This window comes from Budorcas taxicolor, chromosome X (assembly GCF_023091745.1).
Source record: "Budorcas taxicolor isolate Tak-1 chromosome X, Takin1.1, whole genome shotgun sequence".
Lineage (NCBI taxonomy): Eukaryota > Metazoa > Chordata > Mammalia > Artiodactyla > Bovidae > Budorcas > Budorcas taxicolor.
In genome coordinates, this window is record NC_068935.1 from 29760381 (window position 1) to 29904559 (window position 144179).

The 144179-nt window shown below is 38.6% G+C and overlaps 1 protein-coding gene and 2 non-coding genes across 3 annotated transcripts; 1 reads left to right on the forward strand and 2 right to left on the reverse strand.

The window, feature by feature from the left end:
* The first annotated feature begins 15454 nt into the window (after window positions 1–15454).
* On the forward strand, window positions 15455–83315 carry SMARCA1 (SWI/SNF related, matrix associated, actin dependent regulator of chromatin, subfamily a, member 1). Its single transcript, XM_052663030.1, has 25 exons — window positions 15455–15637; window positions 20273–20359; window positions 22131–22297; window positions 22604–22704; window positions 22815–22915; window positions 25794–25973; window positions 31669–31824; window positions 33087–33218; window positions 34576–34644; window positions 38196–38305; window positions 39643–39869; window positions 41002–41123; window positions 43670–43705; window positions 44621–44773; window positions 46697–46829; window positions 47597–47745; window positions 49172–49291; window positions 55188–55298; window positions 55556–55669; window positions 64179–64301; window positions 66977–67109; window positions 69767–69885; window positions 70010–70222; window positions 81683–81793; window positions 82897–83315. Exons 1-25 carry the CDS (start codon window positions 15455–15457, stop codon window positions 82966–82968), a joined length of 3222 nt encoding a protein of 1073 aa, XP_052518990.1. The 3' UTR covers window positions 82969–83315.
* LOC128070691 (small nucleolar RNA SNORD112) lies at window positions 20089–20159 on the reverse strand. Its single transcript, XR_008201664.1, has one exon. It is a non-coding gene; the product is annotated as a small nucleolar RNA SNORD112 (small nucleolar RNA).
* Window positions 62773–62845, reverse strand: TRNAG-UCC (transfer RNA glycine (anticodon UCC)). Its single transcript has one exon. It is a non-coding gene; the product is annotated as a tRNA-Gly (tRNA).
* Window positions 83316–144179: the final 60864 nt, after the last annotated feature.

Consider the following 144179-nt stretch of genomic DNA (forward strand, 5'->3'; position numbering starts at 1 on the left):
TGCCACTGGAGTGTAGCCCTAACTTGCCACAGCTAGAGAAAAGCTCATGCAGCAACGAAGACCCGACATAGCCCAAAATAAATAGATGAATAAATGACTAAGCAATTCATAGTCAAGGATATCCAAAGGACATGAAAGGACAAAAGGACGTGAAAGGATGATTCACCTCATTACTACTCAGGGAAATTAAAAATTCAAGCCATTAGCACAACATGGATGGACCTAGAGATTCTCATAGCAAGTGAGTGAGTCAGACAGAGAAAGGCAAGTATCGCATGATATCGCTTATATGTGGAATCCAGAAGAAAGCTACAAATGAAGTTACCTACGAAACCAAAATAGAGTTACAGATACAGAAAGCAAACTTATTGTTACAGGGGGGCCAGTAAGGATAAATCGGAAGATTGGGATTGATACATACACACTACTATACATAACACAGAGAACTAATAAGGACCTACTGTATAGCACAGGGAACTCTACTCAATACTCTGTAATGGCTTATATTGGAAAAGAATCTAAAAAAGAGTGGATATATGTATTTGTATAACAGATTCACTTCACTGTACACCTGAAAGTAACACAATATTGTAAATCAATTATACCCCAATAAGTTTTTTTTTAATTTCAAGCTATGAGATACTATTACACAATCATTGGTTTGACAATAATGTAAAAATTCAGACAACACCAAGTGTTGTTGAGAATGTAGAACAGATAGAACTCTGATCACTGCTATAAGGAGTGTAGGTTGATAGAACTGCTATGAAGAGCCATTTGACATTGCATAATACCCTTCAACCCAGAAATTCTATTTCTAGCTATAGACCTGGGCAAAATTCTAACCTTTGTGCATAAGGATACATGTAAAAGAATGCTCATTGCAGCATGATTGGTAATCTCAAAAAAAAAGAAAACAAATTAAATGTCCATCAGGAGCTGAATGAAAAAATGAACCTTGGTATTCATGAAACTGAATATTATTTTGGAATTAAAATGAATAACTTAAGCAACATGTATAAACAGAGTTAAATTTCAAAAATATGATCTTGGGCATAAAGAAAAAATAACAAAACATGTACAGTATACCATTTATATAAAGCTTGAAAAGATTATATATTGCTTATGGCTACATACATGTAATAGTAATAAGATATAAACATGAAAGAGCATGCTCATTGTTAAATTCAAGAAAGGGAGAGGGTTGAGACTGGGGAAGGGCATAAAAGAAATATCAACTATAATCTGAAATATTTATTTTTTCAAACACAATCTGAAAGTTGATCTGGCCAGATTTGATAGAACTAAATGGAGGTGAGGTGAGGTGAAGTCGCTCATTCGTGTCCGACTCTTTGCGACCCGTGGACTGTAGCCCACCAGGCTCCTCCGTCCATGGGATTCTCCAGGCAAGAATACTGGAGTGGGTTGCCATTTCCTTCTCCAGGGGATCTTCCTGACTCAGGGATCGAACCCAGGTCTCCCACATTGCAGGCAGACGCTTTAACCTCTGAGCCACCAGGGAAGCCCATAGAACTAAATGGAGGAAACATATATTGGTTATGTTATTCCATGTACTTTTCTACATTTGAAAATGTATGCAATCAATGAAGATGAAAAATAAAGAAATAAAATGGAGTTTAGAGTTTTCATTGTCAAACACTGAAAACAGGACAAAGAAAATGAGAATTGAGAGAGTCTCTTTGGGTATGTCAAGGAGTTCACTGGAGACCATGAAATAAGTAGTTTCAATAAGTGGTCAATAAGAGGGTAGCAGGCTTCCCTGGTAGCTAAGTGATAAAGAAGCTGCCTTCAATGCAGGAGCCACAGGACGCTCAGGTTTGATCCCTGGGTCGGGAAGATCCCCTGGAGAAGGAAATGGCAACCCACTCCAGTATTCTTGCCTGAAGAATCCCATGGACACAGGAGCCCGGCAGGCTACAGTCCATGGTGTTGCCAAGAGTCAGACATGAGTGAAGCAACTGAACACGCAGCACGCACGAGAGGGGAGCAACGAGTTCACAGGAAATTGAGGAGAGACTGTATTCAGAGAAAATGGAGGCAAGAGACTATGGATTGAGGGAGTTTGGAAATAAAAAGGAACGAAATATCATTTTAGTATAATTAGTTTGAAGGGTTGAACAAAAATTCTTGCCAAAATGTGAAGCCTCCTTAAAGCAAAGGAGGAGTCATCGAAGAAGGGGACACAAGTTCAGTCACTGGTAAGGTAACTAGGATCCCACAAGCCTAGAGGTGGCAAAAAAAAAAAAAAAAGAATAAGAGGTTGTGAAGAAATGGAAATATACTGAGGGGATGACACTAAAAACTGTGGTCTCTTACAAGGGAGATGATGATTTTTTTTTAAAGTAATAAGTGGATGTTTTAATAGAAATAACAAAATAATAATCCTGGTGGCTTAACACTGAATTCCTATGACAGGCATTCTTTACATGGCTTCACATACATACTTTCATTTAATTCTCAGGAAATCCCTTTAAAGTAGTAATATTATGCTACTTTGTTATATTGTATATTATGCAATTTGTATAGTATTTTATTATACTATAGTATAATATTATATTACTTTGTATAATATTTTATATTATAGTATAATATTACATTATACTACTTTGGATAATACTTTGGACACCTCATGCGAAGAGTTGACTCATTGGAAAAGACCCTGATGCTGGGAGGGATCGGGGGCAGGAGGAGAAGGGGACGACAGAGGATGAGATGGCTGGATGGCATCATGGACTCGATGGACGTGAATCTGAGTGAACTCCGGGAGATGGTGATGGACAGGGAGGCCTGGTGTGCTGTGATTCATGGGGTCTCAAAGAGTCGGACACGACTGAGCGACTGAACTGAACTGAACTGAACTGAATACTAAATATTGTTTCCATCTTCAAGATGAGAAAACTGAAAGTCAGAGAGGTTTAGCAACTTGCTCATTAGCTAGCTGATGGGAGAATCAGGATTCAAACTTAAGCGTTTTATTTAGAAACTTCTATGTGTCAGGCACTATGGTAACTGCTCTACCTGAATGATCACGTTTCATCTGATGGAATTTCTGAAAAATTGAAGTTGAGAGTAGAGGGTTTAGGAACATGACCAAGGTAGAGGAGGGAACAGTTAGTGGTAGAGAGTGATAGTGAATCCAGAAAAGTTAATGAAGGTTTTAGAGCGACAGAAAGAGCCCAGTTGGAGGCAGATGGCATGGACTACCATAGTGGTCCAAAGCAGCATGAGTCTTTAACTGTCTCTTACAATGCTTGGCAGATGGAAAGCAGGAGGAGGGAAAATATCCCAAGATGGCGCATTAGGCTTGGGAATTAGTATAGTAGGCAGAGGTCATGGGGTGAGGGAGTCGGAAGTGGTGTTTAGGATGTATTCAAAGTTGGGTAAAAATTTGTATCTACTCAGCCTAGGGCCAGCAGAGGGGGATGAAGGCAAGCTGGACTCATTTTTTTTTTTATCATTTCTCTAGGCCTACTACTGCAGCAAAGTATTGTACATCTTTTTTTTAGGATAACTTCAAGTACCCCACTTAGTTATAGGATTCTGTATGTGTTAAGCGTTTCTATAAGATGGCCAAAGTCATTATATTATCAATAACTGCCCTCTGACTTACTTATGGTTGTTAATGATACTACTATTTATCTAGTCACCAAGTTTGAAACCAGATTTATCCTGAACCCTGCATCTCCTTCATCTCTGATAGCTAATAATTCAAGTTTTGTCAGTTCTGTAGTACATTCCTTAATATGTATAGCTCTGATCATTCTCATCTATCATCAGATGGCATTTTGCCTAACTGAATAAAGGTCTCATATCCTATACTTGTATTTACATACAAGAGGCATCCAATGCAAAGAATCAAATGGTCATTGAACAAAATTCAAAGAAATGAAACTCTGGCTTCAAGTCTCACATTCACTGTCACCATAACCATCCCCTCAACACACATACACATGAATAAATGTGTGTTCAGTGCCTGCCTTTATCCATCAAACAACTATAACTAAGTGCTTAGGACTTCTGGGCTTTCTCAAAATAAAAAAGTGAGATCTTTAAAATAGATTGTAAAATACTTTTAAAAAACTCAAAAATAATTTCAATTAAAAGGACACAAAATATAACATTCTATCAAGTTCATTAATTATTTAATTTTACATTTATTAAAAAAATTTATTGTCTTTGAAAATAATTTTTAGGTTAGATCTTCTGACTTCCCAAGAATTTCCAAGTATGCACAATGATTATGGAGAAATCACAGCCATTATAAATTAAATTAGTTATGCACAGACACATAATTTCAAGAGCAAAATTACAAAAGCCCTTTCAAAAATTTATAGCAAAAATATAAATTTTTAATGCAGGATGGGGACGCATTTTAATATGTTTAATATGATGCTGGCTGAAGCCTTCACTAGAAAGAGTGTGTAGGGCCTGCAAAGGCAAAAACAAGCCTGCCTAACATAGATGAGGCTGGGGAAGAAGATTCTTGTAGGTGAGTCAGCAGCCAGAGGCTGGAAGACAGACTGAGCAGAGGCATAAATGATTCATTGATTTTTAAATCATCACTACTTGAAAAGCCTCGATTTTCTAATACACAAATCCAACATAGACATTGTGCTCCATGCAGAGCAGCATAACAAAGAGCTCATTTTTATTTATGTATCTCCATTTACACTTTCCATTCCTTATAGAATTTGGGGTGAGAAAGACTCATGCGAAGGGACTAGGCACAGCTAGTCTCTGACGCACGAGGCCCTGAAAAGCCTCCTCCAACTCTCTACAGCTCACCTTCCCTTTGCTACTCTATTCCTGCCCTGTTTGGGCTTCCCTTGTGGCTAAGCTGGTAAAGAATACGCCTGCAATGTGGGAGACCTGGGTTCAATCCCTGGGTTGGGAAGATCCCCTGGAGAAGGGAAAGGCTCAGTTCAGTTCAGTCGCTCAGTCATGTCTGAATCTTTGCGACCTCAAGGACTGCAGCACACCAGTCCTCTCTGTCCATCACCAACTCCCAGAGTTTACCCAAACTCATCTCCATTGAGTCAGTGATGCCATCCAACCATCTCATCCTCAGTCATCCCCTTCTCCTCCCACCTTCAATCTTTCCCAGCATCAGGGTCTTTTCCAATCAGTCAGTTCTTCGTGACACATAGCCAAAGTATTGGAGTTTCAGCTTCAGCATCCAATGAACACTCAGGACTGATCTCCTTTAGGATGGTCTGGTTGGATCTCCTTGCAGTCTGAGGGACTCTCAAAAGTCTTGTCCAACACCACAGTTCAAAAGCATCAGTTCTTCGGTGCTCAGCTTTCTTTATAACCCAACTCTCACATCCATACATGACCACTGGAAAAACCATAGCCTTGGCTAGACAGACCTTTGTTGGCAAAGTAATGTCTCTGCTTTTTAATATGCTGTCTAGGTTGGTCATAACTTTCCTTCCAAGGAGTAAGCGTCTTTTAATTTCATGGCTGCAATCACCATCTGCAGTGATTTTGGAAAGGCTACCCACTCTAGTATTCTGGTCTGGAGAATTCCATGGACTATATAGTCCATGGGGTCGCAAAGAGTTGGACACGACTGAGCCACTTTCACTTCGCTTCACTTCACTTCACTTCCTGCCCTGTTTAGTTTCTTTTATCTTTCTTTCTTTCTTTTTTTTTTTTAATCATGCATCTCAGTTCCTGGACTGTGCATGCAGTTCTCAGTGCATTGGATTTAACCCAGGCCATGGCTGTGAAAGCCTGGAATCCTAACCACTAGGCAACCAGGGATTTCCCATGCCTTAGTTTCTTAATTCCCTTCATTCACCCTCCTCTCCTATTTTGCTTTGCTTGACTAGGATCTCCTTTCTGCTTCACAAATCCCATAGCCAGGTCTGACATCGCTCAGCCTCCTTTCTCTCAGAAATTGGAGTTAAAAATTATCAGAAAGGATTCTATCCTGAACACATCTTTCCAGAGTTACCTCCCAAATCCACTTTTCACAAATGTTGTGCTCTACCCAGTATTTCCCTTAGGAACTGAACAAGTGCAGTGGTTAGTGGCAGTCAGATGGGTGTGTTCATGATTCAGGTGCTCCTTTGATCATCCAGCTGAATACTTCTAACTTGCCATTTTGGTCTTGACCTTTTTAAAGTATTAATTTTTTTTTTTTTTTTTTACTGGCTCTAACCTGTTTAACACATATCTGCAACAAATCAAAAGGATGCTGATGTTGAAATACAGACTGTGAAAATGATTAAAATTCTACAAATTCTTAAGGTAATACTCATCAGACTCTTAGGCTCCATTTATCTGATCAAAATTCTTACATGGCACCTAAAGATTTCTCTAGTAATTTGAAAACCCTAAAAGAAAAAAAATAGAGTTATGGCTGAATTCAACTCAGTTTTTTGCTTATCAGAAATAAAAATATCTACATCTGCCAAGTAGAACCATCTTTCCAATGTCATCATTCAAAGATTAAACTCAAAAATTACTAAAAGCAATAAGTAAGCTGATATTTTTTTAAAGCACAAAATTCAAGGATTCCAATCAGGTTTTGAAACTGGTTTTTTTTCTATTTGTGGCATTTAATCTATACTATGATGGATCCAATAGGATGATCTCTAAAGATTACCCAAGCCCTCTTCTAACCTCAACCCTGTGACCTTTTTTAAATTAAAACCCACTATTTATTTATTAGGGTGCACTGGGTCTCAGTTGCAGCACACAGGATCTTCAAACTTCACTGTGGCACATGAGATCTAGTTTCCTGATCAGGGATCGAACCTGGGCCTGTTGCATTGGGAGCATAGAGTCTTAGCTACTGGGCCACCAGGGAAGTCCCAACCCTGTGACCTTTTTAGGCAGGAAGTGACACATGAGGATGGTTTCCATTCCAAGGCAGATGTCACAAAAGAAGGACAGAACATACTCCTGGTTTTTAGATTGTTCTATGTCTCAGTCCAAGATATAAGACATAAAGATTTGGAAAGAATCCTTGCTGGGAAAGACGTGTTATGTTACTCACTCCATCCATCCTTCCATCCTAAGATGAGAGCCCCAGAACTGAGAAGAAGGCGAGTAGGAAAAGAAAACAGAAGCTGGAGTCTTTGGTTATGACCAGGGGAAGCAGTGTTGGGTGGTTGTAGAGATTGGGGTCATTAGAAGCCTGATGGGGAGTTGGCCACCTTCAGAGATGGCAGAAGGAATGGATGACAGGGTGACTGTACATCTCAGGGAAGGCCAGTGCAGAATATATCAAGAGCCCAAGAAGTGGACGTGCCTCCTCACCACTGCTATTTTAGTCTTACATAAACTCTAGAGTTCAAAATCAACTTGAAGGTCCTGAAGGAGGGAGGGAGGCTACACTTAAATCTGACTGAATTCAAACATGGAGTGACACACACACACACAGAAACACACACACACACGAAACATTGAATTTACATGGATAAGTCTAGATCGTTTTCTGCTCTCAGGAAGAATAGTGCCTGTAGAAAGAAATTAAGCCCTGATATAGTCAGTGTAAACTCCATGACTGTGTCTGTCTTGCTTTGGCTGTATGTCTAGCACCTAGCACAGTAGTTATTCAGTATAGGTATCTCTTGCAAAAAATAATGTGTGACTTAGAATTTTTTACATTTTGTAACATCTAAGAATATTAAACATCAAAACAAGTTGGGAAATGCTGCTCTCATCAGTCTAATTTCTTAATCACATCTTCCATCTCATGAAAGCTGTCTTTCCCCCCAACCTCCCTTGCAGCTGTACCTGCTGGAATCGTCACTACTCTTCAATGCTCACCTCAAATAGTCCTTCTTTGAGCTTTCCTCCTGTTACCTCTCAGCTGGAAAAGAATATTGCTTCTTCTGAACAACAATGTTTCTCTCTGTGTACCTCTTATAGACCATATTGGAATTTCTCAAGGTCTGCTTTGTATCATATTGTTACAGAACAAATAAGCACACAATGAAGTAACAAAGCACGAGCTCTCATCATTCTTATCTTAACTCCCCGCACCCTCTCCTCAGTGCTTTACAGGGGGTTTGTTTTATTTTTTTATTAAAAAATTGTTTAAATAATATTGTGTTGGTTTCTTCCATACATCAATGCAAATCATCCATATTATACTTTTAAAAGTAAACATTTATAAAGCATTCATACTTTCCTATAAAAGTATGTCTATTTTTTCTGCTTTTAATGTGTGTATACAATTTAATAAATTACTACCAAGTGAATGCCCATGTGACCTCTAGCCAGGTCAAGAAACCAAGCACTGCTAGCATTTTGGAAGGCACCTCCAAACCAAGTGCCTCTCTCTCTGACCACCCCTTCTTTCTCCACCTAGAATTAAACCAATGTTAGCACTGAGCCTGCATACTCTCATGAGATATAAAAGCATCTATCCATTAGGGTTTGAATCATAACAATCATTAAAAATTTTGAAGATCATTCCTGGATATTACTACTATCTTTATTTTCATGCTAATCATTTTATTTGCTTTTCTTTATAGTTGTCACTTATGAATGTAACCATAAACACTTTCACTTATTTTTGAACTTTGAGTGCTTTGTTACTTCATTGTGTGCTTATATGCATGGCATCATACAGTATGCATGCTTTTATAACTTGCTTACTTCACTCAATATTGTGTCATGCATGTAGATGTATATAGCTGCCATTTTCATTAGTATAATATTCCATCAATGAATACATCACATACATTCCCCTGTTGATGGGCATTTGCATGGTCTCCAATATTTGGCTCTCATAAACAAAAGTTGCTATGAATATTCCTGTACACAGATTTTGATGATTACATAAGAACGGTATTTTCTAGGATATATTATCATAGTGAAATTTCTAGGTCCAAGGTGTCATAGGTTGGGCTATCCAGAAGCAAAAGCTGAGATGGGGTGTTGAATGCAAGATGTTTATTAGGACCAGCACCTGTGAAAGGAAGGCAGAGGAAGGAGGATTGGGCCGAGGGGGAACGTGACCTGTGACACAAGTCTGACAAAGCTTGAGCCAACCTGGTGTGGAGCTGTGGAACAAGTAGTGCCCATCAGCGTGCTCTGCATCTGGCCTGGCTCATTGACACTCTGACCTTGTTCATTCATCTTAGGAAGAGCATGACCCTGGGGCAAAGCAACTCTCTGCAGCTAAAGTAGACCTTCAAGGAGCTGGCAGCTGGAGGCTATCTGTTGATGGCATTCCTAATATCTGCACAGAATGTCCTTCCTTGGAGGAGGATCTGGGTGGCACATCTCTTTCTCTATCATGCAAGGGTACATGTGCGTTCAGAGCTGGTAAATAATGCCAAACTGATTTCCAAAGTGGTTGCACAAAGTACACACTCAACCCATACTACATGAGGGTTCCCATTGCTTCTCATCCTCACCAACTCTTGGTATTGTTAATCTTTAAAAATTGTTAGCCATTCTATTGGATGTATAGTAGTATCTCATTGCTGTTTTAATCTGCATTTCCCTGGTTACTATCAAGGTTAAACACCTACTTACATGTTTATTGCTTTGTTATGCCTCTTTTCCCCACTTGTCCGCTTGTGTTTGCTTTATCTTCCTCAGACAATGAGTCTTTTTCAGGTAGGGGTCAGCAAACACAGCCAGATGCCCATTTTTATATGATCCTCGACCTAAGGACCGGTAGCTCAGCTGGTAAAGAATCCGTTTGCAATGCAGGAGACCCCAGTTTGATTCCTGGGTTGGGAAGATCCTCTGGAGAAGATAGGCTACCCACTCCAGTATTCTTGGGCTTCCCTGGTGGCTGGTTGGTAAAGAATCCACCTGCAATGTGGGAGACTTGGGTTCAATCCCTGGGTTGGGAAGATCCCCTGGAGAAGGGAAAGGGGATATGTAACATATCATATTGTAACAATATAATACAATATGTAACCTCTAGTGTGTAACTCCAGTATTCTGGCCTGGAGAATTCCATGGGCTGTATAGTCCATGGGGTCACAAATGAACGACTTTAACTTACTTGACCTAAGAATGTTTTTTATGTTTTTTAATTGTTGAGAAATTATAAAAAGGAATAATATGTCATCACATGAAATTCAAATTTCAGTGTCCATAAGTAAAGATTTTTTGGACCCTCACGATTATCCTGTTGTCTATATCTGCTTTCATGCTATACCCCAGAGTTTAGTGTTTACGACAAAGACCTTTTGGCCCAGAAAGCCTGAAATATTCATAATCTAGTCCTTCACAGAAAGAGTTTGCTGAGTTCTGTTCTAGGTCGCTGGCTCTAAAGTGTGGTCCCTGGACCAGCAGCATCAGCATCACCTGGGAACTTGCCAGAAAGGCAAATTCCTAGCCACACCCCAAGCTTATCAATTCTGAAAGTCTGGGAGTGGGTCCAGCCATCTGTGTTCAACAAGCCCTCCAGGTAATGCTGGCATGTGAAATTTTGAGACCACTGGTCTAGGCTCTGGGAAAGGACATAATCCATTTTCTATGCCAGTCATCATAATCCTTGACATACTGTTCCACACAGAGTGGGTAAGCTGTAAAAAGAGCCTCGAAAAGTGTTCTATAAATACATTATTATGCATATAAAATCTGTCCAAAATGGACACTAAGGACAAAATTAAAAGAGGAAAAGTGGGAGAAATCACAGAGGGCAACATAACACCTGAAGGGTATGTGTGGAGCGGGGAAACCACTGGGGAGCCAGCCCCTGGGCCCCCTTCCCTCCACTTCATTTCAAGTAGACTTTTATTATATCCATTTTACAGCTGCAAATTGGAGGCTTAGAGAGGTTATTATTATTTGGTAGAATTCGAACTACAAGTCTTTTCGACTATAGAGACCAAGCTGGTAATAACTGTGCTATTCTGCCTCTAACATTCACCATTTGTTTTTGAGCAAACCCAATTCAGATTACTTAGCCTGTGTTTCATGTTTTAGGGCATACATGGGTGTGTAGAATTTCAGGTTGGGAAGTATTTAAAAAATCTGGCTATATTTTTTCCTGAGCTAGGTTTTGCATGATAACTTTTAGAAGTAAAAAAATTCTTTCACTATTTACAAAATCTGGCTATATTTTTTCCTGAGCTAGGTTTTGTGTGATAACTTTTAGAAGTAAAACAATTCTTTTATATGCAACTTAAAATATTGTCAACAAAAACCAGTTCTTTAACCAGGTAGCATTACTGTAAACAGCATAGTAATTTATATTTCTTTTGTTATATTACACATGAAATAACTGCACTGTCTCTTCAGTGTGAAATTGTTCTGTTTTTTTACTTACCCTGTCTACTACTTCCTACTCCTTCTATTAGGGATAATTTCAACCTGCCCAGGTTTCAGCAATACTTTTTGATTCACCTGAGAAAAATGTTTTTTTATTTTCAGTATTTTTTTTCCTGAAGTATAGTTGATTTACAATATTGTGTTAGTTTCAGGTGTACAGTAAAGCGATTTATACATATGATGTTATTTATTATATAAGTATGAATACCTTCATGGAGGAAAATTAGATTAGAAAAGCAAAAATAAGAAAAAGTCACACTTAATCCCACCATCTTGCTGTAACTACTGTTAACATTTAGCATGGTACCTTTCAGACCTTTCTTTTGTGCAAATCTATTTATGTAAATAATTTCTTTCTCTCTTTTCGCAAAAATGGGTCACTTTGTTTTCCTGCTCGCCTTTTTTCACTCAGCAATACATTAGAAGCATATTCCCATGTCATCAGATATATATTTACATAATCATTCAAAATAACCATTTAGTATTCCATTTATGAATATACTATATGATATTTTGCCAAACGCTTCTTCTCGGACATCTAAGTTGTTAGATTTCCCCCTGCCCCTGAATTCCAACTGTCCTGAGTCCATTATTGTTCCAAGAATTTAATTTGGATACAAGAAGAATCTGAAATTATTCTTTAACTTCCACCTTAAAACAACTTCTATGTGTAGCTAAAGAAATTATCTGGGTTGATATAATACCAAAGTCTTAAAAGTGACAGTTTCTTCTAATAAACAGAGAGTGAACACATGAAGACAATTGCCAGAAATATTTTTCAGTTATTTCTCAACATAATTTCTACTGTCAACGAGGAAGCCTTGTGAAAAACAGAGAACTTAGTAAAGGTGAAGTGGAAAAATGAGGTTTGGAGCCAGACAGTCTGGCTTTGAATCTGGTTTCTGTCACTCACTATCTGGGGGACCTTAGAGGAGCTGTTTAGCCTCTTTGTTTTCTGATATGTAAAACAGGGATAAAATACTTATTTCATAAATTACCAGGAGGATTAGCAATATCACACATAAAGAGCCTAACACAGTGCCTGATACAAGAGTATACAATAGACATACTAGCTATTTTACTATTTTACCTTTTCCTTAATGTACCAAAGAAACTGCATATTTTAAAAAAATGTCACTAGCTTAAATGTCTTTGATAAGAATCGTGAAGTAGCTTGCTGATAAGAACAGAATGATCACTAGAGTGGTAAGCAAGATACTGTTACCAGAAGTGTTTGTTCCAGCTTCTGAAGAACACTGAGCAATGTGATCACAATGTGGTTCTTGGCATACTGGGGTTTCAGTGATGAATTTCAGATATAGGATAGAGAAGGAACACCAAGCCCTTGACCTTGCCTTTATGAACTTCATGAAAGTATTTAAAAGCACCACTGGACACGCTTTGGTTATGTCAAAATGACTATTGGATAACTTCTACAATGTTCACAGTTGGCCAAAAAGGACATATTGTCCTGTCCTATGGACTAGGATTCATTTTGAGGTTCTCAAAGATGACTCCATGGTTCTCTATAAAAACTTTCCTTGCTTTACAGCCTCCACAGGGAAGAACAATTCAAGACCATTTCAAACGAAAAGACATAATAGGAGAAAGTAGAAACAGATAGGGCAAGGTGCTGAGTAGGATCAGAAACAAGGTGACTCGAGAACAAAGTCTACAGATAATGAATTTTAGGCAGATTTGCAAATAAGGATAGTACATGCTCTGTAAATAGCAGTTGTTGCCACAAGCCAAAGGGCAATATTTACATGAATCCGGTGGCAAGGTCTGTGGACCAAGCCTTGACCTTTCCAGCCAAACTTATACTTGGTAGCGCTTTCAGCCACGTCATCTTGCAAAGGAAGGATCACATAATACATACATGGAAAATTGCCAAATACAAATATGCTTTGTTCCCCCAAATTAATTTCTAAATTCTTTTTTCTCGGAACTGGGAATACATGTTCCTACAGAAAAGGTGTTATGAAAGTATGTGAGTTTCCCACATCTCCTCACAAAAGTGCATTTAGACCACTAGTTTAACTGAAATACCATACACTGGAAATGAGAAAATCAATCGAATAAAGTACCCTTGCAAGCAGGAACACATCAATACACAAGGAATATTTCTTGAGACTTTTTTTGTGGATGCCCCAGGCAATGAAAAGAGGAATTCTATCCTCCCATAGCTGCAATTTGGTGATAAAGAACTCTTCCATTGCCCTTGTCTGGAAGGGTCCTTCTCAAGTCAGGTGGATGCATGTACTATAGCATTATTCTCTTACAGTGCTTCTTGAACTTTCCCACCAGACAACTCTTAGTGACTGAAGAGACTGAACAGCTAGTGGGGAAGCGGTAGGATATTCAATTAGAAGTTTCAAGCTATCATTTGGAGACACTTCAAACTCTGCAGTTCATTCTTTAATACATTTGCACATTTTAATTTTAAAAAGTCGTATTTAGAATGACCTGTCAAGTAAATTAATTCCATCCCACTTTTAGATTGCAGTTGATGCTTCAAAAATAGGAACGATTTTTTAATATTGAGACTCCATATACCTGTTGGATTGTACACATGTGTACTTCAGGGTGAGAAATGTAGGCACTGGGGGCAAAATCTAAAGTAAATGAGAAGAACATAATGAAAGTAAAATCAGAGAAAAGCTAGCACCACCGGCCTCTCCTTTCTTCTCAGTGGCTCACTCCTTCCATCTTCTGTGTTTTGCTCTTTGCTCTTTCCTTTTCTCTGTTCAAAACCAGTCCCAGGACAGGATCTCACACTCATTCACACTAAGGTGTAATAGCCGAAATGGCACATGATCTTTGGACATTAACGAGTCACAGCTTTAAAACAAAAACTGAATTTAGGGTACTATCCCAAGGAAAAAGGGATGTATTTAAGGGGCAATTGTGTGCTTTCCCTCTTTTTGCGGAAATCACACTTGACTTCAGGTTCATAATTTAGGAAGGTGTGTTGAGGGAAATTAATGATGACTTCTTTCCACTTTGGAAAATACTTGCTTCTTTTTGGAAATTTTAGGTTTGTGATTGTTGCTTGGTATACTGTGTTCTATATGTTTTGCTATCTTTTTTTCCCCTAATGACTGAATTTTTTTTTCCTAATGACTGAATTTTAAGACTAAGATGTAAATCTTCCCATTATTGATCAAAATAAATGCGTGGGGAGAAACAGAAACAATAATATTTAATAACGATAGTTGCATACCCTTTACAAAATTCCTTTGTATCCACAATCATGCATATGATTGGTGTTGACTTACTACTAAATAACAACAGGGGTATGAATAAAACAAAAAAACCACAATAACTCAATCTAATTATTAATATTAGGCACCTAACATGAATTGCCCCAGGTTCTGTGTGGACCTTGACCTTGCCCCCCAGGACTTTTACAATTCAGGGGTGAACGCAAAAGAAGGGCTTCTGTACACTGGCCATCTGAGAGATAGCAGAGTTGAAAACAGACCGAGTCATGCTTTGCCTTGAAAGTGAACGTCTGCAGCTCCAATCAAGAGATTCAAGGAATGCTTCTTTTGCAGAATTTACGAAGGTGGGAAAGGCACCACCAGTCCCTCTTTGGGGACCTCGGAAAGGGCAGTCCCCTGAGGGGTTCTGGGCTTGCAAGTGGTGAGACAGACCTTCTACAGTACAGTTATAAGCAGAGGAAAAGTTCTTTGTGCAAGAAGGGGAGAGCGCCCCGAGGTACAAAGAGCAGATTTAAGGGGAAGAGGATTCCTTCTGCACACATCTGCGAGGGGAGCTCGGGCTGACTGTTGGGGGCGTGTGGGGAACGAGATTTTCAGGGGGCCGCGGGCTGTGGGTTCCCGCCTCCACCCCTGTCCGCGCCCCACGCTCAGGCAACAGTTGGTTGTGCGGGGCCGCCCGGGCTCCGAGTGGGGAGGGGGAGTCTCGCGATCGTTGAGGGGGGGGGTGTGGAGGAAGGGGGGAGGGTGACGGGGGGGAGGCCATGACGTAGGGTGGGTGGACGGAAGTGGGGCAGGGTTGAGGGTTATTTAAAGAAGGGGGGCCCGAGCGAAGGGGTTGGAAGCGAGTGATTCCCCACCCCTGCTCCATCCAGCTCGTTCCAGTGCAGACACTGCCGCCGCCCCGGAGCCCTCGTCCCCTTGCTCGTCCCCCTCCTCGTTCCCGCTCCAACGCCATGGAGCCGGACACCGCCGCAGTGGCAGGCACCGTGGCAGCCTCTGATGCTACCGCCGCGATCGTGCTCGTAGAGGACGATCAGCCGGGGCCGTCCACCTCTAAGGAGGAGGGAGCGGCCGCCGCGGCCACCGCGGCCACCGAAGCCACCGTGGCCACGGAGAAGGGCGAGAAGAAGAAGGAGGTAAATAGGAAGGGGGTGTGTATGCGGTGGACAAATCCTGCCCCGGGCCCCTCCGAGGGGCCCAAACCTTGACCTTTGGGCGCCGACAGGTACCGCAGAGCTCGGCGGGGCTGGGGGCGGCGGGCGCGCGGGGTGGGGGCGGCGGAACAGTCTCGGCTTCGCTCCCCTCCCCCTTCCCTTCTCGCCGGCGGGAGGGCGGGGGCGGGGCGCGGGTGCGGCGCGGGGTGACTGGTTCCCGTTATCCCGGGGCTGGGGGGCTGGGGAGCCCCCCGACAGCCCCCGGCCCCCTTCGCGTTCCCGGAACTGGGGTAACGGGGTGGGGGATGGGGCCGTGCAGGAAAAAGCCTCCGCCTCTCCCTCTCCTCTCGCTCTCTCTCCCCCCCTTCCCGTCGGCCTCTGCCTGGGAAATCTGGGCCCTTCAATCCCACACTCGCGCAAAAGGGGGTTTGCTGGAGGCTTATTTTTTTAAAATTTGAATTTCCAGGTGCCGGTGGTGGGGAGGCGGAGGACGAGAGGAGAGACTTTTACATCTTTGATTGGCAGTGTCGGCCCCTTGGGTGGCAGGGGAAAAAAAGAAAAAAAATCATCTCTTGTTCGTTTGGTCCCCGCCTGCTGAGTGAGGCGGGGGTGTCACCCCGAGAAAATGAGCTCTCGGCGTTGTACCCCCGCCCCCTTCCAATCCAAACCCCAAACTGAGGCACCGTGGACGCTGACTTAGGAAAATTTCCAACGTGTGCACCCTCACCCTCTCCTGCCCCGCCCCCGACGGTATAGTGTTTCACTCCAGGGCCACCCAAATGGTCCCCCAATCCGGCCCCAAGCCTTCCAGGCTTCCGCCTCTCTTTCCTAGTGGGCGCTGCTGGCTCCTGGACACACGCAGGTTTTTTAAAAAAAAAATTTTTTTTTAAACCCAGCGTCGCCAGGATGAACTGCTGCTACTGTACATAAGGGGACCGCTCTGACACCTATTGAAGCCAGATCCAGAAAAATATGTATTATCTCCATAAGGCGTATGTCGTATGGACCGAGACGTGCTTAATAAAAACTAGGAAACTCGCTGAAAAATTAAGATAAAGAACAGGATGGGGCATAAGGATTTTTCATGTATAATAAAATTGTTTATGGCTGGATTTTTTTCCATTTACGAGTAGACATATCGCAATTTTTTTAAAAAAGGTAGGTAATTATAATTATGCTTTAGCGATCTCCAGTGGCTTTGTCTGAATCATATGATACTATACGACCAAATGAAAAGCTTTTGAGGGAAATTGACACCTTTCGCCCTGAATTAGAGTAATTTTAAATTCAGCAGTTGCTTAAGTGACATATTTTACTATTACAAGGTTGACTAAACAGAAAGACAGTTGTAGTGCTAAGTGAAAACCATAGAAAACACGCATTTTAAGATCTATGTGGTACTTGGATCGGTAAGACAATATCAGCGATTAAAGCTGGGCCAAATACCAAGCATCAATATAAATCAATGTTGGGAAATTCAGCAGTGTGTCTAGGTGTCTTTTATTCCCTAGACTGGACGAATGTAAGTGCTCACCCGTCTTTTGTATGGCAATCAAGGTTGTCAAATTTCCAGGGTGTATTAAATTTTTTGGATTGTGAAGAGATTGGGAATCAATAGAAAACTTGTATAATCACTGAGTTGAGGCATAGATATTGCTATAACTCTGTGGCCTCATCAGAAATTGCCCTAATAGTACCTCATCTCTCCGTTCAGCACAGGGAAATGAGATGCTGCCTGGAACTTACTTCCTGGATATCTGAAGTTTACTACTTTAGTCACTGCTGCTTTTTTATTTTTAATTTTTCCTTGAAAATCTGAAAAGCTAAAACATCTGCTTAAGTGCTTTCATTTGTACCATTCCTTCAAATAAAGTAATCTGGTACCTCCCCCCATTCTAAATATTTATACGCTGCCTTGACGCTTTAACTGGTGTCCTAAAAGTGCAGATTAAATGCCTTTTTCTTACGTGTGTCAGTTATTGTATTCTGCAAGTGATACAAAGGCATTTAAGACCTAGGAGGTTGTTTCCCCTCAATTAAATACCCATCTCCCAGACACTTCAATATTGTGTTGATTTTTTTTTCATAATTTTTCAATCTCCTCCCTCAGTTGTCAGACTGGTGTCTAGTCGCTCAGTGGTGTCCAACTCTTTGCGACCCCATGGACTGCAGCATGCCAGACTTCCCTGTCTTTCACCATCTCCCAGAGTTTGCTGAAACTCATGTCCATTGAGTTGGTGATGCCATCCAACCATCTCATTCTCTGTTATGATAAAGGACATAGATGTAACAAAACATTTCAAATAAAACAAATGTAACATACAGAATTACAAGTGATCCAAAAGGGAGAGGGAAATCACCTGAACACCCAGCAGAAGGGCTATTCCTGCAGTGGAACTGAAGTTTCAGTCCTGGGCTTTGGCCATTCCTCTTGCTGTTGCCAGGGTGTCTTCTTCAAATGGTGGTTCCCAAGTCATTTGCGGCTGCTTTTACTCTCTGTAGAATGGGAAGCCAGATTATCAATCATGCTGGAATTGTGTATATATTAAATAAAAGAAAATAGGCTCTGAATGAGAGGATTTTCGTGATGCATAAAGTATATGAGAGTGGATTGTCTTCTGACATTTAGCTAAGAAGGGTATTTTTGCTTACCTTCTGGTTCTTCTTTTTTTTTTTTTTTTTAACCTTCTGGTTCTTGAACTTCTTTTTTCTAAGTGACAGTTGGATAACCCAATACCATGACAATTGGAGTTGGTATTTTTGGTAATGAAAATGTCAAGAAAAAGGTCATGGTCTTTAAACAGGACATCTTGGTGACCTTGTGCTGCATTCTTAGAGCATCTAGACTACCAGATGAGAAAACCCATAAGGAATTCATTAGAATATCTTAGTCACCTTTTATATTTTCTGGGATGAGAGGTATATTTGCAAAAACATACACATACAAAAATGGGAAGGTTTTAAAGGTAGGTATTTTAAAATTTGTTGTGAAAGATAGTGCCAATTAAGTAATTACCTACTGCTTTAAATGGCAATGCTCACAATTAGGAATTTTAATTATCATAGAATTAAAATTTTATGATATTCTACTACAAGGTAAGGAAAAAAGTAACAAGTGTTTTTCTAATATTAAAGCTTTAGTTTTCTGTAAGTGAAATTTGCATTCCGCATTAATAGATATATACTTGTGTATTTGAGGAGAGGTAATTTTTGAAACTTGTAGATTTCATTTAGCTTTTCAAGGAATGATAAAGGATTTTCTTATCCAATTTTTTTTTACTTTTTGCTTTGAAAATAAAAGAGAGTTTCTAGCATATGTGACAGTTTGAAAGTGTGGTATTGAGGGCATTTTAGTAGTTTCTATTCTCATCCATCCAGAATTACATTCAAAACATCCCGCATATATACATATGAGATGCTGTAAATCAAGACGGCTGTTATTTGGGCTAAGAATAACTGGACAGTATCTAATCAGTGCTCCAAAGGAGAACCCTGATCAGGGTCAAATTCCATTATCTTAGTTTGGATTTCCTCAAAATAGAAATTTTAATAAATGTTGGAAAACATTTATTAACTATCAGAGCCAGATTTTTCTTGTTTAAGATCACATTCTTCTATTGATTTATGACCCGAGCTTTCAGGAACATGCTGTTCCTGAAAAAAAAAAAAAAAGTAATGCTCAAATGGACATAATTTCTTTAGTTTTCACAGATTTGTATTTTGACTTTGCAGCCTGTGTTAAAACTTGAATGGCCTCCACTTTGGTACTAATGGGTAGATTTATATTTGTATTATTTTATTTCTTGATTTCTTCCAGGGATGGAGGTATATTCTACATATCTGTTTATAAGTACAAGCTTGTCTTTAAAAAGGATAGAGTGACATGACATAACCCCCTAGATAATTTCAGTATTTTAAAGTAGCTGATTTATGTTGCTATTCACTAAATTACAGTGTTTTAAATATCAAAGGTTAATAGCCATGAGAAACTGCTTTACAAGATACTCATATATATACTTTTAAAAGGTTTTCTGTCCAGTTGGAGAAAATTGACATAAACCAGAAGTTTGAAACTACTGTTTCATTGTTTCAAATATAAATGATCACACTGCAGTACATAAAAGTTTTAATGTTCTAATTAAAATATAAAAACAATATTTAAAAATTACATCTTTTCAGGAGCAGAAACCACAGTCTTTTCTCATGAAAGTTTGGCTTGTTTCCATTACATAAAGAAGTACCTCTGAGAATTAATATTTACTTTCCTTGAATTCTTTGGTTTATGGTTGAAAATATCCTAGATTTTGAATCTCCTCTTGAGTGGTTATGCACTTCTTTCACTTTACACAATAGGTGCAAAGGCTCATTTCCCACCTTTTGGTTTTTAATTAGTATTATTTCTCTGGCTTTACGATTCTTTGGATTTTTTTTTAATTGGACCTCAGGTGCACAGAACTGGATTAATCATAAGCCCTGTTCATGACACGCTCTCATCATTGGTCCATGCATGGCCCATGTGGATTTATTTATTTAGTATTTAATTACTTTTTATTTTCTTCAAATGAGAATGCTGACCTTGCTTTGCAATTTGATGATTTATTTTCTTTGAAATTCTAGAAAAACGTTTCTCCATTTCAACTCAAACTTGCTGTTAAAGCTTCTAAATCTGAAAAGGAAATGGATCCAGAATATGAAGAGAAAATGGTAAATATGTTCTTGGGTAGAAGAGTGAATACAGTAGTTGATTTTTATAGAGGAGATGTGAAAAATTAGAAAATACATGTCTGTATATGATGAATACAGAATCATAGGCTTTAGAATTGAAAAGTAATTTAAATATAGAATCCATCATAATAGATTTTTGTTGGATAAATGAATCTCCTAATTTTCAGATGAGGAAATAGAGTATTGGAGAAATGATACAGAATAGTTGAGACCAGAAGCCACATCTCTTCATTTTTGTTTAGCCCTCTTTACCCCATAATAGGATATTTTATGCTAGAAATATTTTATCCACAAAGTGAAAATATAAGTGGCAATATCAGTATGGCTGAGAGAAAGCAGGTCACAAAACCAGCCTGGTATTTCTTTTCCTCTCTCTCTCTTTGCTCTGGATATGTGAATGAATGCTTCATATTATGAAACATGTAATATATGTTTTTGAGGGAAGGCTATTTGCCCAGTGTATGAAAATATTACACATTTAAGCAATAGAATCTTAGGTACACCTACCTAGCGCTTTGCTGTACATTTCATTATTTAAGTTTTACTCACCAAAACCCATATTTTAGCTTTAATTTTAACTGGACTTTCATGCCTTGGGATCTTTCAAAACCAGTGAACTTGGTTAACTGAAAAGAGAAATAAATGGGTAGTTGGAACTGAATATTTTTTTTTTTTGTCAAGGGGTTGTTTTTGAAAGTAAGTAGAGATAAAGTACATTTTTTGGTCATTTGTAGTGATTTTACAGAACTCAGTGCCTTAACGCTTAAGGCCACATCTAACATGGACAAGTTAATGTTTTAACAACTCTAGAAACAACATTCCAGTGAGGATAACATAAAATGGAAAGATTTTGGCCTCCTTCCAGCTACTGGTCTGAATGTATTTGTCTAATTCTTATATTTATGGTAATGAATTCTTGGAAGATTTTTATGTTATTAATTATGCATCCTTCATTGGTAATCAAATATTATCTACCCTGTGGTTAGAAAGTGACTGGGAATTAAAAAATCACCTTTGTTTTTTTCTTTATCTAGAATGATAGTCTTTTGATCTTTTAAGATGTTTTTAGTGAAAAAATTTTATTGCATTTATTTTTATAAGCTATATGACCTTTTAAAATTTATTTAGAATTTATAACATACACTTATGAATTGCTAATGTGTATTAACTGTTTCACTTATATGTGTGTGTGTGTGTATTTTTTCTCTAAATCCTCACTTTCGGGAGAAACTTTATATACTCTTAACATAAACCACAATTCCGCAGATCACTATACTTGAACAGAGAAATGTATTGTACCAAAGCATTGAAAATATTTTGAGAGAAGATGACACTGTATTCTGAGTTTTAAATTATTTCGAGATGAAAATTCTTGGCTTTCCAAACCATTCAGAATTTGCTTTTTGACCCCAGTACTTTAAGCAGAATACTTATTGAGGCATTTATTAAGCCTATCAGATCACTTGGCTTCTATTCAAACAATCTGAAAATACCATTTCCAAATTCTCCTTATTAGCTGTGGCAGCTTGGGCAAGTTACTTATCCTCTGTGTGCCTCAGTTTTATTTTTATCATCAGTAAAATGGGGATAATACTAGTACCTACCTCATAGATTTATTAAAAGAATTAAATGAGTTAGTATGTTTAAAGTACTTAGAGTGTAGTACAAATTAAGTGCAATGTGTGTATTTGTTAAATTTTGAAAGAACAGAAAAGGAAATCATTACTTTTTCTTTTGTCTTGTAAATTAGAAAGCAGATCGAGCAAAGAGATTTGAATTTTTACTGAAGCAGACAGAGCTTTTTGCACATTTCATTCAACCTTCAGCGCAGAAATCTCCAACATCTCCTCTGAACATGAAATTGGGACGCCCTCGAATAAAGAAAGATGACAAGCAGAGCTTAATTTCTGTTGGAGAGTATGTTGGCATCTCTCTAACTTTCTTCCCTCCTTTCCTCCTGCCCTTCATACTTGCCTTCCTTCATGCATTTAGTGTGATTTTATATCTAAAAAAACAAGGTTATCGCCTGTATAAATATGTTTTAGAGACAATATTTTTTTTTCTCAGTAGAAGTCAACCAATAAAAATGTCAGCTGGTTTTATCAACTTTTATGCAAGACTCTAGATAACTTTTTTTCATAAAAGATATTAACATAATATACTGACTTAATTGACAACTTAGCATTTGAATTGAATATGAAGATATTTCTTTTTCTGTTTCAGCTACCGTCACAGGCGCACAGAACAAGAAGAAGATGAAGAGCTCCTCTCAGAGAGTCGGAAAACATCTAATGTATGTGTTAGATTTGAAGTGTCACCTTCTTGTAAGTACCTCACCATGTTGGTGTTTTTTGTTTTCAGTTTAGTTTTAGAAAAATTTTACTTGGTTGTACTAATGAAAGTATGTGAGCTTTGATTTTTTTTTTTTTTTCAGATGTGAAAGGAGGACCACTGAGAGATTATCAGATTCGAGGACTGAACTGGTTGATCTCTTTGTATGAAAATGGAGTCAATGGTATTTTGGCTGATGAAATGGTAAGGAGTTGGTAGCTAAAAACACATTCTCACTTATCAGTAATTTTATGTAAATTTGAAATACCTGAGCTGAAATTCCCACCAGCCCCGGAGTTTGGAGGCTAGATGTTTTATTTAGCTGTAACATACAAGGTATTTGTAAAGTCTAGAATTGTTTAACCTCTGGAACATATGCTTTTACAGGCCCCTAAATTTGTTATTGAAATTTCCTCAAATGGTATTAAAAAAAAAAACTCCTTGTACTTTTGTTGATATTTGCACTTTGGCTTCCAAGGAGCTCAGAGCTATAGTGAACCCCAAAATGGAACATCTGTGTAACTTTTAATGGTCTGCCCATTGTGTCCTTTGTGCCTTTTCCTATTCTTTACCTTTTACTTTCCTTGGCCCTCTTTATTTCTCTTTGACCATTAATTTATGTTCCATGTTTTCATTGTAGGCTACCTGAAATCCTTTTGGGACTGAGGTGGGGCTAAAAGCCAAATGCTAAATGAATGAATGCATGCATGAGTGAATGTAAATGCCTCTGTGTGTGATCAAACAAACTGTGAATAGATGGAATAAAGAACAAGAAAGTGAAGAGCAGTATTGAGTCTTGATAGTAGAGTGCCAGCTGGGTCAGGAAATGAGCTGAGGATTGATGGGAGGTATAGTTGTCCCTCCATATACGGGGGAGATTGGTTCAGGGACTCCCCGTGGATACCAAAATCTGTGGAAGCTCAAGTCCTCATGTAGAATGGCATAGCACAGTTGGGCCCTCTGCGAATTTTGATCTGCAGTTGGTTGAATACCTGGATGTGAAACCTGTGGATTCTGAGGGCGCACTGTGTAAAAAAAAAAAAAAAAAAAAAAAGACCAAAGAGAAAAGTAAGGCCATGTAAGATGCTAATTCAGCAGGTCAGAGGAGTATATGAAGACTTGGTTTGACATTTTAAGACCAAATGTATATGGTAGGGGTTAAGAAAGGGCAGTGATACTCCAAAAATGACTCTGGAGCCATATTTGCAATCACTTGTCCATATGGGCCACATGACTAATTATGCTCCATAGCTTGTAGTGTAGTAGTTGGTTCCATAAGTACTCATCCCTGGCTAAGCAACTGGTAGGTGTGTAGCATGTCCTTGAAAACTGCAGTCAGCTCAGGCAGGAAGGAGTTGAGTTAATTGTTTGCAACCCCATGGATTGTAGCCCCCCAGGCTCCTCTGTCCATGGGATTTCCCAAGCAAGTATACCTGAGGGGGGTGCCATTTCCTTCTCCAGGACAACAGAAAGACTAGGATTATTTGCCCCAAGCTCCTCTTGGCTGCAGCCTGTCTAAACAGGAATTAACTAAAGATATTTCATGTTGAATTTATGCTGATACCAGTTATGTTTTAATTATTAAAAAGGAGAAAGTTTAATGATGCTAGAAAATTTGGGAAAAAAATCAGGAAAAAATTTAAAGTAAGTTTTTTTTTTATTACCTAGAAACAACAATACGTAACAGTTTGCATATTTATTTTTAGTCTTTTTCCTCTGGTTTTATTTATTTTTCATTTTTGAGGTCATATTGTATATTTGATTTGCTATTCTGATTTCTTCACATTCATACATATTTTCCACATAATTAAAACATTTTGGTAAATATAATTGTTAATCACTGCATAATAATTAATTCTAGGGAGGTAACATAACTTTATTCATTTCGTATGGATTGGTTGATGTATAATATATATATAGTATATATAATATATGTATATAGTATATATTGGTTGATATATATGTATCTACTTGATGTCTAATAATACTATTGTGAGAACCCTTGTAATTCAGTTTTCTGCACCCCTCAGATTATTTCCATAGTATTTCTAGAAGTGGAATTACTTGGTTAAGGAGTATAAACATTTTAAGTTTTTTTTTTTCATTTTAAGATTTTAATGCATAGCATCCATAAAATCCATCTAAGTGAAATGTCAGGCAGGATAAAGCCTATAAAAATAGCTTTTAGCTTAGGTTTATAAAAGAAATATATACCTTGACTAGAGACAAAGTCAGAAAGTGTTTTAAAAGGTCATGTGACACAGGACATAGTTCCTTTTCCCGTAGGTTAGGTAGTGGGTTCATGGGTGTTCAGTATATTATTATTATTTTTTTAAAGTCACCTGGACTAGGTTCCTTTCTGGCTGCAAAGTTCTTTTATGTTTTGTTCTCTTATGATTCCTTAGGTCTTCAAGGGTATGAGATGTGAGTATAGAGCTATAGACCTCTTGAGATGCGGAGTCTGAATATTTCAAACCTGGGCTGTAATAATGTTGAGGGCAATGGGAAAGAAAGAGTGGTATCTAAGCAGGCTGACTGGGCTTCCCTGGTGGCTTAGTCTGTAAAGAATTAGCCTGCAGTGCAGGAGACCTAGGAGATGCGGGTTTGATCCTTGGGTTGGAAAGATCCCCTGGAGAAGGAAATGGCAACCCATCCCAGTATTCTTGCCTGGGAAATCCCATGGACAGAGGAGCCTGGAGGGCTACGCGTGTCCAACATTTTGTGACTAAACCACCACCACTAACACCAAGCAGGCTGATAAAGGAAATGTGTCTTTGTGAAATACACACAGTTCCTAATTTTGCGAACTAGTAGAAAAAATGATAGGGGTTGCTCACTCCCTTAGGAGTAAAAGTCTAAATAGAAAAATGCTTTGTTGAGCAACTTTCTAACTGCAAGTTCTTGGCTTCTTTTTGTGCTCAGCCTAAGTATTGAATTGGAATGGTTATTCACTTAAAAAAAATTCTTTTAACTTTTCCCAATGTGAGATACTTGGCAGATATCTTTTGTAATGTTGCTACTAACAAATGTTTCATTAAATAAAACATGATTATGGATTTTTTTCTCTGTGATGATAATGCAGGGTCTTGGTAAGACTTTACAAACGATTGCTTTGCTTGGTTACCTGAAACATTACCGAAACATTCCTGGACCTCACATGGTTTTAGTTCCAAAGTCGACTTTACACAACTGGATGAACGAGTTTAAGCGATGGGTCCCATCTCTTCGTGTTATTTGTTTCGTTGGAGACAAGGATGCGAGAGTAAGTGAGAAACAGGTTTTAAAAGGCAGTCAAGAATAACAACATTTCTGGGGTTAAATTTTGTTGCTATAAAAGACATTTGAGTTGACTACTGTTACTGAATAACACTTAAGTTGTGCTTACTCTGTGTTAGATTCTTTTGTAAGTGCTTTTTTAAAATACCACATTTATTTCTTGTTATTGACTTTTGTGTTTATCTTTGTCAATGTATTTATACATTTTTTAAAAATTGGAATATAGTTGCTTCACAGTGTTGTGTTTCTGCTGTACAGCAGAGTGAATCAGTTATATGTATACATATACCACCTCTCTTTGTTTAAAATTTCCTTCCCATTTAGGTCATCACACAGCACTGAGTAGAGTTCCCTGTGCTATATAGTAGGTTCTCATCAGTTATCTATTTTGTACATAGAGGTGTATATATGTCAATCCCAATATCCCAACTCACCCCACCCCCACTTCCCTCCTTGGTATCCATATGTTTGTTCTCTACATTTCTGTCTCAATTTCTGCTTTCAGATAAGTTCATCTGTACCAGGTAAGTGCTTTTAATATATTAATTGAGCTAATTCTCACAACACTCTTCTGAGGTAGATGTATTACCTATTCATAACAGAAAATCCATTATTATGCTTATTTGCATTTACTTTTAACTAGCTCATTAATCTAAGCACTTTTGAGTTGCACTGAGTGATTTTTTGTTTTAAAAAATCTTATTTTATTGACCATCTATCTTAGTGATTCTATCATTTGTGCTCTTTTGATGCCAAAAGTGTATAAATTTGCATTTCAGTTTGTTTAATTTTTTTACTTTTGACTTTGACTTGTTTACATGCACACATGCACATGCAGACACACATGAATGGAACCTTTTTCCTTGTACAGAGAACCTTGTGTTTTGTGTTTATGCATAGACACAGCTTTCAGTTTTGATCTTTGAATAGAAGAATAGGTGTCTGCATACATTCTTAGATAATATTAGAAATTAAGGGTTCTTGTTTAAATTAACTATTTGTCAATCTAGTAGGCTACAGTTATTTTAGGACTGTTGAATTAATCTAAAAATAATGACTTATGCAAAAATACCAAAATGAATAATCAGCTTAGAAAGCATATTATTAAACTTGGTCTTTATTTGCCTCCAGAGGACATAGTTTGGAGTAAAGATTTATTCTATTTTACATATTTAGATAGGTTATCAAAAGATATTCTCAAAAGAGTGGTAACATAATGAATTATGTAATTTTATTCTTATCATTTTGCTTGAAGAAAAATTACTTAAATTTATTTAAATTTAACTTATAAATAATTTAAATATTGAAATACTGAGCTCATAAATTTAGAATTACAGGCTTGATTCTTCCCTATGCCTCATATTTCCCAGTAGCAAATTAGTCACTTAGAACTCTTTCTGATTGCTGCTATTATTTAAATGTAATACCATTCCTTATAAAAATTTTGTATTTCCAAATTGCTGATTTGTTTTGCTGTAATTTTCTTGAAGATCATAGATATTGAGAAATATCTGGCCTGTGTTTTCATTATGTCTTCAATCAGTTCAGTTGCGCAGTTGTATCTGACTATTTGTGACCCCATGGACTGCAGCACACCAGGCTTTCCTGTCCATCACCAACATGTATGCCAGTGGTTTTCGATTTTACTATATGAAATTCATGGGCTCCATGAAGTGTCTGTGGGAGTTTTCAAGAAAGAGTGGATTTAATTGGTTACTGCCCTCTTTTTTTTTTCTTTTTTTAAAATATGAATTTATTTAATTGGAAGCTAATTACTTTACAGTATTGTAGTGGTTTTGCCATACATTGACACGAATCTGTCATGGGTGTACATGTGTTGCTCCCCATCCTGAACCCCCCTCCCACCTCCCTCCCCATCCCATCCCTCTGGGTCATTCCAGTGTACCAGCCCTAAGCACCCTCTCTCATGCATCGAAACTGGACTGGTGATTCGTTTCATATATGATAATATACATGTTTCAATGCCATTCTCCCAAATCATCCCACCCTCGCCCTCTCTCACAGAGTCCAAAAGGCTGTTCTATACATCTGTGTCTCTTTTGCTGTCTCGCATACAGGATTATCATTACCATCTTTCTAAATTCCATATATATGTGTTAGTATACTGTATTGGTGTTTTTCTTTCTGGCTTACTTCACTCTGTATAATAGGCTCCAGTTCCATCCACCTCATTAGAACTGATTCAAATGTATTCTTTTTCATGGCTGAGTAATATTCCATTGTATATATGTACCACAGCTTTCTTATCTGTTCATCTGCTGATGGACATCTAGGTTGCTTCCATGTCCTGGCTATTATAAACAGTGCTGTGATGAACTTTGGGGCACACATGTCTCTTTCAGTTCTGGTTTCCTCGGTGTGTATGCCCAGCAGTGGGATTGCTGGGTCGTATGGCAATTCTATTTCCAGTTTTTTAAGGAATCTCCACACTGTTCCCCATAGTGGCTATACTAGTTTGCATTCCCACCAACAGTGTAGGAGGGTTCCCTTTTCTCCACACCCTCCCTAGCATTTATTGCTTGTAGACTTTTGGATCGCAGCCATTCTGACTGGCGTGTAATGGTACCTCATTGTGGTTTTGATTTGCATTTCTCTAATAATGAGTGATGTTGAGCATCTTTTCATGTGTTTGTTAGCCATCTGTATGTCTTCTTCGGAGAAATGTCTGTTTAGTTCTTTGGCCCATGTTTTGATTGGGTCATTTGTTTTTCTGGAATTGAGCTGTAGGAGTTGCTTGTATATTTTTGACATTAATTCTTTGTCAGTTGCTTCATATGCTATTATTTTCTCCGATTCTGAAGGCTGTCTTTTCACCTTGCTTATAGTTTCCTGTGTTGTGCAAAAGCTTTTAATTTTAATTAGGTCCCATTTGTTTATTTTTGCTTTTATTTCCAATACTCTGGGAGCTGGGTCGTAGAGGATCCTGCTGTGATTTATGTCGGAGAGTGTGCCCTATCTCTTTATCACTCCTGGACTTCCCAGGTGGCGCTAGTGGTAAAGAATGCAGCATGATGCAAGAGATTAAGAGACAGAAATTTGATCCCTGGGTTGGGAAGACCCCCTGGAGTAGGGCATGAGAGTCTACTCCAGTATTCTTGCTTGGAGAATTCCACAGACAGAGGAGCCTAGCAGGCTACAGCCCATAGCGTTGCGTAGAGTCGGAAATGACCGAAGAGACTTAGCACGCCCTACCTCTAACCCATGGGAGGTTGAAATTCTTCTAGAGACTTCAAAAACTTCTTAATCATGAAAACTAACCTTCAAAGTTGGTGTTTTGCAAGTTACCACTCGTTAATGTGTTGGGATTCAGCTTTGTGAGTGGTGACAACAATTTTTTGAAACACTGAGATAGGATAGAATAGAAAATAGGAGTGAGAATATGTAATATGTATTGTTTCTTTCTAAAAACATGTCCTCAAACACATATGTATACTGAATTACAACCTGAAACACAATTTTACTGTGGGCCATGGTCAAAGAGTTTGAGAACCAGTAATTGTTAATTACATAAATAATTAATGTGCCATATGCAACACTTTGTTTGATGTCGTTATGTATAGAGAAAATCTGGAACATTGCTTATAGACAGATTTGAACGTTTGTACTGCATGGGGTAGATATATTGGATCTTTTTACTTTTCTGGCCTCCTGTAAACATTTTATGAGGTCAATTTGGTAACAAAATATTTGATGTAGCCTACAGTAAGTATTTAATTGAGGTAGGAAATTATTTGAGAAAACCATGATCCTATTTGAAGCTAATGTAGTTCTGAAGTGGTATGATTGCTAAATGTGATTCTTTTCATTAAAAACGTTTTATTTATTTGGTTGCACTGGGTCTTAGCTGTGGCAAGCAGGATCTTAGGCGCAGGCATGTGGGATCTTTAGTAGCAGGCATGTGGAATCTAGTTCCTTGACCAGGGATTGAACCTGGACCCTCTGTGGTGGGAACTTAGAGTCTTAGCCACTGGACCACCAGGAAAGTCCTCCAAACATAGTTTTTGATGCCTTCCTGTTCTACTCTAGAGGCATCAAAGGTCACGGACATGGAAACAGATCTGGTTTTAGTTCTAGTTTTGCTACTGACTGTGATGTTGAATGAATCTCAAAGGGCCTTAATTTTTGTCACCTGTGAGAACTTTTGGATTATGTGATATTGAATGTTCTGTCGATATTTAACTCTGAAACTATCAAATAGTTACACAAGTTACAAAGCAGAGCTAATTTAAATTAAAATATGTGAATGTTCTGTGAAACTGTAGGAGGAACCATTAAACTGAGTATTTCACAGACTCTAATAAGGATAAAGTATTTCCAGGACCAGATGGGGTCTGGTGCTCTGGTTCTTTTTATTTTGCCTCTAACTCCCTAATGTCTTAATTAACTTTTTGACTATGACCACTGCCCAGGGTGAGGCTGAGATCTACAGAAGACTTTTTTCCTGTCCTCTCCTTCAGTCCAGGCAGTCCTTTTATACATAGTGGGCACTCGTTGAATATTTGTTAACAGTGTCCCTGGTATGTTTGGTGCACGACTGAATTTATGAAATAACGACTTTGAGATGAACAGTCAGTTATGTTTGAGCACTGTCATTTCAGATTTACAGTACTAATCAGCCCCTTCTCAGTGTAGATTTTGCTGCTCCTTGTTAGCCTTTTTGGTTTTGTTTTAACCCATAATAGAGATGATCTGGAATTCAGTTAATACACATTAGAAGTGCTTTCAGTCACATTGCACATTGACCACATGAACATTTAAAAATAGTTTTAAGCAGTCTCACTTTTTTTTTAAAATAGATTCTTGTAGTAGATAGAGCAAGCCTCCTTTATAAAATCACATTTGTAGCCTCATAACATCAGGATTTTCACAAAAACACTAATGGGCTTTCATGACCCTTTAACAGAGTTTATGACTCATCCCTGCTAGAAAGTGAAAGAAACATAGGAGAGATCTCAGAAGGTTGGAATCACTCATGTATATTGAGCTTTTTTCATTTATCAAATGGAGAAGGCGATGGCACCCCACTCCAGTACTGTTGCCTGGAAAATCCCATGGACGGAGGAGCCTGGTAGGCTGCAGTCCATGAGGTCGGAAGAGTCTGAAATGACTGAGCGACTTCACTTTCACTTTTCACTTTCATGCATTGGAGAAGGAAATGGCAACCCACTCCAGTGTTCTTGCCTGGAGAATCCCAGGGACAGCGGAGCCTGGTGGGCTGCCGTCTATGGGGTGGCACAGAGTCGGACACGGCTGAAGTGACTTAGCAGCAGCTGCAGCAGAAGCAGCAGCATTTATCAAAATGATATCATGTTGGTTAGTGCTTGGATCTTGGTAAGCGTATGGTATTCAGAAAGTAGTTCCTTTTGCCCATGTCCTTTTGTTCCCTTGTGGTATGAAGAATAATTGTCATCTTTTGGTGATATGAACTTCTCCAGTTCACTGAATATACTGTACTTGTTTAATGGAAACCTTTGCTTCTCTTTCGTTAATGGAAGTATTAGCATGTCATCCAGATAATTGACCATAAAGTACCTTTGGGCTTTAGCATTCCTATCTCTAAAATGAATGAGACCAAATGATTCTAGAATAGTCTCTTGATGCTTTAATTCTGTGACATCTTGTCAGCATATTCTAATATAAGGAACTTTGTTTTGCATCAGGCTGCTTTTATTCGTGATGAAATGATGCCAGGAGAGTGGGATGTTTGTGTTACTTCTTATGAGATGGTAATTAAAGAAAAATCTGTATTCAAAAAGTTTCACTGGCGATACCTTGTCATTGATGAGGCTCACAGAATAAAGAATGAAAAATCTAAGGTAAGCTAGTTCTGAATATCTGTATTAAAGTTTCTTTTAACTACCACATCTATTGGTTTACTTCTCTGTATTCAGAATTTAAAAAGTGATAGATTGTGATTTTATTCACAGAATGTGAATGAAAATCAGTTTTAAAAATGATTTTGGAGTTTAAATAATCGATTACAAGATAAATGAAAATTGAACCCAGTTTTTAATGTAAAGAAAATTCATTTACTATACCTGTTGCAGTCTAAATAACTCTGTTATGCTGCAGTGTTTTAATATTTTTGCAATATTTGGTGTACAAATGTCATTTGGTTTGGTTTATTTTTTATTGAGGAGCTACCTTATGCGTATTCATATGGATTAGAAAAAAAACTCATTTTCTAGAATTACTTGACTTGTGTGAATTAGAGTGTGGTGTTAACACCGAAAAATACCAATATTTCTTGCCATTACACTCCATCAGCAGTAGAAAAAGCATCAGTTATGATGATGAACCTCTCTTTGGGTCATTGGTCTGCTTTGGGAGAACCAGAGACAGAACTGAAGCAAAATCACCAGGTGGTGCTTTTTGTAGTTAATACTCGATAAGAGGATACATGTTAGAGAATAATTGTTAATTTAAGAGCAATATAAAATGAGCCTTTTATTGATAAGATTACTGTGATTTCTTGGAGAAGGAAGTGGCAACCCACTCCAGTACTCTTGCCTAGAAAATTCCAGGGATGGAGGAGCCTGATGGGCTACAGTCCATGGGGTCACAAAGATTCGGACACGACTGAGCAACTTCACGACTGAGCAACTGTGATTTCTACTTTTTGTGCTTTAATTTTTGTGGTTTTATATTTAGAAAGTTAACATAAGATATTCGGGGAAGACGGGCTCAGGTGTGGTGCTTAAAAATTGTGACCAGGCCAAGTTAGAAGTTGGTGAGATGTGGTGGATGAACATGATTGGCATGGAGAAGGTGATTCTATGCTGTAAAGTGACCAGCCTGGATTCCATAGAGTTCTGACTGTTTCTGTGGACCGAAAATAGAAGAAAATAAAATTTTTAAAGTGGGGGAAGGGTCTCAGATGTGACCGTGATCTGCATTCTTGTAAGTGTAGAAATCCCTATAATATTTTGTTTAGCTGTGCTTCACTGTGGCAATGTCACGTGAACTAGGATTAATAGTTATTTCAACTTTTATTCAAAAGATGTTTTGCGTTGGATGAAGAACTGAATGTTGAACATTCTAATAAATAAAACAATGTTAACATAACTTATTTTTCTAGCTCTCAGAGATTGTTCGTGACTTCAAGTCAACTAACCGCTTGCTCCTGACTGGAACACCTTTGCAGAATAACCTGCATGAACTCTGGGCACTACTCAACTTTTTATTGCCTGATGTCTTTAATTCTGCAGAAGTAAGTTTAAGTCGTGCATTTGAAGTATACTTTTCTTATGTTCACAGACATCTGTTTTCAAAACACAAAATGTATGCCTGCGTGCTAAGTCGCTTCAGTTGTGTCCGACTCTTTGTGACCTTGTGGACCATAGCCCACCAGGCTCCTCGGTCCATGGGATTCTCTAGGCAAGAATAATGGAGTGGGTTGCCATAGATGGAAATTCATAGTTCTTTTTTATTTGTGATTCTTTGTGGTTTAGCTCTTGAATAGAAATTTTTTCAAATGGGGATATTTAGAAATAAGTTTCTTTGCTTTGAGATTATCCTGTTAAAGTTTGCCTGTATCACATTGCTACCACAACTTATGACATGAGGTAGGCTGAGTTCAGAATAATGCTTTCTACATTTTCTTTTAATTAAATTGGAAGGGTTTCTGCATACTAGTTTAGCAAGTAGAGTCATTGAAATAATCTTGAATTATTGCAGGTATTAACATTTGGTGAGTACTAAAGAGCTTATAATATGTGATTTGAAAAGCAACATATTTTATAAATATGATTTATACTGTTTTTATCATTGACACAAGGTTATGCCAGTGCAGCCAACAGAATTGAATGATTTAAGGACTTTGGAGCTTGATTTTCCTTGTTACTGAAATTAATTGATAATAAAAAGTATCAAGTTCAGCTACTTATTTGTATACCTTACCTTGCTTTTGTTCATTTTTATTGTTTGATTAACATTTTCATTAGCATGTCTTCCATTTTATATTCTTATTCCTACTCCTCTTAACTGGTTATAATTCTGCTGTGGTATGCTGCTGCTGCTACTGCTAAGTCGCTTCAGTCGTGTCCGACTCTGTGGGACCCCATAGACGGCAGCCCACCAGGCTCCCCCGTCCCTGGGATTCTCCAGGCAAGAACACTGGAGTGGGTTGCCATTGCCTTCTCCAATGCAGGAAAGTGAAAAGTGAAAGTGAAGTCGCTCAGTCTTGTCTGACTCCTAGGGACCCCATGGACTGCAGCCCACCAGGCTTCTCCATCCATGGGATTTTTCAGGCAAGAGTACTGGAGTGGGCCGCCATTGCCTTCTCCGCTATGGTATGGGGAAGCCTAATAAAAGCCTTTTTTTTTTTTTAAAAGAAAAACTGCTGATGGAGTACCTGTATAATGGTGTTCAAATTTTGTTAACTGCTCCAGTATTAATTTTCAGAAGTAAATAACATTGGCCATAACAGTTAACATATTTTTGACAGTGCTTTTAAAATGAATTATTGCTATATGAGTTATATAAGAATTTATAGAATGTTACATTTATTAAAAAAAAAAAACAAAACAAAACTATGCACTTACTGCAGAATTTTCACCCCTCCACAGGACTTTGATTCTTGGTTTGACACTAAAAATTGTCTTGGTGATCAAAAACTTGTGGAAAGACTTCACGCAGTAAGTAATAGCAGACAGGAAAATTTAGTAATTACATGTGTGTAACCGAGCTGGAAAACATACTGAATCTGTTGGAACATGTGGATGTGCCTCTGAGCTCAGTCTCAGTGTTTTTCTCTCTCAACCTTTCTGACAGCCTCTTTGGGAGGCGTGCTCCCACTATATCCTCAGCCTCTCTGTGGAACAGCTCTTTTGCTTTGGCACTGTCCCATGGACAGTGTTGACCTCTCCCGTAGAGGCTGTTCACTCTCCCCTACTCCATGGATCCTTGAGATCGCATTCTTTGAATACCAGTTTTCCCTTCTTGTATCCTTTCACTCATGTTACTCCTTTTGTACTTGTCCTGTTATCTCGCAAGGACATCCAGTGCCTGGACCTCTGCTTTACCCCCATCCCCCAGCCCATTTCTATTGTTACATTTTCTGTATCCAGCAAGGAGCAGGTTCTCTATCACTTGAACCACTTTTTTGGGGGCCAATATCTCAAACTCTCTTGCTCTCTTGATCTGCCATTTCTGCCCTAAAAGCCCTAAACCAATTATGTAACTGTGTCTCTATCGTCTGGGTTTGAATTCAGCTTCTACCACTAGCAGTTGACCTGCTCTGTACTCGGGCTGCTCAATACTGACTGATAAAGAAGATGACACCCACTGTACAGGTTGGAACCACTACATTTTCATGTTGGCTGACATGATTTGATTTCCTTTAATACCTTTCCCTTAATACCTTCCCCTTCTGGGATTTGACGATGTTGGTGATCCTTCTTCATAGCTTTCTTTAGCATTCTCTCTCACTTCCTGTAAGAGCTATTTCAGACTTTCCCCAGTCTTCCCGAGACCTCTAACGCATGTGTTCCCTGTCCTCCTTTCTCAGCAAGTAACGTCATTCCTTTCTCAAAGAGGAAATAAAAGTCATTAGGCAGGAACTCTTGAAGGATATCCATCTTCCAAGAATATCTGCATCTGTATTACCTTCTGTTTGAGTGGAAGAGGTTTTCTTTCTCTTGGTGGTGGTGGTTCAGTCACAAGTCGTGTCTAACTCTTTACAATGGACTGCTGCATGCCAGACTCTTCTGTCCTCCACCATCTCCCAGAATTTGCTCAGATTCATGAGCAGTGGCTAAGTCTTCCAACATGAACCCTGGATCTCATCTTTTCCTGTTTCCTTAGGGACTTTTCTCCTTAATTTTTCCTTTTTATTGGCTGAATTTTCTACCTCTCTCTCCATGTTGGCTCTTCTCCCTCAACATGTAAACATGCTCAAGTATCTCCCTCATTAAACCCTAACCCACACTTAGACTCTCCTCCCTACATCCACAGAACAGTACTCCCTCAACACTCTGTTCCTCTCGAGCTATGATTCTGGTTTATTCCCTGGATGGCTAAGCTATTTGAAAGCTTAGTTTCTCCCCTCTTCATCCACCACCAAATCGTCTATTCACTCTTCTTTTTTATTGGCCGTGACGCCTGTGGCATGTGGGAATCTTAGTTCCCCGGCTGACCGGGCATCGAAACTGCACCCCCTAAATTGGAAATGTCGAGTCTTAACAACTGGACTATCAGAGAAGTCAGTATTCACTCTTTAAAAATGTACTACTAAATTTTGATTGACTCAGTGGAGTTTTGTGAGATGGTATAGATGTGTTTTGCCTTTTTTTGGGGGGGGGGTCTGCTGTTTTTACTGATAATCTCAGTCTTTGTTTATAAATTAAAAACAACAACAACAACAACATGTATTGCTCATCTCTCCTTCTCTCCACCTCCCCCAGAAAAATGTAAACTTAATGTGGCAGGGATCCTGTCTGTTTTCCACCACATTGTGCCCCGTGTGCCTGGTCCAGAGTAACTGCTCATTAAATTTATTTATTGACTCGAAGCCCCACCAGTTATCATGTGTTATGTAAATATTTATTTAGAGTTAAACAGAACAAGTCAGAAACCAGTGAGCTTATGTAACAAGGAACTTAAGAATGCAGAGGCGTAGAAGACAAATCTTGGAAGAATCCTGTCATACAAGTTGCAGCACAGCTGGGCCTCTCATAGCAGGAACCTGGTCAGCTCTGAGGAATGGCTACTCTGTCTTTGATGGGTCCTATTCATTTCTGAATCCACTGACCATTAAATACAACTGAAACTTAACCTCACAAGTATTTGTGATTTTTCGTTATACCTTTTGGTCAGTGCCCTGACTTTTCTGTAATACTTAGTACCTCTAACCATGCCTGCTTGAAGTGCTTTCCTGCTTAGTGTCTGGGGATGGGATACATTTTGTCTTATCTCTGGCGGCTCTTTTCTGTCTCCATCATGGGCTTTTCTTTCTTTGTCCCTGAAAGTTTAGTGTTGCAGGGCTTTGTCTTTGATTTCCTTTTTCAAATGTGCTCTCCTGGAGGATCACTCCCATAGTTTCAGCTATACCTCTATACTTCTAACTCCCAAATTTCTCTCTCCTTATCTCTCTCCTAAGCTCAAGACTTACATATCCCACTGCCATGTGCGTGTTCTGCCTGAATGTCTCACAGACAGTTTAAACTCTTAAAAATGCAACTTAGACAAATTTAAGAGGCCCAAACAGGAAACCAGAAGTCTTCTTTGACACTTCCCTTTTCCTTACCTCCCATGGATCTCTAGTAATAATAGCTACAGTTTACTGATGTCTGTTGTGGTTAAACTCTACTTATGTGCTACCACAGATTGTCACAGCAGCCTTGGAAATAGGTATCTTTTTCCCCATTTAAAATGCTTAGCATAGGTATAGACCATAAATCTATACGTTTTGGATAAATGAATGAGGAAACAGGCTTGGAAAAGTTTAAGAACTTGCCCAGTTTACAACCGCTAATCAGGGACTGAGCCAAATGTAAATCAGCCTGATGTGGGTTTGATTACTGTTTCTACCGTTTAGTAGCAGAGTGACTTTGGTGATGTTACTAAAATTGAAATAAATGTCTTTCCATCAAAGACTTATTGTAAGGATTTAATACTCTATCTAAAGTTCATGGTACATTGTCTGGCACTTTCAGGTGCCCTACAGATGTTTTTTTCTTGTAGTAGAATCTGCCTTGTAGGTATACATGGATAATTTCATGTTTTTTTCTTTTTGTTCTGATCTTCTTTTTCATTGAACCATTTTCTTCTCATTCATATATTCAAAGCCATTTTTAAATGGCTTGAATTTTTATTTCATTTTTAGAGACACTCTGACTCATACTCTGATTTCAGATTTCCTCTCAGGTTTACAAATATTATATGACAGCAGATTATTTTAAAAAGGTTTTTTTTTGGTACTTTTTCAATAGTCAGTAATCTTGTTGTCTTAATTTTTATTGTCTTTTGTGCCATCAAATCATGGATGTCTAATTTAGGTCCCCTATTCTGATTTGCTAATGGGCCATTACTTGGTTCTTTTTTACCAAGAAAAGTAGCAACTGGTGTTGGTAGTGTTTTTCAGATTATACAGTGAGAAGTAAATTTCACCTCAGAGTGTTATCAATGAAATAAATGGTTTATAGTATTGAATGTTTTATAAACATTTATAAAAACGCTCACTTTTTAGGTTTTAAAACCATTTTTGTTACGTCGAATAAAAACTGATGTGGAGAAGAGTCTGCCTCCTAAAAAGGAAATCAAGATTTACTTGGGACTGAGTAAAATGCAGCGGGAATGGTGAGTTATTTTATTTCTGCTAGAATTTATGTATAAAGATTTATTAAAAATTAGCTTTGTAGTGTTTCAATTGTGACTTTAGTTCAGAAAGTACATTTTAGGTTTAAGTGCCAAGTTAAGTAGTTCAAATATTTTAATATAAAGTTGATGAGTATTTTATTTAACCTTTAGGATAGAGTATGGGGAGTCTGTAGACCTGTGTTTGAGTCCATGCTTTGCCTCTTAATGACTGTTTAGCTTGGACAAATTATGTAACCTCAATTTCCCTTCTGTAAAATGGCGATAATAATACTTATAAGAAGGATGTCAGAGTTAAAGGGGATAATATCACTGGCACAGTTGTTAGTTATTCTTGCTTTTTCCATCAATGAAAATAGTAATAACCATAATAATGAGTGAAAATATCAGTGATTGTAGATATTATAAAAATAGAAGCTGGATTGGTTTGATAAATACAAGCAAAACAGGAAATTGACAAGAGGAGTCACACAGAACCATAAATTTGATATAAATTGAACATGTTAATAATGTAATAATGCTATAAGAGAAGCAAAATGTTGCTTATATAAATGAAATTAGGTAACTTATACTATATAGACAGTTCTTTATTATTGAAGCCAGTATAGGGTAGTGATAAAGAGCATATTTCTCTAGACTCAGAAGTAAGATCAAACCCTTGCTTTGTCCCTTTCTGTGGCTCTGAAAAAATTGTTTCACTTCTTTTAGCTGCCTGAATTTCCATCAGTAAAGTGGTGGTGACCCTAGTACATATCTCAGAGTTGTGAAGATTTAACAAGATGATTCATATGCCTGGCACTTGCACTCAGTACAAGTTGGCTATTGTTAGAATTAAATATTACTACTCCCCAGGTGCATACATACATCTGTTTTTTTCCTGGGGGAAGGTCTGAAAAAGGCAGTAAAAATGTTTATAGTGTCAGAAAAAAATGACCTATGAAGACAGGTATAAGAAATTGCAACTGCTTTTAGCTCAAACAAGTAAAAGCTGGATGCCAACTTTGAGCAAATATTGTAGTTATTAAATAATTATTGTACACAGTTGTCTGAATTGTTATCAACTGATGGCAATTTTTAGCAATGGATAAAGCAGGAGGAAATCAGTTTATAGGCAGCACACAAGTTAAAATACTCAAATCCTCGCTAGTTTTTTGTTTTTTTTTCTCATCAGATTTAGTCTCCAATCAGATCTTTTTGTTTTTCTTTAAATAGGAATCTAAGCAGATTATCAAAAGGACATTTTTCTTTCCAAAGGGACATTTCTTGATGGTGTTAAGCCTGTATAATAGTTGATGATTAATTATAGTTTAATTTTTTAGGTATACAAAAATCCTGATGAAAGATATTGATGTTTTAAACTCTGCTGGCAAAATGGACAAGATGCGACTCTTAAACATTCTGATGCAGCTTCGAAAGTGTTGTAATCATCCTTACCTGTTTGATGGTGCTGAACCTGGTCCCCCCTACACCACTGATGAGCACATTGTTAGCAACAGTGGTAAAATGGTAGTCCTTGATAAACTATTGGCCAAACTCAAAGAACAGGGTAAGTTACAGATCTTCAAAGTAATGTGAAATAACTTAATATTGTATATGAATAACATTTTGCTTAGCTATTCATCATTCATTCATTCACTTATTCAGCACACATTGTTGAGTACTTACTCTTTGGTTAGGAATTGTCCTGTGGGCTGTATATGTTGTTATTTAGTCGATAAGTTGTGACTGACTCTTTTGCGCCCCTGTGGACTGTAGCCCATCAGGCTTCTCTGTCCATGGGATTTCCCAGGCAGGAAGACTGGAATGGGTTGCCATTTCCTCCTTCAGGGGATCTTCCCAACCCAGGAATAGAACCCCTGTCTCCTGCGGCTCCTGCATTGGCAGGTGAATTCTTTACCACTGTGCCACCTGGGAAGCCCCTATGGGCTGGGTATACAAAGATGCATAAGACAACAGTCCTTGCCTTGTAGATGCTCACAGTGCAGTGAGGAGGCATAATTGCAAGTCATTTTGATAAGTGCTCTGATATGCCAAGATATTAGGGGTTGAGGGAGTCTTCACAAAGATGACATTTGGGGTGAGCACTGCAGAATGTGTAGGAGTAAACAGTGGAAAAAAAGGAGGGCAAGGGTTTTTCATCTCTGCAATGAAGCAGAGGTGTGAAAGAAGGGAATGTGGAGCATATGGTATCTGGATAGAGTGGCAGTGGATGAGTCTAGGAAGATGAATTGGGGCTATTACAAAAGGCCATTTAAACTATACTTTATGGGTTTCGGGCTATTTTGAAGCTGGTGTGGGTGATTGCACAAGATTTGGCCGTGGAGAATGACACAATCAGACTTGTATGTTAGGAAGAGAAGCTTGAAAGCAATGTGGGGTGTACCTCCTGAGCCTGAGAGACTAGAAACATCCTCAGGACAAAGTAAAGGCAGACTTTAAATCATCTGAATATGTATGGGGGATTTTGAAGATCTTAAAAATGTATAACTCAACAAATATATACTTCTGTATAGTATCCATTGAAGAGATGTGTGTAGGGGGCTTAGTATTCGTTAGTGGTATGAGTGTTCATGTGTTAAATATTTATATTGCATATGATGCTTGCTTTTATTTTTGTAACTTTCAAGTTAGTTTTACATAAGTTGAATAACTTGCCTTTTTTTGGTGAAATGTTTTAGGTTCAAGGGTTCTCATTTTTAGCCAGATGACACGCTTGCTGGACATTTTGGAGGATTATTGTATGTGGCGTGGTTACGAGTATTGTCGACTGGATGGACAAACCCCCCATGAAGAACGAGAGGTGAGGAAGAGAAAATAAAACAAAACTTGAAAAATCAGAGTTCAGTTACGCCATGTTTTTCATCATTAGGTAGTTTTGAATTTTGGCCTTTTCTTTAGCTAGTTGCATTGAATTGCTCACTACCATCTTTTGGTCCTTGAGATCTTCAGCTGGACTTTCATTACACTGGCTCTTTACAAATCATTCTTTCCAAGGTTTTCAAAGACATCCTCGCTTATCAAAAGGACACTGCACCATCACATCCTTACCTCCTCTAACCACTGCTATCCCTGGCCTTTTGACTTGCTGTTTCTCAGCTTCCTCTTTGACCCTTGATTCTACGTCATTTTCTTTGTCTGATTTGCCTCCTACATTAGACCCTCGCCATTCATGGAGTTGAACAGTTAAGACTTTTTCAGTTTATGAGCAACTGTAAGGACTCATGAGACAATAATTTGTAAAGGAAATGATCTCAATAGACACTTTGTAAAACTGAAATTGAATGACATAGGTACAGGTGCTTATCATTCAGTTGGATCTTGGAAGACTAAAAGGTCGGTGTGCAGGAATGAGTCACTTAGCTAATGAGGAAGCCTGTCTAGCACCCAGTATCTTTTAACTTGGAAATTCTTAAAGATTTTAAGATTATTTCTCATGAATATCAGGGGTCTAATGTATATAAAAAACCCTTTAAAGCACTTTTTCTGAGGGAGGGCTTTGCTAATTTATCTTCTTTTTTCTGTGATCCTTCAGGGCTCTGTCTTTGGCCTCTGTTTTAAGTCTATACTCTTGCTGTGGGCAGAGACCGTGATTTCATGGTATAGTGGAAAATGCATTGAACTTGGTTTCCGAAGACTTGAATTTAACATCAACTCCACCATTATGTGTGCAAGCTATTTAATCCTCTGAGCCTCAGTATCTTTAACTGTATATATTATAAGGGTACTATTAATGCCTAGGCTTTTGTTTTCCTGACAGTGTTGTGAGGATCACTGGATAGAATAGGTATGAACATAGTTTTTGTACCGTGCAGTGTAGTATAGATCACAGGTCATGAAAGTGCACACAGGCCTTTTCACTTCGCAGCTCTCGGACCCCTTCTCAGGCCACAGAGACTCTCAGCCTATGTCCTTGTCCTTCCATCGCTGCAGTGGGCACTCTGTCCCTTGTGTGCCTCCTATAGCAGAAGCATGGGCCCTTTTCACATTAAGCATTTCCCTGCTACCCACTATGGGGAAACATGTGGTAATATTTATAAATAAGGATATTTCAAAGCTTACACTGTTCCCTGTCTGACTCTCTTGGAAATGGTAACTCAAAACTTTATTGGGCTTTTGCTGATTTATTCCTGAGAATGGATTTCTGCCAATCCACATGAAGCATAGGCCATATAGTAGCATTCAAGATGGCCCTTCTTCCTGGAATGAAGATGGTATTAAAGCAGAAGAGTAGGTGCTTTCTGATCTCAAATAGCCAATTTGCATTTCTGACTAATCTCTCTGCTCATGAATAATATGGACTTTACCTAATTATGCCCCAATTATCTGGTCTCTTAAAATGCTAAATAATGTTCTCCCTTCAGAGAGTTGGAATCACATGTTTTGACTTTAGATGCAGCACAGTGAGAGCTGTTCATTTTATTTTGGAAACATCCTGCCTCCCCATCATGTCATCGTTCAGATAAGCATTTCATCTATTTTCCCAATAAGAAGTGGAAATCCACCTTGGATTCCTTACTCAAATTGTTCACGAGCTGTTCATAAGCAGTTCTTTCTCAATAGCACTCAGATTTGCCATAGGTATAGCTAAATTCAGCTAGCTTCTGTAACCTTGACTTATCTTAACTTTAACCTCACTTTTATAGGGAAAGGAGCTAACATTTATCAAGCAACAGCTATAAGCTAGGCAACTTTATAGTTCCAGTTGAATTCTCCTAGCAGCCCAGTGAAGTAATTTGCTCCACTTGAAACTGTGTCCCAGAGAGGTTAAATGCTTGCTGAGAACCACATGTGTAATAAATGGTAGAGTTATGACTCACACCCAGGTTTTTGCTATTTCCTCTACACCAAATTGCCTCTCACTACACCATGCTGCTTTCTGTACTGCCCCTCTACATGCTGTATGGACTGCAGCAGAGTCGCCTTCTCTGCCTGCAGCTTTTGACCATGCCATTCCATTCCTTAAAAATAGAACTTCCTGTATTTCATGATTATAAAAGTGATATATGATTGCCAAGGAAATTTGGAAAATAACAGTAGTTCTGGCTGATCTTTCTATGCATATATAATATATAAGTAATTAATTTTATACTGTATATGCTACGTATAAAGTTCAGTATCCTGATACGTTTTACTCACCATTGTGTTGTATTTCCCCATATTAGTAAAAAAAAAAACACCGTAAAAATAATTTCAGTGTACTGTTTCATTCTGTGGACATACAGTAAATAATTTATCCCCCTGTTGTTGATCATTTAGGTTGTTTCCAATTTTTCACTATTATAAATAATGCTTAAGTGAAAGTCCTTCTACATAAATCTTTGTGCCCATCTCTGATTATTTCCTTAGGATAAATTCCTAGAAGTGGAATTACTGGGTCAAAGGGTATGAACACATTTAAGACTCTTGATGCATGTTGCCAAATTGCTTTCCAGAAAGGTTGTACCAATTTACACTCCCAGCAGCAATGTATGAGAGTGCCCGTCTCATCGCCCCCTCGTCAACATTGAGTATTATCATTCTTTTAATCTTCAAAAAATGGTATTATGTTTTTTTTATTTGCATTTACTTGATGACTAGTGAGACTGAACATTATTCTTGTGTTTATTAGCCATTTGTATTTGTTCTTCTGTGTACTCTCCTTTTTTTTCCCCTCATTTTTCTATTGGGGTCTTAGTGTTTTTTTTTTCTAATTAATTGAGATCTTTATATAGTAAGGATATTAATGTCCTATTAATTTTTAAGACTCTTTACTAAATATCCATGGATTACCTTCCTGATTTTCCTCATTACTTCCCTGTTTGCTCCTTTTCACCGTATGGTAGTAAATCTACCTACCTCCCCTTTATCTGTTGCTCTCATTCCCATCTCTAAACTTTTTTTTTTCTCTCTTGGTTGGTCTTCTAAACTATATCTTCTTTATTAATCCTTCATAAATTAATGGGAATGAAGTTGAGATATCTGACATTTTACCCCCTAAATAAATTTTAGCTCTCAATTAAAACATTTTCACTATTTTTATTTTAGAACAATTTATCACTTGCTTAGTTAAATTTGTCTTTGTGATTGTTTGTCTTTACTGGTATAAGTGTCTAAAGATTAGTTACGTTATTTAATATACTTTTTTACTGTATACACAGTGCAGTTTATGGATAGATGCTTAAATATTTTTGAAGGTGGAAGAATATTACAAAGTGGGGGTTTGAGCATGCATGTTAAAATGTTTATTTCTTAAGAACTCTGGTAATATAATTTTATTTTTCTCTCTTTTTCTTCCATCTCCTATCAATTAAAAAAAAGGAAGCAATAGAGGCCTTTAATATTCCTAATAGTAGCAAATTCATCTTCATGCTGAGTACCAGGGCTGGAGGTCTCGGAATTAACTTGGCAAGTGCTGATGTGGTTATACTGTATGACTCAGACTGGAATCCACAGGTGGATCTGCAAGCTATGGTTAGTTATCTTTAATGATAACAGAAATTTATCTTAGTTAAGAAAACTATTGCTATTTATACAGCATGAAGGTAATTTATGATGAAAGGGTAATAGCAATCTTTGGGAGGTTTGGTAGATGTTAAAATAGATTTTTTTTGGAAAAAAAAAGTTGCTATGCTAATTGCAAAAACGAAATGAAAACAGATAGATGCCAAATCCAACTGTAGCATTTCTGTGTTGATTTTGGCTTTTATCATGAAACACAAATGTAATTTTTCCCCATTCCTAAATATTGAAGAGGGTACATTCATGTTTGAATGATAAGGGATTAAAAATTAGTCTCTTAAGTATTATTCTGCTCAACAAATAAATATATTAAAATCCTTAGCACTAAAATTGGGAGAGATAGTATTTTAACTTCTGTAATAAAACAACTGGAGCAAGAAGGTGAAAATGTAACAAAGGAATATATTCCAGGAAAACATTTGCTACCTAGAGACACTATCAGAAACTATTCCACCCTAAAAAATTCAAAGAGCTTTTCTTACTTTTAATCATGGTATCATTTATTGAACTAGAGCTACAACTTCAGTCACTGTGACTCAAATTTTAAGGTGAATTTAATTTCAGAAGTAAAAAGATACAAAATAGCTATGCATTCAAAATCCCCAGAATTTTGGGGATAATTGACTGTCTTTGGAAACAAAATCATATGCCAATGAGGCAGAGCTTAGAAGTCCTCCCTTTTCTTTTGTAATAGAGAATTGAAAATACTTACATTAGGACATTTTAAAATCCACATGCTTTGGCATGCTGCTGCTGGTGCTAAGTTGCTTCAGTTGGACTCTGACTCTGTGACCCTGGACTGTAGCCCACCAGGCTCCTCTGTCCATGGGATACTCCAGGCAAGAATAATGGAATGGCTTGCTATGCTCTCCTCTAGGGGATCTTCCCAACCTAGGGATCTAATCTGTGTCTCTTATGTCTACTGCATTGGCAGGCAGGTTCTTTACCACTAGCACCAATTACTACTACTTTAGCGTGTTTGATCTGACTCGGTAGGAGTAAGTCCCGGTAAATTAGTGTTAGTGAACTGGAAAACCTGTTGACAACACTTCATTTCCTTAAAAGTGTTAGAGTATAGCTGATCTTTCACAATTTACTGATTTGAGTTTGAAATGTAAATGTGTGTAGGGGTATTGCATTCTCTTTCAGCATGCTGTGTTGAAACTGTTACTGGTGCTGGTGTTTTTATATTTAGTACAGGGATGTTTGAAACTTGTTTCTTTGCTTTTTTTTTTCCTTTTGCTCAGCTACCCTTCTCCCTTCACAGATTTGCTGAGAGCTTCTGGGGTTTTTAAAAATACTCCCCCTAGCTGTTTATCTGTTATCTGAATTTGCCACCTGTCAACTTTACCAACTGTAAACCACAGGACTAAATTCTAGACCATACAGTAAGGGTATTAATCTCCCATTAATGTTTATGACCCTTTACTGCAGATCGCTGAATTGCCTCAGTAAGCAGAAAGAACTGCTTGCTGATGAGAGAAAGCTGACTTTTGCCACCATGGCAACCCTTGTTAACTACTTTGCCCCTCACTTAAAAAACTCCTTGCTAGGGTGGAAGATATTTTTATTTAATGGCTTAAAGTTACTCAGTAACTCAGTCCAGAAGCTTTCAGCTCTTTTTAGACCTTATCAAGGGCTTTTGTCTTTTGTCCTTCTGGAAATTTCCATTAATAATACAGCAGAATATTTGTGGATTTCTGTGTTCCCAGGGTTCTCTAGATAGGCTTAATATTTATTATCCTTCTTTCAAAAGTGGCCAGTCTAGAGAGATCAGGAACTAATTTTATTTTCAGAATTTTATAGCATAAGCTAGCTACACCATACATTTTATCCAGAATACCCAGTGTCTTATATTAGGATTTTTTCTACTAGGATCGGGCACATCGTATTGGTCAGAAGAAGCCAGTACGTGTGTTTCGTCTCATCACCGACAACACTGTTGAAGAAAGGATTGTTGAAAGAGCTGAGATAAAACTGAGACTGGATTCAATTGTCATACAACAAGGTATTTATATGTATAAACTTACTTAGATGTTTCTTTGGAAAAACACATGCAATTTTCTTCAAAGGAGATTACTTTTAATGATAGTTGACCAAAATCTGCAATCTTAGAGAAGAAAGTCAAATTAAAAAAAAATCCCCATTTTGAAACCTAGTGTTCAGTATATGGGGTAGGTAGTTTAACCTCACTAGCTTATAGTTGAATGTCAGTGGCATGTCTTTTGAAGTACTTGATATTATGTAGCAGATAAAAGTTTGGCTTAAAAATTTTAAATATGTTTTAGAGGGTGCCTTTTCATTCAGAGAAATTTGATCTGAGAAATGAAGTTTGAAGATGAAAAAATGTTTTTGTCCTCCTGTGTTTTAAGTGAATTTTATAAAAGGAAATTCATATTGAAATAGAAGGTATGGTAGAAGAAAAACTTGCAGGGTTATTCATTTAAAAAACTACTTCAAAGTTCACTAATTTTCTGCTGTAAAGCTTTACTTATGGTTAAATGTGTGCTTAGTCACTCAGTCGTGTCCGACTCTTGTGACCCCATAGACTGTAGCCTGCCGGCTTCCTCTGTCCTTGGGATTCTCCAGGCAAGAATACTAGAGTGGGTTGCCATTTCCTTCTCCAGGAGATCTTTCCGACCCAGGAATTGAACCCAGGTCTCCTGCATTGCAGGCAGACTCATGGTTAAATGTAGTAGTGTCTGATTAGAACTATTATGCTATGCTTTCTCTGAACTATAATTGAATATATACAATTTTTATTTTTATTATTAGGAAGACTCATTGACCAACAGTCTAACAAGATGGCAAAAGAGGAAATGTTGCAAATGATACGTCATGGAGCCACCCATGTTTTTGCTTCTAAAGAAAGTGAGCTGACAGATGAAGACATTACAACTCTTCTGGAAAGAGGGGAAAAGAAGGTAGGTTAAAATGGCTTTTTTTCCTGATCAATTGCTTCAAAATCAACATACTTCAGCATAATTATTGTATTGCATTGTTTCAAATAACACATGTTCTCTGTAAGAATTTGTAGATTTATATCTAGGGATAATTTAGTATTTTTTATTTTTTCAGTTTAATTTTTGGTGAGAAAGACTAAGGGCCAGAGTTTAAAATCAAGTGACCTTATACCTCATACTTATAATATTGGTATTTACTGTACTTAAAAGCCAAGTAAATTTTTTGTTTAATCACTTGTATCAGGACTGCATTTTACGACCTTTCTTTTTGCATGGGATTAGAAATTATCTTGGAGAAGGAAATGGCAACCCACTCCAGTGTTGTTGCCTAGAGAATTCCGTGGACAGAGGATCCTGGTGGGCTGCTGTCCATAGGGTCGCAGAGTCGGACACGACTGAAACAGCCCACCAGGCTCCTCTGTCCACGGAATTCTCTAGGCAAGAATACTGGAGTGGGTCGCCATATCCTTCTCCATTCTTTTCCTGACTTATTTCATTTAGCATAATAGCCTCAAGGCCCATCCATCCTGTCTCAAATGGCAGGATTTCCTTCTCTTTAATGGCTGAATAATATTCCGTTGTATCCATATACACCACATTTTCTTTATCCATTCATCCATTGATGGACGCTTAGGTTGTATTCCTGTCTTGGCTATTGTAAATAGTGCTGCAACAAACTTGGGGGTGAAGGTATCTTTTCGAATTAATGAGTTCATTTCCTTCAAATAAATACCCTGAAGTGGAATTTAGAATTGCTGGATCATATGGTAGCTCTATTTTTAATTTTTAGAGCAACCTTCATACTGTTTTCCATGGTGGCTGTACCTTACCAGTAGTGCACAAGGGTTCCTCTTTTTTCACATCCTCACCAACACTTGCTATTTCTTGTCTTTTTGATAATAGCCGTTCTAACAGGTGTGAGATGATATCTCACTGTGGCTTTGACTTGCATTTCCCCGACAATTAGTGATATTGAGCACCTTTTCAGGTATCTGAGGTTATATGTTGGGTTTTGAGCAATCTTGTATTACTGTGTTTCATATTAGTGTGCAGATGTGTTGTTTAGTCCAAGTTTGCCTTTGTTTTAGCATTACCATGTGTCCCATTAAAATTATGCAGCAGAAATTATAATAGGGCTACATTTTTAATGATGAAAGATTTTAGAGAAAGCCTTAGTGAGAGCACTTAAGAAGAACCATTGAAATATTTAAAATACTTGGGCTAAATTAAATTTATATTCAAGTTTGATGTTAGCATTGCATTATTACCTTAAAAATGAACAGATTGTATGTTTCATATCAATAATTGCCTTTAAAAGACAGAGAATTCACAGATTTTTATAAGTAATTCAGTGATAACTTTCTAATTTCAATGCATTCAACTTTAGACCGCAGAGATGAATGAACGCTTGCAGAAAATGGGAGAGTCTTCTCTGAGAAATTTTAGAATGGACATTGAACAAAGTTTGTACAAGTTTGAAGGAGAAGATTATAGAGAAAAACAGAAGGTAACTTTTTACTGTCAACCGTTAGATTCTCAGATTAGCATTTCTTCCTATAGCAATTAAATATTTAACAAAACATGGGCATTTACCTGTTACAGTACTCTACTATAGAGTGAAAGTGATGTAGGTCAAAATCATCTTATCCATGGGATACCTTTAATATATTTTGCTGGTTGTTTATTGTTATTATTATTACCACTATCATCATTATCATTTTTGTTGTTGCTGCTATTACTGTACCACTACTTTGGTTTTTGAGAAGTAGTATAGGATTGTGGTTGAGTTGCTGGATTCTGAAGCTAAAATCATAACTCTATTACTAATTATGTGACTTTAAAATCTTTTTTAGTTGAAGTATAGTTGATTTACAGTGTTGTGTTAGTTTTAGGTATACAGCAAAGCAATTCAGTTATATGTACACATATTTTTTTTTTCAGATTCCTTTCCTTTATAGGTCATTACAAAATATTGAGTATAGTTCCCTGTGCTGTACAGTAGGCCCTTGTTGGTTATCTATTTTGTATATAGAAGTGTGTATATGTGAATCCCAAACTCCTGATTTATCCCTCCTCCCCTTTCCCCTTGGTAACCATAATCAAGTGACTTTAGATAATCAGTGTTTTCACCAATCAAATGGAAGTTGTCATAATTACATTTTAGAGCAATTAGAACAAAATGTGCAGTATTTAGTAATAATTACATTAGTAATAGTATTACTGTTGACATATACGTTAAATGCTGGAAGGACTTTGTTACAGGTGGTCTCATAAAATAATGCCTTGTAATATACTTCATGGGCCACAAAGTTCCCTTGAAAAAAATGGAAATTTTGTTTATTTTCTCTGTTTAAACTGAAATTATGGCTGTAATTTTTGAAACTTTTAATTTTGAAATAGCTTTAGACTTTATTGCAAAAAAATAGTATGGAGTTCACATATATCCTTTACTCAGCTCTCATTGTAATGTTAACAATTTACCTAATCATATTACAGTGATCAAGTGTAGAAAGTTAACCTTTTCCCCCAGTACCCTAGTATCCTTTCCCTGTTCCAGGGTTTACAATCCAAGATCCCACTTTTCAGTTTCTAAAAACAGTTTTATTTTTAAGAGCAGTTTTAGGTTCATAGCAAAAAGCAGTAGTAAATACAAAGAGTTCCCATATTCTATCTGCGCCACCCCCCAACAGCTTCCCACACTATCAACATCTCATATCTGTTGAACCTACATTGACATATCATTATCATACAAAGGCCATCATTTACATTAGGGTTCACTTTTGGAATTGTACAGTCTGTGGGTTTCGATAAATTTAAAAATGACTGATATCCACCATTATAATATCATCCAGGATAGTTTCATTGCCCTAAAACTCCTCCATGTGCTGCCTAGTAATCCCACCCTCCTCTCAGCCCCTGACAACAATTGATCTTTGTACTATTGCCATAGTTTTTCCCTTTTCAGAATATTATATTGTTGGAATCATACAGTATGTAGCCTTTCCTGCTTGGCTTCTTTGACTTAGTAATATGCATTTAAAGTTGCTTTGTATGTTTTCATGACTTGATGGCTCATTTCTTTGTAGTGCTAAGATCCATTTCTGATGTACTACAGTTTATGCATTTATCTACTGAAGGACATCTTGATTGCTTCCAAGTTTTGGTATTATGAATAAAAGCTGCCATAAACATTCTTTTTTTTTATTTTTTAATTTTTTTAATTTTAAAATCTTTAATTCTTATATGTGTTCCCAAACATGAACCCCCCTCCCACCTCCCTCCCCATAACATCTCTCTGGGTCATCCCCATGCACCAGCCCCAAGCATGCTGTATCCTGCGTCAGACATAGACTGGCGATTCAATTCTTACATGATAGTATACATGATAGATTGCCATTCTCCCAAATCATCCCACCCTCTCCCTCTCCCTCTGAGTCCAAAAGTCCGTTATACACAGCTGTGTCTTTTTTCCTGTCTTGCATACAGCAGGTTTCTGTGGGGATATAGATTTTCAACTCTTTTGGGTAAATCCCAAGGAGCACAATTATTGGATTGTATTGTGATGGTGGTCTAGTTGCTAAGTCAAATCTGACTCTTGCGACCCCATGGACTGTAGCCCACCAGGCTTTTCTGCCCATGGGATTTCCCAGGCAAGAATACTGGAGCGGGTTGCCATTTCCTTTTCCAGGGGATCTTCTTGACCCAGGGATAGAACCCAGGTCTCCTGCATTGCAGGTAGTTTCTTTACCAAGTGAGCCACCAGGGAAGCCCCGATTGTATGGTAAGAATGTTTAATTTTGTAAGAAACTGACAACCTGTCTTCCAAAATGGCCATACTGTTTACATTCTCATGGGCAGTGAATGGGGCTTCCCCGGTGGCACAGTGGTAAAGAATCTGCCTGCCAGTGCAGGAGATGTGGGTTCGATACCTGGGACATGACTGAGCAAGCATGCAGTGTAGTAGTATGTCTTTGTTTTAATTTGTATTTCACTGATGGATGATGTGGAGCATATTTTCACTTGCTTATTTACCATCTGTATATTTCATTAGGGAGGTGTCTATTCAGATCTTTTGCCCATTTAAAAATCCAATCAATTGTTTTCTTATTATTGAGTTTTAAGAGTTCTTTGTATATTTTGGATAACAGTCTTTTATCAGCTGTCTTTTTTTTTTTTTTAAATAAGACAAGATTTATTTCTTCTGAGAGTTTACATGAAACATTGGTTTCTCTCAGTCTGTGGCTTGTCTTCTCATTGTCTTCACATTGCATTTCATTCTGTGATAGTTCTCAGTCTTTCTTTGTTTTTCATGAGATTGACACTTTTGAACAGTATTTTTCTGCTGTCTTGTAGTTTGTCTTTCACTTTGGGTTTTTGTGTTTGTTTTTCATGATTTGATTGAGATTATGCATTTTTGGCAAGAATGCCTTGGAAGGGATGTTACGTCTTTCTCAGTACTTCATACCAGGGAACATGATGTCACTATGTTGTGTTACTGGGAACTTGAATCTTAGTCACTTTGTTGAGGTGGCGCCTGCTGGATTTTTCCACTGTAGAGTTACCGAATTTCTCTTTGTAATTGATAGATATCTTGGTGGGGGGAGCTACTCCTCAAACTTTTCCACACTGATTTTGGCATCTCTTGGTGGAGTTTGCTTACAATAGTTATTGTGGTGTTCACCTAACGGTAATTTTGTATTTCCTTTATTCCATCTATATTTATTAATTGGGGTTTTTCTGTAAGGAAAAGTTGTCCCTTCTCCCCATTTATTTATATACTCATTTATTTATATCAGCATGGACTTAAGAATATTTATTTTGTTAGTTATAATACAATTCTGTCATTTTTATTTTGTTACTGAAATTGCTCTATAAAGCTGCTATATTTTTAAACTGACAGAATGAATTTTTTATAATAAAAAAACTTATTCTTGGATATTGATTTTATTGAAAAATGAGAGGTGAGTCATTTTAATTTGCATTGCAACTAATATGGTAATAGCGCTTTGTTGCTACCATTATTCCTGGCTAGTTTTTAGTATCTTAACCAAAATCTATCTAGTTATTCCATCTCTAACCTTAATTGAGACCATTTATGGTTTGCTCTGATGAGATGGAGGTGATAGCCTGCATGCACAGTGTAGAAACTGCCTTCCTAATATGCTTTTTAGATCTCATTATGTGACTTTTTAAAAATTAATTTTGCAGTTATTCCTGTGGGCTTATTGGTTTTAAGAGTGTTTTTTGAAGTAGAAAACATTAAACAGTGAAGAGTCTAACCATCACTGGTGCATCTTATCTGCATTCTTAGGGGAAAATTAGGCTTAATAAAATATTTGTCATTTCTAATATAACATATTTTCCTGTGCTTCTGAGAAAATAATGATGTACAGATACAAAAAATTTTAATAACAATTATGATGACATACTTTTATAATTGAATGATTAAATCAGAATTTTTCTGAATATTCTGAGTTGAGATTATAATGTGTTTTGTTATTTTTTAGATAGGTTCTTAAAATAGGTTCAGACTATCCTTTGAAAAGAATTGAAAACCTGCAAAAATGTTCATACATATCATGGAAATTGCACAGTAAGGGAGATTTTCATATAAGATTTGTTGAACTAGTTGCATTAGTTCATAACCATACTTGATGAATTAAGTCACAGTGGCTGACATTGATTCTGAATAAATTGACCTAAATAAGTTTGTATTAATGTACTCTTATCTAAAACTAATTTAGCATATTTGTTTTGTTTTTGAAAGTACAGGAATTGCCCTTTAATACTTATTTCAAATTTGAATACCTAAACCTTCACACAAGTATAGGTTAAATGGCCAGATACATTACTTTAAGAAAGGCATTATTATTGATTTATTTTAACCCCAATTGAGACAAATAAAATATTGGTTATTGAAAAATGTCTTTTCCATTACTGTCATCTCACATTAGCCCATCTGAGGAGAAAAACAAAACACAGCTCATTTCACTGTTGTGAGTATTTCTCATTTTACATAAACTCACATTATACTATCCATCTCTTACGAACTTACAGAGTTAAAAGAGACATTTAGTCTAACAAAGAAGTGTTTTTTTCTGTCTCACAGACATTTCCATATGTGGGTACTGCCATTTTATTTGACTTTAGCCTTTACTTCTGACACTGAGAATTTGTAGATTTCTAACCATTCTAGTCATCTTAGTTTATTATCCACTCTTAAAATTACCTTAAAATGTATTATCTTTTATTTTAAAATTATTATTTTTAAGCTAAACTAAAAAAATTATTTTTAAGCTAATAAATATATTAGCTTAAAAAATACTTAAAATGTATTATCCACTCTTAAAACTCAGCCTGTAGATGTGGTCAAATAGAGTGGGACCATTAATTGTAGATTAGTGGCCAGTTTTATGTAAAGGCACTAGGCTAGTTACTGTGAAATCAAGAAAAATATCTGAGCTAGAAAACCATACCTCAGACTCCAGAACTTCATTTTGTCACATTTGTATATTAACTTTTAAATAACTTTTTCTAGCTGATATCAGGATTAAGTTTTGTAATGCTACCAATCATTGTCTACCAAATGCTACTAAATCACCCCACTTTGGATGTTTAATAATAGCTTACATTTAGCTCTTGACAGTCTACCTAATGCTTTCAGATATATGGTCACATGTAATCCTCAGGTAGGTATTATTATTATTCCCATTTTACAGATGGAAAAAATAATTTCTTCAAAGTTATACAGTTGATAAAGTGGCAGAACCTGTTTCAAATTCAAGTCTTTCTGATTCCACTGGCTTGTCCCACAACTACCTTACCAAGAGGTCTCATTTTAAAATTTCTCTTGATTTGAAGGGATATATGGCTGTCATGTTGATATTCAGTATTTTATGCTTTTCAACTGTTTTCTAATTCATACACTTAACAGAGTTACTAGAACCAATGTTAGTCTTCCTCCAGTATTAAGTCACTATTTATTTTGACATAAAATATTAACCAGATTGTACAAATTCTTCTCAATTACTAATAAGGAAGAGCTAAGCTTAAAACATACTTAAAAAAAAAAAAAAAAAACCAAAACCATCTTTGCACCTAAACTTGCTATATAGAATGAGGTTTTGGAATTTGGGATGTATAGCTGTGACTTAAAAACACTTTTTGTTTTGAATATAGTTGATTTACAATATCATGTTAGTTTCAAGTGTACAGCATAGTAATTTAGTTATTTTTTCAGATTCTTTTGGGGTGCATGTGTCTCTTCCAGTGAGAGTTTTACAAAGCAAGTTTTGATTCTTCCTAATGCTTTGATTTTCTCACACTTCTACAGCCTTGATGTACTGGATATTTATAAAACAATTTGAAGTAATTAAACTCTGCATTCTTGTTTTTGTGTACAGCTTGGAATGGTGGAATGGATTGAACCTCCCAAACGAGAACGCAAAGCAAACTATGCTGTGGATGCCTACTTCAGAGAGGCTTTACGTGTTAGTGAGCCGAAGGTTCCAAAGGTAAAGCAGTATGAGGCCAGGTTTCATGTCCTATAGCAGAATTCTCTTGTAGCATGGTCTCTGATTCAGATTTACTTATATTAGTGCTAAATCTTAGTCTCTAAAATATAACAATACAGAAAAGTACTTGATATGCCCTAGCCTTATGAATGGATTCCATTGTATTTATTTTTCTATATATAAAAGAAATAATAAAAGATAAGTTCACTTCATGAACTGAAAACAAATATGTGTGTAATGTATTTTTCCCCCCACAGGCTCCACGACCTCCAAAACAGCCAAATGTTCAGGATTTTCAATTTTTCCCACCACGTTTATTTGAGCTCCTTGAAAAGGAAATTCTTTATTATAGGAAGACAATAGGCTATAAGGTAATTTTTCAGTTTTTTAGATTAGCATAATATAATCTTTTAAGCTAATGTAATGCATTAAGCTAGACTAGAAAGTGTTTCATTTTAATGTGAGAGTACCTAAGAGTAAATAAAAATAGTGGTGTTTTTAAAACCAAAGAGAAGGTTTTTACTAGAAGTAAAGTATCAAACTACCCAGTCACCAGTGATATCATCACTAAATGAGATTAATGGAGAATGATCTAATATTTTAAAAATATTTAAAAATATTACAAATTCATTTTATTTTAATAATGCTAGTGTTCAAGTGCTCAAAGAATATGTAGAATAAGTAATAGGTATATATTTAGATATAAGTGAATGTATGGTAGATGATAAGAAATCTTTGATTATTTTAAATGACCAAGAAATAGTATTTTTATGTTGATTGCTCATAGACTGATAGAAGCCTGGTTGGTGGTTAGTAGATTATGTTCACTTAGATGTTAAAATAGTGATAAATATGATAGTGAATTGTGGAATTTTAAAATGATCTTTTAGAATTCAAATTTCGTATTTATATAGGTAGATAGGAACCTATTTACAGTGAGTGAAATTTAAAGTTTGTGATACTAAAGCTATCACACGGAGAGATTAAGCATTCCAGGCTATTTCTATATGTTGAAATTGGCTTCCTAGTGAATGGAAAGAGATGACCAAAGGTATAATAACCAATAGAATGAACAAAATGATGCAGATATTAACACTAATATAATTTTATGAAGATTTTTGTTTTATGAATTGGAAGCTGTGTTTTAAAATGTATTGTGAATCTTTATCATAAATGGAACTATGACCAATCGTTTTGATTAGTAGCTGTCATGTGCCTAGAAGAGCTCCATATATATATATAAGATATTTATAAGTTAGTTCATATTTTGGAACTGAATGACTCTCTGGAATGTTTCTACTATTTGTTCAGAGTTAGAGCACTATCTTTTGAAATAGAACAAAAAAGTTTTGCTTGCTGTTTGTGTATCAAAGTTTAGATATATTTAAATAGGGATAAGAAATTTAAGGTGAATCTAAGTGGAAATGTATATATAAATAGGAACAAGAAAGTTAGGGTGAATATAAATGTAAACATTTATAAATAAAGTGGTTAGTTATAATCTGGTTAGGGAAATGTGATTAAATTTGAATGTATTTAACCAACAGGACTGGATAAAATCCTTCTTAGGAAGTTGTAGAAGAGTAAAGTACTCGCGGTTGAACATCAGATCAGGTATAAAACCAGCTTCAAAGAAAGGAAAACAGCAATACGTTTGAAGAAACAGGCAAATTATAGGTTCAAAATGTAAAATAAAAATAGTAAAATTAATAAAGTAGTGAATAATATTTCATGAGGTAAGCATAATATACATGACCCCACTAGGGATTATTAAACATTTTAGATGATTATTTTCTGTTACTTTTATTGACTGTTATTAGTAAGACTTTAGAGGAGAATCAAATTGAAATGTTAGACCTCAGTTAGTAATCAACCAAATATCTGTGTAGAACATCTTATAATTGAATAATACTTTACCACTTCATTTGATTTCTAAGAAATGCTATGAGATAGGTGTTGTTATCACCTCTATATAATAGGTGAGGAAACAAGTTCAGAGAGGTTAAATGACTTGTTCAAGGTCAGGTGGCTGACAGAGTTGCCAAACGTGCTGGTCTCAAACACAGGTTCTAAGCATTCAAATGCTATGCTCTTACCACTCAGACATTCGGGGCTATTTCTGCATGTGACATAACTCTGCTTCTTTCTGCAGCCCTAAATAAGGACTGTGTTTGCAGTGGTTTGACATGTTGTTTGGGAGGTGAGCCAAGTGGTAGTCAAGTAGCAGCAATAAAAAAATCACCTCTGTTAATATAGTTGTTTATACTCCTTCTTTGGAGATACTGAAGTTCTGTTCCCTGTGATAATATAGTGCCCACCACATTCTCACCACAGCTCTGGTTTTAATGTAAACAGTGCCTGTCATTACAGGCAGTTCTGGTTAGGGGTTGGGGGTCTTACATGAACAGTTGGGCAGTGGCCAGCTGGAAGGAGATGGAAGAGAGAGGAAACTTTAGAAGAGAGAGGAATGAAAGTACAACTTTTAAAGGGTGATAGGGAGGAAGATGCGAGAAGAGAGGAAAAGAATGAGTGATGAGAGGGAAGATGGCATGGAATCCATGCTATGGCACCTTCCTGTGATCTGTTCCTCATCTCCTGGAGAGAAGTGACAAGACAGGGAGTGTGAGTGAAAGGAGGGCTGTTTTTCATTTAAGACATATTCATTGAGTGCTCCCCTGTGCCAGATTCTATGCCAGGCTCTGAGGATAAACTGGTGAATAAGACAAGGGGGTTCCTCACACATGGTACTTATATTTTAATGGGAGACACAGACATTACGCTGAAAGCACAGAGTAGTGACTTTATTTGGTTTCAGTGCTTATAAAGGGTGCTACGAAGGAGCATAACATGGGTATCTAATGTGGACTGGGAGGTCAGAGAGGTGGTCTCTAAGGATCAGCACTTAAGCTGAGATCAGAGAGATGCATAGGAATTAGCCAAGTGAAGTGTGGAAGAGAAGCGCTAGGTTGGGGAGCCACAGGTACAAAGGTGTTGTAGGAAGGAAGAGTGCCCCTTTAGAAACTGAAAGAAGGCCAGTGTTGCTGGGGAGTGGTGAGAAGGAGAATGACTGATGAGTGGATTGAGTTGGATCATGTGGAGCATTGAACATTAATTATAGGTCATATTAATTCGGTGGAACTTTAGAGCAAAAGAAAGCCTTTTAAGGCAGAGGGGTAGGTGGGTGATGGAATAATAACAGCAGATGCTTATTTAGTCCTTATTTGTGTTGCTTACTCTCCTCAGTTGTTTAAAATGATTAGCTCATCCTTCTCAGAAGAGCCCTGGAAGTACATACCTATTTCACAGATGGGGAAACTGAGGCATAGAGAGGTTGAGTAATTTGCCCTGAGTAATTTGCTCAAGGTCAAACCACTTATAAGAGGTAGAGTATGATCAGCTTTACATTTTTAAAAACCACTCTGGCTGCAACACAGAGAATGGTGAGTTTCTGCAGGGAAACCAGCCAGGAAGCTGCCACAATGTGAAGATGAAAAGATGGAGGTGGCTGGGAGTGTGGTGGTGGGTGGAGGTGGAAGGAGAATGATCCCCTGGCATTCCACTCCTAGTCCCAAACTCTCCTCAGCCCCATCCCGGATTACCTTTGTGTTGTCTTAAGACTTCCCTTGGTCCTCCATATGCATACTTAGCTGAGGATTAATAAGACAAAGAAGAAAATATTCTGGATGTTGGTTCTTTCTGAACCTTGTCTCTTCCATTCTTTACCAGGGGCTACAGACCTGAGCTAAGGTGGGTGCTTTAATTGGGTGGATCTTGTGTTTGAGTACAGTTGTCCCTCAGTATCTGCGGGGCATCGGTTCCAGAAGCCCCCACAGGTACCACAATCCGTGGATGCTCAAGTCTCTTATATAAAATGGTGTAGGATTTGCATGTAAGCTATGCAAATGTGACCATATATTTTACATCATGTCTGTATTACTTACAATACCTAATCCAATGTAATTGCTATGTAAATAGGTATAAATACAATGTGAATGCTATGTAAATAGTTACTGCATGCAGCCAAAGCCAATTCACATTTTGCTCTTTGGAACTTTCTGGAATTTTTTTTCCCGAATATTTTTTGATCTGAGGTTGCTTGAATCCACGGATGCAGAACCCACAGATACAGAGGGCCGACTGTATGGACAGATGAGCATGGCATGTTAATCATCTGCAAAAGCTTCCTGTTAAGGACGATGTGGTATTGATAAGTGTTGGGCATATCTTCTCAAGGACATATAGCATTGATTTTTTTTTTTCCCCCTACTAAACCTCCAGAAAACTCAACCCGAGCCACAAAAGTGAATGGAGCAATAGTTTGTTCTCAGATAAACGGGACCATTGTAGTGGAGTTTCCTGATATTCTGTACATAGTTAAGCTCTCAAAAAGGGACTCCTCTCTCCTAAATGATTGTTAGCCCAGGGATTAGAGGTTCTGTGTGAAGCTGGGGGTACTGTGGTGCATGGTTCCATTTTGCCCATTTTGAGTCCCCACAGTCATGTTCTGTAGTGACTTGGGGTGGAGCTAGTGAGGGACTCAGTAGATTTGAAGCAGTTGATAAATTGCATTTTTCTCCAGGGCCTGCTTATTTGCATTTTTATTTCTTATTGTGTTTTATCCGCTCCATACTCAGCATGACAAAGTCACAGTAGTATTGTTGATAATAAGATCTGGAATTGAAGAGTTTTGTTTTATTTGAAGCTGAGAGAAGTAGTTGTTTTACTCTCACCACTTGGCAGAGAGCTGTGTATTATGTGCCCGTTTTCCCTGCTGTCTAAGTTTTGACCTTGTTGCAAGTTAGTCATACTCTGAAGCTTCATTGCTCTTGTGACTTAAAGGAGTTACCCTAATACTTTTAATTACTTCTTCACTGAAATCTTTCTGTCGGAAGAAGGTGACTGAATTGAAATTTCAATTGCAGAATTTTAAAAATCCAGAGTATCCAGAAGTCCCATGGAGTCTAAAGACCTGCAGAAAGAGTTTTGCCGTAGTAGAAGCTGAAGAAGGCTGTAGAACATTCTAACATATATCTTCAGTAAAAAAAATTCTTTAGGAGTGGATATAAACATTTGACAAATGCAGGAAGTTCTGTGATCTTTGTGAGTTTTGGTAATGTGTCATTGTGGGCCACCTGTTTTGCTGTGGTAGAACTAAAATACGTGAGTTGATTTCAGGTTACTACTTTCATTTTGTGTGTTGTCACATTTAATTCTGTACTCCATGTTTCTATGAAGTGCTTGCTGAAACTCCTAAGAAACATGACCCTCCAAAAAGTTCTTCACTTTTCCGTGGAACATAGCTCTTAATCACAAATTCCTTACAATCTGACTAGAAATCTAAATAATAATTGAGCTGTTTTCTTGAAAGATAACTTCTTGTATGTTAAGAACTTCTTGTATGCTGGAGACCATCAGTGAGATATATACAATGTGAGTACTTGAGATACTATCTAGGTATCTGTTTAGTCTTTTGGCCTGTAATTTGTCTATTTAATTCTTTCATAGCACTTTGAGATCGAGGGAAGCTTAATGCTCATAAAACCTCATGAGGTGAAAAATGAATACCTTTTAAAAACAATAAATATTAAGAAGTAGATTATTTGTAGGAGATACAGGAACCTAGGAATTTTGAGTCATTTCTAATTAAAAAATTCTAGCAGCTATTTTTGAGTAATTTTTAGAATTAAAATAGTAAATGTAAAATTAAATGTCATTCTAAAGTTTTGCTATATTAAAAATATGAGCAGTGGGTTCTAAAATCTAATGGGTATAATATAATATTCTGATTTTGCCTTTATTAGAATTCAAGGGATGAATTTTTAGTATTGGGGAATATCTACATAGGAATAAGCAGGTTATTTTGTATGGGTATATTATCCATTTTCTGTCATATAATGAGGTATTTGTGAAATTTTTTTGTTAAAGTAAGGGTTTTTGGGTATGCCAAGTTTGGAGCTATTTGGTAGAGCAATATCGTAAGATTAAATAGGTTTTCCGCAATTAAAATTAAAATTTGAGGCCAAAGTAACTTCACCAGCAATTTAAGGGGTCTGTTAAACTTTTAAAGCTGTGTCTGTAATTTTTTCAACATTTTATTATGAAAAAATTTCAAATATAGAAAAATGTTGAAATGATAATACAGTGAACACCACATATATTCTCCAATTTATGTCTTACTGTATTTGCTTTATCACCTATTTAACCATTTCTCCAGCTTTCTATCAAATGAATATCCTTATTTTTTTATGCATTTCTAAGTTACAGATATAAAGTACTTCAATATGCATATCATTAGTCAGAACTCAATATTTATTTGATTTTTAAGGTAAAATTTATATACATTGAAATATATAAATCTTCTGTATCATTTGATGAATTTTGACAAATGTTATGCCCAGATAACTGAAGTCCCTACAAAAATATAGAACATTACTGTCCCCTACAAAGTGCATCTTTCCAGTCAACTCCCAAACCCACTCCCCAGACAAACTCGCTGTTCTGATATTATTTTCCTCTGCAGATCAGGTTTTTTGTTCTAGAGTTTCACAGAAATGGAATCGTATAATATTTGTAAGGCTTTAATGTTTTTGAGATTCATACATGTTGTCTCATTATCAATGGTTCATTCCTTTTTATTGCCGAGTACTATTCCATTGTAAGGAAATAGCAGTTTGCTTATTTAGTCTTTTGTTGTCAGACATCTGGACTGTTTTCTGGATTTTGGCTTTTGTAAGTAAAGCTGTTGTAAGCATTCTCCTAAAAGTCTTTGTAATAGTTCAGAGTGAAATTGCTGGTGTGCCGGTAATCTAACAGTGGAATTTAGCTATTGAAAAAAGTTATGTTAAACCATGCATATTGCTGAACTACACTTCATTTTTAATTTACAGCTTCCTTTTCATTTCCACTTGCTATCATCCTAGGCCAGGTAATCATACCTCATTTCTAGATTAGTTTAGCTGGTTCTCTTGCCTCTAGTTGCTTCCCTACTTAAGTCCATCCAGCACAAGGTTTACAGGTGATATAACGCTGCTCCCTTGTAATCTCCAGTGGCTTGCTGTTGCCTACTGTGTGGTTTGAGAAGGCCTTCTAATTCTGTCTCCACCTGGCCTTGTTTCTTATCGCTTCTCAACATAAACTCCATATATGCTCCTTCTGGTTTTTACCTTCACTGTTTTTGCTTTACTGCTCCAGCCTAGAATATCCTTTCTCTCTTTTCCATCCCCCCAGATCTTTAGAATTCTTAGAGTACAGCTCAGAGTTCCACAACTAGGTTGTGAGCTCCTTGTAGGCAAGGACCATGTTGGCTACTTTTTATATTCCAGTGAACACCTGTCATAGTGCTATGGATAAAATAGATATTTAGTCAGTACTTACTAATTTGATTGTCTCGTACTGATGATTACAAATGAAACTGTTTTTTCAGTATTTCTTTAAAAAATTTTCTTTTGGCCACACCATGCATGTGGGATCTTGGTTCCCTGACCAGGGATCAAACTTGTGCCCTCTGCATTGGAAGCACAGAGTCTTAACCACTGGACCATCAGGGAAGTCCTTCAGTATTTCTTTTTAATGCCCAGTTAGTAGGTTTCATATTTAAACAACTACTGGATATAATAGTTTTTTAAAACATTTAAGTTATAACCCTGTGGTTGAAATGCTATGAAATATGCATAATGATTAGAGAGATATACCCTAATATGCATTTAAAATTATATCACAGTAAAACCGTGAGTATCTGATACCCCTGAAGGATGAGTCATTTATGTTAGGTGTGCATTCCAAACAGTGGAAGGCTTCCCATCAATCCTGTTCTTGCCATATTTAATGAAATGCTATAAAGAATGTACTATATATGTTATATACCTGCCCTCCTAAATCAATGTGCTGCATTGTCACTGCAGATGCACTTAAAAATGATGTGAGGCTTTGCGCTGAGTAACTTAGTTTATCACTCCATACAGTGAATGCTGCTCCATACTGCTGAACTATACGGGTTGTCTGTGTTCATGGGGCCACACTGAGGCCCCTGGGGCTAGTTTTGACATACAGATAACTGGCTGACTGCTTGCTTCCTTGTAGAGCTGAGCTTCTGTCCTCAGTCTTTTGAACTTGAGCTCTCTTCTTCTCAGTTGTCAGTGTATTGCAGTTCTCTATACTATGCAGAGATGTATAGTATACACTACACTTTCTGTTGGTCACGGCTGCTGTAGTCTTTTTCCCTTGACTGCAGGTACCATCGCAGCTGTTTGTGTGCTTTGCTTATCCCTTCCCTCTTATATATATATAGTCTCTTTCTTTCTCTCTCTCTCTTTCTTTTTTTTTTGCTTCTTCTTTATTCTGTCAGTTCTTTCAGTCTTTGCATTTTATGTGAAGATGGTCTCTCTTTCCATACCCTGGCAGGCAGTAAAAGCACTCTTTTCTTTTTGCACGCTGAACTGATCAGAGCATTGGATGCAATCTTCAGGTGCCTTGCCACTTCTATACCCTGGTCTATATTGCCAGGTGAATATGGACTCTTTCCATACTACCAAACTTTTTGTTTCTGGGCTTGAGGTTTTATTGTATAATGTTGGTGCTGGGGATAATGATATTATTACCATGTATTAACGATATCATAGGGATTTTTTTCGTTCCACAGTATGATTAAATCTAGAATATAATGTGGCATTTAGCAATGGGTTTTTAACTATACAATACCACATGGCACATTTAAGAACAATTTTTACTTTGATAATATCGTGGTAGTAGACATGTGGAGAGGATCGTGTGTCATCGTATGATAATTTACTGTTGAAATAACTCTACATATTGATACAACTATGTATACCCTTAATTAATTTCTCTCAACAGTTTACTCATAACACGTCTCTCGATCTTTAGGTCCCAAGGAATCCTGATATCCCAAATCCAGCTGTTGCTCAAAGAGAGGAACAAAAAAAGATTGATGGAGCTGAACCTCTTACACCAGAAGAGACTGAAGAAAAAGAAAAACTTCTCACACAAGTAAAATATTTTAAGTGATTGAAATACTTCTAGTCAACCAGTAGAAGAAAAGAAAATATAGATCACACTTATTTTTTATTGTATGGGCCTGGTACCCTGATCAGACACACCAGCAAAGCACAGGGCCATAGTGTAGACATACATTTAGATCAACGATCCCTATTTTTTAATCCCTTATATAAAACAGTATTGGAAATACTAAAAGATACATAAATGAAAAATATGTGTCAATTATTAGAAGTAAGACATGCATTTTATCAATTATGCTAAAGTCACTTAACCGGCATATGAATCCTGATAGACAATAATTACCAGCATATCTTAAAAGATTTATTTTATTGATTATGAGTTCTCCTCTGAAATTACACTCTACCAATCTTTTATTTATGGAATGACTTCATAATTCTCAAAATGCCTCATATCTTTTCTTGAAAAGAATTTTAATACAGTGGTGAGAAATTTCTGAAACTTTTAAAGATACTCATTGTATAGTTAAAAGTTAATAGTTATTAAATGTTTAAATAATATTTATATTTACGAATAATTAAATATAAACATTTTCATTTGAACAATATATTAATGCTTTCTGGTCATTGTTGCTCTAATGGGTTTTATGAGTGGCATACTTCCAAAATAATCTGTAGAAGATAAAAAGAATTACAGTGTAAAAGGTACTTGCAAAATAATAAATAAAAATGTGTTCTACCTTAGTATAGGAAATAGCCAGCAAGATTTATTATTCAACAAATTTTTTTGAGCAATATGCAAAGCACAGTGCTAGGAAATTTTCCATATTAATTATTGAAAGTTCATTTTTATATTTATATCTTATTTATTATATAGGTCTTTTCTTTGTTATAACATGTAATTTTATTGAATGAATTTTTACAAATTGCATTCATAAGTTTCTGAGCCAAATGCCTGGAAGTCATAAAGTTCAGTTGGAAAATGTAATTGCAACTGGCTAAATATTAGGACTTCAGTTCAGTTCAGTTCAGTTCAGTTGCTCAGTCATGTCCGACTCTTTGTGACCCCATGAACCGTAGCATGCCAGGTCTCCCTGTCCATCACCAACTCCCGGAGTTTACTCAAACTCATGTCCATCAAGTCAGTGATGCCATCCAGCCATCTCATCCTCTGTCGTCCCCCTCTCCTCCTGCCCCCAATCCCTCCCAGCATCAGAGTCTTTTCCAATGAGTCAACTCTTCGCATGACATGGCCAAAGTATTGAAGTTTCAGCTTTAGCATCAGTCCTTCCAAAGAACACCCAGGACTGATCTCCTTTAGAATGGACTGGTTGGATCTCTTTGCAGTCCAAGGGACTCTCAAGAGTCTTCTCCAACACCACAGTTCAAAAGCATCAATTCTTCGGTGCTCAGCTTTCTTCACAGTCCAACTCTCACATCCATACATGACTACTGGAAAAACCATAGGCTTGACTACACGGACCTTTGTTGGCAAAGTAATCTCTGCTTTTTAATATGCTATCTAGATTGGTCATAACTTTCCTTCCAAGGAGTAAGCGTCTTTTAATTTCATGGCTGCAGTCACAATCTGCAGTGATTTTGGAGCCCAAAAGAATAAAGTCTGACACTGTTTCCACTGTTTCTCCATCATATTAGGACTTACCATAGAATAAAATAAAATATTTAAATATTCATGTTTTATTTTCAAAATTTATTTCCTGAACACAAAAATAAAGTTATGATCTTAGAATGTTCCTTCGCTTGCAGTATATTGTAAATGTACAACATATTGTGAATATACAGTCTCAGTTGAGGAATTGCTTTTGTTTGTAATTAGAAACAAAATCAAGTTTTTGCCTCTCTTAGTACTTGAAGTCATCTTTAGTCATTTTTCTCTACTGCTCTAAATAATTATGCTTTCAAAAAATCACAGGAGTACAAAGGAACAAAATGTGGCAGAAAACTTTATCAACTAGAGGTTAGGGATAGAGTTTTGCTATGCTGAGGGTATCACATTTATGTGGGTTGGAACATGAGGAATGGAAGACAGAAATTTAGTCTTGTGACTTCAGAGACATGCTAATAAATACCAAAGAGACTGAAAACATTGATTGGTCAAACTGTTCCCTTTTAGAAAAGAAATTGAGTGGGCCCAGTAACACCGTTTATAGAAATCTTATTTATGAATATAATTTTGAACAGAAATTATTTATTCACAGTAGTTGGGAATGATGTAAAGAGTTATAAAAAATTTTCTTCAGTCTTTTTTTCTTTATGTATTTTTTTAATTTAAAGCATCCACCTTTTTTTTCTTAATTTACATGGGAACACGTCTGTGAAAAAAATGAAGTACTGGAATATCCAGGACTTCAGCATTTATATTAGCATTTTTATTTAATGCATTTGTATTTTAATGTAGTAGGCATCTATAAAATATGGAGTTAAAAACTATATAATATCTTAGAACTATAAATCAGTTTTTAGTACTTAGAGGGAAATACATTCTCTTTATGATAGAAAAGCAGTTATTTTTGCAATAACATTAACTCAACTTTTGATTCCAACATAAAAAAACCTAGGATTTTATAAGAAGAAAAATTTTAAGTCTTTTGAACGGTTTTTAATGTACTGTTGCATAGAACTAAATAGAACAATATTTGGATTTGTTAATTTAACCTCTATTGATGATGCTTGCTTTTTTGTTCACAGGGATTCACAAACTGGACTAAGCGAGATTTCAATCAGTTCATTAAAGCTAATGAGAAATATGGAAGAGATGACATTGATAATATAGCTCGAGAGGTGGAGGGCAAATCCCCTGAGGAGGTCATGGAATATTCAGGTTTGTATATATAACTTCAAAAATGGTGTTTTACTTGTAACCTTATGCATTTCTTTGTGTCAGTTTAATTATATCTTTGTTCAGAGACCTTTAGACTTTTATGAATAAACTGTAGGTGAAAGTATAAAATATAATTGTATTTCTATGAAAAGATTATAAGACTTACAAAAACAAATTGCTGTTGTCCCTGCTAGTTAGCTAATAGAGCCAAGTATAGCACTGATAAAACAAGGGTAGCTAGTGGATGATCATCTTCTGGGCAAGTCAAGTCTAAGACTTCAGTTTCAGTGGATGGAATTAGTGTTTTTCTAGGTTGTCCCTGAAGTAGAGAATTCCTATCAGGTTCTTTTAGATCCTTAGACACTCTCAGGGTTTCCGTTTGCTCCAGGGAGGTTGTATGAATTCCATTAACTCCAGGCAAGCTGGAGTAGATCTGAAAAGACTGCTTGAATAAATCTGTTGACAGGTCCTGGAATCAACTCCCTCTCTTACTCAGCTGTGTCTTTGGTCTTGACCAGAACTAAATTATGTGCCAAAGCATATGGAGTAAATACTGATTTCCATGTCACAGTGCAGCCAACCTAAGGCTTCTGAAAAGAAATCTTATTAAAATAGACAAGTATGTGTAGTAAGTTTTCTTTATGTAGAACATAGGAAGTTTCTAAAGTCCAAATAGGTTGAGCTCTCAAATTTAGCCACTTCACTTTCACTTTTCACTTTTATGCATTGGAGAAGGAAATGGCAACCCACTCTAGTGTTCTTGCCTGGAGAATCCCAGGGACGGAGGAGCCTGGTAGGCTGCCATCTATGGGGTCGCACAGAGTTGAACACGACTGAAGTGACTTAGCAGCAGCAGCAGCAGCTGTATAGAACCTAGAACATTTCTCCCCATAGAAATGTTACAAAGTAGGTTTAGGTTTCTGTGCTAGCCCCTCAAAGCCTACTTAGCCTAACAAGTGAAATTCTATATTTTTGCTGTGAAAAATAGTAGGGAGGAAACATTGAAATACAAATAAATATGCCAAAGATTAATACAGACTAGGAACAACTTTTAATTTATTTATAGTGCTAGTGCTTGAATAAGTATGTTTAATTAGGGAGCAGATACTTTATTTTTCTTTTGGAGATGTGAAAGAGCTTTCTGGTGATTGCCAGGGACTTTAGAGATGGATTATATTGAGTTGTTATTTCATGTAGTATAACATCAAGTCTATGAATGTTCTTTACTTTGATACCAGCATAACATTATTACTACTGCTACCATTTGCTGCATAAGTTTAAGGCGTTTGGAGACTTAAAAAGGGGTAAAATAGAGGAGAGAGTTAAATTGTAGCAGCAAGAGTTGAATGAAAATAGTGTAAAAAGATATGTGCTGAGAAAGTTTCTGAAGTAGAATTTTCTTCAAAAGATAAGAAGGGGAATAAGCATCAATGTGTATGAAGTTGCAAGAAAAAAAAAGTTGATTAAAGAAGATACTATGTCAGATATTCCTTCAAATTGACACCAGGCCAGGTAGGATGATTAACTCAGGACAGCTTAATTGGGGCTGTGCTAGAGGATATAATGTTCAAATAAAAGCATAGCTTAAATCAATATCTGTAGTGTCTTTTGAAATTCTAGTCATCTGAGATGGATAATTAAAAACTTTATAATAGGGACTTCCCTGGTGGTCCAGTGGTTAGGACTCCATTCTCCCAGTGCAGGGGGCCTGGGTTCAATTCCTGGTCAGGGAACTGGATCCCATATGCTGTAACTAAGATAGAGTGTCCCACTTACTGCAACTAAGACCTAGTGCAGCCAAATAAATAAAAATAAATAAATAAATAGAAAAAAAGCTTCATAATATTTCATGAAAGGAAAATTGCTAACCTAAAACCTTCTTGTTGGGGTCTTACTTTTAAATGAAAAGAGGTATTTAATACCCCTCATTTATTATACCTTAAGTGTATTTAATAATTGAACATATATATATATGTGCATGTGAAAGTGAAGTCACTCAGTCATGTCCAACTCTTTGCGACCCCATGGACTGTAGCCTATCAGGTTCCTCTGTCCATGGGGTTTTCCAGGCAAGAGTATTGGAATAGGGTGCCATTGCCTTCTCCAGGGGTTCTTCCCAACCCAGGGATCGAACCTGGGTCTCCTACATTGCAGACAGATACTTTACCATCTGAGCCACCAGGGAAGCCCTATATATATGCATATATATGTATATATTGGAGAAGGCGATGGCATCCCACTCCAGTACTCTTGCCTGGAAATCCCACGGACGGAAAAGCCTAGTAGGCTACAGTCTATGGGGTCGTGAAGAGTCGGACACGACTGAGTGACCTCACTTTCACTTTTCATTTTCATGCATTGGAGAAGGAAATGGCAACCCACTCCAGTGTTCTTGCCTGGAGAATCCCAGGGACGGCGGAGCCTGGTGGGCTATCGTCTATGGGGTCGCACAGAGTCGGACACGACTGAAGTGACTTAGCAGCAGCATATGTATATATATATATATATATGTCTATATCTACTGATGACTCTGAATCTTAAGTATAAACAGTATAAGTTCACTATATCCTTTCCTGCTAATTCTTCATTCTGTAGTTCCTTGGATTCATTTATGTAAGATGACAGAAGTGTGAAATAGTAACTCTTGTTTTTTTCAGCTGTATTTTGGGAGCGTTGCAATGAATTACAGGACATTGAGAAAATTATGGCTCAAATTGAACGTGGAGAAGCAAGAATTCAACGAAGGATCAGTATCAAGAAAGCCCTGGATGCTAAAGTACTATATTTCCTAATTGTCAAATTACCAATAGATTGTTTCAATTGATGATTAAATGGTGATTAGCTTTGACTTATTATTACCGCACATTTAGTTAGAAGCACTATTTTGTTTAAATCTATAGATTGCAAGATACAAGGCTCCATTTCATCAGTTACGTATTCAGTATGGAACTAGCAAAGGAAAGAACTATACTGAAGAAGAAGATAGATTCCTGATATGTATGTTACACAAAATGGGCTTTGATAGAGAAAACGTGTATGAAGAATTGAGACAGTGTGTTCGGAATGCTCCTCAGTTTAGATTTGACTGGTTTATCAAGTCTAGAACTGCCATGGTATGTATTCTTTTCTTGCTTATTTCCTCCTACTTTTTATTTTGAAAAATTTCAAACGTCACATATCCTTCACTTAGATTCTGTAATTGTTAACATTTGCCACATTGGCTTTCTCCTCTTACTAGTATATGCATATGTGCATATATATGTGTGTGTACTTACATACATAGAATCTATCTATACATATAGAATCTATATATTATACTCAGAAATTCAGAAACACAGCTATATTCAGAAATCTAGATCTGTATTTTCTATTTATTAATATACAGATCTATGTTTCTAAACCATTTGAAAGTAGGTCACAGATATCATGTGAGACTTTATTTTAGCTTGATGTAATTTCCTGTTACTTTCTGACATGAATTGTGTTCCTGTTAAATCTTAATGCCGCTTGGCAGTGTTCTTGCTCGTATAGAAATAAATGCTGGTATGGAAAGAGTCGTGTTCGACTCTTTGCGACCTGACCCCATGGACTATACAGTCCATGGAATTCTCCAGGCCAGAATACTGGAGTGGGTAGCCTATCCCTTCTCCAGCAGATCTTCCCGACCCAGGAATCGAACCAGGGTCTCCTGCATTGCAGGTGGATTCTTTACCAACTGAGCTATCAGAGAAGCCAGAAATAAATGCAACATGTTTTTAATGTTGGCACTGTCAGTCTTTTGTTAGTTGAGTTAATTAATACAAAAATAGATTCATATAGCCTAAAAGAGTTGGACACGACTGCGCGACTGAACAACAACAATAAAACATTAAAAGTAGCCAGAAACCAACAATCCAAACATTGGACATTTTTCTTTAGTTTCTATCATAAATGTTTTCTGGCCAAAAGTTCATAGAGATGTGAAGCTATGCTTGATATTTTGTCTGACCCATTTTATATTCTCAGTTCAAATTGAATAAAAAGAAAAGAAAAGTTTGACTTGCTATATTGAAAGTGCTAATTTTGGTGGATGCTTTATAAATTAGATATTTTGTGTTAAAACTTAACACAAATTTAGAGTGTTCCTGGATTGTTATTAGACTGTGTCTATCAAGTTTATGGAATACGTAATACTGAGAGAGGTAGCAAAGTTTGGATCAAGCCTGGATCAAGCCAGAATACAAAAGGAACTAGAGAAATTGTAATGGTGAATCAATTGAATCTCCCTTGCTACATGACAGTAATAGGGATAAATGTAAAGTGCTGTACTTGTATAAAAGAATCGGAAGAGGTATAAATGTTAATAATACACAGTAGAACTGAGGAAAGAATAAAAAAGATGAGGATTAATCTGTAGCATGAAGGAATGATGTTGGAGGGAAGAGTTGTTTGACAGGTTCTTTGGATCATTGAAATAAATAGACTATTGAAGAACAGTGTAGAATAGCTTTTCTATTAGCTTTGAAAATTAGATTCAATTTTGACAGTCTGAAGACTTTGTCAGTGAGCTTGTTGGCCTTTTAAGGTGCCTTCTAGCTTGATGCATCTATGACCATGTTTAGAAGAAAACTCCTTTCAGAAGCCAGGCATTTAAAATTTTTAGCCATTTGAGGTTTTGTGCATATAGTTATCTAATTTACAGCAGCATTAACAGCTTGTAAAAGACAAATACCCACCTGCATTTGTTGATGAATTGTGTTTTAAATCATACATGCCCTTTTATGTGATGGAACATTTGCAGAGTTTTGTATATTATTTCAGTGATATTTTACTGCTTTTTAAAGGTTGAGTTTAATGCTGTTTTCAGTTTCTAGAAACATTAAGCTAAAGCAGTAGGGTGAAACAGATTCAGAAGTGCAGGGGAAATCTTATATTACTTGTAATATGAACATGACTGTAGAACTAAGTAACCTTATTTCATTTTCTAGGAAAAAACCAAGTGTATTGTTAATGACCACTAGATGTCTCTGAACTCCCTTGTAAAGAATCTTTTCCTCCATCTTTCTACAAAACATTTACGTCTTTCTTTACCAAGAGGTTTAAATCTTTAATGTATGTTTTTCAAAGAGTAGATATTAACTACATATGTGACTGAAAAATGAAACTCTTATTTTGCCAGTTAAAAACGAAGACAATTCTGTCCTTAATTATGTTCTGGAAGGTGGAATTTATGATTTCTAAAGAATCTTTAAAAACATATAGTAGCTTATTTCATAGTAAATATTTTAATCCAGAGTTTTTGTTAAATTTTCCATTATATCATTTTCTTCCTAGTTAATGGGTAATTTTTATGTTTCTGGATTTAGACTATTTAGACCATGTTTTTAGAATATTTCATGATAATATAAATCATTAGGGAATTAAAAAATGGATTACTGTTTTTTCTAGATGATCTCTTTTCCCCTCATTTTAAATGATTGGTCTTGTATAGTAGATCATTCACAATCTAGGAAGTGAAACTTCCCCCTTGAAGGAGGCAGTTGTGATTTCCATAATTAAAATAATTTGCTTCATTGAAAAACCCCAAAATACAGAGGATATAACTTGATTCATTATGTGAGTATGTCACTGTGTTCAAATTAACATTTTATTAATGATTAAACTTTAAACTTAGCTTACTAAAGAAGCTGTCTTTAAAAACAATCTTGCTTAAAGATGACTTTCCCAGAGACACCAATAAATAGTGTGAAATACTTAGAAAAAAAATAGAAACTTTAAAAAATAGAAACTTTGGTAGTTATATTTTATTCAGAGATCTCAAACTACTGAATTCACGGCTTCTGACTTAACTAACAGTCTTAAAATGCTTAAAGGCATGAACCTTCACTTCTGAATATGCCACATTTTGAAAGCCTTCAGCTAAAGGTTGAAAATTTCTTTGAGGCTCTTTTCCATTTAAAAATGCTGGCTATACAAAAGAGAAAATGAGTTTTAGTTCCATTTCTGTGTGCTAAAAAGATTGTGATTTCTTTCTCTGAAAAATTGTGTGGTCTTTAAGTAAGTAATCAGTCTCTATTGAACTACATAAACAAGTAGGAAGGATATGATCAATTTAGAGTTTTAAGCTCAGAGCATATGAATTGCCCTACCATTTTCCTTCTAGGAAAAAAATGTATTATAGTGAGGTCTTAGTCTTAGGACATTTAAAACTATCAGAATTAAAAGTATCTTTGCCGGATGACTATAAGAAGAAAAGATAATACTTTGTATAGTACCTTTTATACTATAAGGTTGCCAATCCCTTTATCAACAGTAGCTCATTAATTCCTTTTACTGAATGAATTTCAGGGCACTGTCTTCATTCATTTAGTGACAGACTGACATGACTGGGATATTTGAATAGAATCTGAGAAGTCTAAAAGATCTAGCACATTAGTCAGTTTACTGGAAAGGACATATTGAAAGTATCCAGAGTTTAATCAGTAAGTCCTTGCTCCTGCTTAAGTTCTTTGAGGTACTCAAAGAATAAAAAGCAGAATTTGGCTCTCTGAAATAAAGAACATTTCTTGATATAGCGACTATACTTTCTTGGCAAGGTTGCTCTGACTCTTCATTTTAGCCAAAAAATATTCTTAATTTTTAGACTCTAGGGAGTTTTTTCTTTCCTCTCTTAGACTCTCAAGAAGCTCTGTATGCATATCCTGTGGCCATGGACCTTAGAGTTGAATGAAAGTATTAATAATTCGTGATTACAATTGCCTTGCCTTTTGTGGTAGTTCAAATGAATTTTTTAGGTAGTATTTCAGAGAATTACACACTGTTGTACAATGTAATAAAAATTTCATGTTATTGCTGTTTGTTTTCAAATCACAGCTTTATTATTAATGAAAGTGTTCCTTATTTAAAATTAAGAACATGACATTCTTCATTAGAATTGTAGGAGAAAAAAGACTTTTTAGAAAATATTGCTATAGCTTTTTATGAGCTTCTTTCCCTTATTGTAGGTTTATCTGTGATAGTAAACATTAACTAAGTTATTAGTTAAGCACAGGATATTTGATAAATTATCTGTCCAGTCAGAGAAGAATTTTCTTTATAGATACTTTAGAAAAACAGAAGTCAAGTTAAAAAATTTCCAAGCTATCCTGTAGTCACAATGACACTTTTGTTTGTTGCTTATGCAGTGTAGCCTAGGAAATTTTATAAGGAAGGCCACTCATGATTTTTCATTTTATGTACTAATACTTAATTGTGTGATAACAGCTAATATTGGTATCTTAGAGCATTACTTTCTTAATGAAATGTGAGGATATGAATTAATACATTATTCAAAAAATTGGTAAAATATAAAATTATTGATGAGTTCTTGACTATAGAATTGTTAAAATATATTTATGTTTATGAGTTTAGTTCAGTCGCTCAGTTGTGTCTGACTCTTTGCGACCCCATGAATCGCAGCACGCCAGGCTTCCCTGTCCATCACCAACTCCGAGAGTTCACTCAAACTTACGTCCATCGAGTTGGTGATGCCATCTAGCCATCTCATCCTCTGTCGTCCCCTTTTCCTCCTGCCCCCAATCCCTCCCAGCATCAGAGTCTTTTCTAATGAGTCAACTCTTCACATGAGGTGGCCAAAGTACTGGAGTTTCAGCTTAGCATCATTCCTTCCAAAGAACACCCAGGGCTGATCTCCTTTGGAATGGACTGGTTGGATCTCCTTGCAGTCCAAGGGACTCTCAAGAGTCTTCTTCAACACCACAGTTCGAAAGCATCAATTCTTAAGCACTCAGCTTTCTTCACAGTCCAACTCTTTTATACTTATAGCTATATATTATTTCCCCATGTGCTTGAAAGACTAAAATGTCCTCTTCAGCCTTAATTTTCCAATAGATCCTATATAGAGGTGTGTACAGAAGGAGTTGTGCTTAACTTTGCCTTAAGGGTTAGATCAGAGGAATGGCTTCACAGAGGAGGTCCTTCTTGGAAATGAGCCTTGAAAGACCGGGAAGGAATTGGCCCTGGGACTATGGAAATGGCATGTGCAAAGGTAGAAACAAGCTCAGCATATTCACAAACAGCAAGTAGGTTGGTGTGCTGGGGTGTGAGTAGGAGAGTCCCGAAAGATGAGGAAAGAGCTGGCAGCCAAATGACCAGGGGCCCTGTTGAACTTTGATCACTATTCCATAGGAAATGGGGAGTCATTGAAAGATTTTAAGAGGGCGGTGACATGGTCAGATTCACTGTATAGAAATACTGCTCTGTGGAAATGGGCAAACGTCTACCTCAACTCCCATATAGGCTGATAATTCCCAAATTTCTATCTCTGTCTCTTCTCTGTTCCTCCTGTTTTCACCCCCACCTTGGCTAATATATCACCATCTGCCCCAGAGTCATTTTTTATTACTGCTGTCTTAACCTTCAAGAGCAAATGGTTACATCTAAAGGTACCAGCATAACACCTCGCACAAAGTGGGCATTCAGTGAATAAATGAGCGTGGAACTTTGGTTCTTCAGTGGGCTTCTGTCTCATAGACCCTATCATTGGATCACATTTGGATAGAATGTGAAGAAATGTAGCAATGGGTTTGAGTTCTTTTTTCCTCTTCCTTTCTTTTCTTTTCGTCTACCTTTCTCTAATGATGGACTTTAGTTGGCTATAACCCCTGAAGCTTTGGTTTGAATAGACAGTTGTAAACATCATGTGTTTTATTAGTAACTGTAGTGTTTGATTTAAGACTGAATTGTTCTAACAATCTGAAATACGATACATGCACTAACAGGAGTTTGTTTTACATATTTATGCTTATGTGCTATCCTGGCAACCCACTTCAGTATTCTTGCCTGGGAAATCCCATGGGCAGAGGAGTCTGCTGGGCTACAGTCCATAGGGTTGCAAAGAGTCAGGCATGACTTAGTGACTAAATAGCAGCGTCAGCTATCCTGTGAGGAAGTGACGTGACATTGTACAAATAACGATGTTTAAGTAGGAGCAATTAGGTAAAACTGTCATAACATTTGATACTTGCTTAAGAAATATAAGATATTTTTATATTATTATTATTAGAATATATAACTCCCATCTAATGGCCAGTGTGATTGGGCCCTGAGATTTTAGTGTAGAATGCCATTGCTTTTTGTTAGTATGAGAGGGGTTCCAAGGTGACAAAGAACCTGGGAAATATACCACAGAATATATAGTTGAAGGTGTTGATTCTGAAGGTAAAGTACAGGCACTTTACAAAACAGCAAAGGAAACAAAACCTCCCAGTTTTGTTTTACTAAGAACTATAGAGGAAAATTCTGACTTTGTAGAACTACCTACAAATTTTGAGGCACCAATGTGGAGTGCAATTTATTTACTTTTTTTGCTCCTGCTCATTCACCTGCTTTTGACTTTGAACCAATAGTGGGCACCGACCTTCTGTCATTTAGACTTAGGCAGCCTTAGTGTCTACGATTTTAGTACATAGGAAATGTAATGTGGAGTCTCTTTAATCTCTTTCAATAAGTCACTTCAAGTCTACTGATGCTTTCTGTGCCTTTTGAATTGATGCTTTGAAGCTGAGTATTGGGGCAAAGGATGTTTGAACTTGGTGCCTGGCGTGATTGATATTCACCACACAGTACAGGGCAGTGCCACTTACTGCAAACATCCCATCATTTATTAAATAAAGGTAGAGATCCATGTCCTAGTACTCAAAAGTTGGGACTTGGGTGATTTTGCATTGAACAGAATCATAAACCATTAAAAAGACATGGAAAACCAAGGCAGACAGTTTGCTTAAAGTCAATCTAAAGTCTAGTTTAAACCAGGGGCAAACTACAGCCCTTTACCTGTTTTGGTACAGCCTGCAAGCCAGGAATGATTTTTACATTTTCAAATGGTTGAAAGAAAATCAAAAGAAGGCTATTTTGTGACATGTGAAAATTATGCAAAGTTCAGATTTTAGTGTCAGTACAGTTTTTTTGGAACCCAGCCACACGCCTTCATGCTGCAGTGGCAAAGCCGAGTAGTTGTGACAGAGACCGTGTGGTCTGCGGATCCGACAGTATTTACTGTTTGGCTCTTCACAGAAAAGATGTGCTGACCCCTGATTTAAAGAATGTGTAAGAAAACTGGAAGGAAATAAATAATATAACCAAGGTAGACATAAGCATTATACAGTCCTTTAGGAAACATGTTAAATGAATGATGGGTAAAGGGGGAGCCTATTGAACCTAAAGGAGAGATGTTTGGCAGGTCTGGTGGTGATTGAGATGGAGGCATGAGAGCTGCCTTGTAATATTTGAAAGATTGTCGTACAGAAGAGGGAATCAGCTTGTTCAATCTGACTGCAAAGGTTAGACCTAGAACCAATTGTTGGAAACGATACGGTAGCACATTGTAGCTTTGCACAAGGGAATATTTTAAACTTATTCAGAGGTGGGCTAGGCAATCTTGTGAGGTAATGAGTACCCCATCGTTGGAAGAATTCAGACAGGCTGGACAGCTAATTAGCAAGGACCTAGTAGAAGAGATTCAGCATCAACTTGAGTGATTTTTAAAGGTCTTGTTCAATCTTGAGAGTCTGTAATTTTATGAGCTCCCCCTATTGAGACTCTGTATCAGGGGAAGATTTTGGAGTACACAGTATATCTTTGATTACATGACTCCTCCTGCTTAAAAATAATCAGTGAGATCCTTTTGTCAACTGAATTAAGTAAAATTGCTTAGTTCTTTGTTTTTAGCTTCTAGGTTCTTTGTATTTTGATTCAAACTTAGTCTTCTCCATCACTCTTACCCTGCACAGCATTTTCCAAGTTGGTTTCTACCAAACATTGTTCCAGGATTTGCATATATACAGTATGCAAAACAAGGTTTTGAATCCTGCCCTTGACCCTTGCAATCTACATTAGACTGCTAAGAGCTCTGTGAAGTCCTGCCATGACAAAATTTGTTTAACCTTTTAAAAACCTAGCATTTCCTGAGCATGTGTGAACACAAAGTACTTTTTTTTTTCCTTTGGCCACAGCTATTAACACTGCATAACAGTTTTCCATTTGTCATTTTCCTACTTTCTTCTGTTGTCTTTCTTGTTTTTGTGTCTCCTGTCTTCCTCTTATGTGCTGTTTTTCTCCCTTCAATTTCATTCCTAAATCCAGCATAGGGAAATCGTGAAAGAAGGAGATAATTAGACCACAGAACTGTGGAAACAGTTTGAGACCACGTGAACCACTCCCTGTAACCCCAAGGAAAATAGGAAGATAAAAAAGTACAAGAATCTAGGGGGAACATGTTTGTGAAAGAAGAAATTATATAAGATAAAATTGCTTTAGACATCATAAAATTTCTCAGAATCATTTCATTGTCATTTAGTTATTCAAAAAATGAATCACTGTTTTATTGGTAATCTGGCCTCTATAGAAATTTCTGGTGTTAGCTAGTGTTCTGTTTATGATACCATCTGCTTAGTTAGGCAGTCTTTAAGTGTGTGAATAAAAGATGGGGTTGGTATCTTTAGAGGAAGTGGCATTACCTACGCTAGGAAGGTAACATCCAGACTCACTCATTTCTTGATGCCTTTCTCCAGAGAGTTAGATTATTTTTCTGTCTGTAGTTAGTGACAGGTTAAAAGGAATGAAGGTAAGAACTTATTATAGAGTCTATTTATAATCATCTTGCGATATTCTACTTCCCTGCATATGAAACTGTCTCAAAAGTATTAGTTTTTTCCTGAATCACCCATATGAACCATGAATATGTATCTAAAGATATCTGCAGTCACAGGCAACTATTACTTATTGAGAATAATAATAGCCAGAGGGTATAGCTTAATGATTCAAGAATCAGCTTCACATAAAGACTCTATCTAGTCTCCCTAGAAACCAACAATCAAATCTCATCAGGGTCAACTTAGCCCTTTCTATAATAGATAAATTGAATAACATGCTGTTTAATTTGTATGTGTGGTATTGAATGAAGCTATGAAGAGTGTTTGGTCTGCATATTAAAGATACTGCTATTGTTTTGGTAAGTAAGGAAAATTCCAATGTTATTTTTTCTAAATTATTTAACCTTGAGTAATTGAGGATGGTTACTTTTAATAGTTAAACAATAATTTGTTAATGAAGAATTTTTTCCTGGCTAGACTGTCTTTGGTTTTCTGCCTTCTTTTGGGCTTGAATTTTACACAGTAGAAGATGCTTGGATAGTTGATAATATTTCTATATGCCATTTTTCTAGCTTTTATTTGGAAAGATACAACTGTATTTAAAAAATTTGCCACTTCTTAAAAATGTTACAGATTGCAATATTCATTACAAAAAAATTTAGAAAATACATGCTAGTATAAAGAAGAAAATAAAAGTTCCCACTGATTCTATATTCAGAAATAGATGCTGTTAACCACCAGTAACTCTGCCCATAGTTCTCTTCCAGCTATTTCTATTGTGTATGTGTATATATACTAAGATGTATTTATATGTATATCATAATTTCCAAATGAGCAAAAATTTAGTTCCCAGTATTTCTCTGCTAAAAAGCACACTGCTGTAAATATTGTTTTGTAAATCTTCATGTACATCTATTCCCTTATGTTAAGCATCTAGAAGTGGAATTGTTCATTCAAAGAATATGAAATTTTTAGGATACATCATTGATGTTCCCAATTTTCTTTCTAGAAAGATAGTATTTTAGTCTGCTTGGGCTGCCATAACACAGTACCCACATGAGGTGACAATTTCTCATGGCTTAGGCTCCAGGTGGGTTGGTTTCTGGTGAGGCCTTTCTCGCTGGCTTGTAGATGGTATCTTCTTCCTGTGTCCTTACACGGAAGGACTCAATCGTTATGACTTTGGTTAACCTTAATTACCTCCTTTTAAAGGCCCTCTGTCCAAACACAATCACGTTGTGGGGGTGTTAAAGCTTCAACTTATAGATTTGGGGAGGGCACAGTTTTTTCACAGTGACATCCCATCATCAGTGAATGAGAGCTTCCATTTCACCATCTTATTGCCAACACTGGATGCACATATCACACACATGTGAACATGTCTTTGCTAATTTGATAAATATATCATTGTTTTACTTTGCATGTCTTTGAGTGAAAAAAAGTTTTTAATATTTGGACACTTAAAATTATTTTGTTTTCTATTCTTGTACTTTGACCACTTTTTGGTTGGAGTTCTCAATTGTTAATAAATCCACATTTTTATTTGAGCATTTAGCTATTTTATATCTTATCAAATATTTTTGCTTATACAAAAAGAAACCATTTTAAATGTTATTTATCCTTTGATATTAAGCCATTATTTACCTTTCAAATACAGCAAAATATACCAGGTTAATATATGAGTGTCCATATTAATGAATCATATATTTAACGTTCACCATACGTTCATAAAAGCTGTTTATAGTTTGGATGCATTGATTTGCTGGCAGTGAAATATAGGTAGTGGCAAGGTTAATGTGGAATCTTTCCAGCTATTGTTTGCTTTGAATTAACAACTGCAGCAGTGTTTCCTCAGAACTCTGATCCCACGAGGTATGCTTTGAGAAGAGACTTCTGCTGATTGAATGGCTGATTGAATTGCTTGCTTTCTCCATCTCCTACCCTAGTGGTTGACAGTGCTTATTAGAACTTTAAAGGCTCTGAGCATCCCTATAGAAAAGAAATCTGACTTTTGTAAGCTGAGTACTTCCAAATCGTACTTTGACAAGAGGACATCCCCTTATTTTTTTAATGTGACTTTTGTTAACTTTTTGTTTTGAAATATTTATAGATTCACAGGAAGCTGTGAAGAGATGTCCAGGGAGGGCCCATGCACCCTTCACCAAGTTTTCCCAGATGGCAGCATCTTCCATAAACACAGGACAGTGTCACCATCAGAAAATGGACATTAATACAATCCAAAGAGCTTATTCAGATTTCGTTGGTTATAGATGAACTCTTGTGTGTGGGTGTGTGTGCACATGGTTGTGTGTGTGGATGAGTGTGTATGTGTGTGCTAAGTTGCTTCAGTCGTGTCTGACTCTTTGTGACCCCATGGACTGTAGCCTGCCAGGCTCCTCTATTCATGGGATTCTCCAGGCCAGAATACTGAAGTGGGTTGCTGTGCCCTCATGAGTGTGTAGTTCAGTACAATTTGATCACACATAGGTACATGTAACTAGCACCACCAGAAGACTTACTCGTGCTGGCTCTATAAAGTCACACCCCCTCACCCCCTTTTTCTAGTCCCTGGCAATTTCTAAACTTCTGTCATTTAATAATTTGTTATATAAATGGAACACTGTGCTATGTAACCTTTTGAGATTGGCTTTTTTTCACTCAGATAGGGTTCATTTAGGTTTCTGCATATACCAATAGCTCTTTCCTTTTTACTGCTGAGCAGTATTTCATGATATGGATGTACCACAGTTTACCCACTCTCCCACTGAATGATATTTATCCACTTATGATATATTTAGTGGAATATAGCCTGTTTGAATATTGTTCTGAAGAATACCAATTTAGAAAATTCTCTATCACAGAAGTGATAGAATCAAACAATTACCACTTTTTGAAGGTTGTACCTGGGTTGCAGAAATTAAAAGTCTTCTTTATTTGGTTCAGGAATTCCAGAGACGCTGTAATACTCTGATTTCATTGATTGAGAAAGAAAATATGGAAATTGAGGAAAGAGAGAGAGCAGAAAAGAAGAAACGGGCAACTAAAACTCCAATGGTAAAATTTTCAGCATTTTCCTAACTTTTAGGTAGATCCCATTTTTTTTACATAATTAAAATGCCTATATTATGTTTAATGCTATAGTGATACCTATTATAAAGACTGGTTTTTATGAAATGCTGATTTGTTTTTGACAGAAAAAGAATTACACTACAACCACGTGTTTCCTATTTGTTTGTAGCGTATACGGTTAGGAACTCCCTAGTAACAGGGCTCAGTATTTTTAAAAATTTCTCATTACTTTTAAGCAGAAGTGTAATGCAAGTAAAATCCTCTGAACTGAGACTGGAGTTGTCATGGGGAGTAGAAGAGGGGTGGGGTGGGGTGGGGCTGAGGTTGAAACTGAGAGTTCTGATTTGATCAAAGAAGTTTTCTGATCTTTGTGGAACTATGAATACAAATAAGAACTTTGAGGAGACAGCAAAGCTTTACTTGATTTACTTGGTAATAAGTTAACTGTTAATAGTAAGATGATTTTAACTCAGTCAGGTTGCCTTGTATAGTTACAATTTCAAGTAGTCTTTTAACATATTATTTGAGTGTGGTTAAGTAAACTACCATATTTCATCAAGTCTAAGATGCCTTCCATTGTAAGACAAAGCAGTATTTTATGTGCTACTAAGAAAAACTGCTGCCAAGTAACTCTGATTTGTCATCAATTCTAGAATGCATCCTGATTTCAGAGATGCTAAAGTGGGAAACAAGTGTGCATCATAGAATATATGAAATATGATATTTTAGCATCTATCATAACATTTCAAAAGTAATACACTCATAATTAACATTTTTCCCAGAAAATTTTAAGTATTAAGTAGTTCTTTAAGCATACATTTTTAGTACCATGTGTGAGTAGAAACTTGGTGACTATTTTTGATGGGTATTTTATGTCTTTTCTTAACAAGAGAACATGTTTGGAGGTTATTTTACATTGGGTTATATAGTTTGTTGGGCTATATAGAACATTAACTGTGAGTATAACATTTAAGTGAATATTCATGTTAAAATTTTTTTTTGATGCATTTACATCCTAGATTTAACATTGTTGGGCCATTTAAAAATGTGCATATTGGAGCAGAACATTAAATCTGTTTCCATTTTAGTCACAGAAAAGAAAAGCAGAGTCAGCTACTGAGAGCTCTGGAAAGAAGGATGTCAAGAAGGTGAAATCCTAAAGCCTAGAAATAAAGTTTTAAATGGGAAACTGCTATTTTCTTGTTCCCATCTTCAAATGCTAATTGCCAGTTCCAGTGTATTCATGGTACTCTAAGAAAAATCAATTTGGTTTTGATTTCTTGCATATTTTATATATTTTACAATGCTTTCTACCTGAAATGTGTAGCTTTAGATTTTATGCATTCTAGTATTTTTGTGTACTGTATTTTGTGTATTTCATGTCTTCATCTAAATCCTCTCAGTCCTTGTTCTTTTGAAGCTTGTGCTGAGGTTTTAGCTTTTCTATGTTTTATATGCCGCTGCTTTGAAAGAGAACCTAGATTCTATAGCTGTATTATTGTTGTTTCATACTTTAAATTTATATGGCTGTGGAAAAATGAATTAAAATGATTTGAGGAGAAAGACTTTTTCACTTCTTTGTTGCTTTCTTTTCTATTGAGTATGGGCTTGTACGTGTTACTGCATACTGTGATTAGCATAATAATTGTTTCTTTGAGGTCATCTAAATATTTTTTTCCTAAAGGAATAAAGGGTGAGAACAGAAAATTATTAAAAAAACTAATATTTGATACTGTGCTTGCTGTCAGTATGCATTACATTTAAATTATTCTCTAAATATTCAAGTGGGAAAGTATAATAAAGAAATGTCTATAAGAAATTTAATTATTTCCTGTGTTTTGTGCAGTAGAAAATAGTTGTGTTTACTGAATTGTATTGTTCACAACTATGTATTTGGTTGAAAGTTAAAGCTTTGCTTGCTGACTTGTGCCTGATCTTTTATCACATAGAGCCAGTTCAGGGGAGTCTGGGTATAACACGTAGATTTATTAACAACTCAGTTGCGAGTATGAAATAAGCAGCATGCATGCAGAAGAAAGGGGGAGGTCTTCCATAGGAATGCAAGTATGCTCAGTTCACAAGACAGAGTATCCGAGGTTTTATATACCAAGAGCTTCTATCTTTCCCACACCACAGACCCCCACACAGGCCAGTGGGATGTGAGATGGGAGGAGATCTGCTCCACACAGTCACTCCAGGCTCCAGTCCGACTGAGGCTCCCATGTTTCGTATCTGCACCGTCTAGAACGTGTGGGTTATTCAGCTGCCACCATAGGAGAACAGGAGTCTGGAGAATCACATAGAGGCTCTTTATTGCCTCGGTCCAGAAGAGACAGATGTCACACCCATTTATATTTCATTGTCCAAAACTAGTCACATGGTCTTGTGTATGTGCCAGAGGACTGGCAAATATAGGAGAACAAATGGAATGCCTTACATTACTGCCTCCGCCACAGGGGCTGTCACACGAAACTGTTAGTGTGTGATTAATCAGAGTCAAGATCAAGTTATGAGGAACAGGGAAAATGGATCAGAGCCTAGTGTGAAATGCATAGCAGTTAAGTAAAGCTGGGCATGTGGGATGGTGGTGTTTGTTATTAAAACAAAATTTGGACGACTGAAGAGTTGCTCTCTCCCTGACCCAAGATCTTTTTGCATTTCCTCTCCGACTCTGTTTAGTGTACCACTGGCAAAGCTTGGTGCAAGTCAGCATCTTTCACATCCTCATTGTCATTGGGGTTCTGCAACATAGGACTAGGTCTTCTAGAATGACAACCCATCGTCTGCTGGACTCTTCCAAGTCTTTGTTCATTGTCCAGATTTCATATTTCTTACTGCCGTGCTCCTGATTGGATTCTTTTTACTGTTTCCACTATTAGGAGACTTGTACTCTGTTGGAGGTTTGGATGAAACTGGGTTGCTATTAAGAGATGAGTTTACAATGATGTTAGGTCAAGGAACCCAGAGATATCCAAATCTATCCTTGGCTTAACCACCCTTGCTATAAGGTTCACAAAAGAGGCAAAGGTAAGCCAAGTCATACTTCACTAGCTGGTGCTTTGCTCCAAACTACAATCCAGAGCTCTTAAATCCAAAATAAAATCTCAGAATTTTCCACTCCAGTGACATTAAAAGTTCCAGTCATCTGAGATGGAGAAAATTATACATTAGAGGGTCTTATTAATACCCACAAGTTCTGTGCACTGAAAAATATCCCAATTAGGGTCTTGGACTCTGATCAATCAGTTCAGCATTTCTTGGGGAGAAATGAAGGTTCAGGGTGGGAGCAGGTACAATTAGGATCTTTGAACTTCTTTCATGGACATGTAACAATCTTTACTTCTTGTTCTTTTTCTGTTAACCCAAAGGGGGTAATGACTAAGCTGTAATGATTTAGCCATTAACCCTAAGGGGGTAATGGCTATCTACTTTAGGAGAGAAAATGTGCAGGTAAGTCCTTCCACGCTTTTTCATGGGACCATTTTCCTGGCCATATGGCTCTTTCTTGGACCCAAGAGATGGGAAATTCAGCTCTCCTAGATTATGTGCAGCATCACTGGTGAATGTAGCCTGCCAAGGAGGTCCACACAGTGAACAAGCAGATGATAGCACAGTCCAAACCATATGATGTTGGGAATGCAGAATGCTCCAAGTCTCCATAGGAAACCCCTCTGATTGTCAATTTTCCACAGAGAAATTAAACTGTCATAGAAAAGTTAAAAGTCCCAACAAATAAATCCTGTTTCACACCAGAGGCCTGGGCTGATGGGGTAGTAACCCTGGACCTGACTGCCGTGTTGGATTGGAAGAACAGGATAGTCAGTTACCGTGTCAGCTGCTCAGAGACCAGAAGCAGTGGAAGAGTGCTGTATCCATGAATGCAATTTGACAGAGGCACAGTGCTCCAGGCCACCAGTAAAAGTGGTCTAATAGATGGTACTGGAATCGGACCTAACCTGATTGCTTGTTTAGAGAATGTGCAAGGAGGGAACCAGGGACTCTGGTTTTCCAGTAACCCCCAGGCTTCCGCAGAGGCCTTTGTAAAGCGTCTATCTTGATCTGTTGGATACTCTAAAATCACAAGAAGATAGAGAGCTCACCAGTCTCTCATTTGCATCATAGTCGCTTGTCTCTCAGTCGTTATCACACAATTCCTTCTGGCTCCCCAGCGTACACGTGCTTATGCTGCCTGGAAAACCCGGGTTCTTGTCAGATTACACATTCTCCCATGAAGTATGCCCCCAAATTAGGTCCATTATATGAGACCTAGTTAAGAGAAGTTACTGAACTAGAATCTTTGCAGCTTCGTTGCTGGGTGTTTGGCTTGAAAACCTAACTGGTGAAACTATAATATCTACTGTCACCCAAATAAAGTGCTATTATTTCCCAATTATTGGCAAAGCTCTCCACTGTGGTCCATTATGGTGCCGTAGCCAGCGCACCTTGTTCAGATTCCTGGGCCAGTGTCAGTGATGAGACTAGGGTCCTCATGCTTTTTCTCCAGGTGTTTTTTTTTGAAATCCTCCAGTTGCCATCAAATCTCAAACAAAGTTGTTCCCCAGAGTTTACCCATGGCACGAAGCTCCAGTCGGCCACAGTTGTGGCTGTGTTGATAACAAGCTCCGTACTGACTGCTTTCATTTCCCTCTCTCACTTCCTCACTCCTGTCTGACTGTTTCCTGGGGCCAACTCATAAAGAAACTGCTTGCGTTAGAATCTTTGTCTCAGGGTCTGCTTCCGAGGAAATCCAAGTTAAAACCCCTTGTATGCGTAGCTCTTCTTCGGTTCAGTCACTCAGTTGTGTCTGACTCTTTGCGACCCCATGGACTTCAGCACGCCAGGCTTCCCTGTCCATCACCAGCTCCCAAAGCCTACTCAAACTCATGTCCATCAAGTTGGTGATGCCATCCAACCATCTCGTCCTCTGTTGTCCCCTTCTCCTCCCACCTTCGATCTTTCCCAGCATCAGGATCTTTTCAAATGAGTCAATTCTTCGCATCAGGTGGCTAAAGTATTGGAGTTTCAGCTTCAGCATCAGTCCTTCCAATTCAGGACTGATTTCCTTTAGGATGGACAGGTTTGATCTCCTTGCAGGCCAAGGGACTCTCAAGAATCTTCTCTAACACCACAGTTCAAAAGCATCAATTCTTCATTGCTCAGATTTCTTTCTGGTTCAACTCTCACATCCATACATGACTACTGGAAAAACCATAGCTTTGACTAGATGGACCTTTGTTGGTAAAGTAATGTTTCTGCTTTTTAATATGCTGTCTAGGTTGGTCCTTTTCTTCCAAGGAGCAAGCGTCTTTTAATTTCATGGCTGCAGTCACCATCTGCAGTGATTTTGGAGCTCCCCAAAATAAAGTTTCCATTGTTTTCCCATCTATTTGCCATGAAGTGAATGGGACCAGATGCCATGATCTTAGTTTTCTGAATGTTGAGGTTTAAGCTAACTTTTTTCTCTCCTCTTTCACTTTCATCAAGAGGCTCTTTAGTTCTTCACTTTCTGCTGCAAGGGTGGCGTCATCTGTGTATCTGAGGTTATTGATATTTCTCCCTGTTTTTCTTAGCCCTTAGTTATTTCACAAGAAGGTGTTGGGTGTTTAAGAAGAGTAATGATCAATATTATATCATTGATTCCTAGAAGATCTAACCCTCTGTGGACAGTTAGTGTGTGACTTGACTGGCCCAGGATATTTTGCACTGGTACAAAGTATTGGATTCTCATTTCTCTCTGTTAATGAATGAGACTTTTTCATCTCACCAATAGCTATGGTCCTGGGAATTACCAGGAAGAGGTTAAAAGCTTCCCAAATTTTTGGTAAGGCCAGAGCTGGTATCCAGGCTGTTGTCTCTCTCAAGCATTTACCATGCTGGTTGGTGCCCCTTCCCTGTAGCAGTGGTTCATTGAGGTAACTGGACTAAGTGTTGGCCTGTCTCACTGTACTGTTCCGTATAGCCATTACAGAAACGTGGTCATAACAGGCTTTTTTCCCCATCTGTTGGTCTGTCTAGTGACCTGATTATTTTGTCCCTTTCCCAATACATTGCTTTCCCACTGGGAGAACTTTCATGTAGGCCACTCTAAGTCAGACTCAAGCTATATCTTTCTTTTGACTTTCAACCTTGCTTTCCCTATTGCCCCCAAGACATGCTTAGTTAATTTCTGATCTTTCTGTGATCTGATACTAGATGTGTCCATGTGTTGGACTATCAAATTATGTGGCCTATTTTTAGGGTCTCCATATACCTATGGGAGGGTGATGGTGAGTACTGTTCCTGTCAACTGTCTACCTTCCATCATTAATACAGTTTTGAACTAATATCCCCTTCAGTGGTAGACACTAAAGCCTATTTGCTATATCTGAGACAGAAAATATCTTTGAATAAGGTCTCATCTTGGCTAAAGTATTTGGTGTGTGACAGTCATCATCAGTTAGGACTGATACCTTATTTGTCTCTGTTGTAGAATCAACTGTAAGTCTCTAAACGCCATTTAGTTTTTGTACTGGCCATATAAGAGCATTACCAAAATATAATTTACCCATTTTCTTTTAATATTGGCATGGTATTCTGTCTTCTATTTCCCAGTATATATTGGATAGGTGGCTTTTTACATTAATGATAGCTGATTACAATTAAGTCTGGGTGTATCCTTGTAGGTGTGTCCTTTTTTCCTTTCATATATATCCATCCTGGTTTCTGAGATCTCAAGGTTTCTTCTTTCTCTTAATTTCCTCTTTCCTAGTTTGCCTCCCATCACTCCTACAGCTCAAATTATCTCCTGGACAAGAGATTTTAGTTCATTTAAAATATCCTATAATCATGCTGCCTGGTAAAGGGCCTTCCACTATGTCCAGGCCACCTCAATTCTCAAAGTCAGGGCAAGAGGCTACCTTCCCCAGGCAATAAAGACCTGGATTCTTTTGTACTAGTGATCTCTACCTCCCTGCAATGATTGCATCCCACAGTGGAAATCTCTGAAATCCACAGCCATGACTGGAGCTTGGCCAATGCTCACTGAAGATACCTGATCGGAAAAACCATCGCAGGGCATATACTGTCTCCTGATTAAACCTTGCAAACCACTAATGGTTATTTTTTGTTACTCTATCCTTTTATCTTTCTATAAATTCGTAGATTATAATTTAGAGGATGCCCAAATCAGAGTCAACATGATAACATAGCATGGAGAAGGGACTCAGAAAACTTCAGAGAAGGCACATGATACCACCAGAATTTCATTTCTTCATCATTTTCTCTTTACCCCCGGACCTGCCATCTAGTTGGCCATATAATTATTTGGATCTAACCATCTAATAGGCCCAAAATGTCACACACTTCTTGTAGGGAGACCTAGGTTGTGTTACAGACATTCCTGCTCCCGAACTTTGTAGTCAGGGACAAGGCTAGCTCCTAAAATGATTATTTGCACCAATACCAACACCTGCCTATTACACATGGGAGATTATAGCTTGGGTTTACAGAAGCAGTACTGCTTCTGTAGTTTGAGGACAACTTCAATCTCTTTTGTGGGACCTTGCCCTATGAATGTCAGTTTCTAGGACATATTTCTGCTGTCTGCTGAGACCATGTTAGCATTAGGGATGGAGGTAAGGTCCAGGTGTTATCAACAGATGGAATTACGGTAGTAGTAGGCTAGGGAACTCAGGAATACTTATCTTGCCTTGGCCCTACCGCTCTTGCTGTTCTACAAAGGATACATATGCTTAAAAGAGTGTCAAAAGAATGCAAAGCAACATTTTGTTAACTTCGACATTGGCTCCAAACCCTAGTTCAGCACTCTATTGAGCTGGTCTTGATCACAAGGCAGCCTAGGGTAGAGGCAGCCTGCAACTCAGAAGTAAAGCAGGGTGAATGGCTTAGCATTTCCTGTAAGCCAAAATCAAACTTCAGAATTTGCCACTCCAATGAGAAAAAAGCTCACAGCTACCAGCTCCAGATGGAATGAATCCAGAAACAGTCTTTCCATCCATATGGGATTGTTTATATTCCTAATGCTCCACCCACTAGAAACTGGTTCAACAGGTGTTCAGGAATCTTACCCATCAGTTGTACATGAACTGTGAACTTCAGATGTGCAAGCTGGTTTGAGAAAAGGAAGAGGAACCAGAGATCAAATTGCCAACATTCGCTGGATCATCGAAAAAGCAAGAGAGTTCCAGAAAAACATCTATTTCTGTTTTATTGACTATGCCAAAGCCTATGACTGTGTGGATCACAGCAAACTGTGGAAAATTCTTCAAGAGATGGGAATATCAGACCACCTGACCTGCCTCTTGAGAAATCTATATGCAGGTCAGGAAGCAACAGTTAGAACTGGACATGGAACAACAGACTGGGTCCAAATAGGAAAAGGAGTATGTCAAGGCTGTATATTGTCACCCTGCTTATTTAACTTCTATGCAGAGTACATCACGAGAAACGCTGGGCTGGATGAAGCACAAGCTGGAATCAAGATTGCTGGGAGAAATATCAATAACCTCAGATATGCAGATAACACCACCCTTATGGCAGAAAGTGAAGAAAAACTAAAGAGCCTCTTGAAAGTGAAAGAGGAGAGTGAAAAAGTTGGCTCAAAGCTCAACATTCAGAAAACTAAGATCATGGCATCTGGTCCCATTACTTCATGGGAAATAGATGGGGAAACAGTGGAAACAGTGTCAGACTTTATTTTTTTGGGCTCCAAAATCCCTGCAGATGTGACTGCAGCCATGAAATTAAAAGACACTTACTCCTCGGAAGGAAAGTTATGACCAACCTAGACAGCATATTAAAAAGCAGAGACATTACTTTGTCAACAAAGGTCCATCTAGTTAAGGCTATGGTTTTTCCAGTAGTCATGTATGGATGTGAGAGTTGAACTATAAAGAAAGCTGAGTGCTGAAGAATTGATGCTTTTGAACTGTGGTGTTGGAGAAGACTCTTGAGAGTTCCTTGGCCTACAAGAAGATCCAACCAGTCCATCCTAAAGGAAATTGGTCCTGGGTGTTCATTGGAAGGATTGATGTTGAAGCTGGAACTCCAATATTTTGGCCACCTAATACAGAGAGCTGACTCCTTTGAAAAGACCCTAATGTTGGAAAAGATTGAGGGCAGGAGGAGAAGGGGACGACAGAGGATGAGATGGTTAGATGGCATCACCGACTCAATGGACATGAGTTTGGGTAAACTCTGGAAGTTGGTGATGGACAGGGAGGCCTGGTGTGTGCTGCGGTTCATGGGGTCACAAAGAGTCAGACATGACTGAGCGACTGAACTGAACTGAACTGAACCCATAAGTTGAGCACTCTGCCATGACTTGTGCAAGAGGATAGGAAGAGGATCAGAGAGGAGCCTTGAACCCCTTCCCCTGGAGGCCAATATGGACACTGCTTGCACTGCTTAGGTATCCAGTTTCTGTAGCCAGGTCTGTTTCTATAGCCTGTGATTGATTTAATGTTGATACAGGGCTGGAACACTGATGACCACAAAATGTCACGAGAAGTACCATTACAGAATGCCAACCTGACAACTTCTTGTGAGAATCATATCACCTAAATGGGATTTCTTATTTACCATATTTTGTGATTATTGGTGAGACAGTTTGTCAGTGAACTTGAGTCCTTGAGAACAATGGCCCATTATGTGAGAGTGTCACAGTATTTTGAGTCTTCTCTTCTGGGAGATGGCAACTGTTGCCAGTCATGATAGTAGGAGAAAAAGTGTTGCTTTCATATGCTATTATAAATGCACATTTACTGGTAAAATTTAAATACGGACACACTGTGTTTTTAAAAGATTCACTTTTATGGTTAAAAAAGCAAGATAAACTGTGTGTGAATAACTTGCGTGCTGTAATTTTCTTCGTGTGGAGATCTTCCACAATGCTAGGTACTGGAGCATGGGAAGATACACTACTACTACATGGCAAGATACATAGCAAGATACCTGAGCCTCTTGGACCTGTTAACTAGTGGCTGTACCTCCCAGGGTGCAGGGGTTTAATACATTAAGGAGAATATTCAGAATTAGCTTCAGGCTTTGAGGGTAACTGAGCTTGGTTTAGCTTTACTTTAGTTAGGCTCTGCATCAGTTAGCTTTTCCTACCAGCCACTCTTAAAATGTAGTGGCTTAAAATAACCATTCCTTGAACTCACAATTCTGTCGGTTGGCAGTTTGGGTTGGGCTCAGACGGGTGGTTCTTTTGGTCTTGGCTCTGTTCACGCACATATCTATGGTCAGCTACTGGCTAAATAGCTCGAGTTGTGGGAATTGACTGATTGTAAGCTTGGGCAATGGGGCTAGCTTCATCATCCAGTAGGTTAGCTGGGGCTTGTTCACATGGCAGCTTGGCAGGGATCCAAAAGAAGAGCAGGAGTTTAGAAGGCTTTCTTGAGGCCCAGTCTTGGATTCCACACTAGATTCTACTGGTCAAAGCATATCACAAGGCCAGACCAAACTTACAGGATAGTGAAATTGACTGCACTTCTTGATGAGAGGTGCTGCAAAGTTACATGGCAAAAGGTCTAAATACAAGATGTGGGGGGACAAGAATCTACCACGAACTTCTGTTGAGGTGTCCTGATTTATAGTTAGTGTGCGAATAACAGTCCTCTAGGAGTATCCCAAATTATAACATGGAATCTCCTTGTACACAACTCAATGGAAAGTCCAGAGTCTATCACTTAGAACCTTCCTTCCTGATGTGTCCGTGAAGGGCATCAAGGTATTTTGCACCTGCCTTTTTACTCTGCCGCTTGAACTAGTAGTCTTTTTGAGCCCCTAGTTTGGATCCCTTATCTATTTGCCTACAAGGACATTTGGACTCCCCATTTCTGAGTACAAGGATGTATATATGTCACCATTAGAGAAAGAGAAAGAGACTGATAATTGCTTCCCTATATATGTCTTAAGGGGCTTCCACCATGGCTCAGTGGGTAAAGAATCTGCCTGCAATGCAGGAGACACAGGAGATGTTGGTTCAGTCCTTGGGTTGGGTAGATCCCCTGGAGGAGGAAATGGCAAGCCACTCTTGCCTGAAGTATCCCCTGGACAGAGAAGACTGGTGGGCTACAGTCCAAAGGGTCACAAAGAGTCAGACACGACTTAGCGATGGAGCACACACAGCACATACATCTCTTACTTCTTGCTTATTAATAAGACTATATTTTCAGCTGTTCACATCACCAGTTGTCTAAAAGGCTTCATTAGCCTGTTTCCTTTGTGGCTGGGTATAGCTGCATACTAAAGTTTGGCCAGTGAAATGTAAACAGAAGTGACATCGCAACTCCTGGAAAGTGTCCTTAAAGAAGAGGTTTTCTTCCTCTTTTCCTCTTTCCTGCTGGTTAGAATGTGGTTATTATGGCTGAAGTTTGAGTAACCACCTTGAGTAATGTGGAGGCATGTCAAGGATAGTGTAGCATCTGGATACAAGGAGCCTGGGTCCCCGATTGACCATGGAACTACCTGACTAGCCATTGGGTGCTCCCACTTCCAGACTGTATCTTGAGAGAGAAATAGTTTTCCATCTGTTTAAGCCACTCTTTTTGATTTTTGTTGTCATTGGTATCTGGACTGTCATAGGTATCTATATCCTAACTAATACCCCAACATAGATTTTTTTTTAATTGGGCAAATTCTTATTGAAACAAATTCCCTTAAGCCAACTAAAGTCCTTGATTGATTTTCTAAACTGTACCGATTTTTTTTCCATTTGTATTTTTATTCTACTGAAAGTATCAATATTTTCTTTGGGATTCATTAGTTTCATTTTAAGTTCACAGTAAGGATTTGCTTTATCAATAAACTATTTTTTATAGTAAAATTTGCTTTGTAAATTATAGTCTGTGGATGTTATTTTTTTTTATCAAAGTCTATTTCCTTGGGTCAAAGTTTATGTGTCTAAAAATTTTGAGAACCTGTGATTTTTATTTGTAAAATTATAGTAAATAACAAATTTTATCTTGTGCAGTTTTACAAGTTGCTATGTTTTTCTATGGTGGTTATTTCCACCAAGCCTACACTTTCTCAGGTCAGTTTTCAGTTTCCAGTGTTACAAATGACACGTATTTTTTTCAGTTTTTTGTTTCTAATACATCTTAGCATGTGCTGTCTTAGACACTGACCATTTTATTTTGTGTTGATTAGTTCTACCAGTTATATTTATTATTAAGACTTGGAAATTGATAATTTCTTGGTGATCCCACAAGGAAATTATGTGCAACTCCCCTCAGATGTCCCAGAATTTCCCCATTCTTAAGGATGGATCTCTGCTATTGCACATCCAAGGCTTGTGAATACAATCTTCCCACTCGTGATTTGTTCCTGGCACTCTCCTTTGGTGCAAATCCTCCTAAATCAAAGTTGCAATTACCGTTACTTAAAGTGGGAAAAAATGTTATGCATCCCTGAGCCCCTACATTGACAGCCATTTTGTTAAAATACCACCAAAATTTCATTAAAACGGACTCACATGGTTTATAAGTAACATTACTTATCATAGTACAACACGTAAACAGGCAGTTTCTCCTAATATAATTATGACTAGTTATTTGTTCTTCTTAAACTTTTTGTAGATAGTTTACACTCAATATGAAACTCTGTTACCTCTACAAAATCATAAATATAATACTGAAACTTTCTGTCTTTCCACCTTCCATGCAAAACGCACACACAGACACACACACACATAAACAAGCAATAAAGACAAATCAATTAAAAGAATGCATGTTAGGGGCAAGGCAATGCCCTTCAGCTAAAGCCCACCAGAAACACATCTGTAGTTGATCAGGTTGGGTTTACTACTTGCTACAGAGAGGCTGAATGCACACCCTGGGAAGCCATGGGGTCTTTCAGCGAGAGGATAGTAGAAAGAACCTACTTATTAAAGGATTTGGGCTTTGGTTAAGTAGGGGAAGGGTCTGAGGAAGCAGAGGTTCTTTCTAGATTGATGCTGTCAGGAATCAGAGATGATTCTATGACTGGGTATCTCATTGAAATCTTTCTTATAGGGAGGGCAGGCTAGAGAAAGGATACAGCTCTAATCAGGGGTCCCCAACTGCCGGGATCTAATGCCTGATAATCTGAGGTGGAATTGATGTAATAATAGTAGAAATAAAGTGCACAGTAAATATAATGTGCTTGAATCATCCCGAAACCACCCTACAACCCTGGTCCATGGAAAAATCATCTTGCATGAAACGAGTCCCTGGTGCCAAAAAGATTGGGGACCACTACGTCTAAATGGTAAAGAAATAGCAGTTCCTCATTTAGCCAAGAGGGAGTGATGTTTGGTAGTTTGTTTGGAGCACAGTGACTTTGACCTTGTGCTTAAGACAAAATTATGAAGTGTCCTTTCTTTGACTCACATTCAAACAATACTTGTTTGAAGTTTTATGTGAACTTATTAAAATGTCCAGTGGAAGAAGAACATGGCCTAACTGTGAGCACCAGGCCATCAGCTTTCAGATTTCAGAGGCTGCCTTTTTTTTTTTTTTTTCCCTCCTTTCTCAGTCACTGCGCTTGAGGTTATCATGGCTATAAACTGGTAAAGCAGGAGTACTCTGAGAAGAAACCCTAATGCAACATGTGCCACCTCTATCTGTGGGAAGATTAGCACACCTCTCCCGGGCTCAGCTGATTTCAAGGCATCAAATCCCTATTTATACATTCTAAGAAGAAAAAAAGTTGAAATAGAGGGATTAAACTCTTAGTAAAATTGAATTCCTCTCACCTGAATGGTCCATATTCTGGGTGGATGAAAGAACAAAATTCAGAACAAAAGTGCTCTAGGGGTCAAAAATGGCAGGGTCAGAATAGAGGCCTTCGGAGCAAATGTCCTGCACTATCTGGGAATGCCCCAAGGCCCCACAGGGTTTCCCAAGGTCTCTGTCTGGGCCTGTGCCTGTCCCTTGGCACTAGACCAAGATTTGTATAAGCCCTTTTGAGGTTGGAAACCTCCGCCTTTGTTACCCTAAGTTGTTTGTTTCAGAACAGGCTTTCCATGCTACTTTTGCTGCCACTGAATTTGGCAAGGTTTTTGATTCCTTCATTGCCCCAGAGGCCATGGCTGGTGCTCGACTGTGCGTTGCCACGTGTGATAACTGAACTGATATGTCCGGGGCAGAATGTCCCCACTCCATCACTTCCAGGGGCCCCGAGTGAGATCCCCACCCAGGCCACTCCTGAGGAAAGGTAAAAAATGGTGTGAAATCCGAACATGAGCTCTTTAAAATGTTAACTAACTCTTCTTCAGGATGCCAGAAGAGCCGGGCTGAAATTGGTTCCTGGATTTTCCACCCCACAGACTCAGTCTTTCAGTTCCTCTTTGATTCTATTGAACAAGGTCTGGCCCACAGTGCTCTTTGTACTCTCATTGTGATTTGATCTTAGAAGCTTTGTTGCTCTGTCACTGGACCTTGGCCAGAGTCCCCTCTCTCTATACTGACAAATGTCATTACCTACACATTCATTTAAAATGTGTTTATTTATTATTTATTCATTGGTACACTCATTTATTCATTCTTCATTTAATTGGGCTTTGGGTTAACCTCCTGGGAGAAGGGGCTGTGGCCATGACCCTATCTCAACAGAAAGCCTTTCAAGGTTTGCAGCTGTAGGCACTTTGTCTCTGATGGTCTGCATGTATTTCTTTCTTTCTTTTATTTTCTTTGTCTTTCTAATGGACTCTGGCTCTCACGCATCCTGTTAATTGCCTTCATCTGCTCTTACACTCAAATTCATTTAAACAGCCCTCCCCCTCCTCAGGCATTCCAGTAACTCTGACCACCTCACCACAAAAAGCCATCAGGAATCCAGGTAGTTTTGCTTTCCATCTTTCTCCAGGGCTCCATGATGTCTGACAGTGATGTCCCTATCACTGTCATTCTCCGTATCTGCTTCTTTCTGTGATTATGGCCTTAATGGATGGCCAACTGATTTTAGGTCTTAGAAGCCCGTGCTGTGCAGAGCGTTCTGTGTTTGTTATCGGTTTGCCTTGCTGTGACTCTTCATAGATTCTTCTCTTCAGGGCCTTTTCGGGAAGCTTCAGCTGTCATTTCTAACTGTTTCAGCCTTCACATTACTGAGTGGGAGACTAGTAGGTATACAGATCCTCTTCTACATCAGCTCACATTGTAGGTAAGTGTTTTGATTGACCTGATTGCACCCAGGTCGGGGGCACACCCTGTGGCTAGAGGACAAGGTCATGTGATATTAAAAACTTGGCAGCATGAGCAGCAGACAGTAAAGGCAGGCTGTGGGTAACAGGCATGTCCCTCTGGTTGGTTTCTGCCTGGCTGGTCCAGCAACGTTTTGTAAGGCTCGGAGAACCGCACTCTGAAAAGGACACTCAGGGACAGCCTCTAGTGGACTGACAAAGTTTCTTATCCAATTGTGTAGTTTTATAATTTTCAGGGAATAGAGCATAAGGCTGACTTGCATGTAGCCATTCCAGATAAACCTTAAAGCATTCAAGCATAAAATACAGTTCCTACCGCCCAAGCCATAACATAGCTTTGGCGAAACTCTAAAGGGAGTCTTATCATGAAACAACAGTCCTTGCTCTCAGAGACAGGTGGTCAGAAGGAAGCCTTCGAACGCCTCAAGGCCGGGCGTATTGACCCTTCGTCATCCGTTCCCAGCCTTGGGCACTCAGTGAACACTCATAACCCTTTGTTATGCTCGTCCCAGCTTCCAACCTTTGTCATGAGTGGAGCAAATATATTTTCAGTATTTGCTTAAAGCCTTCCAGCTCCTCCACACCTTTCTCCTACATGCGGGACCCAAGTTTCTCTGTGTAGAAGGGTCTCCCTATCACACCTCAGCCACAAACACCTGCTCCCCCAACTTCCAGGAGAAAGACAACCCAATTTCATCTAGAAGTAAAGGCTTCCACAGTGGCTCAGTGGTAAAGACTCTGCCTGCAATGCAAGAGACAATGCAAGAGATGTGAGTTCGATTCCTGGGCCAGGAAGACCCCCTAGAGGAGGGCATGGCAACCCACTCCAGTATTCTTGCCTGGAAAATCCATGGACAGAGGAGCCTGGCCGGCTACAGTCCATGGGGTCGCAAAGAGTCAGACACGACTGAAGTGACTCAGCACACACACACACAATATAAAAAGAACACATTAAAAGCTGCTCGTCAGACTCAGTGTTTAGAACTCCTAGGTGACATCTTCAAATCTTCAATTCCTGGGCCTGTCTGTGGCTCCTGGTTCAGAGTATATACTGCATCCAGCAGCTGCTTGGGAGTGGTGGGTTTTACACTGGAACTGGTAGGCATACATGTACTGCAAAGAAGTGACTTCCTTGATGAGCAAATCTGACCCGCTGGAGGTCTGCCTCTGGGAGGCTTACCCCTGAGATTCCCTGAGGGCAGCAGCAGTGCATTTGCAGGTAACCCTGGCACTCTTGGCCAAGCCAGTTTGAGGGCTGGGCTCTCAAACTGGAACTTGGATTGGAATCACCTGCAGGGCTTATAAACCATAGACAGCTGAGCTTCACCCTCAGAGTTCCTGCTTTCATGGGAATGTGCATTCTAATAAGTTCCCAGGTGATGTTGATGCTGCTGGTCTGGGAGTCACACTTTGAAACCTGCTGTTTTAGGGTACTTGAATCAGGCCTCTGGTAGTCAAGTAGAAGTGGGTTTTGTTTTTCCAAATAGTAAAAATTAAAAAAAAAAAAAGAGTGGGGTTTTGGTGGTAGTCTCAATCCAGGAGAATTTCTCTAGGTCTTCTGTTACTTGTGTGCCTGGGAACCTCTATATTTGTCATTCCCAAACAGAGGTCTCCCTGTGTCCCATCCCTCCTGGCACCTGGTTGTTGTGATGTCCACATGTAGTTCTGTGATGAATTGCTGACACTTGTGTATTTCATGATCCTTTTCTTATCACCTTTCCCATTCTCCATTCCTTCCAGGAAAGGACCAACAGCTACTTGTGTTCCCTAACTCCAATTGCTAATACTAGGAATTGGATTGGCTGGCCAGGTTATCTTTTTGTGTCAGGCCAAAAAGGGTTGCTGGCTGGCCTAGGGATTTTCAGCCTTTGGATGGTGAGTCCGTTCTGAGTCCTGTTGACTGTGGCCAGTTCAGAGCAGAGTAATATCGTGTAGAACATGGCTGCATGGGCAGCAGGGGCTAAGGATAGGGCAGTTGCACAACAGGCCTGGGGCCTGGCAGGCACTGATGAACATTTTGAATACAAAGTATTGACTGGCAAAGTTGATTTTCAGATGGTACACACCATCCTGGTTATTTTGATCAATATGGTAATATTTAATATAATCAGTTCAGTCAGTCAGTTCAGTCGCTCAGTCGTGTTTGACTCTGAGACCCCATGGACTGCAGCACGCCAGGCCTCCCTGTTGTCCATCACCAATTCCCAGAGTATACTCAAACTCATGTCCATTGAGTCGGTGATGCCATCCAAAAATCTCATCCTCTATCATCTCCTGCCCTCGATGTTTTCTAGCAACAGGGTCATTTCCAATGAGTCATTTCTTCACATCAGGTGGCCAAAGTATTGGAGTTTCCGCTTCAACATCGGTACTTCCAATGAATATTCAGGACTGATTTCCTTTAGGATGGACTGGTTTGATCTTCTTACAGTCCAAGGGTCTTTCAAGAGTCTTCTCCAACACTACAGTTCAAAAGCATCAATTCTTCAACGCTCAGCTTTCTTTATAGTCCAACTCTCACATCCATACATAACTACTGGAAAAACCATAGCCTTGACTAGACGGACCTTAGTCGGCAAAGTAATATCTCTGCTTTTTAATATTCTGTCTAGGTTATTCATAACTTTTCTTCCGAGGAGCAAGAATCTTTTAATTTCATGGCTGTAGTCACCATCTGCAGTGATTTTGGAGCCCCAAAAAATAAAGTCTGACACTGTTTCCACTGTTCCCCCATCTATTTGCCATGAAGTGATGGGACCAGATGCCATGATCTTCGTTTTCTGAATGTTGAGCTTTGAGCCAACTCTTTCACTCTCCTCTTTCACTTTCATCAAGAGGCTCTTTAGTTTTTCTTCACTTTCTGCCATAAGGGTGGTGTCATCTGCATATCAGAGGTTATTGATATTTCTCCCAGCAATCTTGATTCCAGCTTGCACTTCATCCAGCCCAGCGTTTCTCGTGATGTACTCTGCATATAAGTTAAGTAAGCAGACGATGACAATATACAGCCTTGATGTACTCCTTTTCCTATTTGGAACCAGTCTATTGTTCCATGTCCAGTTCTAACTGTTGCTTCCTGACCTGCATATAGGTTTCTCAAGACGTAGGTCAGGTGGTCTGGTATTCCCATCTCTTTCAGAATTTACCACAGTTTGTTGTGATCTACATAGTCAAAGGCTTTGGCATAGTCAATAAAACAGAAATAGATGTTTTTCTGGAACTCTCTTGCTTTTTCGATGATCCAGCGGATGTTGGCAATTTGATCTCTGGTTCCTCTGCCTTTTCTAAAACCAGCTTGAACATCTGGAAGTTCACGGTTCACGTACTGCAGAAGCCTGGCTTGGAGAATTTTGAGCATTACTTTACTAGGATGTGAGATGAGTGCAATTGTGTGGTAGTTTGAGCATTCTTTGGCATTTCCTTTCTTTGGGATTGGAATGAAAACTGACCTTTTCCAGTGCTATGGCCACTGCTGAGTCCAAATTTGCTGACATATTGAATGCAGCACTTTCACAGCATCATCTTTCAGGATTTGAAATAGCTCAACTGGAATTCCATCACCTCCACTAGCTTTGTTTGTAGTGATGCCTTCTAAAGCCCACTTGACTTCACATTTACCAAATGATTATTTACAGAAGGATCCACTCTGGATTTCTTCTAAATAGCCATTCATGTATTGTATTGAAATGAGTTTTAATTTGTAAAAGGTCAGTCTGTGTGACACTTCACATCATAACCAACAAATACTTACTGAATGATTGAATGACTGAATGAATGAATGCAAAACTACTGTAGCATGAAATTGAAAATGCCATTTTGTAAATACCTACAGGATAAAAGATTTTTATACAAATTTAACAACAGTAAGTTGTAATCATAAGTGCAACAGGCAAAATATTAAATAGAAACCGTCATGACTTGTCAAAATACCAATGATTGGCACTTAGAGTTCATTATTTTGAAGCTAAATATAAAACTGCTTCCTGAATATTCAGTCTGAAAAAAACATTCTGCTGGTTTTTGGTGATCTTGGAAGTTAGTTTAAACTTCAGATGCAGCTATGTATTAAAGAAAATACCTTTTTATGGCATGTGTACAATTCAGCAACTGATGCATTCTCCATTTCTTGAGCTACAGTGGAATTTGCCAGTGTCAAGAGTATCCAGAGACTTTTTTTGCAAACAGAAAGGACCACAGGAGAGATAACAGGAAGTTGTAAGGAAACATAAAGGAAGGAGTATTATGTTCCAAGCCTTTAAAATATAGAAAGGGGAGGGAGAAGTCATTTTGAACACCTGCTATGCTGTGCAACAGGACTCTGTACATTTTCAATAATGAAAGGAAGATCAGCGCAAGATTTATTTAATGTATATCAAAACCAATGGTTTAGAAAATATACAAAGCACCTTTGAATACAAGGCGAACAAGAACTAGGACAATGCTGCTTTTCTTTCTTTGGTTAAATGAGGCTTAGTTATGGGTATCACATAAGTTTTATATAAACACAATGCTGGAAGGGAAATTCTAACTTTCCAAGGACAAATGGAGTTTAATTCACAACTAAATTGTGTCTCAGAAACTATTAATATATTATGTCTCACAAGGGTTGGGGAATGATTTCATTGTCCAGTAGGAGCTATGAAAAAATGTGGGTGATTTTAGTTCTGGTGAGATCTCAAGATGAGCAAAAGAGCTTCAAGATGGAAGGAGTTAACTTGATTATAAAATATTTCACTACTTTTTATTGGTTTCAAATGAATTTGGAGCCTCATGCTAACATTTTTGGAACTGTAAAATGAATGAGTTCTATTAATAGTGGGGAATGTCATCCTTAAGGGGACCTTAATGATTATGCAGCCCAATCCCTGAACTTTATAAATGGGAAAACTTATGCTCAGAGAGTTAGTGATTTGCCTAATGTCACAGAGTGAGTCAGGAGAGAACTGGGACAAAAACTGAGGTCAACTCTTAGTCCAGTGTTATTTCTCCCTTCCTCCCTCCCTGCCTCCTTCCTTTTCTTCCTTCCTTCCCTTCTTTCTTTCACACCTCACCAACCAGGGTTTGAACCCAGGTCACAGAAGTTAAAGCACTGAATCCTAACCACTGGACCGCCAGGGAACTCCTCCAATATTATTTCTGATCCCATACTAGTTGAAACTCTGTGTTTTTTATTTATTTATGCTCTAAATAGCTGTATTGTTTTGCTAGGACTATTATAACAAAGTACTACAAACTAGACAGCTTAAAATGACAGAAATTGATTGTCTCACATTTATGGAGGCTAGAAACCTGAAGTCAAGGTGTTAGCAAGGCCATGCTTCCTTTGAGATTGTAGGTAGAATCACCGCTTGTCTCTTCCTATCTTCTGGTAGTGGCCATCAGCCCTTGGTGTTCCTTGGCTGGCTGCTGTGTCACTCCAATCTGTGCCTTTGGCATAGATGGCATTTTCCCTGTGTATCTATCTTTGTCCAGGTTTCCTTCTTCTTATAAAGATACCAGTCATGTTGAATTAGGGACCAACCTAATGACATCATCTTTTAAAAAAAAAATGATTTAATGATTTACTTTATTTTTGTCTGTGCTGGGTCTTTGTTGCTGCATGGGCTTTTCTCTAGTTGTGGCAAGCTGGGGCTACTCTTCATTGTGGTGCACGGGCTTCTCATTGCAGTGGTTTCTCTTGTTGCAAAGCGTGCACTCTAGGACACTTGGGCTTCAGTAGTTGCAGCTCCCAGCCTCTAGAGCACAGACTCAGTAGTTGTGGCAAATGGGCTTTGTTGCTCTGCATCATATGGGATCTTCCTAGATTAGGCATTGAACCCATGTCTCCTGCACTGGCAGGCAGATTCCTTACCACTAAGCCACCAGAGAAGCCCCATGACTTCTCTTAACTTGATTAAATCTGCGAAGACCCTATGTATAAATAAGGTCATATTCACAAGTGCCAGTGCTTAGGATTTTATCATGTCTTTTTCAAGACACAATTCAACTCATAATATCAGTTTTATTGAGATATCACTCTCATGTCTTATAATTCACCAATTGAAGTGTACAATCTATGGTTGTTAGTATATTTGGAGTTGTGTAATTATCACCACAATCTAATTTTAGAATTTCCATTCCCCCTAAAAGAAACTCCATACCCATTAGTAACCATTCCCTACTTTCCCTCTCCCTGCCCTATCCCTAAGCATTCACTAATCTGCTTTTGTCTCTCTAAATATGCCTCCTCTGAACATTTAATAATGGAATCATAAAATATGTAGTCTGATGTTACTGTTATTTCACTTAGAAAAATGTTTTCAAGGTTGATCCATGTATCAGTACTCCATTATTTTTATAGCTGCATGATATTCCTTTGTATGCTGATATATATATATATATGTATATATATATATATATATATATATAAAATCTATCCATTCATCAGTTGATGGACACTTGAATTTTCACTTCACTTTGGGGCTATATGGATAATGCTCCTGTGAACATTTGTCTTCAAACTTTTGTGTGGAGATATGTTTTGGTTCCTCTTAGGTATGTATAATTAGGAGTGGAATTGCTGGGTCATATGACAACTATATTTAGCTATTTGAGGAATTGGCAGATGGTTTTTCATAGTGGCTGTACCATTTTACATTTCCACCAGAAAGTATGAGGGTTCCAATTTCTCCATGTTTTCCCCAGCATTTGTTAGTGTTTATATCTTTTTTATTATATCCTAGGGGGTATGAAATGGTATCATATTGTGGTTTTAATTTGCATTTCCCTAATGGCTAATGATGTTGAGTGTTTTTTCATGTGCTAATTGGCCATTTTATATCTTCTTTGGAGAAAAGTCTATTCAGATCATTTAACCATATTTTAAATTGAGTTATTTTGACTTTTTATTGTTGAGGTATAAGGGTTTTTAAATAGTCTGGATACAAATTCCTTATCAGATATTGGAAAAAGTGGAATTGCTCAGTCGTGTCCGACTCTTTGCTACTCCATGCACTGCAGCCTACCAGGCTCCTCTGACAATGGGATTTTCCAGGCAATAGTACTGGAGTGGGCTGCCATTTCCTTCTCCAGGGGATCTTCCCGACCCAGGGATTGAACCCAGGTCTCCCACATTGTAGACAGATACTTTACCGTCTGAGCCACCAGGGAAGTATCAGATATATGACTTGCAAATATTTTCTCCTATTCTGTTGATTCTCTGTTCACTTTTTTCGTGACATCTTTAGAAGCACAAATGTTTTAAATTTTGATGAAGTCCAAATTATCTATTTTATTGTGATTGTTGCCCAATATGTCTATCTTGTACCAGACTGTCCTGATTACCATTTTTTTTTAGTAAGTTTTGAAATCAGAAAGTTTGACTCCTCCTCCTTTGTCCTTGCTTTTCAAGGTTGTTTTGGCTGTTCTGGGAAGTTTGCAATTCCCTATTATAATTCTAATATGTTAATATTATAATCATTTTTTACATTTCTGTAAAGAAATCATCTGGGATTCTGATAGGAATTTTGTTGAATATGTAGATTACTTTGGGGAATATTGACATCTTAACAGTCTGAAATCTTCCAATCCATGAACATGGAATATTTTTCCATTTATTTAGATCTCTAATATCCTTCAACAACAGTGCTTTGTAGTTTTTGGAGTATACTTCTTTCAAAATTTATTCCCAAATATTTTATTGTTTTTTTATGCTATTGTAAATATAACTATTTTCTTAATTTCATTCTTTGTTCATCAAGATACAGTTGAGTTTTGTATATTCATCTTGTATCCTGCAGCCTTGCTGAACTTGTTTATTATAATAGATTATAGTTATAATAGTTATAATAGATTTTTTAGTGGATTCTTTAGTGTTTCTATGTACAAGATCATGTCATCTTATATTAGAAATAGTTTTACTTCTTTCCAATCTGGATGCCCTTTATTTCTTGCTTGATCAACTGGGTTAGAGCCACCAGGACAATGTTGAATAGAATTGGTGCTGGTTAGCATCACTGTCTCATTCCTGATCTGAGAGGAAAAGCTTTCAGTCTTTCACTATTATAATGTTAACCATGAGTTTTGAAGCTCTCCTTCCATTAGTCTCAACTGATCAATCCAACATTTTCCCCCACTATCAACCTTTGCATGCCTATTTGCCCAACTCCCCAATTCCAGCCTTGCTCACAAAGACCCACTGGTCTAAATAGCCTGATTTTAAAGATCCTTTTCTTTACATGCCCTATTTTATTTTTGCCTTTGTGCCCACTGCTCATATAGTTACAGCGAATGCTCCATTTCCTCCACATTCTAGTTCATGCACTTCCTCAAGATGAAGCTCCATTTCCCAGACTATGGCACAAGAGTAAACACATTGGACACACACACATCATGTAATTCCTCGAGACCCCATTTCCTAGGTTCCTGAAGCTAATTTATATTTTGATTCCATTAGTAACACTTTGTAAATTTTCTTTTGTTATTTAAGTTATCTTTGTCTTGGCTCCACCAACTATACTATAGCATTCTACAGAGGAAGGAACAAGAATGCTGTATTTTAATATTATCCCCAAAAGGACTAGACACAAAGACCTCTAGGGCCCAAAGGTGCTTAGTAAAAGCTGACTTCAGTCCACTTTTGTTCTCTCAGAAGGACCCCCTCTTTTTTGTGAGCCATTCGAAAAATCAGAGCTGCCTGATGCCACTCATCGCTCTATCTGCGTCCCATTTCCATTTTCAAGGCATTTCTCTTCTCCTCCTTACATTGGCTGAGTTTTAGAGGGAGATAATTGGCTCCATCAATTTTTATAGCTTAATGAAAGTCTCAACCATATTTACCTGCTTCTCTTCCAGAGTAAATGCATCATAAACCTAGGCAAAGTTATTCCTACAGCCCTTGTTTAAAAAATGTATGATTTTTATATTGGCCCCATTAAAGCAATATGAGGCCAAAGTCCAGTAGCTATGACCTCAAAGATGACCTCCTTTAAAAATCAGTGTCTCTCAGTGAGAAATGTTCACTCTCAAGGCCAGGCCCATGCTGGGGTTTGAGTGTGTCTGATAAGGGTCCCAGATTCCTGAGCACAGTATCTGCTGTTGTTTTTTCCCTATGGCGTCTGTCTGTTTTTTGTGCTTTACTGCAACTAAAGTACTGACATCTTCCTGTCTCACCCCATTAACTATGGGAAATGCCATGGAATGAAGATCCTTTGCAATAAGCATACCACCAGTAACAGAGAGTGGGGCTTAGTCTTATGGCCTTAACAGCTAAAAAGGAAGGCTGAATACCAGTTTCAGGAGAAAATAGTTTTTATTAGGTACTTGGTGAGCACATAGCCTGTGTCTGGCATGTGGGAGTGGATAGGCAAGTAAATACATAGTTGCTGCTCTAAAAGAATTTATAGTCTCACTAGGGTGATAAGACTGACATATCTCAAACAGAATCATTAAGGTAGAAGTAGTATGCGATAATTGCTAAAGTGAGGGCAGAGGAACATACCATCAGTGTCCCTTGAAGTCAAGAAAGGCATTTCAGAGAAGGTGAACTTTTTCACCTTTGAAAGAGTTTGACTTGGAAGAATTTTGGTTGTCAGAGAAGAGAAAAAAGACGTTGACAATAAAAGGAGACTGACTAATAGGGTTGAAGGCCCAGGAACTCTTTCAAGATAATGTTAGTGAAATAGGATAAGTCTAGACTGAAATGTATCTTAAGAGGATAGAATCACAGAATATTAGAGCTGGAAAGGCATTGCTAATATTTCTGCTGAACCTGGAACTCCTAGTCCAGTGTCTATTTCCTGTTGTTTCCATTAGATTTTTTTTAATCCATGAAATTTTTTCTTCAAATGGAATCTTATATAAAGAAGCCCAATATGTAAAGCAAACAAGAGGGAAAATACTTTGGTTGAATTTAGGCAAGATCAAGATGAACCCACCTGAGATATGGGGACAGGTAATTATCTCCTTGTCATTAAATCTAACGAGCCCTTCTTAGTCCCCATCTTGCTTGGCTTCTCAGCAGCTTACTACCTTGTTCACTACTCCCTTTTGCTAAACACTCTTTTCCTATGTCTTCTGTGATACAGCTCTTCTAATTTTCCTCTTCCTGGCCTCTCCCTCTCAGTCTCATTTGGGTGCTCATTCTCCTACACCTAGATTTTTAAATGTTGGATATCTCAGGACTTGAGCCTCAACCCTTTTTACTTGGTGCTCTACATTCCCTGCCCAGGCAATGATGGTGGCTCTCAAGTTTTATTTCCAGCCCAAGCCTCTCCTCTATTACTGATTAGGCATCTCCATCTGGATATGCCACTGGTGCTGCAAAACTCAGAATTCCCAGTACTAAACACATCTCCTTCACCTCCCCAGAGCCCTTCAAGTTCACACCTTGTCCTGTGTTCTGTATCTCAGTGAATGACATCATCAACCACCCAGAGTTCTGTGCCTAAATCAAGGACTCATCCTTGACACCTTTTTTCCCCTCTCCCATATTCATTCAGTCACCAAGTCCTGTTCATCTTATCTTCCAAATATCTCTTGAATCTCTCCACTATTCTCCATTTCCATCACTGCACCATGGACGACCATTCCCCTCTGTCTTTTCTCTGTTGGACTACTGCAATTCGCTCATTGGTCTCCTGCCTCTACTCTTCCCCCCTCCTCCAGTCAGTTCTCTCCACTGAAGCTGGAGTGTGCTTTTTAAAGCATAAATCTGATCATGTCACTTCCCTGCCCAAAAGCCTTCAGTAGCTCTCCCATTGCCTAAAGAAAATGTCTAAATTTCTTAACACATTTTAGAAAATCTTTCATGACCAGGTCTCTGTCTGCTTACTTAACATCATTTGCTTAAACCAGACCACTCTCTCTTTTACACTAATAACCCAACCATAACAAATTTAATTCAGTTCCCGGTCCATACCCTACTCAAAGCCTCACAGCTTTAGCCTGTTGTATGGGTTCTTACAGACTGGAACTCCCATCTGTCCATATACTGCCAGACTAACTCATCCTTCTAGTCTCAGCTGAAATTTCCCCACTACCAGAAAGTCTTCCTAACTCCATTTCTACTCCCAAGTCCAGGAGAAATGTCCCTCTATCATAGTCTCACAGCTCCTTGAGGGGTAAACATTTTACAGAATGCATCACATATTATTGCAATTGCTGCTTTAGTTGTATTAATATGTCTTCATAATTAACCCATAAGCTCAGTGCAGACAGAGCCCATTTTGCCTACCACAGTGTGTAACCTGCTGCCTGAAATTTAGTAAGTTCTTTAAAAATATCTGCTGAATGAATACATAAGTGAATGAATCATACATACATCAGAGCTTATAATGTTTCAAAAGGCTTAACAAAATATAGTGACAATACAAAACTTTGCCATAATTCCTTCATTTTATATTTTTATTTAAATGTATATCTTTATTTAAATGTATACCTTTTATGTAAAGGTATATCTCTTTAGATCTTGGAAAATCTTTACAAATGCCAAGGGTATGATTATGTATGATGATTAGATGTTTGGTCAAGATGATTATGGTTGAAAAGCTTGCCAATTATTCTTTAGGGAAGACCTTCCCTTTGATTTATAATTATGGTTACCTAAATTCTGTAAAATCCACTAGGGAAATTAAAAGAGAAAAGATAATTAAAAATAAAAGATGACACATTTTAAACTTACATAGTCAACTAAGATACAGGTTCTCTCCCATTTCAGCTATTTGTCATTCATGAACCTCAAGATATTTTGCTGAGAAGGGGCTATTATTTTTGCATTACGGGCATTCTGGCAGGAGGCTGGAACACAGGATGACACAGATGAGAAGTGAGAGAACATTAAGAGCCAGTTTCAGCAAGTGAACATTCCAACCTCATGAACTTTGAAATTCTGTGAATTTCATTTTTAATGAGAAGGGGGAGCCAGTTTCAAGGTCTGGAGAAAAAGTCCTGCCTTTTTAACCACTAGGCAGGTTAGCAGGGTTACAAGGTAGCTTTCTAGTCAGGCCTCTGTGGCCTTAGTTCCAGCTCTTTGACAGCAGCTGCTGGCTGAAAGAAGATCTTCCTGGATTCCTGAGCCTGAGGTCTATAGTAAGGAAATCACACCACAGTTGACAGAGAAGTGGGCCCCACTGCCAGCCTTCTCAGAAAGGCAGAGTGAATATCCCAACTCATTCCAAATGCCATGTTTTCAAAGCTTCTACCTAATACCCAGGGTAGCCTACTGTCCTTTAAAAGACAAAGGTCAGCCTCCTATTAAACAACATATGAGCTGAACACTAGGTAGTGCTTCATGATGCCAAACTGGACTGCTTACAAATGAGAGCACCTGCCTTCCTTTTCCTTAGGCACCTATCCACTCCCAAGAGATCTCTTTAGATGAGCAAAAACATAGCACAAAAAGGAAGTTATATATCATGTGGCACCAAGGAGTCATCATATAGACCCAGAAAAAATATTGTTGGAAGCACAAGGAAAATGGCAGTAAGCAGGCCTGTTTTTTCACTGGAAAAGTCCCTGATGCTGGGAAAAATTGAGGGCAGGAGAAGAGGGCATCAGAGGATGAGATGGCTGGATGGCATCACTGATGTAATGGACATGAACTTGTGCAAACTTTGGGAAATGGTGAGGGACAGACAGGCCTGGTGTGCTGCACTCTGGAGTCATAAAGAGTCAGACATGACTGGGCGACTGAACAACAATAATGAGGCCTGCTTTTTAGTAGACATTCTGAGTCTTCCAGGAACCCAAGAGCCTTATCATGCCCTCTACTGTCCATAGCCCCATTTACATTTGGTCACTCACTCCAGTATTCTTGCCTGGATAATGCCATGGATAGAGAAGCCTGGTGGGCTACAGTCCATGGGGCTGCAAAAGTCAGACACGATTGAGCGACTGAGTACAAATACATTACAGTTTACTCGATTCTATTATTCATGATATTTGGATTTTTTCCATCCAGTTTTTAGCAATAACAAATAAAGCTGGTCTGAACCATCTCATATATATGTTTAGGTAAACATAGGCATGCATTTCGGAGAAGGCGATGGCACCCCACTCCAGTACTCTTGCCTGGAAAATCCCATGGATGCAGGAGCCTGGTGGGCTGCAGTCCATGGGGTCGCCAAGAGTTGGACACGACTGAGCAACTTCACTTTCACTTTTCGCTTTCATGCACTGGAGAAGGAAATGGCAACCCACTCCAGTGTTCTGGCCTGGAGAATCCCAGGGACGGGGGAGCTTGGTGGGCTGCCATCTATGGGGTCGCACAGAGTCAGACACGACTGAAGCGACTTAGCAGCAGCAGCAGCAGCATGCATGCATTTCCATTGGGTATATACAATAGGAGTGGAATTGCTGGACCCTAGGGTATGTATGTATTCAGGTGTTTATTTCCAATTTTACTAAATATTTGCACTCCTTTTAGCAGTATGTGAGATTTTCATTTGCTCTGCATAACTCACTTGGTATTTTTCTTTTTTTTTCATATTAGCCATTCTGGTAAATATTTATATGGTTATATAATGGTTATTGTTATGATTTGTGTTTCTATGATAAGTAATGAAGTTGAGCACCCATTCCTAATGTTTTGAGATTAGTTCTACTCTAAATATAATTGCCATTTTACTTATATTTTAGTCTAAGAGTTATTTCGAATTGTGCTCTTTAAAAATTTCCAGGTAGAAAGATTTTAAGGAACTATCCTTTTGTAGTTGATGTCCAATTTTATTGCATTGAGAACAATCAACATGGCCTACAGGGCATAATGTTTTTGTACAGGCTTCAGTGGTAAAGAATCCACCTGCCAATGCAGGAAACATGAAAGATGTGGGTTTGATCCCTGGGTCAGGAAGATTTGCTGGAGGAAAGCATGGAAACCCACTCCTGTATTCTTGTCTGAGAAATCCCATGGACAGAGGAGACTGGCAGGCTACAGTCCATGGGGTCTCAAAAAGTTAGACATGACTGAGCGACTGAGCATGCATGCATGCATATATTGCATGCTAAAATCTTATAATGTTAGAATTTTTAATTTTAAATCTGAATTTCAGACAAACACTGAATCTTTTTTAGTATAAGTATGTCCCATGCAATTTATGGGGCATAGTTATGAGGGGGAAAGTTCATTGCGTATCTGAAATTCAAATTGAACTGGGTGTCCTGTAATTCATCTGACAATCTTGTACCTAAAGCATTGATGTCTCTTGGATGCTAGCTCCCATACTCATGGATCCCACCTGGATACAGACACTACTGTTCCTACTACCTGGCCTGTGGAAGGAGAAGGTGGGAGGGCCCTTCCTGACTCCACCACCTGAGTGCATGGAGCATTCTTTGTACTGCTCTTATCTGCCAGGGCAGAGTTTTACTGCCTGTGTCATGAGCTGTGGTTTCACTAATACCATCCCACCTGCTTCATGTCTTTCAAGGATTCCTCTATATTTCAATGGTATTGGTGCTGGATTGAGAGATTGCTGCCAATATTAGGTCTTAAATCTTGAAATCACAGATCCTGTACCTTTATTACCAGATGATTCAATTTTAATTTCCCACCATGATCATTTGTTTCTGGTTGTTTGGGGTCTTCTGATGGAAGGAACTAGGTATTTGTGTCAACCTAATGGCCGGGCTTGAGGAGTTAGCAGAACTCCATGAAAGAGAATGGAAGGTGACATTTGGGGAGGATAGGAGCATGGCATCTAAGATATGTGGCAAAGAAAATAAAGAGATCTTGCTTCTATAGGCACTGGAATCAGTGATCTGGGTTTGAACCCTGGTCACTTTCTAACTTTGTGACCTTGGACTGGTTACATATCACCTCTGGAATTCAGTTTCCTCATCTGTAAATGGAGATAGTTCATGGGGTTGCAAAGAGTCTTGAGAGCATGGGAAACTGACCTGGGACTTAGAATGGATCCTGGGGCTTAAGAAGGAAAAGACCTCTGTGTGCTCTGACAATGACAAGCAATAAGCTCATAGGCTAATCTTTTTGATTGGTGGTAGGGGCTGCTGTTGTTTTTGTTCAGTCGTGGTCCTCCAAGAATAATAAAATCAGGCTAGCTTTGCCTGAGGACTCTACATCAGTATATTCTGCTTAATATATACTTCCTGGCAGCCATATCATTACTAAGCACGAGGAACTATATTAGTCACTTTCGGGACAAGTGACCAGTCAGGAACAACTGCCTCACTCTGGTATATGGATTCTTTTTAATTAAAAATCCAGAGGAGTTTGCATAGGAAGGGAGGCCAAGAGTGAACATGTTTGCATTCTTTTTAAGAGTTGACTTGTAATGTTGCACTGTGGTTGGTGGGGGGGCACTTAGCTTCAAGCTCAAAGTTGATGTGTTTGGGATTTATCTGCATGGTATAAAGCCTATAGTGTCAGCAATGATTAGTTTTCTTTCGGCTCTGTGTGATTCCAATCGATAATTACACCTATTGATCAAAGGCATACATTCAAAACATTAATTTACATTGAGCACCTTAGCTTCATAAAATGGCAACAACTGAATTGGCTGAAATTGATTTCCCTTTTGTTTTCAAAAGAAAAATTCTCAGTGCTGTGGATATCCTCAGTGTGGATTCAGAGCTCAAAGGTGGTTAATTATCCACCAATATCACAGGGAAGAAATTTCTGCAAACATTTTTAGGGTGCAAATTGGAATCCCAGTGGAGGTTGTTCACATGTCCTTTCAAAAGTTCATCTGCTGAGGTGGGGACCTCTTTCTGGACTTGGAGGGAGTTGGACATGAGGAATGGCTGTCATTTGGAGCCACTGACTTTTCCATTCTCTACATTCTATTGGAACCATATTTCATTGACTTCAAGATACCATTGGTGAAAAAACACGCCATTATCTACTGAATCACTAAGAAAAATAAAACACCACTAAATATATGACAGCATGCCATCCATTGGAAGACACATCCTAATAATTTCAGAACATTAAAAATGTGTTTCTTAGAATCAATGAAATACAGTAATGAATTCTTCAGAGTTTTATGTATTAGTTCTCCAACAAGATTGTCCTTCAATATAAATACTGGGTTTTCATCTTCTTTGGGGAACAGTTTTGGAGTGAGGTATGTGGCTTCCCAGGTGGCGCTAGTGATAAAGAATCTGCTTGCCAATGCAGGAGACTCAAGAGACATGGGTTTAATCCCTGGGTTGGGGAGATTCCCTAGAGTAGGAAATGGCAACCCACTCAAGTATTCTTGCCTGGAAAATTCCATGGGCAGAGGAGCCTAGCAGGTTACAGTCCATGGGACCACAAAAAGTCAGACACGACTGATCAACTGAGCATACATAAAAACTTTGTTCAGGAAATTGACCCTGAATATTCATTGGAAGGACTGATGTTGAAGCTGAAGCTCCAATACTTTGGCCACCTGATGAGAAGAGCTGACTCATTGGAAAATACCCTGATCCTGGGAAAGACTGAAGGCAAAAAGGGAAGCAGGTGGCAGAGGATAAGATGGTTAGCATTACTGACTCAATGGACATGAATCTGAGCATACTCTGAGAGGTAGTGAAGGACGGGAGAGCCTGGCATGCTGCAGTCCATGGGGTTGCAAAGAGCCAGACACAATTCAGTAACTGAATAACAGCAACAAAAACCTTGTTCAGATTCTGGTTCTCTTACTTAACTAGTGTGAGCTGAGGCAAGTGACCTAAATTCTCAGAGCTCTAGTTTTCTCTCTCTAAAAATAGAGATAACAATCCTTATCTCAAAGGGTCATTATGGGAATTTATTAGATCATGTAAAGAACATGATGGACATTTAAAACAATGTTTAATTTCTTCAATTAGGTAATATAGGTACATGATCAAAATTTCAAAACATACACAAGGGGCTATAGTGCAAAATAAGCCTCCTTGTTATTACTGTCCCCCCATGACTCAGTTTCCCTCCCAAGAGAATCATAGTTACCAGTTTCTTGATAATTTTTCCAGGGATGCTCACAGAGGTCGTTGAATAAATGTCAATTTCTCCCGGCCTCTTTTGAACCCCACAGCATCTAGAGAGCTAGGCTTTTCATAAGGGCCAAGGTGCTGATCACCCATTACTTCCTGGAACTCAAGATGGAAATAGATAGTACAGGAAATTGGGCTGAATAGACTAGTGCCAGACATTTCTGGGGGGAAAACGTTTGTCAGTCCATCCTCACATAATTGCTTCTTTTTTTTTTTTTTCATAAGAGCTAAGTTCAGAAAATTTTCAGTTAACAGAGGGCTTGTTATTTGGGTGCAAGTTAATATAAGTTTTACTGTAACTGCCACTTCTTCAAAAGTGCTGAGATAGGGAATGCAGACTTCACTTACCACAACTGCAAAGCTAGCTAAGCAGAGGAAACCAAACTAATAATGTGGCTGATATTGTCAACTGCTATACATACACAGATAGAGGAAAACTGTATTGACATAATAATAATAAATATGTAAAGAAAGCTCATGGTTTACCAATAAAATCATTTACCATGTTGCTGACTTTACTGGAAAATAATGTTTTATAACCAGTCTCTCTATTTGATTGATACCTAATTAAAAATTCACTAGGCTCAACTTCAAGCATCTCAAACTGTATTAAAGTCACTGCTATACCCATCGAGGCATAATATCATTTAAAACCAAAGCAAGTATAATCATTTATTTAAAGCTTAGAGATAGTTCTGAAAACTTCAGTGTTGCATAAAACCTGTAGCCACATAGAGAAAAACAGATTTTATTACTCCAAGGGATAGTATAGGCTGAAAAGATAAATAAAAGAGGTTAAATAAGTGCTGATATATGGACAGAGATCTAAGGGTATAGGGCAAGCAATAAATATTCAGTTAACTCATCTATGTCTGGAAGTCTGGAGGGGTGGATGACTTAGTATTGGTTCACAGAAGAAAACAAGGAATTTTCTGGGCAGGTCATATGACTGAATGATTGGACTATGATCTTTGGCCAAGGGTGTATGCTGGAGCCGGCTCATTCTGGCTCACAAGAACCAATGTTAACTTTTCAGGAAATTTTGCAAGCCAATTTTTAAACATAGCCATTGTTGAAAATTGGACTCCCCAGGTGGCACAGTGGTAACGAATCTGCCTGCCAATGCAGGAGACACAAGAGACTCAGGTTTGATCTCTGGGTCGGGAAGGTCTCCTGGAGTAGGAAATGGCAACCCACTCCAGTATTCTTGCCTGGAAAATTCCATGGACAGTGGAGCCTGGTGGGCTACAGTTTATGGGGTCATAAAGACTCAGACTCTACTGAGAGACTGAGCACACACACACATTGCTAAAAATTAAATTATATAAACTTATTAAAAACTGTATTGTAAACAAATGTGCAAAACTCATCATTTCCTAATTGTTTTACTACATTTTACTTCTATATGCTCTTGAGATTAATTCCATATTTGTATATGGAAATAGCTATATAATTTTGTGTTATTGCATGTATCTTCCTGACTGTTTTCAGTGATGTCAAGTTGGAGGTTTGAGATTGACTGAGGTGGGAGTATATTTTATTCATGGAAATCAGCAGATATTACAAATAAGGGCTTTTGCCCCCAGAGAGCTGATTACTAAAACATTTAGCCATTAGCCATAGGTATATAAGGACTCCTTCCCCATTAGGCAGAACAGTGGTATGGTTATATTATTAGGTTGAACTATATGAAATTGCTGATACTGCATTGTTTTTGATCTATGAGAATGATAATTTCATATGGCTTAAACTAATATGAAAGGCACTCCTTCTAGATTCACTGAACCTTGACCTATGGCTCTCTGGTTTCATTAGTGGGCACTGGCTAAATTTCATCTCCCATCTTTCTGCTTTTCTAAATCCACAAAGTGCACAATCATATGTTGGAACCTTGTACCTACCTATGGTAGATATTATTAATTGTTCCCCCAATATATTCCCTTTTCTTCATCAGCAATAGAACCCCACTTCTTTAGCTGGTCACATAGTCATCAGGATTGAGGACTATATTTTCCAGCCACTCTTGCAGTTTGGTGTGACCATGTGAGTAGGTTCTAGCCAATGCATTGTAAGCAGTGTGTGCAACTTGTGGGAAATGTCCTTAAATGGAAGGGGCAAACACTTCCCATTACTTTTCCACTTTCTGTTGGATGGAATGGAGACATCACAGTTAAAGCCCCAGTAGCCAGCTAGGACTGTGAAATGACAGTGGAATTGGAAGCAAGACTCAAGATGGAGCAATGGAATAGAAATCTAGGCCTCTGACACAGCGGGTATCATACCAGTCTTACCTGGGCTGGATGTGAGAGGAAATGAAGCACCATGCTATTTAAACCATTATTACTTCCCTTTTATTTGTTTTTTTTTTTCCAGGCAAAACTAATCTCAACCAGGAATTGCTTAATAGAGTGGTTTTGAGGATTGAGTGTGATAATACAGTTATCACAGCATTTGACCACAGAGCACTTGCTAAATACAGATGTAATATTATTAGGAGCTCACCTCAGTAACAGAGAGAATAAAACACAATGTGGGGAAAATGCTGTGGTGTGGAGAGGGATTAGCAAGGGCATCATGGTAGGCTGACACTCATGAACTGCTGGCACATTCCTCTGGGACAGATGTCAGAGTCTGAGGGAGAGCGGGCTCCCACATCATATCTGGAATGTAGCAGCACCTTCTGGTGTAGTGTTTCTGTGTGAGATTAAGAGTGCCGATACAGAAGAGCCCTGCCACAGCGCTGACAAGGACGCTAGCGGTGCCATGGAGGTGGAGTGCTGAAGCAGCGAATAGCAGTAGGCTCTTTGGGCAGTGACCACGTGGTTGGTTCCAGAAAGAGTGTTCAGGACCTGGTCTCCAGGAATATGTGGAAATACAGTCTAAGGTGGAAGTTGCAAAACACTCCAAGGATGCTTCCTCTTCTGTTCTTCACCATAGCTAACTTGAGCCAGAAGGAAGTATGTGGATGGGGCTAGAGTTCCTCCAATTCTGCACGTGGGGACTGAGTCAGAGACAGATGAATTGGTTCCTGTTGCTTTCTGGGTGATTGTATTTTCCACTAGGTTGATGGTCTGGACAACACCTGTTGCTCATAAATCCAGGAACAGCAGACTGAAAATGAACCCCAGGAGGTCAGAATGTTTACATAGACCTGTAACCTTTGAGGTGAAGGGCTGGAAGAGTAATTTCCACACTCCTACAGTAGCCTGTGGAAGGGGCACCCGTTCCTCTCTCCACCTCCACCATGCAATTCTGGTGTAACTGGTTCACTCAGAAATATTAAGTTAGTAGAATATTAACATGTAAAGTTTTCAAGTTTTCTGAACATTGACTCCAACCTTGCTTTGTTGAGTTCCTTTTTTAAAGTTTATTTTAATTGGGGGGGGGGATTGCTTTAAATGTTATGTTGATTTTCTGCTGTACAATAATGCAAATCAGCCATAATTAAACATATATCCCTTCCTTGTTAAGTCTCCCTCCCCTCTCCACCCCCTCTAGATTATCACAGAGTGCCAGGCTGGGCTCCCTGTGTTATATAGCAACTTCTCATTCGTTTAAAAAAAAACATTATTTATAATATTTATTTGGTCATGCAGCATGTGGGATCATAGTTCCCCAAGCAGGGATTGAACCCGTGCCCTGTGTGTTGGAAGTGTGGAGTCTTAACCACTGGACCATCATGGAAGTCCCTGTTGATTTCCTTTTTTATTTCGTAATCTTCTGGTCCTTGTCAGTGAGTAAAATTTAGTCTATTAAAAATTCCTATCTCATATCTAAATCAGAGATACCCTGTTTCTACCACATTTCTGTCTAGATGGGTGGGTAGGAGAACTAGGAGCAGATGCAGGGGGAGCTATTCGTCTCCTCCTCTGTCTTCTTCCCCTTCCTGTTTGTCCTTTGGCTCCTTCGCTATTGCTTTCTACTTTAGCTGTCTGTTGGCATGAGGTGATGCCCCTGGCCTCACCCTGCTTAGATTTGCTTCGAGCTCTTGTGGGTAGCTTCTGCTGCTGGGCTACCATCTGGGAACAGAGGCAGCATATGTGACTTCCATGGGAGGGGTGGCTAGCTCTATTGAAATGTCCTCTGTGACTAAGAACTCGCTTAGAGAGGGGCAGTTGGTCTCTCACAGTCATTCCCAGAAGCCCATGTGCCTAACCCCTTCACTAGATAGGTTGCCATGACTGATGGCCCTGAAGCTTTCTGGGTAGCACTCAGGTTCCTTCTCTTCTACTCCAGGCTCCTTCAGGTGGAGTCACATAACTATTGTGGTCCTTTTCTGTGACTTTCATGCACAGTGGAGATCTGTGGGTCAGGGCATCATCTTGTTCTCCTCCAAGTTACATTACACTGCAATCCTTTCATGTCCTACTGGGATGGAGTACTCCAGCAAGTCACCTGCCTTCAGAAATCTCCAGGTGAGTAACAGGGCTAGCCTCAATATTCACCCACAACTTCTTTCTTTAGAGAATTTATATCATGCTCTCTTAAGGATTCTCACCGTGTTGCACCCAAAGGTATGAGAGTAAGTATGCAGGGTCTACCATCACTCTTCAAGAATCCTGTCGGGTGATACCCGTCTGAAGATCCCAGTCTCCTGTTCTTACAGGTTCTCCTCAAATCTATGAAAGCTGCTCTTGGGGTCCATGCCCTACTTCACAGGGTCCATGCCCTGTTTTGGTGGTGGGAAGAGAAAAACCTTTTCTCCTTTTCCACCAAGCTGAAAATTCTAATAAATTGCTCTCTCCCTTTCTCCAGGCCTCAGGGGAATAGACTGGAGGTGGAGAGTAGTAGAGGATAGAAGATGGCAGTGTGTCCAGTAAGCTCTGGGGAAAATATCTGGCCTCATTTATTGGTGGCTCTCTTTAGATTATGAGACAATCTAGGCAATAAGGCACCTCAAGTCTGGAGCTAGAGCACCTGAGTTCAAATCCTGAATTTTCTACTCACAAACTGTGTATCGCTGGGCAGCTCATTTAAATTTTCTGTGCCTCAGTTTCCTCTTCTCTAAAATGGGGACACTGGGATGACCCAGAGAGATGATATGGGAAGGGTGGTGGGAGAGGGGTTCAGGGTTGGAAACTCATGTACACCTGTGGTGGATTCATGTCAATGTATGGCAAAACCAATACAGTATTATAAAGTAAAAAAAAAAAGATAAAAAAAAAGAAAATAAAATGGGGATAATGATGAGATAATAATATAGATATCTTAGGGTCATTGTGAGGACTAATTGGATTAAGCTTTATAAACTGCTTAGTACAGTGCCTGGTACATAATAAATGTCATGCAAACTTGCTATTATTATTGTTTATTACTTATCTTCAGTTTTGGACCATAGTCAGCAGTTTGGGGCACTAGGAGAAGTCCTCTTCAACATTCCGTTATGGTTGATGGATGGATTATGAAATCAACCTAGGAACAGGGAAGGACATTTGGAATCACATATGGGAACAATTCTAGCTGAACTGAAGCTGAACAAAGAAACAAATTCACTATATCTACTTGAATGTACCATTATAAAGATCAGGAAAACAATCTTGGGTGGATCACTGGTCCCTAGTTAGTAAATCATCCCTAGTTAGTAGATCAATCAGGCTTCCCTCTAGCAGAGGAGGTACTATGTCACAGGAATATATTCATTCAAATTGGGAGCCAACATATTCTTAATAAATACTCTACATGCGCTCAAGTGCATTAGCATGCTGCATAAACTCTGGAAAGATTTTTCTAACTTTCCACTGGATAGGAAAGCTTGTTTTATTAATATATTGAACAATAGCATTCTGTAAACAACTCATACTTTTTAGATTTACTCCCTTTAAAGAATGCCATACTTAAGTGCTTGGAATTGACGCTTGAAAATGAAATACTGCTGCAAATAATGGGGAAATTGTAGATGTATTTTATACCCCTCTTTCCCAAATCAAAAGGTCTCATAAATAGTCTCTAAAAGTGTTGGTGAGGGAGTTAACATAACTGTACAAGCAATAAGCTTGACCTTTCAATGTAATTTATTTTCGATTTGCTCAATCCCTTTTTATTAAAACTAGCACATCTGAAGCAGAATTAAATCCTATTATAACAGGTGTGTGATCATATCAGGTTCTCCCTGCCAGCAACCCACTTTATTAAAAGTTACTTTGTTTCAAGGAGGATAACCTGATCAGAGCAGTGGGATGCCTTTGGAAGATTGGGGACAACAGGGGAAGGAGGGTTTTATTTTCCTGTGAGCAACTGCTGTTACCAGCGAAATCCAAGAATATTTATGAGCATTTCTTTTGTGTTTGAAAAGCCATGGTGGGATGTAATCTTTCTTCTATGTTTATAAAGGTTATTTCTCTCTGGGGTTACTTAGACCCAGGAAGACAGATGGGTCATCAAGCTGTTCTATATCATGATCCACACATTACTTAGCCTGTGATCATTTTCATGTGCAGCATTTTCACTTTACCAGCTGAGCTACCAGGGTACTCTAGTGACCACTGGAGGGGAAAAAAACCTTTGAGATACTACTTAGACACAGATCTACCTGGTAGAAACTAGCTTTCAGTATTTGGTCTGTGTCAGGGAATCTAGATCTACTAGGCCTTTCAAGATTTAGAATTTTAAAACATTGCCTCATTGATGAGTGGTTTGACCTGTTTTCTCTTGGTTTCTAGAAACGTTTTCTCTACTTAGTCATGCTGCTGCTAAGTTGCTTCAGTCGTGTCCGACTCTGTGCAACCCCATAAACAGCAGCCCATCAGGTTCCTCCATCCCTGGGATTCTCCAGGCAAGAACACTGGAGTGGGTTGCCAATTCCTTCTCCAATGCATGAAAGTTTAAAGTGAAAAGGAAGTCGCTCAGTTGTGTCCGACTCTTAGCAACCCCACGGAGGCTCCTCCGTCCATGGGAGTTTCCAGGCAAGAGTGCTGTAGTGGGTTGCCAGTGCCTTCTCCGCTACTTAGTCATTGCACTGTCCAATTCCTTTTCCGCCTCTTCCAGAAAACCAGTCCTGACACATTCCTGCCCTAGGTGACCTCTTTCTCCATCCCAAATCTGATCACCAATGGTTTATATCCATCAATTGGCCATGGTATTTGGAAGAGGGCCTGGCACCTAGTATCTACCATCTATGTTTGTTAGACTCATAAATTGCCAGCTGGGAAACTTAGTAGCTGTGTTTGACCTTTTTTGTTGTTCAGTTGCTAAGTTGTATCTGACTCTTTGTTACCCCATGGAATGCAGCACACCAGGCTTCCTTGTCCTTTATTACCTCCCGGAGTTTGCTAAAACTCATGTGTATTGCGTCTATGATACCATCCATCCATCTCATCCTCTGTTGCCCCCTTCTCCTCCTGCCTTCAATCTTTCCCACCATCAGGGTGTTTTCTAATGACTCAGCTCTTTGCAGCAGGTGGCCAAAGTATTGGAGCTTCAGCATCAGTCCTTCCAATGGACATTCAGGGCTGATTTCCCTTAGGATTCATTGGTTTGATCTCCTTGTAGAGTCCAAGGGACTCTCAAGAGTGTTCTCCAGCACCACAGTTTGAAAGTATCAATTCTTTGGTGCTCAGCCTTCTTTATGGTTCAACTCTCACATCCGTACATGACTACTGGAAAAACCATAGCTTTGACTAGATGGACCTTTGTCACAAAGTGATGCCTCTACATTTTAATATGCTGTCTAGGTTTGTTATAGCTTTCTGAATGGATTTGTCACAACTCTGCCGTCAATCTGAGAACTCCTGGAGGGCAGAAAGCCAAGCCAACCTGATGTTTCCTTGTAGTGAGCTTGAGGGCCTGTGTGGGCTGATTAAGGAAAAGCGGATGACCATAAGGTGGCAGTAACACACAATGAGATTGATTTGGGTGCTAATTTGACAGCTTTAAATGGTAGAGGTCCCTGATGACTCAGAGGGTAAACAATCCACCTATAATCCAGGAGATTCAGGTTTGATCCCTGGGTCAGAGATCCCTTGGAGAAGGAAATGGCAATCCACTCCAGTATTCTTCCCTGGGAAATCCCATAAACAGAGGAGCCTGAAGGGATCTAGGTGATGTTGCTGGGAAGCCTCTGAGTCAGAGAGCTCTTAACAGCTCAGTGGCTTGTGGTCTTTTATAGTGATAAGGTTTATCTGACCTGTGGCTAGCAGATGTTAGGTGTGGTTTTGCAGGGTATGCAAAGCAAGTAGGCTCTAAATAGCTAAGTATCTCCCTGTTTGGGCTATATTTGAAATAGTTGAATGTGTAAAAATTTGAGTTTTCTACCTATTGGCTTTTTTTGAAGTATACTTGATTTACAATACTGTGTTAATTTCAGGTGTATAGCAAAGTGGTTCAGTTATATGTACATATTATTTTCCTTTATAGGCTATTACAAACTATTGAGCAGAGTTTCCAGTGTTATACAGTAGGTTCTTGTTGGTTGTGTATCTTATATATAGTAATGTTTATGTTTATCCCAAACTTCTAATTTATCCCCCCACCCCCACCATGCCTATTGGCTTTTGAACCGAAAGATCCCAGCCTGCTTATGAAGAAGTCAACATCATAGGGCTAATATATAGAGACCACCTTTGGATCATTTATACATCTTTTAGTACTTTTGGTAATGTTGAAGGCTAATACTCAATGACTGAAACCAAAAGTTGAGTCTATTGCTTGCTTAACTAAGGGAGAGCTTCACTTGTAAGGTGTAGATGCTCTAAGAGAAGCAGCGAGTTTACCTCATATAGAGTTTTGGAAAGCACAGAATTCAGGGATTGGTGGAATTCAGAAGCGAGAATACTTAGGAACTTGGCATCTTTATCTATAGTAACGTACTAACTGGAGTGTGTCTGCTGCGGGCTGGCTGACTTTCTCAGGCATGGGTTTATCACTGATCAGTTGGCTTTCAGAAGCCTGACTATTGGTACCCCATGTCACTGACCAAAGAAATGGGTTTAAAATTGGCTCTAAGGGTTCCTTGTTGCTGTGGCCAAAGAACAAATCAGTGTTTTCTTAGGAGAATGGGAAAATTTGATTCTCAATACCTAGCGCAGTGTTTTGTGAACAGGGAGCACTCGTAGAATAAATGAGCAATGTATGTGTCTCATTTAAAAACACACTGGCTTCCCTAGTGTCGAAGCCCTCCCTGGGGTTTAAATGTGAAAGAGTAATAGCGCCCACCACATGTCCTCTCTCTCTCTCTCTCTTTTAAAATTATTATTATTTATTTAGGCTGCACTGGGGCTTAGTTATGGTATGCAGGATCTTCAGTCTTTTTGTGGTGTGTGGGATCTTTAGCTGTGGCATGCAAACTCTTAGCTGTGGCATCTAGTACCCTGACCAGGGATCTACTTCCCTGACCAGGGATCAAACCTGGGCCCCCTGCATTGGGAGCACAGAATCTTAGTCACTGGACTGCCAGGGACGTCCCCGTCCTTTTTATTTCCAAACGAAGCACATTGACATCCACCACCTCCCTCGATACTCACTTTAGCCACAAAGTGTTGGATCTTTGGACTCTAGCCTCTCTTAAAGAAAGTGTAAGGCCAATAGAGCAGAGATTTCCATTTGGTGTTGGTCCTCTCACCCTCAGGTGGGGTTAGGGTTGGCCAGAAGCCTGACCACTTGCTCTGGCGGCAAGCAACCTGGTTCATTCTCCTCAGTATGCCAACAAACATGTTCATGTTCTGTGTGTGTCCTGATGTTGAAATGTGCAAAGCCCTGCCCAGAAATGCCATTTAGTGCAGATGTGTGTCTGTTCAGATTGCACGTAACTCTTTATGAAATAATAACACCTTACATAAGATTGTTATGTGAGAGTTTACAAAGCACTTTCATACCTATCAGTGTCTCATTCAATCCTCACATGAAGTCTGTTATGAAGACAAGGCAGAAGTTAGTATGATTTAAACCTACATTGAAAAAAATAAAAGACAGCTTGGAAATTAGAGAAGAAAAATTTAGTTTGGTTGTCTCAAATAATCACTCTTATAATTTTGGTAAGTTTTTAAAAAATACGAATATCATTTTCTAACATAATTAGAATAATACTATATGTATAGCTTATTATCTGGCTATAGCTATATAACGGACTTCCCTGGTGGCTTAGATGGTAAAGCGTCTGTCTACAATGCGGGAGACCTGGGTTCAATCCCTGGGTCAGGAAGATCCGCTGGAGAAGGAAATGGCAATCCACTCCAGTACTATTGCCTGGAAAATCCCATGGACAGAGGAGCCTGGTAGGCTACAGTCCATGGGGCCGCAAAGAGTCGGGCACGACTGAGCGACGTTCCTATAGCTATATAAGCATTTTTCCATGTTATAATAACACTTTATTACTGTCATTTTAATGGTTGTAAAATATTCCTCTGAATGAATGTACAGTAATTTATTTAACAGTTCCTCTATTGTTGCTTCCATCTTTTTGTTATTATAAATTCTTTCACAATGACTCCACTCATGGGAAAAATACCCCACTACCACCATATTTCAGATTACTTCTAGTGCTGTAGAAATTTATTTGCTTAGTTGTTCAATTTTAAAAATTAAAGATTTTTATACATAGAGACAAATTGTTTTCCAAAAGCCTAGCTACAATTTGTACTCCTATCATGAATGTATAAGTTTAACCACATTTTGTAGGTACTGTTGTCCTTATATTCAAGATGAAGACATTGGTGCCTAAGATCACACAGCTAGTAAGTTTCCCAGCCAGCAATTTATGTGTCTAACAAACATATATAGTAGATACCCCTTTCCAAACACTTAAAAAATTAACTCATTTCATACCAGCAGAGAAACCTTATAGAGTAGGTACTACTATTATATCTTTTTTTTTTTTTTTCAGGTAAAAGAACTGAGGCACAGAGAAACTATGTAACTTGCCCAAGGTCACACAGCTAATAAGTGGCTGTTGTTTGCATGTGCTCATTACTGTCCGACTCTGCAATCGCATGGACTGTAGCCCACCAGGCTCCTCTGTCCATGGAATTTTCCAGGCAAGAATACTGGCGTGGGTTGCCATTTCCTACTCTGGGGAATCTTCCCATCCCTAGGATCAAACCTGCATCTCCTGCGTTTCCTGTATTGGCAGGTGGATTCTTTACCCCTGTGCCACCTGGAAAGCCCCAGTAAGTGGCAGAAGAGAGATTTAAACCCAGGAAGGCTGGCTCCATAAATATGGGATTGGCCAACATATATTCTCTTTTTTTCTCTTAACTGGTTAAAAAAATCATTGCATAAAATAACAATTAAAAATAATATTGTTTGAATTATATAAAGATGCAACATTTATAACAACAATAGCATAACGCAAGGGAGAAGGAATAGATCTATTCTGAGGCGGGGGAATGACACCAGATTAACTCAGTTCTGTAGGAAGAAATGAAGAGTGCCAGAAATGGTAAATAGGAAGGTGAATATAAAAGATTCTGTATTTTTCTCCTGTATTCCCTATAAAAATATAAAAATATTTTTATTCTCTATAAAAATATTTATATAGCAATAATTGTTACTCAATATATTTTGTGTTCATAACATGTATAAATGTACAATATATAACAGTAATGGTATAAAGGTGGGAAAGAAGGGAGCTTATTGGAGCAAAGTTTCTATATTTTACTAGATTTAAGTTATTAAAAATCTGTAAGTAGATTTTACTAGGTTGATATATGTTGTAGGGCTTCCCAGGTGGTCTAGTGGTTAAGAATCTGCCTTACAATGCAAGGGACACTGATTTGATCCCTGGTCCGGGAAGATCCCACATGCTGCAGAGCAACTAAGTTTGTGTGCCACAACTACTGAGCCCAGTGCTCCACAACAAGAGAAGTTATCACCACGAGAAGCTGGAACACTGCAGCTAGAGAGAAGGCCCCACTCTCTGCAACTAGAGAAAGCCCATGCAGCAACAAAGACCCAGCACAGTAAAAAAAATAATAAATTAATAATTAGTAATCACTTCATGGCAAATAGATGGGGAAACAGTGGAAACAGTGACAGACTTTATTTTGGGTGGGGGGGGGGCACAAAAATCACTGCAGATGGTTACTGCAGCCATGAGATTAAAAGATTCTTGCTCCTTGGAAGAAAAGCTATGACAAAGTAAGCCAGAACAGCTTACTAAAAAGCAGAGACAATACTTTGCCAACAAAGGTCCATCTAGTCAAAGCTATGGTTTTTCCAATATTCATGTATGGATGTGAGAAGTGGACTGTAAAGAAATCTGAGCACTGAAGAACTGATGCCTTTAATCTGTGGTGTTGGGTAAGACTCTTAAGAGTTCCTTGGACTGCAAGGAGATCAGTCCTGAATATTCATTGGTGGGACTGATGTTGAAGCTGAAACTCCAATACTTTGGCCACCTGATGTGAAGAACTAACTCATTTGAAAAGACCCTGATGCTGGGAAAGATTGAAGGCAGGAGGAGAAGGGGACGACAGAGGATGAGATGGCTGGATGGCATCACCAACTCAATGGACATGAGTTTGAGTAAACTCTGGGAGTTGGTGATGGACAGGGAGGCCTGGCGTGCTGCAGTCCATGGGGTTGCAAAGAGTTGGACACGGCTGAGCGACTGAACTGAATAATTAAAAAAAGAATGTTCTAAATCCTAGAAAAACCACTAATAAATAGCTCACAAATATAGTTAAAAATAAAATCATTAAATCAAAATGGTATATTGGAAAATATTCACTTAAGACAGAAGGCTTTAAAGGAATAACAAAAGAACAAAAGAGGTACAATATATAGAAAATAAATAGCAAAATGACAGACATCAATCCTACATGATAAGTAATCACCATTAATGTAAACACTTCATCCAAAATGCAGAGATTGTTAACTTGGATTAAGAGTGAACAAGTTCCAACTATATACTGTCTGCAAAAGATACACTTTAGATTCAATGATACAAATTAGTTCAAAGTAAAATCATGGGAAAATTAATACCATTCAAACAGCAATTATAAAAGAGCAGGGATGGCTTTACTAATATTGGACAAATAGAGTTTAAAACAAAAAAAAATTACTAGAGATGGTGGGCTATGTTACAATGAAAATATGGTCAGTCCATCAGGAAGGCAGACAATTATAAATATATTAACAATACAGTTCCAAAATACGTCTAGCAAAAACTAACAGAATTAAAGTGAGAAATAGACAATTCAACAGTAATTTTTGGAGACCTCAATACTCTACTTTTAATAATGAATAGAAGAAGTAGGCAGAAAATCAGCAAGGTTATATATGACTTGAATAATTTTATCAGCTAACTTGGCCTAAGTGACATCTGTAGAATAATTCATCCAACAACAGCAGAATAATCTTTCCGTGGTTAATATGTGCACCCCAGTCTAGTGCTTTGCAACTCACTAAGATCAGTTCAGTTCAGTCGCTCAGTCGTGTCCGACTCTTTGTGACCCCATGAATCACAGCACGCCAGGGTTCCCTGTTCATCACCATCTCCCGGTCCACTCAGACTCATGTTCATTGAGTCCGTGATGCCATCTAGCCATCTCATCCTCGGTCGTCCCCTTCTCCTCCTGCCCCCAATCCCTCCCAGCATCAGGGTCTTTTCCAATGAGTCAACTCTTCGCATGAGGTGGCCAAAGTACTGGAGCTTCAGCTTTAGCATCATTCCTTCCAAAGAAATCCCAGGGTTGATCTCCTTCAGAATGGACTGGTTGGATCTCCTTGCAGTCCAAGGGACTCTCAAGAGTCCTCTCCAACACCACAGTTCAAACGCATCAATTCTTTGGCACTCAGCCTTCTTCACAGTCCAACTCTCACATCCATACATGACCACAGGAAAAGCCATAGCCTTGACTAGATGGACCTTAGTCGGCATAGTAATGTCTCTGCTTTTGAATATAATATCTAGGTTGGTCATAACTTTTCTTCCAAGGAGTAAGCATCTTTTAATTTCATGGTTGCAATCACCATCTGCAGTGATTTTGGAGCCCGAAAAAATAAAGTCTGACACTGTTTCCACTGTTTCCCCATCTATTTCCCATGAAGTGATGGGACTGGATGCCATGGTCTTATTTTTCTGAATGTTGAGCTTTAAGCCAACTTTTTCACTCTCCTCTTTCACTTTCATCTAGAGGCTTTTTAGCTCCTCTTCACTTTCTGCCATAAGGGTGGCATCATCTGCATATCTGAGGTTATTGACATTTCTCCCAGCAATCTTGATTCCAGCTTGTGTTTCTTCCAGCCCAGTGTTTCTCATGATGTACTCTGCATATAAGTTAAATAAGCAGGGTGACAATATACAGCCTTGACGTCCTCCTTTTCCTATTTGGAACCAGCCTGTTGTTCCATGTCCAGTTCTAACTGTTGCTTCCTGACCTGCATACAGATTTCTCAAGAGGCAGGTCAGGTGGTCTGGTATTCCCATCACTTTCAGAATTTTCCACAGTTGATTGTGATCCACACAGTCAAAGGCTTTTGCACAGTCAATAAAGCAGAAATAGATGTTTTTCTGGAACTCTTGCTTTTTCAATGATCCAGTAGACGTTGGCAATTTGATCTCTTGTTCCTCTGCCTTTTCTAAAACCAGCTTGAACATCAGGGAGTTCACGGTTCACGTATTGCTGAAGCTTGGCTTGGAGAATTTTGAGCATTACTTTACTAGGATGTGAGATGAGTGCAATTGTGTGGTAGTTTGAGCATTCTTTGGCATTTCCTTTCTTTGGGATTGGAATGAAAACTGACCTTTTCCAGTCCTGCGGCCACTGCTGAGTTTTCCAAATTTGCTGGCATATTGAGTGCAGCACTTTCACAGCATCATCTTTCAGGATTTGAAATAGCTCAACTGGAATTCCATCACCTCCACTAGCTTTGTTCGTAGTGATGCTTCCTAAGGCCCACTTGACTTCACATTCCAAGATGTCTGGCTCTAGATGAGTGATCACATCATCATGATTATCTGGGTCGTGAAGATCTTTTTTGTACAGTTCTTCCATGTATTCTTGCCACCTCTTTTTAATATCTTCTGCTTCTGAGCTTGTTTTATACAGGCACCTTCTTCCCATTTGTTAGTAACATGAGATAAATTTTTGTTTATTTGTTATTTTAAAGACAGGTTATATTCAGGAATGAATACTCATTACTGTTACAAGGAAATGATGATTACTGACAGACCATTCTCCTATGCTTCCAGTTTTAGAGTTGAAAAGTTGGGAGGCTTCTTTAAATCCAGTGGAAGTCAGTTAATTACTATGATGCCTTGGTGTGGAGATAGACAATGATATGGGATTCCCTTTTTTGTTTTTGATCTTAAAAGTATTGCTAACAATTTCAGAGTAATAAAACAGTAAAGGGAATAATATAAGACCCTCATGTATACATTACCTGCCTTCAGTGATAATCACTTCATGGCCACTCTTGTTTTACCTATTCCGCCCTGCCTACTCTGTCCAATCTTAATACCAAATTATTTTCAAGCAAAATTCAAGGTATAACGTTATGGAAAATCTTTTTGTAAATTCACCTAGTCAGGAGCTGAAGGTGACAGAACTAGTGTTGGGAACATACCGGGTTATCAGGAATCCCAGACCTGTCCCCTGATTATTAAGTGATGCTGGGAAAATTTTTTTCTTTTCTCATCTTGGCCTTCATCATCTTCATCTGTGAAATGAGGAGACTTGGTCTCTAAATTAGTGGTTGTCCATCCTGACTGCACTAATCATTGGAATTGCATGACAAGCTATTAAAAATTATGGAATCTTTTGGGAGTAAGGTCTGGCTTTGGTATTTATTGATAAAAGGAAAAAAAACTTTCAGGTGATCTTAATGTGAAACCAGGGCTGAGAAACAATGACCTAGAATAGTCTTTGTGATAGTTAACTTAAGTGCCAACTTGGCTAGACTGTATTACCCAATTATTTAATGAAACACTATTATAAATGTTGCTGTGAAGTATTTGGTAGGTGTGGTTAACATCTATAGTCAATTGGCTTTAAGTAAAAGAGATTATGCTTCATAATGTGTGTGCTGCTGCTGCTAAGTCACTTCAGTCATGTCTGACTCTGTGCGACCCCATAAACAGCAGCCCATCAGGCTCCTGCAACCCTGGGATTCTCCAGGCAAGAACGCTGGAGTGGGTTGCCATTTCCTTCTCCAACGCATGAAAGTGAAAAGTGAAAGTGAAGCCGCTCAGTCGTGTCCGACTCTTCACGATCACATGGACTGCAGTCCATCAGGCTCCTCCACCCATGGGATTTTCCAGGCAAGAGTACTGGAGTGGGGTGCCATTGCCTTCTCCAAATGTGTGTGGGAGCCATCTAATTAATTGAAAGCCTTAAGAGCAAAAACAAAAGTTTCCTGGAGAAGAAGAAACTGCTTTGAGACTGTAGCACCACCTCCTGCCTGAACTTCTAGCCTGCTAAACTGGCCTACAGATATAAGACTTGACAGTCCTTACAATAAATATCTTTTACATATAATATAGTATATAATATATTGGTTCTGTTTCTCTGAAGAACCCTGGCTGACACAGTCTTCCTCTACATTTCTAAAATTATCTGGTTCCCATTATGTATCCTTGCTCCTGTCAAAGCCAGTCTTGCCTCTCTGAAATCTGTCTTTGTTAGTTTGAAGATTTACCGAGAGGTTACTACTTGCTGAAGAGTTATGATGTGCTCGGCAGCATGCTTAGCGTCTTTCCCTGACCACCCTTGGTTGTTGTGTTAACTGAACTGTCTCTATCAATATCTGAAAGAGAGTACTTACAAAATAGTAGATAACATACATTTTATTCCTTTGATCTCATAATACATTTTTTAGGTTTGTATTAGTGTCTCGGATCACAGAGCCTTAGTAACTAGGAGATAACTTTTTGCCCAAATTGTTATTGTTTCTATTGCCTGTGTTCTTTTGCTCCAGATGTATTTTTCTTAGCCCTGGGAGACAGGATTATTTACAGTACATAATGCTCAATAAAAAGCAACTAAGTGTAAAGATAGCATGGAGTGAAAGTTGATTGCTATAAATTCAAATTGCACCTTTTCTCTGAAATCTCAAGGGCTCACATAGGGACTATCAACATTGAAAGAATGAACCTAGGAGGTGAGCATTAGTGAGAAGAGGTCTACATCTAGACCCTTGCAACTCAGTCAGTATGTAGTCTTTGGATTTGCAGGCATGATGCTTGTCAAAATGCTGAGCTATCCCAGATCTACTGAATCTGAATCTGCATTTTAACAAGATTCTCAGGTGACTGATATACACATTAAAGTTGAGAAGTGCTGGTCTCTTCTGCATCTTTCAGCTTACTTTAGCTATCCTATTTGTGGCCAACTCCTCACTTCGTGACATGACTTTTGGGGTTAGGTCTCTGACTATAGTCTGTGTTGGGAACTTGGGAAGGACTGTGATCAGGGCTTAATCTAGGGCCAGAAAATAGAACAACAAAACTGGCCTTGGAATCATAGGTCCTGGCGTCCTGAAAACTGTTGTATTTTTCTTTAGTTTATCCTAACTGGTATTTCTGTTTGTTTTTTCTCTGTAGAACAACAATTTTAAGTAGTACCCCCATGGCCCTTTCTTTTTAGGTTGTTTTCGCTCTTTTCTCATTTGCCATGTCCCCTCACCCTTCAGCTAAGTATGGTTCTGTGACACACTCAGGTCCACTGCTGTCAGAGCAGATACTTTCAGATGGGGCCAGCGACTAAACCACTGGAGTTCTCCAACTGATGCAAAGCAAAATGCCCCCAGGTAGACCAGTTCCTTTCTACACCATCCCTACTCCCTGCTTCTCCTCCCTTAAGGAAAGCTATGTTCCCCTGCTTCTGGAGTGTAGCATAGTTTGTCAACTGAAGCTTGACATTTGAGGACCTTCTGGGAAATCATTTTTAGACCAAAATCTAAGCACAATTCAACCTCACTCCTAATTGTGCCAGTTAGCCTCAGGAAAGACCAGGTCCTTCATGAAAACTTCCCTCAAGCCCTCCACTGAGCCTGATAAGTTGAACCTAGAGCATCTTACCTACTTGTATGGGTGTGTGAGTTAGCATTGCATGAGCATCTTTCTGGAGCATATTTTTTACTTGGCAATAAGTAATTTTAAGCATTTTTTAAAAGTATAAATCACTGTTGTGGAGTATAGTATAATATTTATATGAATTTTAAGAGTAGAACACGAGACTTCCGAGGAAATTCTACTTGTGAAAGGCACTTCAAAGTAGGTCCCTATATTCCTTCAGGAATAGGTATCTACTCTACCATTAGGGGTAGTTAAGTGGGCAAGTTTAAGAAGCACTGGGTGTGCCAAGAATTATACTAGGTGATGGGGATACAGAGATGACTAAAACTCAGCCACTGATCTCCAGGATCTTAGAATGGGGGGCTATGAAACATTCCCAAGTAGACATTGAGCTCCTAGAGAGCAGGGACCATCCTCTAATTATTGTTGAATGAATAAAACAGTTTTCTCCTTGTATAATGATCACTTTACTTAACAAGTATTGGCTTAGTTTCTCATCATGTGGGCCAGGCCATGTGCTGAGAGCTGGAGGTTTCAGTATTAAATCAGACACAGGCCTGATCCTTAGGTAGACCTTCTGGTGGGCAAGACAATCAGTGAAGCAGAGACACCCAAGAGGATACCATATCCCTGATGAGACACACCAGAAGCAAAGGTTTGTGGAAGGAATGTATTCCTCATGGAGTGACATTTACGACTGAATAATTTACTTTGCAAAATATATCACTTAAAACAACAATAAAAATTATGTTATCAATACCAAAGGAGATAACCTTTTGTTACTTTCACAGAAGTAAGTTTCATATAAAAAGGATGTTTTTTTTAAAATATCCTTGACAAACCCCTGAAAACTGCCCAAACTGAGCAGCCTAGTGGTGGGGAAAGGAGGAGGAGAAAAAATTCCATGTGGTTGATTAGAGAGGAGACTGCTTTCTATCCCAGCATGACTACCAAGAGATATGATCTTATCCATCAGAAGATAATTCTAGATTAGAAGGCAAAACACCTCAGTTTTGGCAAAGTGACTCAACTTTCCCAGACCTGCATTCCTATCCAGTGAAATAGCACTTAACAAGGTTTGCACTGCCTCCCTTGTGGGTTGTTAAAATGATTGAAAGAGCTAAGGTATGTGAAAAATTCTAAGAGCCTAAGGCTATGTATATATATGGCATTTCTATGCTATGTGAAAAATTATAAAATGCTAAGGCTACATATATAAGGAATTTCTATGTTATGTGAAAAATTATAAGATGCTAAGGCTGTTTACATATAAGGTGTTTCTATGACACAATTTCGGAGGAACGGGAAGGGCCTCTGGACTTCCCCAAACTCCTCTCACCTATGGGTTAAAAAATAAAACTTGAATTATACCTTTGCAATAGAGGAAATAAATATTTAACATGCACTGTGTGACAGATTTGGGGCTGGGAATTTTAACAGAACAAACTCAGTTAATCCTTATAACATCGGTGCTTGGTATGTGCTTTATTCCCCTATTTTGCAGATGAGTTTGCCTGAAGCTCAAAGTGATAAGTTTCCCCAGATTACATCCCTAGCAAGTGTTGGGAGACAAGACCTGAGTCTTAAATTCAACCCCCTAATTATAAAGCCATTCCGGTTTCTAAAGTTGATATATACCGAGTTGTAATTTTCCCCAGGAGAAATGCCTCAATCTTAGTCACTCGGTGGCAAAGACCTGAGTGTGAATGAGTGTGTCAACTCCTTTTCTCAGAGCAAGTTTGTGTTCAGTCACTAAGTCATGTCTGACTCTTGGCAACCCCATGGACTGTAGCCCACCAGGTTCCTCTCTCCATAGAATTCTCCAGGCAAGAATACTGGAGTGGGTCGCCATTCCCTTCTCCAGGGGATCTTCCCATCCCAGGGATTGAACCTGGGTCTCCTGCATTGCAGGCAGATTCTTTACTGTCTGGGCCACCAGGGAAGCCTCAAGGGAAAAAAGATTGAGAATAAAATATGTAAGAAAACATTATCCTTCAGCTTTTGACATTCAAAATAGAATTCTGTACTAGGGGAGAAGTCTTGAAAGCGTCACATTGTTGAGAGAGGATTTTTCTAAATTCCTTAAATCTCCTGCTTTAGCTTATCAACAACCAGGCTTGATAAGACACAAAGTGTAAGGAAGAATGTCCTCCTCCTCTAGGTCAGTGTTGTGAGAAAGTCTGAGAAGCCACATGCATGTCCTAATTTTGCTCTCTTCACTGTGCAAATGAGTCCTGAATCAATAAGGCAGGGAAAGATTGAGGGCAAGAGGAGAAAGGAACTGCAGAGGATGAGATGGTTGGATAGCATCACCGACTCAATGGACATGAGTTTGAGCAAACTCTAGGAGATAGTGTGAGACGGGGAAGCCTGGTGTGCTGCAGTCCATGGGGTTGCAAAGAGTTGGACATGACTTAGCGACTGAACAGCAACAGCATACTTACGTGGGTGGAAAATGCAGCAAGACAGAGAAGATCTACTTCCTTGGTTCTTTGTGGGCTAGCCCCTGAGTTTAGAGTTGCTATACCTTCAATGGGGCTCTTTGTAGTGGAGGGGAAGCACCCAGTATACTGCCTGGGCCAGAGAGCTGGATGAAGGGTATGGAAGATATTCAGAAGTGTCTACAGTCCAATAGGAGCTACTGCTAAGTCTCTTCAGTCGTGTCCGACTCTGTGCGACCCCATAGACGGCAGCCCACCAGGCTCCGCCGTCCCTGGGATTCTCCAGGCAAGAACACTGGAGTGGGTTGCCATTTCCTTCTCCAATGCATGAAAGTGAAAAGCGAAAGAGAAGTCGCTCAGTCGTGTCCGACCCTCAGCAACCCCATGGACTGCAGCCCACCAGGCTCCTCCGTCTATGGGATTTTCCAGGCAAGAGTACTGGAGTGGGGTGCCATTGCCTTCTCCGAATAGGAGCTACAGGGAGCATTATTCATACAGGTATCAGGGGCTCTTGCTTATAGAGCAGAGTAGATGCTGTGACTTGATCTACAAGTCACCTTGGCTTGCCAGTGAACTGATAGAAGATGTTAAAAGAAGCAAAGGGTGAAACCATTGGCACTGTCAGCATGGCACAAAGAAAAAAAGTAAAAAATTTATTGTTAAAGGGACTTAAGAGTATATATAATTGTTGTTGTTCAGTCACTAAGTTGTGTCCAACTCTTTGCAACCCCATGGACTGCAGCATTCCAGGCTTCCCTGTCCTTCACTATCTCCCAGAGTTTGCTCAAACTCATGTCCATTGAGTCAGTGATACCATCCAACCATCTCATCCTCTGTTGCCCCCTTATCCTCCTGCCTTTAATCTTTCCCAGCATCAGCGTCTTTTCCAATGTGTTGGTTCTTTGCATCAGGTGGCCAAGGAATTGGAGCTTCAGCTTTAGCATCAGTCCTTTCAGTGAATATTTAGGATTTATTTCCTTTATGATTGACTGTTTTTATCTCCTTGCAGTCCAAAGTATTCTTAAGAGTCTTCTTCAGCACCACAATTTGAATTAAGGGCAAGAATAAAGTACATTTAAAAAATATTTAAATTTTATTGGAGTATAGTTGATTTATAATGTTTTAGTTTCAGTACAGCAAAATGATTGTTATACATATACATATATTCATTCTTTTTAGTTTCTTTTCTCATATAGGTTATCACAGAATATTGGGTAGTGTTCTCTTGCTATACAGTAGGTCCTTGTTGGTTCAGTTCAGTTCAGTTGCTCAGTCGTGTCTGACTCTTTGTGACCCCATGAATCACAGCACGCCAGGCCTCCCTGTCCATCACCAACTCCCGGAGTTCACTCAGACTCACGTCCATCGAGTTGGTGATGCTATCCAGCCATCTCATCCTCTGTCGTCCCCTTCTCCTCCTGCCCCTAATCCCTCCCAGCATCAGAGTCTTTTCCAATGAGTCAACTCTTCGCATGAGGTGGCCAAAGTACTGGAGTTTCAGCTTTAGCATCATTCCTTCCAAAGAACACCCAGGGCTGATCTCCTTATCTAGTTTATATACAGTAGTATGTATTCATCCAAAGCTCTTGATTTATCCCTCCCCCTCCACATTTCCCCTTTTATACCCATAAGTTTGTTTTCAGTATCTATTAGCTTCCGTTTTATAAGTAAGTTTATTTGTATCTTTAAAAAGAATTAGATTCCACATACAAGTGATACCATGATATTTGTCTTTCTCTGTCTGACTTCATTTAGTATGATAATCTCTACTGATTATCATCATGTTGCTGCAAGTGACATTATTTCATTCTTTTTATGGCTGAGTAATATTCCATTGTATATATTTGTCACAACTTCTTTATCCAAGCCTCTGTTGATGGACATTTAGAGGGTTTCCATGTCTTGGCTATTGTAAATAGTGCTACAGTGAAAGTTGGGGTGCACATGTCCTTTTGAATTATGGTTTTCTCTGGATATGTGCCCAGGAGTAGGATTGCTGGATCATGTGGTAGTTCTGTTTTTAGTTTTTTAAGGACCCTCCATACTATTCTCCATAGTAGCTGTATCATTTTACTTTCCCACCAACAGTGTAGGAAGGTTCCCTTTTCTCCATACCCTTTCCAGAATTTATTGTTTATAGACTTTTTGGTGGTGGCCATTCTGATTAGTGTATGTTGATACCTCATTGTAGTTTTGATTTGCATTCTCTGATAATTAGTGGTGTTGAGCATCTTTTCATGTGCCTTTTGGCCATCTGTACATCTTCTTTGAAGAAATGTCTATTTAGATCTTCTGCCCATTTTTTGATTGAAGAATAATATAAGTTGATGTAACATCTCAAGTTGTCCTCAGGTATTTCTTTTGCAACTTTCTTGGGCACCCTTGATTCAAAGGGTGTGCAATATGGACTTAATCAGAAGCTAAGGTGATTTTAGAAGTCCCTTTTCTCCAACATCCTATGGCCCTGTGATATTAAGTCTCTAGGGGAAAAAAAAAAAAAAAAACTAAGCGTTTTATTTGTCAGATATGGGCTTTTTGTTCAGAGATGAATTGTTCTTACACCAGAGGCTGGAGTGTCCCGGTGTCTAGTGGAAGCATGCCGCTTTAAGGTCCTAACTCCCAGATCCTGTAAGTGTAATGAGCCCTATTCAGAAGATTCATCCTGTCCTGTTTGGTTCCCATTCCATTTTTAGATAGTCTCAATTATTTTGAAATTCTTTCTTTTACAGAGTTAACTTCTATTTTCTTTTTCAACCTGTCAGTAGCCCAATTTTTGTTCTCTGGAGCCACCCAGACTAAGTGTCTATTAAAAATAATAACCCTAAAAAAAAATAATAACCGTGCCAAGGTTTGAGGACACTACTAATAGTTTCCCACTAAGTTGTCTCCTGGCTAAACATCTCTAGTTCCCTCAACTAGTCCTCAAAGGCTCAGAATCTCAGGCCCCCTAATCATATTTTTTACTCCTTTCTGGACAAACTCTAATTTTCAAAGTTGCTTGTTACATCTGGTGCCCGCAGCTGAATGCTTCAGGTGTGGACTGCCAGGTGCGATGATGATGCAATTATCATCTCCCTTGATCTCAACACTAGTTTCCTGTTCAAGTAAAAGCCAAAACAAGTCAATTCATCTATAGCCAGTAACATAAAGCAATGAGGGCTTCCTGGGTGGTGCAGTAGTCACAAATCTGCCCACAATGCAGGAGATATAGGTTCAGTCCTTGATTGGGAAGATCTCCTGGAGAAGGAAATGGCAACCCACTCCAGTATTCTTGCCTGGAGAATCCCGTGGACGGAGGAGCCTGGTGGGCTACAGTCCATAGGGTTGCACAGAGCCAGACACAACTGAGTCTGCACACACTCACACATATGGCAACGACTTTTTAGTCAGCCTTAGAGCATCGGTAGCCTAGAGGTGGGAAATGATGGTGGGGGCCAAGGGACAAACATAACTTCATTCTGTGTTTGGCTTTTATATGCCAGTATACTCCTGATTTTGGAAAGAGCTATATTTTCTCAAACCATGACATGATTTGCATACAAAATCAGAAACTCACAGGTAGATTTTTCATTTGTTCAATACATGCTCCTGACTTTCTGGGCCAGGCTTAATGAGACCCAAGTAGAAACTATGTTAAAGTTTGATTAACTTTCTTGCTCTGGGATTATTATTCTTATCCAGATTCCCCACAAATAAAAGAAGGTCTATCTATACTTCGGGCTCCATTTTATTTCTTGTATTTTTCGGTTGTGCTTGGTCTTCATTGCTGTGAAGGCTTTTCTCTAGTTGCAGAGAGTTGGGGCTACACTCTAGTGCAGTGTGATGGCTTTTGCTCATTGCAGTGGCTTTTCTTGTCACAGAGCATGGGCTCTAGGGGCATGGGCTTCAGTAGTTGTGGCACACAGGCTCAGGAGTTGCAGCTCATGGGCTCCGTAGTTGCGGCTCACGGAGTCTAGAGCACAGGCTCAGTAGTTGTGGCGCATGGGCTGAGTTGCTTCATTGCATGTGGGATCTTTTTGGACCAGGGATCAAACCAGTGCATTACAGGGCGGATTCTTGTCCACTGTGCCACCAGGGAAGCCCCGGGTTCTGTTTTAGTAGTGGATAGTTTTTATATTCCCTCCTCAGCTCTGTTGCTATGCAAACTGAAAAGGGCCAGAGGTATTCTTGGACAAAGCAAGTAGTATTTATCACAGTTCCGATCTGGAGTCAGTGATGAAGTACAAAGAGATGAGTAAACAAAGAACTGAGAACCCTTAGATGGCTTCCCTAAGCTGTCCGTGTGAGTCAATGATTATCCTTAAAGCCCTAGCTCTGGATTAGGATGCTTGCAGTGTGACCTATGTTCTCAGCACTATTTTATGATTGCACCTTTTTTTCTCTTTGTCTAAAATGATCTAGTCAGAGACCCCCTGCAAATGGCAGGCATTAAGTGTATCACAATGCTAATTCTGACGGAAGCCTGACTTGATTTAGTGGAAAGTGACTTCCGTGTATTGGATTTACGGTTCATTTAACGAGTGCTCTGGATGTCAATGCATTAGTGTAAAGCTGGTAGAGGTGGTGATTTTATTTCTAATGAGATGTTCAACCAGTATCCTACTGTGGAAAGCAGGACAGTGGGCACAGAATATACCTGTCTAATCAGCCCTAGGACATGAGCTATTCATACAACACAATGATGTTAGGAACACTTGACCTCTCTGGGACTCAGTCTCCGTGTCTGCAAAATGAACCTGTTGGAAAAGATCTTTGCAGCACTGGACCCCTTAGGATCTGATTAGCCATTTTAGGAAATCCCTCATCTTGAAGACCTGTAGCTCTGCAATGGACGTGGGTTTATGTAAGTTGTTTGTGCCGTGATCTGCAACCCCTCCCAAAGCCATGACTTCATGACCCCTTGCCTAACTACTGAATTTTTTGTGTATCTGAATATCTTACAATTGAGTGGCTGACTGTTCATTGTTTGGGACTTTTTTTTTTTTTTTCAAGGATGTTTATAAAGGGGAAAAAGAGGTAGTGCAATAAAGAGGTAGTATCTCCCTCTGGAGCAAAGGCCAGACATGCTTATTACCCATTATAAAAAGATTCTATATCTGCATCTCCATTGCATGGGGTGGGGGAGGAAGGAGAGGGTTAGATGAATGGAAAGAATAGCATGGAAGTGTATACACTACCATATGTAAAATAGATAGCCAAAGGGAATTTGCTGTATGAGTCAGGGAACTCAAATTGGAGCATGGTAACAACCTAGAGGGGTGGGAAAGGGTGGGAGGTGGGAGGGAGGTTCAAGGGGGACAGGACATATGTACACCTATGGCTAATTCATGTTGATGTATGGCAGAAATCAAACCAATATTGTAAAGCAATTATCCTTCAATTAAAATAAATAAATTTTGAAAAAAGATTCTATAGCTTGAGTTCCCTAAACTCAAGGTTCTCCTGTGATGCAAATTACTTCACAAGCAGGTGTCCTTTGGCCCTCTTCACGTCGTCCTGTGGGAACTGGGACTCTGGAACCGAAGCAGAAATGCCGCTATGCATGCTACTGCTATGGCTGTGAGCAATAAATTCTCCTTCATCTCTAATCCCAGAGTGTCATACTTTTCTACCCATATTCATGAAACTGTGACAGGCTAACTTACTAGCTTGTAATTAGGGTAAAATCTCAGACCTTTCACACTTCTTGACAACAACCTAGCCCACATTCATGTTCCTCTTTTCTTAATGCCATAGCACCTAGTCTCTGAGCCATCCAACTGAAAACACAGTCTGTCTTTTAGTTAATTGTTTTATATGTTAATCTGATCTCCTCACTAGATTGTCAACACTTGAGTCCAGGCACTAGGCCAGAACTTTTTCTGTCTCCCTTATAGCAGCTGGCATGGGAATGGGTTCGTAGTAGGAGCTCAATATGTTTTTGTGATTGACTTTGGCCTTATGCATGCTAGCTGAGCATGCTTTTTACCATTGAACTTCTTGGCTTGGTGTCTTAATATAGATGAAAACTATAGACTGACTCCTCTAAAAATAGAAAAGTTCGAATGAGAAAGGGAGAAGCCGTTTGTTTTTCAGACATTTAGGATGCAAAGCATAGGCACTTCTTAATCAATTGGAGATAATTCGCCTAAGGGGCCAATTGCAAAGCTATTCTGAGCCCCATATTTCTAAAGACAGCAGGGAAAGTTTGTTGTGCTGGACTGCTAATAACGATCTTGTTCTGGCTACTTAAGGAATAGAATATAGTCTCTGGGTTTTTGTAGAATTCAAGAGCATCAGGAGGGCAACTTTGCATCAGTGGGAGCTCATTTGACATTTGGTGCAAATCCCAGAGGAGGGTTTGACTCCCTTTGAGTGCAGTTTCCAAAGCCATACATTTGCTGCTTGTATTATTTTAGGTATCCTATTATTAATGACCCATTATACCAGAAAGAAAAATGTCCATATATGCATTTTCATTGGGCTTATCATTGTTTCCAATAGTCTGGATTATTCAATTAGTCTAACTGCAGTTTGCTCTAAGGGAATATGGAGGCATAACAGCCTTTGTGCATTTCGAACTGAAACATGAGGACTCAGGGCTCTTTTTGTGGTTATAGCCTGGAGGGTGTACTCCCTACTCCCATAATAAATTTTGCATTCTCTGTGTCTCTCTTCTGTAGTTATCAGGACTGCAACACTCTCACTTCAGTCTTCCTGGGTACAACTGATACTACTTTATAGATGTGACATGGTTATCTTTTTCTAACTTTAACTTTGCATAGCTAGCATTATCTAACTTTAGTTGTGTAAGTTCAGACTGTTCTTTCTCACTTAGAAATAGTCTCTGCTATTTGAATTTGGGTATGCTGCCACCAAGTGGTTGCTATTTCCTCGATTTGCCTGGTCTCAAAATTCAGAATACAGGCTGCATTGTTTTGTTGTTGGTGGTGGTGGTGTATGTGTTGAGATTGGGTTACTGTGATACCTGTGAATAGATGAAGGTACCAGGTATCAGGTAATTGGGGCTAAATCTTCATTAAGTGATGGAAAGATATTGAAGGACAAAAATGGGTCATTATTTGAGGAGGGGAGAAGAAACGTGATCTGTGGTTCAAGGAATTAGATATGGGACAGGAAATTTGTGGAGTGAAGGGGACAGGGAAAAAAACAAGACAGAAAGGAAAATAACCCAGAGTTCAGTACAGAAGTTTCATCAGCTTCTGTATTTTTCTATGGCTCCTGTACTTGTTGGGGAGTCTGATTAGCAAGATTCATGTAATATCTTGAGCAGGATTGTGTCTTCTACATCTTTGTGAATACTCGGTCCTTAATAGAGGACAAACTGAATGAAAGACCCAAACCTGATGGAGTTGAGATGGTATGTAATGGAGAAGGTGGCTACTGGCTTCAGCTGTAGGGGTAGCTCCCAACAAACAAGTCTTGACAATGTTCTGCCTCTGTCATTAAGCTGAGGGCCCCATACAATGTTCAATGGCTCCTATGATCAATCTTCCAAATTGTAACTGCTCCATGTGGAGTGGTATAATAGCATAGTGGGTAATAGCATGGGTTTTGAAGTCAAACATGTTGTTTTTTAGTCGCTAAGTCATGTCAGACTCTTTGCACCCCATGGACTGCGGCATGACAGGCTCCTCTGTCTTCCACTGTCTCCTGGAGCTTGCTCAAACTCATGTCCATCTCATCCTCTGTCACCCCCTTCTCCTCCTCCCTTCAGTCTTTCCCAGCATCAGGGTCTTTTCTAATGAGTTGGCTCTTCACATCAAGTGGCCAAAGTACTGGGGCTTCAGCTTCAGCATCGGTCCTTCCAATAAATATTCAGGACTGATTTCCTTTAGGATGAATTGGTTTGACCTCCTTGCTGTCCAAGGGACTCTCAAGAGTCTTCTCCAACACCACAGTTTGAAAGCATCAATTCTCCAGTGCTCAGGCTTCTTTATGGTCCAACTCTCACATCTGTACATGACTACTGGAAAAAACCATATCTTTGACTATATGGACCTTTGTCAGCAAAGCAATGTCTCTGCTTTTTAATATGTGCTCTAGGTTTGTCATAGCTTTTCTTCCAAAAATCTTTTAATTTCCTGGCTGCAGTCACCATCTGCAGTGATTTTGGAGCCCCCAAAAGAAAATCTGTCACTGCTTCCATTTTTTCCCCTTCTATTTGCCATGAAGTCAGACATACGTGGGTTCAAATTTTACCTCTGCCTTGTAGGAGGTTTTTGACATTAGGCAAATCACTTTACATCTTGTACCTTGGGTTCCTAACATATAAAAGAGGGTAATATTAACTACTTTACATGGTTGTCATGAAGGTTAAATTACAAGACACATGTAGTGTCCTTAACACAGTGCTTAGTATATAGGAAGCACATGCTCACTGGTAGCTATAATAAATATATTTCTTCCTGGAATGAAAACTTTTGGAAGTGATGGCCCAGGATAGCATCTGTCTTGCTCACCACTATGCCCCTGCCCCCAGCTCCTAGGGCCTGTGCAGACTCTCTGGGTAGGCTAGCTCCTGCCCCACTGCATCCTGAACAATTGGGAGCTTGTAAACTAAGTAGGATGTCATTTTGAGTCAACGTTGCTCTAATTTCTTTAGACATTTGTGAAGAACAATTGGATTTCCTTCAGTTTTAATTTCCCTCCCTTCCTAGATGAATTTTCCAAATGTCTACTTCCTATTTCCTCCATCAAGGCCAGAGTTGAAGAAAGCTGACCTTCAATTTCCAACTAGGCTGAGAGAGCCATATGGGCTCAAGAGTAAAACTGTATTGGAAAAGCAGCAGAACCACTGAAAAGAACTACTGTGCGATGGGGCTTCAGATGATAGTACAAGGCAAAGCCTGGTCCTAATTGGCAGTGGAGTTACTCAGGTAAGAGACCAATTCCATGTGTCTCATTGCAGGATTTCCTGAACATGTACCTGCCCCAACCCACAATCACCTCATTCCACTCACATACAGCCTTTGGAAGATGATCATTGGGTGAAGGTAACATTAATTTATTTCACATTTCTTTAAAACCTCTAATCCATAAACTATGTGCAGATAGAAAAAGTTCGAACCATGGTACAATTTAAAAGGTTCTCTGTGCTAGGGTAAGTAATGGTTCCTTAAGTGTTTCCACATCCTAATCCCTAGAAACTATTACCTTATATGCAAATGACCCTTTGCATGTGTGACTGAGTTAAGGACCTTGATATGGGAAGATTATCCTGGAATACCTGGTTGGGTCCAATGTAATCATGTGGGTCCTAATAAGAGGGACTCAGGAAGAGACTGGAGGCAGAAGAAAAGTTGATGTGATGACAGAAATTGAGAGTGGAATGATACACTTTGAAGATGGAGGAGTGGGCCAAAAGGAATACACACAGCTAGGTACTAGAAGCTGAGTAAGGCAAATGAACAGGTTTCCCCCTCAGGGCCTCCAGAAGGAACCTGGAAGTCCCTTCTACACTGTGACTTTAGTCTCATAAACAAGGATGGACTTGCAGAATTATTAAGACTTATCTCTGAAGCTGAAGCTCTGACACTTTGGCTACCTGCTGTGAAAAGCCGACTCATCGGGAAAGATCCTGATGAGTCTCACTTCAGGCTTATGACCTCTAAAACCATAAGAGAATAAATTTGTGTTGTTTTAAACCAACCCTAAAAATTGTTCCAGAGACACTAGACGGCCAGAAGTTCCCAATATTAGAATTACTCTTTGGGGAACTATCACTGAAAGTCACAATTGCTAAAAGTTTCCACTAAAATACAAAGGAAAAATGTGATAGACAACAGTCAGTAGTCTGTCATGCCTTCATCTGGCTGGCAGGCAGACAGCATGGAAGGGGATCCA

Bases quoted from the DNA above. Each gene is read 5' to 3' on its own strand.
- SMARCA1 (XM_052663030.1), top strand. From the start codon at position 15,455: ATGGAGCCGGACACCGCCGCAGTGGCAGGCACCGTGGCAGCCTCTGAT. The intron at 15,638-20,272 runs GTAAATAGGAAG...TTGAAATTCTAG, and splicing joins AGGGCGAGAAGAAGAAGGAG to AAAAACGTTTCTCCATTTCA. The intron at 55,299-55,555 runs GTAAAGCAGTAT...TTCCCCCCACAG, and splicing joins GTGAGCCGAAGGTTCCAAAG to GCTCCACGACCTCCAAAACA.